Raw genomic sequence first — 144,179 nt, forward strand, 5'->3', positions numbered from 1 at the left:
CCAAGATGGTGGAACACTTCTCTTGGCCTAAACCTCTCATCTGGGCTACTCTAACTCCACCCCTTCCCATGTCTTCCTACTTCAAAAGGACTCCAGTAATCAGCACCCTAGTGTGAGATTGTCTTTATTATCTCAGGACTGTCTTTGAATCATTTTCCAGCGGCCACCAGGGATGGTTCCTGTGCCCTGGAGCAAGGCGTTGGTCTTCCTCAGGGGGATAATTTTGGGCAGGGTCCCATATGGTTGTTGTGAATAAACCGTACCCAGACAGCTAACAGACACCAGCCCTGTTATGGCTGAGTCATCTCACCAATCTGACCCCAATATGACAACCAAATGCTGAGGCTGCATAATTGTGTCATCCAAGTAGCCACCATGTCATAGCCAGATATGCCTAATATTTACAGTTTAATGAGCCACCAAGCTGACTATGAAACATCATAATTATATTTGTAACCATAGGTGCATACATTTAAAAAGTCACCTTTTCCTGTTGGAACTTTATTGGAACTTTGTGTTCCAGCAGCTGTCAGGAATTCATTCAAATGTGATGTTCATGAGGGTCTGATTAGCCGCCTCCCTTTCAGAAACAGAATGACCTGCATCAATGTATTACTGCAAGTCAAAAAGGTTCAGGCTATCCTGCCTTCACCATATGGCATTTCGTCATACCATGTTTCCCCTTTCCACTATGCGGCCCTGGTGGCGCTGTTCTTTTGGCAGGCCTGTTGGTTGCTCTATGGAGGACTGCAGCAAGTGAAGTTGGTGTTCACTAATCCTCATTTTGCATTAGTTGTGGCTTGTTATTGTGCATCCATGCCTAAACTGTATGAAATGCATGCTTTGCTCCTGACTGGTGCACATTTATCCATATTGCTTTCATCTAGGCATCATGACCAGGAGGTCTGGCAAGAGAAAACATACCTTGGATTAATTATCTAAAGCCCCCTAAGGTGTCTGCTACAGCTGCTGAAAGAGACTTGGCTGCGTCTTTCTCCGTGCTGGCTCCTGAGTCGTAGCTCGGCTTTGTCGTGAGGGTTATGGGGGAGAGATTTTAAATACAAAGTAGGATATAATGGCCATAAATGGCAGCATGCTCCAAAACAAGTTGGAAAAGCAGAAGTCTTGCATCACTGGGACGGACGATGGACTTGGTGTTGCTGAGGATAGTGTTGCCAAACTTAACACCACTGTAGCTGCTGTGAGGAAAGAACTCCATTGCATTAAAGAGAAATGTGATGACTTGGAATCCTGTTCCTGGGGAAATAACATTCACATTTTTAGTGTGAACTCAGTATCCTGGCTTCTCGTCACAATTCTTTTTTTTAAAGCGTTCATTGCAGCCCTAGCCTAAACCAGGCACTCCACCTTGGTCTCTAGTGGCGTGACCATTGAATTATAGGAACAGAGATCTTTTTCTGAGACCTGCCAGGGAAAGTGGTGAGCACTGCTTGTAGGCAAGAGGGATTTTCAGATATCTTGATTATTTTTCCAATGGTCGAGGCAACTTTCACAGAGGTGAAACTGCTTCTTCGAGATAGCAAAGTCCCATACGCAATTGTATTTCCCACCTATTCTCTCCACTGACCTGGACTATGGTCCCCAAGGGCTTTCAACCCACAGAGTTTTGAGATCATACCAATGGTGTATAAGGTGCTATACAAATGCACAATAACATAAAATAAACTATGCATTCAGCATAGGCAGCGCTCCTTCTTCCTCACATCACCTGCAGATGCTGCTTCGTATACTAATGCCAACCTTCACCCTCTGCTCCCCACGCCCTGACCATCCCCCTGCAGATGCAACTCCTTCTTTTCTGCCTTCCTCAGACACAGCTGACTGAGTGCAGGGACATATGGGCCTTCTTCAGGAACCAGTATGTGTATTTCTTTATGGGCTAATTTCAGGGCTCTAATGTTATTTAAATTGTTTGCTGCTGGATTGCTGTAGCTCTTTGGGGTTATTGCCCTGTTTGTAGTTGCCACCAAGGTGTTTTTTTTAATACAATGATATTAGATTGGGAATGTACTGCCGAGTTGTGGTGGGCAGTAGTGGGTGGATTTTCAGTAGGGTCTTTGCTATCCTTAATCGCAAATGATATTGATAATTTGTTGTTATTACAGTAATTTCCAAATTGTTTCTCCTCATGTATTTTAACTTAAAAGTCTCATGATTAAAGCTGGTGAGTTGTCTTCAATATTGCTCAAAGGCTGGAATGCTCAGAGGATAAACAATACAATTAAGGCTCAGCTGTTGTCCACCGCTATTGATGGCTATGCTCCTAGGGTTGGGATGCTGCAAATAAATCACACTCTTGCTTTAGCACATGAGGGTTTTGATAAAATGTCTTCCTCCTCTCCGTACCCTAGTGCATTACTCTCTTCCTTTCCAGTGCATCGAAGGGATATCAGATCCACTTCGCTGGCATGTTGTGATCAGATGTTATTTGTCTGGAATTAAGACTGTGCTGCTTAGTACTAAAGACCCAATGTGGATGAGCCCCCTTTCTTTTACACTGTCGTTCTAGGCGGTCTGCAGTAGAAGAAGACACCATGGCTGTTTGGGCTGGTGATTTTAATATTGTCCTTGATCTGGATTTAGATCGATCTGAAATGGGGCCAAGAGCTCTCTCTGTTTCCGGTATCACAAACACTAGGCTGATGTGATCATTTGGGCTCTCTGGTGCTTGGAGATAAACCCATCCTGGTGTAAAAGAATGAATGTATTCTTCTGCCCATGCTAGGTCATTGTGGATTGATGTATGGCTGATATCCTCGGTTCTGATTGGACAGGTCTGTTATCCTTCCGCACACAGTTCCAGACCATTCTCTAGTTCTGCTATCTCTACAGCTCAGCACTGGGCTTCCTCCTCACCCCTTTAGTGATTCTGTGCAGCTGTGTTCTGGATCCCGCCTACGATGCTACACTATTTGATCAAATACCTCTTTCGTTTAAGCTGAATAAGGTCTCAGTCTCTGACTATTCCAGCCTGTGGGAAGAGTGTACACATTAATCTGAGGTATTCCGTTGTCGTCTACCTGTGGAACTCTTAAGGACCTAAGCACTGATATAGCTGATTTATAGGGCAGTCTTCTATCTCTAGATGATCTTAATGGGTCCTCATCATCAACAGAATTGCTCTGCGATATCAAGTCTGATCTCCTGAATGTCCACCCCCAGGCTGAAGGGGTGGTGGAATTTATAGCTCCTGGCTCGCCTTGAAGGTATGGTGAGGCAGAGAGGCCTGGCTGCACCTTAGCACAAACAGTCCGTTCCAAGCTGGGTTGGACTATTATCCTTGGGATGAGCTCCACTGAGGGGGACTTCCTGACTGACTCCATAGGTATTAATTGGTGCTTTTCAGAATTCTATTTCTCATTTTACTGTAGCAAAGATACTTTTACACAACACAATATGGCCATATATTTGGGAGAAATCTCTATGCCTTTCATTGGATTCCTCTCAGGCACTGGATACTCCTTTTAATGTTGAGAAGATTTAGGTTGTTATTTGGGATCTTCTCCTCTGGCAAGGCTTCTGTGTTGTACAGACTGCGTTCGAATTTTGTAAGGAGTTCAAGCAGCTATTGGTTCCCACATCTATTTAGGGTGTGGGAGCAGTCTCTTGAATGTGGTGTCCTTCCATCCACCTTTTAGCTTTTAGCTATCATAACTCCTCTGCTTACATGGAACAAACCATCTTCTGAGATGGGTCCATATCGACCCTTGTCTTTGATTAACCCACATACTTAAATATTCGCTAGGTACCTGTCCAATAGACTACTCCCTCATATGCCACAGTTGGTACATCTCGATAGGCCAGTTTAATTCCCACACCCTCAACAGCTCTAAATCTTGGTAAACTCTTTTCTGTCCTTGTCCAAGTCGGTCCTTATGTTGATGCTATCACTGTTACACTCAAATTATAAAAGGCTTTTGACGTTGGAACTTTTTTTTCTAAGTCCTGGAGTCATTTATTTTTGTTATCCCTATTTTCTTAAATTAGCTAAATTACACAGAGAAATTCAGCATCTCCGGATGCCAACGATACATCAGAAGTAGAGACATGTGAATACTTGAACTCTGCAGCGCATGAAGGAAACAACCAGAAGACAGGCCTTCTCTGGCTATGCCACAAGACTCTGGAACCTCTCCCCGTCAACACATGATTTGCCCCCTCACTTCTACAGTTCAGGAAGGAGATCAACACTCTCCTGTTCAAGGAATGACTCCTCCCCAACACTTTGTTCCGTACACCGTCCACTTCCCCCCCTACCTGATACTGAGTGATATTATCCCCACAGTTTCCTGCCCTTGTCCATGGTTACTTGTCGATCCATTGCTGACAATGGACCTCCCTCCCCTGCTCCATAAATATGTACTTCTCTCTATGATTGTAATGCACTCAGTTGCTTCCAGAAGCTAGGTCTGCGCTCAATAAATACCCTAATTTACTCTCTGCTCGACCAGCTGCTGAACTACCTACCAATGGCTTTCTCTCTGCTACTTTTTCATTGGGCAGAGGAACATGGCAGGGCTGCCCCCTTTCTCCACTACTATTCGCTCTTAATATTGAACCCTTCTTTCTCTCATACAGTCGAAGGCATGGACATAGAAGGCTGCATCTGTCACACTCCCCAGTAATTATCGCCCTTTTTGCTTGCAACATTATGCAATTTGTCAGTAATCTGCAAATTAATTTAGATTCCATTCTTAACAACATCTGTAACTTTGGACTTTAATCTGGGTTTTGTGCGGAGTGGGCTATGTCTGATCTATTTCCACTTCCCGGGACAGCTGCCCCTCTATGTAATGTGAGAGGATCCATTGGTCGGATGGTACATTTCTTTTGAGAGTGCAGGTTGCGCGTTCATGTGATTTACTATATTCTGAGAATCTAGGCACCTATCTCTCCTCCCTCCTTTGGTCTAAGCTCTCTGTATCCATGTATGGCCGGCTGTCTTTGCTAACCTGGGTATCACCGGTCAGGCTCTGGCTTGGCTGACTTCTTCCCTCTCTGATCGTCCCTCCCAGGTCCAACTTGGGTCCTTCCTCTCCTCGATCTATATCTCTACCTGTGGTGTCCCCTAGGGTTCTAACCTCTCTCCCTGGCTGTTCAACCTATACCTGGCACTTCTTGCTCACTGCATTGCCGCTCTCTGCCCCAACTTTCAGTGCTATGCGGATGACACTCATTTTCAGGCTACCCTCAGCCACCTCTTCTCCCTCTCTCATCTCTGTCTGTCTGCTATCGAGGAGTGTTGTGCCGCCAATGATCTCTGCCTTAATGCCAGTAAGACTGAGATTCTCCTTATCAGCACACCGCTCCCTCCTTTCCTGTCACTCTCTGGCTGGCCGCTCTTGGCCCTCTTCCTGCTCCCACTTGCGAAGCTAAAAACCTCGGCGTCATCTTCGACTCCACACTCTCCTTCTCTCCCCATACCTGTGACATCTCTAAGAAATCACACTACCAGCTGCACCTCCTCAGAGGCATTCTTCCTTTCTTCCCCTTCCCCCAGAAGCTCACTGTCTCCAGAGCTCTGGTTCTCTCTAGGCTGGACTAGTGCAACAGCCTCTTTCTAAATCTGTCTGCTTCTACTCTCCGCCCTCTACAACTCATCCAGAACAGGACTGGGTGACTTGTCCTGGCCTCAAGCCCAGGGATTGTATCTCTCCAGGACTGAAATCTCTTCACTGGCTCCCAGTGGCTGGGAGGATTAAGTTCAAAACCCTCTGCATTGTCCACAAGGCCTTCTGGGGCCTGGGGCCTCAATACCTTGAACTCTCTCTTCCTAAATATCTTCCTTCTCAAACTCTTCGCTATCTGTCTCCAACTCCCTCAGGGTCAGTCGCTTCTCCAAGCAATGAGTTGGTGGTATATCTCTTTCCTCGGCTGGGGCCTCCCTCTTGAACAGCCTCCCTTCCTCCCTGCCTCCCTGACACTTGAGGAGAACCGTCTCCGGTTCTGGAAGCACCTCAAATCCTTCCTCTTTGCTTCTGCTTCTCTCCTCCTCTCCCCTGCTGAATTCCTTAATTACTGTACTGGTTACCTGGCCACCCTCTGATCTCGGGCCCAGGTCCCAGCCCCACTATTTACACACCTGCACTGTCTCCCTGGCAACCCCCGCACTTGGGGACTGTTTTCTGTATAGTCCCTCTCCCGCACTTGACACCTGATGCCTGCACTTATCCTTGCACTTGCCACCAGCTAGCTCTACTTCTCATATTGTTTTATTTATTACATTCTTCCCATGTACTGCACTGTCCCCACCCCCCTTCCACTCCGCACTTTTCCTCTTCCCCCTTCCCCTGCACTTGCGCGATCTGAATGACACTTGGCCTAGTAGGATCGTTGTCTCTGTCTCCCCTCTGTTCCCCCTCCCTTACCTCGTCACGCCTTGAAACACTTATGTATAGGTGCATTATAAATGCCATATCAAATCATAAAGATGATAGTTCTGCCTAAATTATTGTATTTCTTTGTACATTTTCCAATTTGGCTGTGTGGATGTTTTTTGACTGCGTTCACTGTGCCGTAAATGGGTTTGTCTGAGAGCATGAACATGCTGGAATGAGTTAGTCAAAGCTCATGCTGCCATATGCACAGGAAGAGCCTTGCTACTCCTGAGTTCGAATTGCATTACCTTATTGCACAAGCTCAATTCGCATCATGTTGGAATTCTAAGGATTCCTCTGTGTCACATCCTGGCATCGCGCTACCCTACAACTTGCGTTCCGTTCTTCTGATGATAAATACGATGATTCTTGGACATATGATTCAGTTTGCGCGACAGTGAATACCTTGTTCAGAATATTTCCGCAGCTGGGCATAAATTCACCTTACTGTCTTGATGTCAGCCTTTGGGTTCTTCCACATCTATAGCCTTCGCTGGATAGGAATGTCCATGATTGGTGGGATAGGGAGGGAGTTCTGATGCTGGGGGACATGATTCCTAATGGAGTATTTGTGTCATTAAATGACTTTCCGGAAAATTATCGTGTATTTCCTTTGCAATACTACTAATGCAAGCAGAATTTAGACCAGCTTCCCAAACATGTCTGGAACATATGATACATTAAACTGGGCATTGCAAACTGATATCTTCACTCAACACTTCAGTGAAATCATACATTTCATACCCTCTCTCTTAGGTTTGCTCGCAACGGTAGGCTGACTTAGGGTTTCATCTTGTGGGTGAACGCTGGATCATTGGCCAAAGAGGTCCCCTTCAACTCGTGATTTCGGCTTATACAGTTTAGGATCACCTGTAGGTTTCATTACATGCCTGCACACCCTGCTTTATTCTTCCCAGAGATAACTGATGAGTATCCCAAATATTATAGATCACAGAGACGATATCTTCATGCCCTCCTGGTCGGAGGTAGCTACCACACTTGCAGCTATTACTGATTGTTTCTGATTAAATACCTCCTAAATGACATATGTAAGGTGGCAATGTTGATGCATACATTTTTTCAATTTCTCTGTTTGCTAAAAGGTTTATAATGAGATAGTGGAAATCTAATGTAGCACCTTCACATACACCTTGGCTAAAAGACCTCACAAAGTTCAAAAGATATACGGAATGGATTTCTCTCCTATCTCTTTTGAAACTTGGGTATGCTTCTTGAACTGTTAAGCCTGTTTGCCATTACTGATGACCAATGGGCATTATTACTAAACTTATGTTGGCCTCGCTTCTATAGTTTATCTGTATTTGTTGGCTGATGTCTTCTGATAGACTGCTGAGTAGTAGTGCTTGTGCTGCAATATGATGTATTGTATGTACTGTGCCAGACAGCAGCGGAGACAGCTTTTGGTGCCAGGAGCGGGTGGGGGGGGGGATAATAGGGCACCTGCGGGATGCTGGTGGGTGCACTGGGAACACACTGGACACCAGGGGGAAACAATGGGGGGGGTGGTTGCCTCCTCTACCCCCACCCTGGCTCCCCCACTGCTGCTGAATGTTAAATAAAAAACGTGGACCCTACACTCCAAATCTCTGCATGGCCCACCACTGACGTGGTCCCAGTATTGGAGATTACAGTCCATATCTTGACAGAATGCTCAAAATGTGTCCTCTAGAATCTGGCACAACACTCAATATTGTTGCCAGATTTGTATCATTGGTTTCTTTATTCTCTATATTCCTCTTTTTGAGAATGAACAAGTTCCCATGGGACAGAAGCCACTCAGGAAGACCTCAAACATGCTCCAGTTCTTGTGCCATCACTTAGAGGACTATGCATTGGCATATCAGTCTGATCCCACACATGAGGGAAATTCAGTCCAAAATGCCTGACTGATTTCTAGTAATCCTGGACACATGAATCTGCCTCTTTGGCATTATAAGTGAGGTTTGACTGAGTTGCAGCTGACTTTCTATGCACAGACAGCAGGAGGCCTTAATGATTGAAGGAAAAACTTCAAGTGATTCAATATTAGCCAACAATGTAATAAATCCTCTGCTTCATGGAAATGACCTGTAATACTTTTCTGAATAGTCATAAAGGAATTCTCTGGTGACCCTTGGCATGACTTAACTGCCCACACTAGACTGCATATATATCGATGATTGAGTCGATACACCACGCTAAGCCCTACCAGTCCATGCCATTGGTCATTTATCTCTCTGGATCCCCAGGTTCACATCCAGAGGCGATGCATTTTGTAAATTTGCAACAACCATGCTCTACGGGATTTGGCTACAAGACTGTATGCATGGATGGCTTGGGAGATGCATGTAGTTTTTAGGCCTGTCGAGCCCCTGAGACAGTTATTAGATCCTAAAATGCCTGCGATCCTGAGATCTCTTTCTAGAACCAGATACACTGCAACCTTCATGCTCCCACAAGGCTGCAGGACTTGTGTGTGCGTTTGATGACCCAGAACCTGGCTTCTGTACCACTTCAAAAAGTTCAGATTCCTCAAGATCACCAACTCTACCCATCACCTGTGGGGTCCTGCAAGGATCCATCTTCCCACCTGTGAACTTGAATCTATACATGGAACTGCTCAGAACCATTCTGGCTCTGCACAACATCGACATCTACCAATATGCAGAACTACATGGTGAATTGAAGACACCTACAGGCTCATGGCTCAAAGCCTGCCGCACACTGATCCAGTCCTGGATATCCAGTGCTTACCTGATGCTCAACCCCCTCCAAGACCGAATTCCTACTAATGACCAACAACACCAAAAACTGTGACACCCAGACTTGGTTCTCCGCTATGAACCTTGAGGGCTTCATCCACCAGCTGGCCACTTTCGCCAAGTCCATTGCGTTCGACATCTACAGACACCTCTCTTTCAAGCAACACATATTAAGGAAGACACAAACAGTTTGGTACCAACTTTCCATACAGTGGAAAATCAAGCCCTTCATCCCAGAAGACAACTTTGTGTCGGCTGCCCAAGCCTTGGTCCTCTCCTATATGGATGGTGGCAATGCCCTCCTGCATGGCCTTCCGGCACCTATCCTAACATCCCTGAGATGTGTCCCTTATGCTTCGGCATGACTTAAAGGACTACACAAATTCATCCACATTACTCCGACCACCGCCAAACTGCATCAGCTCCCGCTGCAAGCAGATATCACCTTCAAATTCTGCTGCATCATCTTCAAAGCTATTGCCCTCAAGTTCCAAACTACCTCACTGAAAACCTCAGCGTCACCATAGGCCTACGATCCACCAGACGTGAGGACATGTGCAGACTTGTACTCTGCCGTGCAGGAAGGAAAGTATTAGAAGACAGGCCTCCTTCATCTATAATCCCAGACTCTGGAACCTCCTCCATGTCAACACAAAGACTCACCCCCTCATGTCTACATTTCAGGAAGGAGCTCAAGAATAGATCAACACACCCTCCACTACCCAACTAACCTGTGACTGGGGGATCTGCTCTGCCTGCCCTCCCCTGTTGTTCGCTCCCCCTTCCCTTGTAGCTTTGCTTCCCTCACCGTGTACTTCTCCCCTATAACTTGCAAAGGACTCTGATGCCTCCTGAAGCTAGGCCCATGCTCAATTAATCCTAATAACAATAACAAATGTAATTAGAGCCACCAGTTACAGGTCGGCTGTCTCAGCGGTGAAAACACACTTTAAGTAAGGACTGTGATGAGGAAGAGGGGCCTGCCCATTATTGTGATGAATTGCCATCTGGCAAGAATGAGAAATCCTTGACTTTTCTGATTTGTATTAAACATTAAAATGATGTGGGTAATTCCATCTTTGAAAGGGCAGTCTGCTGATCAGATTCACCTTAAAGGCCAAAACCATAGTGTATATCTGCGTTCTGCTGAATCAGTACCCTGATTTGCAGCACCTGCACCACCAATGGCACAGAGCAGGTTCAGAGATCACAGTTTCCCATTCGACAGCTGCAGTGACAAGCAAGTGTCTGCAGCGCAGGAGCTACATTTAAGATATGCACCCCTGAACCAAAATTATGATCATCATAAATAGTCTATGATGGTGGTAGGATAAACTCTAATAATAAGGCTATGCCTGAGTTAAGGCAGAGTGCATGGTACTACATGTGGTCATTGCAGCCACATCCCATTTGATATCACACATGTGTCAGCGCCTGTGAGCCAACCTCAGCAGAAGAAGGTGATGTGTATTCTGGCCAAACAGGTTGCGTCTGTCAAATGACAGTCCAGCAAACTGAATGGCCATTCCTCCTCTTTGATCTCTTTGTGAGGGCAGGCAACACCATCGACCAGCGACAGCCACACAGGAGGAAGCTACCCTGGGCCAAGGCATGGAAGGAGCACACCGATTCAAAGGGAGTAGTCATACTCCAAGGTACTGCGTAGCTACAGGTCTTTGATTCTATTCAGAAGGGAAGGGGTGGGGTTAGTGTAGCCAGAGAGAGATCTGTACAAGTTTGGAAAACTTCTGCCATCCTGTTTCGCTCTGCCTCTCCCTCTCTTTCCTGTCCCCTTCCTTCATGTAGCACAATGCCCTTTGGGTGTGATGTCAGAAGTTCAAAGTCCACTCATTTCAAGAGCAAGGATTGGACCCATAAAGGAGGCTAGCTTTAGTCCAATCACCTGTAGACTTCTACATTTAAAAGGAGGGGTTTCATACTACTTCATACCAACCCTGAAAACAGATTTTGGTAGATCCTACTGGGAGTGCAGCCCTTTCCAGAGTCCTCTAGTTCTGAGGTGACGGCAGGTGTTCCTAGGCAAAGGCAAGCTCTGTCCCCTTAACATCCACAGGGACCATTGGGGGTGATCTGCTGCTGGAACAAGACCTGCCTCTCTGCCAACCTCGGTGATACCCAGGACCTCACCATGTTGGAGGACCCCTGCTGTTGTCTGTCAGCCTCCCCCGTGTTTGGGAGCCCGAGAACAAGGACCCATCTTTTCCCTGAGTCCCTGGAGTGGGATTGACATCAGCCTGAGAAGTGACTTGCTGCTGTAGCAAGACCTGCCTCTCTGCCAGCCAGAGGGTACCCAGGACCTCACTGTGTTGAAGGACCCCTGCAGTTGTGTCCCAGCCTCCCCCATGTTTGGGATCACTAGAAAAGGACTCATCTTGTCCGTGAGCCCCTGGATTGGGTCTCACAGGACCCTGCGACCCAATACAGCTGGGATCCTAGTGTTTTTTCACCATTGAACTGCTTGGAGCCATGTTTCAAGAACCGTGCAAAATATTTGAACCACTAGGACCCTCCGTTGCTGCCTTTTACTCTGCTGATTTTCGCTTAGCGCCAAGAAGTCTGGTTTGGCACTGCAGGACCACCAGGAATTGCACAAATGTACTATTGTCTGCTAACTGTCCCTTTGGTCCATCTTTGGAACTAGCGACTGCTTAGGTCATGTGAATCTCTTTTGCAACCTCAACAAATATCCATTTTGAACATTGCTGTCTTTTATTTGCCTTTTCTCCCCTTGCCTCATAACCCAGAGTGCTGCATTTTTTATATCTTTGCATATTATGTGATTTTTCTACAGGCTTATTTTTACAGTGTTTTCTATTTAGTTATTATTGTACACAGTTTTGGATTCGCCCAAAGAATAAGTCCTTTTTGATTGCCCTTTCCTGTATATAAATTGTACACGGTTTGTTTGATTAAAGTATGTATTTTTATAGAACCTTGAATGGACATTCCTTTATTTTGGACTGTTATACTTCACTGTTTGGGTTGCTACTGAACCGCATTCACACCCCTCTTGAGAGTATATAGCCTTCCCTCAGCCCACGTTACCAAAAAAGGTAAAGAGGGTAATTACGAGTCAGGCGGTAAGGGATACCGTTCACCGGTAAGGAGACCGGTGCAAGTAATCCCTTACCGCCCAATTCCGAGGTCCCTTGGAGGGAACGGTAAGAAACGTGTGGTCAAACCACATGTCCGTTATGGGACCCGCTAAGGGACCAGGGTGCTAATAACGGGCTTGCTAGTCGCGAGCCTGTTATTAGCGCCCTCCCCATTCCCATTGAGCCCTATAGGGGCTCAAGTGGGAATGGGGAATGGTTTGTTCAATGGGGACTTAACGGTCCCGCCAGGGTCGGACTACACCAGTAAGTCCCCATTGAACAAGACCGGTGCCGGACCCGTAATTGGAGGCAGTCATGGCGCAAATAGCGCCATGACTACCACCAATCTCGGAATGAGGCCCAAAGACTGTATAGCTCTGAACTCTGCCTGTTTTACCTTTATGATTGTGTTGGCTCTTGGTTTGTAGAAGTGGGAGGACTGTGTGGGAGCTTTAGCCAATTATGCCTCACTGCAAAGCGAGAGCATTACTGTGGTGATAATCAATGTGCTGGTGAGGTATGCCAGCTGGTAATGTCTCGTTAGCCCGAGGTAATGGCGCCAGTTAAGCGAGGCCCATTAGGAAGAGCTGTGGCACATTTGCCCTTTGGCATGGTCTGCTGCCCAGGTGATTAACAGGTGACAGTAGCCCTAAAAAATATATTTCCCCTTGCAGCTATCAATCTTTCTTCTCTCATCATTACAACAGAGGGCGAATAAACAGCAAAAAGAGTGCAAGGAAAACGCTAGAAGTAAATGTTACCAGGTTGCAGCAAAGTGGCTTAGAGTTTACCGGAAAAGTGGGCTGTATCAATGAATAAAGTCATGTTCGGAGCAATCTGATTGGCTGCTGTACCTGTCAATGGCAAACATGCTGTTTCTGGGTTCTGATTGATGGCCCTCAGACTTTAATTCATGTTCGTCGACTCTCTTATTGTCAAACATGTATGTATACGTCATTGTTAAAAACATTGAAACTTATTTTGCCAATATTTTGTCAAGCTTTTCTCTGCAGACCAACTTCTGCCTCTTAATTGCTGGCCCTCGTCGCTTTTTCTGAACCCACTCTCCTTCGCGCCCCTTACTCATCTCCAGAGCGCAGGATTCCTCTTCCTCCTCCCCCTCCTCCCGCTCCTGACTCAAGTTCCGTGTCTTAGACTTGCTGTAAAGGCGCACTGGCGAGGACCCTGAAGTGAGTCACAGGCGGAGAGGAGGTTTTATTAATATCCGAGTGGGATTTTATGGTCTCAAGCCACATTCCTTCCTTGAAACAAATGTCAGACTCGGAATACTCTCAAGCAGACGACATGACGCATGCGCAGGGTTTCATTGCACTCGGCAGTGAGACCTGGCGAGAATCAGCAGATATAAAACCCTGGATGGGGCACCTGCCAGGGTGGGGCATAAAAAGAGTGTCCGTTTTCAAAATTCTGAACTTCACTTCCTTAACTCAGGGTTTATTTTAAGGCCATCATTACCCCTGAGTAATTGAACACAACATTCAGGGTACACTAGCTCTCAATACGCAAGACCCACCTCTTCAAGGAGTCTCTCCTCCTCAACACCTGGGCCATCACGTCGCTCGACGCGGCGCCTGCCTTGCTAGACGCCACCTGCCCCTCTTCCCCACCACCTAGTACAGCTGTACCTCTCCTCTGTCCCCCTCTGTATCCTGCCCCTCCCCTGTATATCTGTTCTGTTGTTACCACTGAAAAGCGCTCTGTTATCCATCTGTACACCTCTGTAAAGCGCTCTGTTATCCATCTGTAATGTTGTACACCTCTGTAAAGCGCTCTGTTATCCATCTGTACTGTTGTACACCTATGTAAAGCGCTCTGTTATGCATCTGTAATGTTGTACACCTCTGTAAAGCGCTCTGTTGTCCATCTCTAATGTTGTACACCTCTGTAAAGCGCTCTGTTGTCCATCTGTAATGTTGTACACCTCTGTAAAGCGCTCTGTTGTCCATCTGTAATGTTGTACACCTCTGTAAAGCGCTCTGTTATGCATCTGTAATGTTGTATACCTCTGTAAAGCGCTCCGTTATCCATCTGTACACCTCTGTAAAGCGCTCTGTTATGCATCTGTAATGTTGTACACCGCTGTAAAGCGCTCTGTTATCCATCTGTAATGTTGTACACCTCTGTAAAGCGCTCCGTTATGCATCTGAAATGTTGTATACCTCTGTAACGCGCTCCGTTATGCATCTGTAATGTTGTACACCTCTGTAAAGCGCACCGCTATCCATCTGTAATGTTTTACACGTCTGTAAAGTGCTCTGTTATGCATCTGTACTGTTGTACACCGATGTAAAGCGCTCTGTTATCCATCTGTAATGTTGTACACCGTCTGTAAAGCGCTCCGTTATGCATCTGTACTGTTGTACACCTCTGTAAAGCTCTCCGTTATCCATCTGTAATGTTGTACACCTCTGTAAAGCACTCTGTTATGCATCTGTACTGTTGTACACCTCTGTAAAGCGCTCCGTTATCCATCTGTAATGTTGTATACCTCTGTAAAGCACTCGGTTATGGATCTGTACTGTTGTACACCTCTGTAAAGCACTCCGTTATCCATATGTAATGTTGTACACCTCTCTAAAGCGCTTCGTTATCCATCTGTAATGTTTTATACCTCTGTAAAGCACTCTGTTATGCATCTGTACTGTTGTATACCTATGTAAAGCGCTCTGTAATCCATCTGTAATGTTGTACACCTCTGTAAAGCGTTTCGTTATGCATCTGTACTGCTGTATACCTCTGTGAAGCGCTCCATTATCCATCTGTAATGTTGTACACCTCTGTAAAGCGCTCTGTTATCCATCTGTAATGTTGTACACCTCTGTAAAGCACTCCGTAATGCATCTATACTGTTGTATACCTCTGTAAAGCGCTCCGTTATCCATATGTAATGCTGTACACCTCTGTAAAGCGCTTCGTTATGTATCTGTACTGTTGTATACCTCTGTGGAGCGCTCCATTATCCATCTGTAATGTTGTACACCTCTGTAAAGCGCTCTGTTATCCATCTGTAATGTTGTACACCTCTGTAAAGCACTCCGTAATGCATCTGTACTGTTGTATACCTCTGTAAAGCGTTCCGTTATCTATCTGTAATGTTGTACACCTCTGTAAAGCGCCCATTATGTATCTGTAATGTTGTATACCTCTGTGAAGCGCTCCATTATCCATCTGTAATGTTGCACACCTCTGTAAAGCGCTCTGTTATCCATCTGTAATGTTGTACACCTCTGTAAAGCATTCTGTAATGCATATGTACTGTTGTATACCTCTGTAAAGCGCTCCGTTATCCATCTGTAATGTTGTACACCTCTGTAAAGCGCTCCGTTATGTATCTGTACTGTTGTATACCTCTGTGAAGCGCTCCATTATCCATCTGTAATGTTGTACACCTCTGTAAAGCGCTCCGTAATGCATCTGTATTGTTGTACACCTCTGTAAAGCGCTCCGTTATCCATCTGTAATGCTGTACACCTCTGTAAAGCGCTCCGTAATGCATCTGTATTGTTGTACACCTCTGTTAAGCACTCTGTTATCCATCTGTAATGTTGTACACCTCTGTAAAGCGCTCCGTTATCCATCTGTAATGCTGTACACCTCTGTAAAGCGCTCCGTAATGCATCTGTATTGTTGTACACCTCTGTTAAGCACTCTGTTATCCATCTGTAATGTTGTACACCTCTGTAAAGCGCTCCGTTATCCATCTGTAATGTTGTACACCTCTGTAAAGCCCTCCGTTATGTATCTGTATTGTTGTAAACCTGTGTAAAGCGCTCTGTTGCTTCTCGAAGCCAGATCCACACTCAATAAATACCATAATAATAAGACAAATAATAATAGCTCTATTCAGCAGCAAAGCTGATTGCATGCCTGATTTCAGTGCAAAAAATGAGAAAGGTGACAGTGTGCCAAATCCTGTACATGCAGAAGGGGCTGTTGTCACAAGCTCCTCCCTCCCCCCCACAGAGTGTGCGCCCCAACATCTTTTGGCTCATCTCCCCCTATGGAGTGACACTGAGGCTGTACACTCACCCTTTTCATACTGTAGGAAGACTGCAGCGATAGACTGCTGTGTCCTATGGGAGCCACGTTGGGGAATATGTTTGGCCCTCCAGTTGGAAGCACATAGGGGAGGCACTATAATAGGAATGGATGTCAGAAAAGGTGTACGCAAAATAGGAGGGATAATGATATTGTTACTGTAGAAATATTGTCTATTCTTATGGCATAAAAAACAAGCATTGGCAATGCCAACAGTTTGGGCTCTGTGTCCATCTGTAAACCAATGCAAACTCTGTGCTCCTCTTAATATGCCATCACTCCCTATGTGTACTCCAATGCTACAGTTTCGGCTAGACTCTAGAGGCTTGTCGCCGAGTACATGTGCTTGTTTTTGATTGCTACGTTGCAGACCAGCATGTCCCCACACAAGAAGACGATGATGAGCACGCCACCACCAGGAGTGCTTTCACCCAGGGCCTGCCCTAGGATTTACGGGGCCCTGGACATCAAAATATATGTGCTCCCCCTTATTTGCATAAATAGCGACATTATTGATATTACAGATGTAATTTACATTAAAGACCTGCTGCCATGAGTAAAGGAGGAGACAATCTATGAAGTATAGTATATGAATTGACACTGTTAATATGCGTAAAATGGGCAGGGATGGGTGGGATTAGCTATAGGGATTAGCATGGCTAGGGGCAGGGAATGGGAGGGATCAATAACCAAACAACACCAAATACACTCTGTATCCCTCCTCATATGTCATCCATATGTGCCCCTTGTCAGAAGCCCCTATCCCTATGTACACATATATCAGTATTTGTATTCAATAGTTAGGGCTATTACAGGTGCTGCAGGCAAAACCTAATAGCCCAAACTAACAAGCATTGGCAATGCTAAATGTTTCAGCTTTTATGTAGGTATGGGAAAGGCACTTGCCAGGCACTGCTTTTGTGGTATTAACTGGCAATTGAAGGGAACAGGTGAGAAAAATGTAGGAGTACCTGACCACCTAATAGCAGTGCCTGGTAAATGCATAGTTCTTGTACACAAGAAAAAACGGTTGGCTTTGCCAATGCTTTTTTTAATCTGGACTTCAGTGGAGAAAACGCATAGTGCTTATACATCGAGTGGCTGAAGGCAGACCGAGCCAATACATTTTTATTAAACCAGTAGTGTGTTTACAGCTCCAATGAAGTCATTCACTCACAGAAGAACAGCTTTAACAAAACACTGGCAGGCACTTCGAGTGCAAAGTTTGAAGGTAAGGCTGGATTAAAGTAAGCAAAAAGAGTTCCCATGAGGCAGTGTTTTGGCCATGGAGGGTCAGGAACTGGGTGGGCAAATAACCAGACAACACCAGCAACCTTTGTGTCCATCTTCATATGCTATTTCTCCCTGGCAGTACTCTAATGGAGTAGTTTCGGTTTATAGATCAAACTAATCATCATGGAATTAAAGGAACCAGATGTCGTAATCTTCTCTGACTCACAAAGCACATGAACATCCTTGGGAAAGGGCGCTGGGGGGAGGCAAGATAACATTTTAGACATGATACAATAGTATAATGTAGGAATAAATAAGAACTAAACATGAAGGTGGCCTGGATGACAAGTCATTCAGGTGTAAAGGGCAATGCTATGGCAGATACAGCGGCACATATTTGTATTTTCTATTTTATTTATTAAGTGTGTTACAGTTAAATAGATTTTCACACATATAAAAAAACGAATCCATAAATACACATGGATATCATCATGAAATCCTATGAATAATTCAGATACCCATCACAAAAGTCCTGAGATAAATAAATATATTCAAGTCATGTAATATAAAATAATACCAATTAATCAACAGTTAACATTATTAAGACAATTCAGAATAACTGACCATAGCTCTCATAAAGATCTCATAAGAGCTACAGAAGAACCTGAGACACAATAAGACAAGAACGCACCTGTGTTGAATATTATGTACATATTTGCTATATTTCCTTATAGAAGATGGCATCAAAATAGGACATTGGGTTAACAAATGCTGTGTATTTTCCATAGCAAATCGTGCATTACAAAGTCGGCACAAGTTTTCAGAGTGGGGTACCCCAATCTAGGTCATCTATTATCATGAAAGATAGTAATAGATGGTGTTGGGGTGGTCAGGAAAGATCCCCATGATTACAAGAGGTTCATGTTGTGTGCACCGTATGACTAACTGGGAATGGTGGCGAGCTGAGCACCATGTTGCAATTTCATAGGTATTCAAGTGTAGTTAATTATGGATGGGATATGTTACTTTAGTGTTCCTGTTGGCCTAGAAATTAATACATATTAGCTTGCATGCACTCAGAAAGATAAAATGTTAAACCCACCAAATGTAAAAACATACATATACAATGATATAAATACATGGGGAATTCATGCAGGAACACTGTCGTTGGGACCCCTTTTGCATAATGTACTTTGACTTTTAAACTAACCTTGCCAGGTTTGCAGAAGGCAGGTCAATAAGTAACTTCTTTGTCATTCCCTCTCCAGGCCTATGGACTCCACATATGGTTTCTGTTCTCTCTCCTTTTTCCTCTTATCCCATTAATGGTGGTACCCAGTGGCAGGTCCTCCTTGCCCCCTTCCATTCCTCCAAGACCATCATTAATGTCTACCTAAACGGCACCATCTCGGTCCAAGGCCCTCAGACCAATCTCCTCCATTTTGATAGACATTTCCCGCACCTTTTCACCTTCCTTTCCTCTCTTGCCATCTCTTCTTCCCCTCTCTGCCACCTCTGCGGCTCCCTCTGCTGCTTCTCTAGCCACCCTGTTGCCTCCTTCCCCCGCCACCCCTCTGGCACCCCGCTACCTTGCCTTCCCCTCCTTCCTCCACCTCTGCCCACCCTTGGGCACCTCCAACACTTCCACCAGGTGTACCTCTGGCCTGTACCCCTCCATGGAAGTCTTTCAAAGCGGGCAACCTGTTCCACATTGCTACTGTCAACTCTCGCTCAGATATCAAACACTCCTCTGACATCTGCTGTCTCCTGGAAGAAACTTGATCTGGATGTACTCTGTCTTACCGAGACGTGGTTCACGATCAGCTCTGTCACAAGCTTTCCCACTCTCCTTCCGAATTGCTAAAAGATCCTTTCCGCACCCAGAAACAGCCATCCCGGTGGGGGTGTAGCCTTGATCTTTCCGAGAGTGGATCCCTGCTTCTATCATTCCTATGCAGGACTACTCCTCCTTTGAATGCCTGGTCTGCAGGCTCTCTATCCTTCCTGACCTTTCTCTCACTGTGGCCACTATCTACAGGATGCCTGGCCAGGCGCCCTCTTCCACTCTAAGTCAGTTGACCTCTCCTCCTCCCTCCTTCCCTCCCTCTACTTCTCAGCTTCTCCTCCTCGGATACCTGCCCATCCACATGGATGCTACTTGCCCTTATTTGATACTCTTTTGCCGACCTCTGCGACTCTCTCTCATTCTCTATTCTTCCCTCTGGCCCGAATCACTCAGTAGGGCACACCCTGGATGTTCTGATCTCCTCAGACCTCCCCCTCTCCAACCCTCTCACCACTCCTCTCTCCTGGACTAATCACTTCCTCCTTTCCTCCCACCTCTCTCTCTCTCTCAAACCCTCAGGCCAAGCTGACCCCAGCAGTGCCACCTACCTTCTCAGTCATCTGACCCATGAAGCGTGTGTCAGTTGAGGCTTTCACCGGAACTTTCCCTCCTACTTCTGCACCTTTGGCTGACTCACACCATGACATAGCCCTATCTAACCTTCATCTTTCTACCTCTAACACTCTTGATGTCCTTGCCCCTGTCATGAGGATCCGCTCGAAGCCCAAATCCAAGTGCAAATCTTGGTATGACTCTGACCTCGTCACCCTTAAACCCAAGTGTAGGGTGGCTGAGAGGAAGTGGAGGACCTCAAGTGCATGCTCTGACATACTGGCCTGCGCCTGCTCCAAATGCAATACAGACTCGCAGTCCTCACCAAGAAGAGAGCCCACATCCAATCCTGCGTCACTGCTGCATCTAACAATTCGGCTGAACTCTTCAAAATCTGCAAGGAGCTGGCCAAACCTGCTGCAATCTCTACCTTTCATGTTCCCTCCCAGGCCCTCTGCATGGCCTTGGCTTCTCATTTCATCACTATACCTCAGGACATCCTGTCCACCCTCTCTTCTTCTACCTCCTCCACCTCCACTCCTGGCCTGCCTGTGGCCGTCCCTCTTCCTCCCTTCTCCTCCTTTCCCTTGTTCACCCCAGACAATGTTTCTAGAAAAGTCTGATCTATGAAAGTCTCATTAAAGCAGGTTCTACCTTGCCCATCCAGAACCATCAAAGACCACATGACACCCTTGCTCCAGCCTTGGCCGATTTCAGCAATCACTCCTTTGCCAGTGGAACCTTTCCCTGCCCCCTCAAAAACTCCCTTGTTTGTTTGTTTATTTGATATAGCGCAAAACCAAACCCGTAGGTAGCTGGGCGCGATCATTATAAGGATACTTGAGAACTTGGTTACTGTGACACACATAGAAATAAGCAGTGGGAACAGTTCAACAACATTATAGTCTGCATGTGCTTATACAGTTGGAGCCGGGTGTTGGAGGCAAAAGAGATAGGCGGTGGGACCGTACAGCGACATTACAGTTTGAGTGTACTTGAGCAGTTGAGTGCCAGGAGTAGGAAGCAAGAGAGAGCTGAGTGGGAGTCAACCACAGGATGTAGTCCCAGTGGGGTCCAGTGAGGTAGCTGGATACTAGCAGTGGAGGTCGGGGTCCCTCAGGGACAGGTTAGCAAGGGCATAGTCAGGAAGGTGTCACTCAGGACGAGTGGTTCTCTTAAGGAGGAGGATCACATTAGATGTCATTAGATCGTATCCATGAGAAAACCTTGCGCCTGAAACATGGGTAAGGTTGGTCCTTTCTGAGTTCTAAGGGTAGTTTATTCCAGGTTTGGGTAGCTGTGACTGGAAAACTGGTGCCGCCAGCTGTGCTTTTTTTGTATCTAGGCACCAGCAAGGTGAAGGCGTTGGACGTTGTGATTCAAAATTCTTTTGTTGATTCCGTTTGCTAGGTATGGTGGAGCTATATTGTTGAGGCATTTGGAGGTGAGCGAGAGAGTTTTGAGGGTGATCCTGTCTTTACCTTTTAGCCAGTGGATGTTCCTTCTGGCGGTGGAGACATGGGCTGTGTTGGGTAAGTTTAAGGCTACTCTAAAAGCGTTATTTTGGAGAGTTTGGAGTTTGTTAAGGATATACTTGCTAGATCCCGCATATAGGGCATTACAGTAGTCCAATCTGGATATGATGAGTGCATTAGCTAAGGAAGTACAGCTGGCCTCCGTTAGGAATGGCCTACATGCTCGGATCAGTTTACAAGTATAGGCTGTGGAGGAGGCTAGGGAGTTAATTTGTTTCTTGAAAGTGAGTGCTGAGTCCAGATAGACCCCAAGGGTTTTGACTGCAGGCATCACTTTGATGACATTGTTGTCAATGTTAAATGAGGCATAGTTGGGGTCTAGTTTTTTAATCGCTGTCTCTGTGCCGAGGATCAGACTCTCTGTTTTGTCATCATTCAGACAGAGGCCGTGGGATGCCATCCATGCCTGAATGAGGAGATGTATCTTATTTACCAAAGCTGAGCATTCCAAGAAGTTGCCCGAAAGGGGGATGAGGATCTGAGTGCCATCTGCATAGTTGGTGTAGATGACACCCAGTCTATCCAACTTGTCAAACGAGGGTTTGGTAAATATGTTATACATAGTAAGAGACACACATGATCCTTGGGGGACACCGCAGGAGACTTGTATGGGATCAACAGCTGCAAGGGGGGAGAAGACTCTCATAGTCCGGTTAACAAGGAAGGATTGAACCCAGGCTATGGCGTCGCTTGAAAAATGGGCAGCGGAGCTGAGGTGATTGCATAAAACTGCGTGATCTACCAGGTCGAAGCCTGCCGATCGGTCAAGGAGTAGTAGTATAGCTGATTTTCCATTGTCCTTCAACTCGTCAATTTGAGTCTTAAGATCAATCAAGGCTGTTTCGGTGCCGTGAAGGGGCGGAAGCCAGATTGGCGTGAGCCTAGTAGATTGTTGGTCTCAAGGTAATCCTGGATTTGCAGGTAGGCTACCCTGTCGATAATTTTGAGTAGGAATGGGACGGTCGTGATAGGTCTATAGTTTGTCGGGATAGAGGGGTCGACAGTTTGTTTTTTTAGCAGGGGTAGGACCCAGGACTGTTTCAGGTTATTGGGCACTAGGTTAGTCCTAAAGGTGGCGTTGATTAGTTTTGAGATGAAGGGAGCTAGGTCTCTCGCTGCATCTTTTATAATTTGAGGAGGGCAGTTGTCTCCTTTTCAGTTGGATGGCTTTAAGGAGAGTATAATTTTTTCTGTCTCTAGTATGGTTATTTGTTTGAAGCTAAAGGGGTGAGGAGTGTTATTGGGCTGGTTTGGGGAGGGCTGTGCCTTGGGAGTGGGCTCAGATGGCACAAGCAAGGCAGCTTTTTTAATTGCAATTTTGGTTTGAAGAGAGCTAATTTTTCCTGCAAGGGCATTTTGTATGTTAGTGCACCAGAGTTTATTTTTGGGATCATTATCTGTTTGCTGTTTTCACGCAGGATGGAGAATAGCTCCTTAGTATCAGATTTGGCTTTGGTTATTCTGTCGTTGTAGATGTTCTTTTTTGTACTAATGATTTCCTTTTTATATTGTTTGGCATGGGTGGCTTTTGTTCTCCTCAGTAGGCGAGTGTCGCCATATAGATTGCAGTTTTATTTTTTGAGTTCTGAGGTCTTTCAGTTGAGGTGTGAACCAGTTATTTAGGTGGGAGAGTTGTTTGCCTTTAAGGATTTAAATGGGGGCGATCATATCTAATGCCGTGGTCATGGTATTATTATAGGTTTCCACAAGTAAGGACGGGTCTGTAATATTGTCTACATCGGTAAGGGTGGGGAGGAGATGAGGAAGGAGTTGTTCTGCAGTGATGTCTTTTTTCATTCTAGTGGGGAGTGGCGTGGCCATTGTTATCGGTTTAGGATGGGAAAGGTCAAGTGAGGCGTAGAATGAGATTAAATGGTGGTCTGCCCATATTTGAGGGGTTATATTAGTGATGCTGATGTTGCAGTTCAGGTCACCAACCCAGTTGAGAGTCCTACCTTTGGAGTGTGTGGAGGTGGTGACTTTTTGCATTAATCCATAGTCGTGCAGTAGTGCTGCAACAGATGTGGCATGTTTGTCATTGCAGTCATTGAAACCAAGGTTGAAGTCTCCTAGTAGTAGGATTTGCGCATGGTCTTTTGTATTGTTGGTTAGGATACTAGCTAGGTCGTCCTCGAAGGTGCCTAGTGGTCCAGGTGGTCTGTAGATCACGTAGATGGTGAGAGTGCGGTTGCATGAGAGTTGGAGTTTGGCAGTGAGGAGTTCACAGGACTGGAGTGGCGTGGTAGTAGCTAGTCTGATAGGCAGGTTGGCTTTGTGGATAATAGCTAAACCACCTCCTTTGGTGTTGTGTCTGTCAGCTCTTAGCAGTTGGTAGCCGTCTGGTATTGCTAGCATAATAGCAGGGCCAGCAGCCTCGTGGAGCCAGGTTTCAGTTATGCACAGCAGGTCTAGGTTCTCGTTAGTTAGGGTGTCTGAAATCTCAATAGGGTGGGCAACCATGGATCTAGCATTAATGAGGGTGCCAATTAGCGGGAGAGTGCTGGTTGTTAGGGTAGTAGAGGGTTGCAGCTTTTTAGTCGAGGTCGTTGCTTGAGGTAGTGGCTGCATAGTGGGTAAGGCATCTATGGGCAGAGGAGTGAGTTTAGGGTGTTCAGATCGTTTGTTTGTTGGGTTAGTTAAGCTGGTATAGCACCTAAATGTGTGGTAGGAAGATGGTTCATGTATTTGGGACAGTCTAGCCCTTAGTCTCATGTTTCTGTCTTTAGGTGGGCAGGAGGCAGTGGGTGCAGGTGCCATGTTAGTTAGGAGGCACAGTACAAAGGTGGTAGCGACAAGCTTGCAGGTGGCTAAGAGCATGATTGTATGCTGGGAGAGATGTTGAGCGGTGGGGTGCACAGTCAGGTTGGTAGGGTGGTTCTAGCCAGTGGAGGGCAGGAACAGTTAGGTTCTGAGTGGGCTAGAGAGCATCCTGGGTACTAGGGGTGTCAATGTAGTGTAAATGAGCGACCATGAGGTACAACAAAATTACAATGTGGCCTAGAAGCGACTATTGGGAGCAGTCAATAGTGGCAGGGGAGGTCTCTGCGCGACCATAAGGTACAGCAGGTTTAAGATTAATCGACCATAAGGTGGAACATAATTACAATGCGGTCTTTGCGCGACCATAAGGCACAGCAAGATTGAGGATTGGGCGACCATAAGGTGCAACAAAATTATAGTGTGGTGTTTACGCGACCATAGGGCACAGCAGGGTTACTGAGCAACATAGGACACATCAAGATTACTAATACTAAGCAACCAAGAGGTAAAACAAATTACAGTGTGGTCTCTGCGCGACCATAAGGCACAGCTGGGTCACTGAGCGACATAGGGCACAGCAAGATGACGAGGCAAACAAGAGGTACAACAAAATTACAGTGTGGTCTCTGCGCGACCATGAGGCACAGCAAGATTGAGATTGGGCGACCATAAGGTGCAACATAATTACAATGTGGTTTTAGGCACAGCAAGAATGAGATTAGGCGACCATAAGGAGCAACATAAATTACAATGTGGTATATGCGCGACCATAAGGCACAGCAGGGTTACTAAGCAACCAAAAGGTGCAAGGGGTGCACCCCCTTCGAAAGAAGCCCTCTGCCAATCCTTCCTCTCTGGCTAACTATTGCCCAATCTACATCATTCCTTTCCTGGGCAAACTCTTGGAAAAGCTGGCCATCTCCCAGCTTAATCTTCACACTGAATCTGTTGGTTGTCTCCACGACCACCAGTCTGGCTTCAGAGCTGCCAGAAGCACGGAAACTACTCTCCTGAACACCTGTGAAGACCTGCCCTCGAATCTTGACTCCAACCTTCCTTCTGTCCTCATTCTTCTCAATCTCTCTTCTGCCTTTGATACAGTCAACCATGCCATCCTGCTCAAGCGCCTACGTGATAACCTGGGTATCACTAATCAGGCCCTGGCCGGGCTGACCTCCTTCCTCACTGATCGACCTTCTGAGGTCTTTACTCTCTTCCATCTCTCTCTCGACATGTGGGGTCCCTCAGGGGTCTATCCTTTCTCCATGGCATTTCAAACACTACCTGACACCTCTTGCCCACCGCATTGCCACTTTCTGCTCCAACTTTCAGTGTTATGCAGATGACACCCAGCTCTCTATCAGGCTCCCTTCAGCCACTTCTTCTCTTTCTCTCATACCAGACTGTCTGGTTGCAATTCAGGAATGGAGCGACACCAATGATCTCTGTCTAAATACCAGTAAATCCGAGATCCTCCTCATTGGAACACCAGCTCCCTCCTTTTCTCTCGCTCTCTAGCCACCCACTCTGGGCCCTCTTCCTGCTGCTGTCATGACCCTTGTCCCTGGCCCTCACTGGCAAATCAGCCTTCCAGTTAGGGCCAGGTCAAAGGCCTTAAAACCTCATCCAAGACTCTCTCGGAGTCAGTCCGGGCGCTTTTGGCGCCAGGCTCATAACCATCATGAAGACCAACATTAGAATGGGACTATTTAACTTGGGGGGGGTTCAGCCAACATGGAGGCACACACATAGCTCAGTTACAAGGAACTGAGCTATGCGGTCTAGTCTTTTGGGTGTGGCAGGTCTGGGACTTCTTTACCTGGACTACTTTGGGTGTGGCAGGCCTGGGACTATTTTACCTGGACTACTTTACCTGAGACTATTTAAACCGCACCCAAACAGCAGAATGTGCTTTGCGTTATTCTGCTGTGGGCAGCGTAACGCTCACCGTGTTCAGTTCTTTGATGCCAGCTTACCTGAAACCAAGGACCTGCAGAGCGAGAAAGAACACTACGAAACTTACCTGGAACAGTATCCTTTCTTCAATCCTTCGCCACCTCTTCAGTTCCACTCACCTGAAGGTAAGAAAATCATCATCCGGCACTGCATGCATCCTGGAATACCAGAACCTGGAAAGAGGAGAAAGAAAGACAGCATTAGTAAGTGTTTACTCATGTTTCCTCCCGAATGAAGAAAGCCACACAATTCTTACCTGGGTAGTCATCTCCTGGTCAGTATCATTGCTGGAACATTACGGCGCTCGGCGAGGAACATCGCAACCTGCAAGGAGAGAAAAGACACAGGTTAGCAATATAAAAGGCAAAACAGCAGCACACATCGCGCATTACTCACCGGACAGCATTGCGCACATCGCGCTTTCACCTACCGGCCCATGCTCATCTTCAAACTGCATGACAACACCAAAATACCTTTCCATACCTAAAAGGAAAGAAGCAAGACATTATTATTCGAACTAAGAGGAACATAAGAACTGCATATAAAGACTGTAAAGCAGCAAACCTACGGAGTCGCAGCAAGCCTGGATTCCCACAGGGGGGCTTGCACCAGTGAAGTAACTTGGTCGCTGCTCGCCCCCCACATCTACGCGCTCCTGCCATGAGGAGCAGGACGGAGAATCCACCTTTTACAATATTAAGGTGAGGGGAAGGCCCAAGGGGGGAAGGAGTTGACGCCAAGGGAGGTGGGAAAACATAAAGACAATCTGGTATTGAATCCAGCTATCCTATATTGCAGACCCATCTTTAACCAGAGGCCTTACCAAGGGACCGGGAGAGGGTTTGAGAGTGCAAATCATCCAACCAGGGCTGGGTGGCATCCCCGTGGATACCAGGTGAGCGAAACACTCCTACCTGTGTGGCTAAGGACCTTGGGGTCATCTTCGACTCCACCCTCTCCTTCTCTCCTCACATTTCTGACATCTCTAAGAAGTCAAACTATTAGCTGCACCTCCTCAGAGGTATTCTTACTTTCCTCACTTTCCCCCAGAAGCTCAATGTCTCTGGAGCTCTGTTCCTCTCTAGGCTGGATTACTGCAACAGCCTCTATCGAAATCTTCCTGCTTCTACTCTCCAACCTCTCCGACTTATCCAGAACAGTACTGCAAGACTTGTCCTTGGCCTCAAGCCCAGGGATCGTATATCTCCAGCTATGAAATCTCTTCACTAGCTCCCTGTGGCAGCAAGGATCAAGTTCAAGACCCTTTGCATCGTCCACAAGGCTTTCTGGGGCCTTGGACCGCAGTGCCTCCAAATCTCACTTCCTAAACCTCTCGCTTATTGAGCTCTCCACTCATCCTCCTCAAACTCTCTGAGGGTCAGTCGCTTTTCCAATCAGAGAGTTGGGGGCAGATCTCCCTCTTCTGCTAGAGCCTCCTTCTGCAACAGCCTCTCTGCTTCTCTCAAACTTGAACCACCTCTGGTTCCGGAAGCAACTCAAGACCTTCGTGTTTGCTTCCACTTTCTCTCTTCCTTTCCTCTGCTGATACCCCAACTGCCTCACGCACTGGTCACCTGGCTATCCTCTGGACTTGGGCCCAGGCTCCTAATGTCCAGTTGCCCTTTTCACTGCCTCCTGGCTCCCCGAGCACTTGTGGCCTGTATCTGCAACCCTAGAGTCCCCCCGCTGGCTGCACTTGTTGAGTTACCTGCGCTTAGCCCCCTGTTGGCTGTACATGAGTTTCCTGCAATTCTCCCGTTCCTCCCACCCCCTTGGCGCTTCTCCCCTTCCTCTTCCCTGCACTTGCGCAACCTGAATGACACAAGGGCTAGTTAGATCGCTGTTTTGTTCTCCCTCTGTTTCCCCCTGCTTGTATTGTCATGCCTAGAAACACTTCTGTACAGGTGCGTTATAAATGCCATATCATATCATATCAACTTCAACCTCTCCGGTCAGTACAGCTGTAGAAAAATACCATGAGTTTTTATTTTCTGTTAAGTCTTGTAGATAGTAGATGTAATTGCCTGCTGCCTGAGAGCGTGTCAGAAGGAGTTTCATTATTTATTTTGGTCAGTAGTAAAATGCGGGTAAGCCAGTGCCTAGAACGATTTAGGAGTTCCAATTGTGAAATGAAGTGGGAGTTTTTGTAGTTTGGAAAGTTTCAATGGAACAGTGACCTGGGGAATGAGATAGCATCACGAATAAAGAGAAATCATTCACCCAACCTGCTCATATTCCGGGGAATATTCATGTGAGCCATTTTCAAATCAAGAGTTAGGTCTTAGGTCAGTCATTGCTAGTAATGAATTATGTTGCAATGCCAATGTTTAGCTATGCGTTGAAATCATGACCTACTATGGACAAATCATAAGAGGTGTGTTGTGAATATGATCTGAAGAAAATTATTAAGATAATACTGGCCAATGAAAATGTAGGAATTGGGAAAAGATGGGCTTTCTTTGAAGATGGGTTGTCCAATTATGTTTGGGGGTGGTGGATTGCAATACAGTATTTGAGAGTTTTTTAACTGTTGTAAAACTGTATACAAGATGTGAACTGATGTGGTTTTGTTAAGACTTGGGTTAGTTTCATCCTGCAATACCATCTAACTGCTCCCCGGAAAATTTGACAATAAGCTTACTTCATGTACAACTGTGTACTCACTTAACTAGTTTGGGTTAAGGTGATTGAAGGCCCATCCACACAATTGTGCCGTAATATCATCATAAACCTCCGCAGCTTCCCAAACGGAATCATAAGTAGATAACATTGAGGTTTTAGATGATTAAACTCTTGCTTTGCATATTCAGCTCGAGATGATTTCTTAGATAGAAGTGACATGTTACCAATACAATCCCACAATAGGGCTACATACATAGAGGAATAAATCTCTAAGTTAGGTAAACATTCAGACCAATCTTTGCATGAAATTTACTTTGAGCAAGAGCAAAATCCTACAGTGCCTTAGTTTTGGGGAAATTAGCTCTTAAACGTTCCCCAAATTAGCTCATGATCAGGTTGTCCTGACAAAAAAGCATCTTGAAATGTGTCACGGTTTATAACATGGCATACACCAGCTAGGGAACTCCTTCCCCTACAATGGATGTGGTGTACTATAAAACGCTGTTTATTTTTACTATACTACGGATTCTTTTTGAGTAGGCCTCCAACCCGTCCCGCACCCAACCTCCGCAAACACCCCGTGCCACAATGGACTAGGAACCAGGCTGGTGTGTATCAATAAGATATTTATTTATTCATTATTTAATGAAAAAGGAAAGTCAAACAATTTCACAGCCACCAATGTTGTGGCAACACGAATGCAATGATCTTTACAGAACAATTAGGTTAAGATATCCTATTACAATTCAGACAAATCATTAATGGCAATATAGGAAAAGAAAACTATTTTTGTAAATTATTGGCACCCACAGTTTAGCACTCCCCCTTGCAACGCTCACCCCCAAACATCAGCTAAACTTGATTCCTTTGAATGGAAGGCAGTGGCAAGGAGTAGGAATAGAGAGAGAAAATCGGATTTGGAGTAAAGCCCACCACCACAAGATGGGAAGCTATCAAAGAAAGTGAAAACCCGTTTTTGGAGCAAAATGGCAGAATGGGATTTCGATTATTACTCACAACTGCCAGGGGGCCGATTGAAAGGAAATTCGAATTGCTTACACTTTAGGAGATAGAGAAAGTTTATAGAATACTAATAGCACACCTTGGCAAAAATAGACATAAGGTGGGAAAATCGGTTTTGGGAGAAAGCAAATGCAAAAGGGAAAAATATACTGGCAAATGGAAATTCGTTTACACTGGGTTTACAATGACAGGCAGCTCAGGGAAGGGGTTTATCTTACAATAGGAACATTGGTTTTCAGTGACAAGGACAGAGGCACATGACAGGTAGACTTCTAGGCAAAAGGGATTGCTCACAATGGAGTAATAATTAAATACAACACCAGGGACCAGATGGTTGATTTCGAACTTCAACAATCTTTAACCGTGAATTTCAAAGGGGGAATTAATTAATTTACTTTTAAAAAAACTAGGGATTTACACAGACAACTGAGAGTTTTTCCGAAGGAGATCTGCAAACATAAACAGGCTAGTAATAGATTCTTCTATGGCAAGGTGACAGAATTAAACTGCAATTTTCTGGGGGATTTTCAATGGGGTTTTCAATGTGAGAAACACTGGATGCAATGCTACCAAAATGAAAGGTTTATGTAATTTAGGGCTGGGGTTGTATGCTAATTATAAAGCAAGCCTTGGTTTAGGATTCAGGAAAGTCAGCTGGATCTCAGGACACCCTGGAAAGCTAGGGCAAGGGGTCTGGTCACTGCACTCTCAAGGATGGTAAGGTTCAGCTGCCTTCCCTCCATCCTCCTTCTGCTGTCTCCCAGGATTTTGGTGTGTCTGTCCCTCTAACCTAGTACAGTCCCCCTTATATACCATGAATGACATCACTAACTTTACAATCTAGGGGGAGTACCCTGTAATTATCCCTGCAGCTTGGATGGGACAGTTTAGCATTCCTCTCTCCACCCTCCTGGCATGATTGGTTCAAAGAAAGAGCACCATCTGTCTATTTGCATTTATTACAATTCTTTGTTCTCAGCTCAACGTTTTGGCAAAAACTAGTTATGTATCATAACTTCATACTTATACTAGCCACTGCCATATGAAACAGATATGCGGTTTTAGCTGTTCATGGGGAATTATGTAAGCCGATCGCCAAATCTGTACGATGTAGCATGGCCCTTTGGCACATTTTTGTCATTTTCATAAAATGTACAATAGTTACAAATCTGTAAATGATCAAGCATGCTCCTAATTTCATTTTCTATCTTTTCGCCAACTGTCACGTTTGTCCCATTTTTAGATCAGCCAGAAAAATGTCCAAGGAAAATACAATGAATACCTTTAAAAACCCCTGGAAATTACATGAAATAATTGCATAAAATGAAATTAATTCTCATTCTGAGTGCTGCGAAAAATGCCCAAAATGAAATCAGTCTTTTAATGTCAATTGGGAATGCCGGTCCCCCCGGTAGGAGGGCCGCTTCATCCCCAACACCTCTTTGTCTTCCTCTGGGCTCAGCCGGTGGCCAGAGATTTTGATTAGTCCCTTTGAACTTTTCAGTTTGCTCTTTGAGGTGATGCGGGCAGGGCTCACACCTCCTGTTCATACTCCAGCCACACTTTGCTTTCTTTGAACTCTCCGAGCTCTTGCCTTGAAGTCTGGCAGAGCAGGGAATTATGACACCTTCAGCAGCATCACATTTTATTGTGGGCTGGTTCACTGGTAGGTGCGACTTCCAGTTGTAGGCAGGGATTTTAATTGTGAAGTTTCCTGCCTCAGCCCGAACTGGTCTTTCCTGTAGTAAGTGTCTCTTCAAAGGTGACTGGTGTCTTGTGGGTTGGAACATAATGTACATTTCCTTGGGTCTATCCCCCCCCATTATATTTCCCTGACATTTTGTGCGTGAGCAGTGCTATCTTCCTACTGTGGCTTTTTAAAGTCATTTTTTCTTTTCACACGTGTGCAGGCTTTTTGCTTCTAATGTTGAAAGCCCTGTCTTGTAGGTCACAGGATTCTTTGATTTCTCCTTTTTGAGCAAGTTTGCATTTGCTGTTGGTCCATTGATAATGAGGGCTAGGCCCCCTTCCACATGGTTCTTTAATTTGACGTGAACAAAAGAAAAGCCAAGCCGTTTTTCGTTTACAGTGTTTAAAGTGCTGCCTTTAAAGTGAAAGGGAAAGCAAAAGCCGTTTCTGATTGTCGTGTTGAAATTCTTGCCCCTCATGTGAATGAAAAGTAAATCAAGGCCGTTTTTGGAGGCATTGTATAACTTCTTGTCATTCAGGTGAAATAAAAACGAAGCTGGGCCGTTTTGCTTATAGTGTTCCAATGCTTGCCACTGAAATGACAGGGAAAGCAAAGCAGGGTCGTTTTTGCTTGCAGTGTACAAATGCTTGCCACTCATGTGAAATAAAAGCAAAGCAGGTCGTTTTTTGTGGCAGCGTTTAAATGTGGCTTTTCAGGTGAAAGGGATATCTGTTTGGGCCTTTAAATGCACCCCACAAATGCAAAGTGCTACGCTTTATTTCCCAAAATGTTTTTATTGCATTAATTCCCAATTCCATTCTAATAGCCTGGATTGGACAGCATAGAGGCCCACCCTGAATCCTCGTCACCAATTGTAGAAATGACGCGGGGCGGTAAGGCTTATATTTTAAATTAACTTTAATACCGCAAGCCCGCCGAAACATCTACTGCTCCAGCTGCCACCAGTAACTGCCACTGCCGTCTCGCGACTTCTGCTCCTTCGCAACTTACGAGCAGGCAGAAGCTCACGCAACGGCACGAGCCAAACCAGCTATTGCAATTCTCTACAACACCCAATGCCATTTTCCAAAGCTTCCCCAAAACCTGGTCTAGTCAATCACATTTTGCTGTAAGGAAAGTTTCTATACAATATGCCTGGGACAATACATATGTTATATAGTGTTATGAGTCCGAATACAGAAAAACCACCTGTGACACTGATACATTTCTTGGGCGACCATGAACTTGATCATAGCTCTAGGTCTAAGACTTCAAATTTCCATCACTGTTGTTATGCTTATCGTGGCACTTAGTTATTTAAACTTGTTCACCACATCAATATTTTGAGTGTCGATATGCCAAGTAAATTTGCTGGTCATCATTAGATTTTTACTGAGCATCATAATCTTGGTTTTAGAATAATGTACCATGAGAACATTTATTCCTGCATGGTCAGATAAGGTATTAATGAAAGTGTTGTAAGCCTATGGGAGTCTGATCGATTAAAACTACATAGTCCGCATAACCCAGCCATGGGATAGGTATTGGCCTAATTTTGGGGGAAGTTATGCACCTTAGTTAAGGCACCATGTAAGTTATCTTTAAATAGATTGAAGAGATAAGCGGCCAGTACACAGCCTTGCTTAAGGCCCTAGTTTGTTGTTATAGGTTTGCATAGTCCGTTGTGAAATCCACAAACACAATATATAAAGAATGTGCTAGGCAACTTAACGCTGGCTCCATTAATTGCTGAGAAATTAAGATACTGTGGGATGTGCCATACCCTGGCCCGAAGACCAGCTGAAACATATATAATAGATGTTTCTCCTCAGCCAAAGTTCTTAAAACTCTTAACAATAAGTTGGCAAAGGTTGGTCTTGGAATAGCCATCATGGACTGGATGCGAAGTGGGGTTCTTTTTTTATGGACAGGTACTCTATACGCAGGCTTCCAAGAAGATGGAACTTTGCATGTCACGTGCTATTCTTTTGAATAGTTCTTGCAGTATTGAGGCCCAACATTCTGGCTGCAGTCTAAGAACGGTATTCGCAAGACCTGGAGCCATCAAGAATTTCGATGCTTTAATAATATCTACAATATCGTCCTCTGTATAGCGGTAATTGAAATGTGTTACTGCATTGAAATGACGATTTCTTATTATCAGGAAAAGTATTATGTGTATACTGAGACTATACTGCTTCAGGTATGGGGTTGATGTCATTTTACTTCCATTAGTCATAATGTATTGTACAATGCCCAACATTTCTTAGAGTCTTGGGACTTGATAATATTGTCCATTAAATGCCATTGCTTCAATTTGTAAAAAAAAAAAAATGTTGTATTTTTCTTTTAAGGGTAGCAAGGGAGACCTCAGGGGTAGCAAAGGAGACCTCAGGGGTTGCAATTGCATCTCCTGGTGTCCGCTAAATGACGTCCCTGGACACCTGTGCTCTAAGAACCAGCTTCATAGTGGAGCCTCAGTAGTCCCAGCCCACGAGGAGAGCTATGGTGTGCTGGCTCATTTGCTGCATACCCTGGCACCCTGGGTTCAATTTGCACTGTTATCCTCATGGCATAGAGGTAGAGTTGGAGCTTTTGGAGGACTCACACCAGGGGAGAGCAACCACTCTAAATTGCAGAATGCTCATAAACTATGTGTCACTGTTTGCTTTCCAGCAGTCTGGTTTCATTTGTTCGGGGCTCCTGGCTCTTGTCTGGACTGAGCAAAACAAGTATAGGTAGCTCCCTGCTGCACTGTAATACTTTGAATGTAATTATACATTCTGGAGTCATGTTATTGCTCGGCATGGCTTATATTTCATGAATTTAATTCTTAAAGGACAACTGAGTCAGCAAAATAGGGTCTTGCTCTTCAATTGATGTCTTTCACTGGCAATACTCTCCACCGAAACCAGGCGTATCCCAGGGATTCGTTTTCAACCTGGCATCATTGGCATATTGTTATTGGCTTTGGTATGGATGCTATTGTACAGTATGGTATGGATGAAAGACTACAGAACACACGCCCATGGTGGGATTATATATCAAAGATTTTTGAAGTCCCAATCTACCAAGCCTGTAAGACTTGTCCAACCTAAATCCAAAGGGGCATAAAGTGGGGTGGGGGTTGGTAGGTGAGTTTAACTTATGTGGCAGCCAACCAATGGAACTCTCTCCCATCACACCTAACAGTGGAAACAATCCTATGGGACATTCACAAATGCACTGACTACCTGGCTGTTCACCTCGACCACCTGACTTTTGAATATGTATACTCCCTCTATAACATAATATGAGTGTAACTGGTTGTAACAGCGCTGCAATGCCTAAGGGTTTTGCGCGTAAAAATGTAAAAAATAAATACTATCTGTTAGGTGATATTTCAGGTGTCTGCAACCTTTAGCTCTCCAGATGTTTTGGACTATAACTCACATGATCCCTCAGCATCGCCCATGCACCATGGTCTCAAATGCCAATTCGTTCCTTTAGTCACAAACTGTTGCAATAATTCCCAAGTCAAGGGGTTTTGATACAATGTGTTGCAAAGTGAGCAGTTTACAGAACATATCTCCAGTAACACTGTTTAAAATTAGCTGCTCAAATTGGCCCAGTTTGGCCCAAAAAACTGGCCCTGTTTGACCAATAAACTAGAAAGTTGGGACCTGTGTTTGGCAATTGCCCCATTGCCCTATTGAGAGCAGTCCAAGCCTGGGTGTGGTCATATGACGTGGTGCTTGCCGGGGATAGTCAGGATGCTGTCTTGCCACGCTGGACACTTGGCCCCTAAAGCTGTCGGGCAGTGGTGGCTGCTCTTTTGGGGTCCGGCAGATAGTGGTCTGACCCCTGTTCCCGCTCAGTACAATTGTAAGTGATGCAGGGAACTCATTGTATGAGCTCGGATTGGCGCGTGTCTCGGAAAATATTTATAGTCAATCTTCTTCGTCCTTGATTGCTTCATAGCATTTGTAAGCACCTTTCATGCATTTATTCTTGTTTTAACATAATAGGGATTTTCACACAATTGTTAATTGCAGACAATTTATTATAACATGAATACCGACAAAAGAGGGTTTGCGCATTATTGGCTGCGCAGTTTTATCAATATGTGAACAAAGAAAGTGTACTTGTAGGTACACGCTGTACCTCTAGTAACTATGCTATTACAAGCAACATTATATTCTGTTGTCTGTCTCTGCAAACAGAAAGTCCTGCAATCTCAATAATGGTGAATGACAATGAACAGCTATTGAGTGGATATTTAAATCAATAAAAGGAAAATATTCAAATAAACTTCCTGAACATTCTTCATTGCAGTAATTGCAGGGCGCTCCGAGAGATGTTTTGCAGCACCTCACAATTGCATTTGTGTTTAACAGAGAACAGGGATTTCAGTTTCTATCAGAAATGGCTTAGAATAACACACTTGCAGGTGATGGAGGCATTCTCCTGAAGGATGCCTGCATATTAGCATAAAGATGAGTACAAGCGGTGAGTCCATTTATGAGGGTGTGAAGAAAGTTGTACTATACATGCCAACATTGTGCATTCCAATCCGGAGACGCTAGTTCAGTCCTGGTTTTAACTTTGCATTCGGGGACTTGTAGTTCTGGATTTATAATGGCGAAACCAGGAATACGAAGTTAAAACCAACACTGGACTATCAAATCTGGAATGGAATGCATAATGATGTAATTAAGGTGCGACACAGACCAGGGACAGAACTAATCAAAACATAAAGATAACAGAAACATGTGGCTTACAAAAGTAAAATTAACCTAGCGTGGCAAGTGTGTCAAACTAAAGAGGAATACTGTAAAAATATACAAACTGACACGATTACGCAGCTCTGGAGGGAGTGGCAGATTCAGGTAGGGAAGAAGGGAAGCTCTCACTTTGCCAAGTAGGTAACGTGTATGCCCCATCTTTAGAGAGCTCAAAACACGCAGGCCTTAATTGTGATGGGCAGGGAGTTCCAATGGAGCAGCACAAGGAGGGAGAAAGAGCGCAAGAGAGGAGGCACAAGGGGTAACTGGTTCAGAGAGATGGAATGCAGAGGAGGAGCAAAGGGAACAAGATAGTAGACAAGAGATAAAATCAGCAAGGTACTGACGAACAAGACCCTTGATAGCTTTGTAGACTAGGAGAAGGAACTTGAAAAGAGAGTGGTTGTTCATGTCAAACTGGGATATCATATTAGGTTTTTGGAAATCTATACAAAATCTCCAGTAGTGATGTTTTTGCGACCAGGACTGTTGGCGAGGACCATAGACTTTCAGAAAGTTCTGATTTCTGCTACCCACATTTTCTCCTCCTCTGTGAGTATTATTTCCTTTCTAGATTCTGGGATTCTATAAGGAAGAAGGTTAACTACCTTCCTAGGAGGAGTTTTTATATGATGTTGAAAGTTGTTAACTCTTCCTGGCTCTGCATTAAACACCTCAGGAAACTGATCATGCAGATCCTGTTGTTTTTCAAGAGGTAAGTCTGGGGATATCAAAATGTGTTCTATGGTCTCTTCAGACAAAAGAGCTCACATGACCACTGAGGTCTTATCAACAGGATCTTCCCCCTATTCTTTTAAAAGATTTATATGATAAATCTGAGTTTTCAGTTTCCTATCTGGCTGTGATACACAAAAGTTAACTTATCCTGTTTGTTCTAAGATCCTATACAGGCCATACAACTTTGAGGTCATTTTGTATTCTGAGGTTGGTGATAAGATCAGGACCTATTGGCCGATAGAAAAAGAATTTTTTTTTAATTTTTTTTTATTGGTTTGTTACAAACCTTTAAAAAATAGTCACAAGAAAAAAGAAAAGGAAAAACAGAATATCCATTTCTTCTCAAACCTTCTAGAAATACTACTGCTAAGTGAAGGTCTAAACCTTCAAGTACGTATGCGTAAAGAGACTTAAACCACATGTTGGTGAGTCACTTTCATACAAGAGAGTTTGTGACAGCTTTGAGTTCTTTTTCTGATTTTTCTATCGACCATTTTTTGGAGGAAGAAAGTAAGTTCAATTGTTAATTTACGATCAGCATCTTGTATGCGTCACTCTCCACCAATCCTCAACCGAAATTGTTGATTTTGCCATAAAGAACCTTCCCAAATGAGTAGTACGTTCTTGCTTCATATTCACACAGAGAAGTGTCAGATGTTTTAATGTTTCATTGTTTTCTCCACACAGACGGCAGTTCAATGACAAAGCACCACCTTTTTCTCGTATTGATAAGGTTTCTCTTGTTTTCAATTGATTCAATCGATACATCATAAAAAGGGATCTGCGGTTTTAAGTAGATATGCCTGTGGATTGTTTACTTTGTTAGCCTCCGGCAGAAAAGATTTCATAATTCTGTGAGACCCTCGTGTATCACATGTATCAATCCAATCTTGGAGTCATAACAGTGTTTTGACCTTATTAGGGTTGGAATGAAGTAAGGTTCTGCTCGCACTTATATCGCTCAGAATGTTTTCACAGCGAGAGGCCCATTGCAACAAAACACTGTTTGTATTACCAGATTGTACCTCACTCAGAATATGGTATTGTGGCATTGTTGGTTTGATGGTCATCTTCCTATATTCATTTAGGGTGGTTCACGTTATTATTGCATTAATAGACAATAGACTTAGCTCATATTTTATGCATGCAGTCGGGACACCAATTGGCAGCTGCAATACTTTGGACCAAAAAGAATGTCCCAATGATGCCCACAATTTCTCCGGGCATCCCAAGGCACCGTTTGCTCCGTGTGTTATCGCTGGGATGAATTTCATTTTATAGAAATCCATCACTGGTTTTAAGGAAAATTTTCCATATTTTCTGTTTAGAATGCATGCCTGAGCTGTTAATTGTTTGCATTTATCCTTTGCTTTCGATACCCAGGGAGAATCGTTAATACTGGATCTGATGCACATACTAAGGTAGATTGATTCATTTACGATCTCTATCGGCTCTTTTCCAATTGTCCATACAATGTTTTTCTTCTCAACATTCACTTTGTTTTTTTTAAGATTTTGCAAGGTTAGAATTTCTGATTTTCTTGAATTCACAGTCAGACCATTCTGTTGAATGTATTGATTGAGTATGGTTAATTTGCGTTGTAGTCCTATAGGTGTTAATTCTACAAGGACTAAATCATCCACATATAAGAGCCAGTTTACTTCCTTCCCGTTGAATTTTGGAGGGAATGTGTTCACCTTCATGTATGCTTCATCCACGTCCGAGATGTACAGGTTAAATATTATCGAAGCGAGCGGGCAGCCCTGCTTAACTCCTCGACACATTTTTATCGGGTCGGATAATACCCCCTGTTGATTTAGCCTGATTATTTTTACTGTATCTGTATGCAGGGCTTTAATGGCCAGTAGGAGACTGATTGGACACTTCCAGTTCGACATTTTTTTCCATAGCAATTCTCTATCGATGCTATCAAACGCTTGGGAGAGATCCACAAACGCAAGATAGATTTTTCTGTTCAATCGTATTGTATCCATTTTCATTATATTCAATATCAACAGGTTTAGGCCACAGCCTACGCCTCTGACAAAACCCGTTTGTCGAACATCCAGGTGGTTAGATGGTTCGATCCACTTCATCAGTTGTTTTTGTAGCTGGATAGCGAATATTTTGCAGAGGACATCTAGGAGCGCAATGGGCCTATAGTTCTTAGGGTCCGCTCTGTTGCCTTTTTTAAAGATTGGAATTACTATCGCCGATTTCCAGCTGGAAGGAATCGTGGCTTCTTTTGCTATCCCTGCAAACAGAATCATAAGGAATTCAGACCAAGCTTTGGGATTTTGCTTGATTGTGAAGTTGGTTAAGCCGTCAGGTCCTGGGGCTCTTGAAGGTGAACACCGTTGAATTCTCTGTATTATACTTTCCTTATCAAACTGTAGATCCCATTTGGTAAGTTGAGGTAATATAGGTTGAATATTTGTACTTCTCTTTTTATATACAGATTCAAAGTGTGAGATCCAATCTTTTTCGCTCACCATATTTGTTTGAATCGCCCTTTGTTGACAGTTCATATTATTTATCAATTTCCAAAAATCGGATGAATTCTTGTTGTTGAGAGTCACAAGCATTGATTCACTATCCTGTTGGTGCTGAATGGCTTTGTGAGAAATTAACCAGTTTCTGTATTTTTGTTTCAACGCTTTTTTTGCAAAGCGCTGCGGTTCCAACTCAATTTTTGCGTGTTGTCTTAGTTCTTTGCGGAATTGCCATTTTCTTATGGCAATTTCCTGATCATAGCAATGTCTAGTTCTAAATTCCGATCTTCGTAGACCATTCTCAACAACCATAAACTGTTGGAGTAAAATAGTATATTCAAGTCTGTTGTATGTCAAATTAATTAAAGATTTGTGATATGACTCCGTGAACAATTTTACCTCCAGTGGTTTTATTTTCAAGCGAGTTCTATTTGGCTCGACTTCAACCTGATTTGACCAGATTTTTGTTTTTTCTATAGCTGGAGACTGAAAAGTAAGTACTAGCTTACTGTGATTACTGCTTGGATCATCCATGATTTTCAATGACAAAAAAATACATTTATACTATGTTCTAGTCATAATATGCTTTTTGCACTCCCTGGGCTGTCTCTAGATGTTTATGCACCAGGTTTCGGATCACAGACATGTGTTCATTCAGATGTTGGGCCGTCTGAGATAAAGGAAAGACAGCCTCCTCACGTTCTTCCCAAGTTTCTCTGAGAACATCTAGGACTCCCGTGGGTCCCAACACAATAGCTTGAAAGGGGAAAACCCTAAAGAAGCTTGGGGAGATTTGCAAATTGCAATAAAAGCCCACAGCACCATTAAATCCCAATTTCGGTCCTAAGAATATTGTTTAGGGTCTGATTAAATTGTTCCACAAGTCCTGCTGTATGTGTATGGTATACAGAGATGCGTAGCGCGGTAATGTGGAGGATTTCTTTCACTTCCGCCATAAGTTTACACATAAACGTACTCCTTTGGTCGGTCAGAATTTCCTTAGGAAAACTCATGTGAGAAAAAAAGGTATCAAATACTGGTGTGTTATAAATATCATATCATATCAACTTCAACCTTTGCGGTCATTACAGCTATAGATAATAACCATGAGTTTTTTATGGTCTGTTAAGTCTTGTAGATAGTAGATATAATCTCCTGCTGCCTGAGAGCGTGTCAGGAGTTTCATTATTTATTTTGGTGAGTAGTAAAACACAGGGAAGCCAGTGCCTAGAACTATTCAGGAGTTTCAATTTGGTGATGAAGTGGGAGTTTTTGTAGATTGGAAAGTTTCAATGGAACAGTGACCTGGGGAATGAGATAGCATCACGAACAAAGAGAAATCATTCACCCAACCTCCTCATATTGCGGGGAATATTCATGTGAGCCATGTGCAAATTAGGAGTTATGGTTTAAATGGCTTAGGTCAGTCATTGCTAGTAATTAATTATGTTTCAATACCAATTTTTAGCCATGCTTTGACATCATAACCTACTATGGACAAATCATATGAGGTGTGTTATGAATATGATCTGAAGATAATTATTAAGATAAAACCGGCCAATGAAAACATAGGAATTGGGAAAAGATGGGATTTCTTTCAAGAGGGTTTGTCCAATCATGTCTGGTGGGTGGATTGCAATAAAGTATTTGAGAGTGATAGCTATTGCAAAACTGTATACAAGATGTGAACTGATGTGGTTTGTTGAGACTTGGGTTAGTTTCATCCTGCAATACCATCTAACTGCTCCCTGGAAAATTGTACAATGAACTGGCCTTATGTAGAACTGTGTGTACTCACTTAACCCTGTTTGGGTTAAGGTGGTTGAAGGCCCATCCGCACAATTGTGTCGTAATATCTTTATAAATCTGCGCAGCTTCCCACATGGAATCGTAAGTAGATAACATTGAGGCTTTAGATGATCAAACCCTTGCTTTGCATATTCAGCTAGAGAAGATTTCTTAGATAGATGTGACATATTAGCAGTACGATCCCACAATAGGGCTCCATGCACAGTGGAATAAATCTCAAAGTTTGGTTAAAATTCAGACCAATCATTGCATGAAATTTACTTCGAGCAAAAGCAAAATCCTGCAGTGCCTGAGGTTTGGGGAAATTAGCTCTTAAACATTCCCCAAATTAGCTCATGATCATGTTGTCCTGACAAAAATGCATCTTGAAATGCAAAGTGTTTCGCTTCATTTCCCAAAATGTTTTTATTGCATGAATTCCCAATTCCATTCTAATAGCCGGGATTGGACAGCATAGAGGCACATGCACTGCCATTTTCTAAAGCTTCCCCTAAACCTGGTCTAGTCAATCACATGTTGCTGTAAGGAAAGTTTCTATACAAATGCCTGGGACAATACATGTGTCATATAGTGTTATGAGTCTGAATACAGAACAACCACTTGTAACACTGGTACATTTCTTTGCGACCATGAATTTGATTATAGCTCTAGGTCTAAGCCTTCACATTTCCATCAGTGTGTTTTATGCTCATCGAGGCACTTAGGTATTTAAACTTGTTCACCACGTCAATATTTTGAGTGTTGATATGGCAAGTAAATTTGGTGGTCGCCATTAGATTTTTACTGAGCTTCATAATCTTGGTTTTAGAATAATGTACCGTGAGACAATTTATTCCTGCATGGTCAGAGAAGGTTTTAATGAAAGTGTTGTAGGCCTATGGGAGTCTGATCGCTTAAAACTACATAATCCGCATTACGCAGCCATGGGATATGTATTGGCCTCATTTTGGGGGAAGTTATGCACCTTAGTTAAGGCATCATGTAAGTCATCTGTAAATAGATTGAAGAGATACAGGGCCAGTTCGCAGCCTTGCTTAAGGCCCTTGTTTGTTGTTATGGGTTTGCATAGTCTACTCTCATTGTCAAGTTGGACTTGAACCGTGGTCTCTTCGTACAGCTGCATGATCATATATAGAAACCCTTGTGGAATTCCCCATTGATGCAATTTACGCCACAACAGATTGCTGCTCACAGCATCGAATGCCTTTGTGAAATCCACAAATACAATGCATAAAGAATCTTAGGCAACTTAAAGCTGCCTCCATTAATTGCTTAATAATTAAGATGCTGTGGGATGTGCCATGCCCTGGCCTGAAGCCCAGCTGAAACATTTATTATAGATGGCTCTCCTCATCCTCAAATCTTAAATCTCTTAACAATAAGTTGGCAAAGGTTTTTCCTGGAATAGCCATCAAGGCCTGGGTGCAATAGTTATCTGGGTCAGAGTGGGCTTCTTTTTTATGGATAGGTACTATGTATTCAGACTTCCAAGAAGATGGAAGATTCTTTTGAATAGTTCTTGCAATATTGAGGCCCAATATTCTGGCTGCAGTCTAAAAACGCTATTCGCAAGACCGTCAAGGCCTCGAGCCATCAAGGATTTCAATGCTTTAATAAGATCTACAATATCGTCATCTGTATAGCGGTAATAGAAATTTGTTACTGCATCATTGCTATGAAATTCGGTCTTCTTAGTATCACAAAATGTATTATGTGTATACTGATAGTATATTGCTTGAGGCACAGGGTTGATGTCATTTTACTGCCATTAGTCAGACTTGTATTGTACAATGCCCAACATTCTTAGAGTTTTGGGGCTTGATAATATTGTTCATTAAATGCCATTGGGCTCTGTTCACAAATGTATGCTGGGAATCCTGCTTCTAAAGTTTCTTTTCAGTTTGTGAGTTTGCTTGGCTCTTTCAACTGGCGATAATTCCATATTTTTGATCAGGCATGGGGAATTCCTCTAGCCTTTGAATAGTCTTTGCTCCCCCTAACAGACCCTCCCACTGAGTCTTCCTGTACCGCCCTTTTGAGCTAGCCAGAGCAAAATATGAAAGCCGTCATTGCTGATTGAGATTTATTTTCCAGAATGGCGGCTTCTGTGGGAATCTCCTTGCGAGTAAGGCATGGAGAGGCAATCATAGAAGCCATGTAGACGGAGTCATTGGAGTCCGAGATAGCGTTAACTGATGAGGATACATTTGCATCCCTGGAGCCTCTAAGGTTTATTACACAATGGTCAAGCATTGCTGATTTTTGTCTTTTGCTCCTTTTCTTCTTTTTACACTTTACCTGCTCCACTGGTAGAAGATCATAAAGATTCTCCCCATTTTCCCTTAATCTGTATTTAGGTGATGCTGTTGTGAGTGAAAGACTCTTTTTCTTTTCGTTGTTTGATTGCCGATACGTTTTTTGTTTTTATCAGCTCTTCTTTTGTTGTATACTTTATTTTGAGTTCTGTCATTTGAGAGTTCAGGAGGGACTTCTACTGGGGATAATGGCGGAATATTGTTTCGCGTGTATGTGCATAAAGGCAGAGAATTGTTTTGCCTGTCACTTAAGATGTCACTTAAGGGGGAATACAGTTGTTTAACAAGATAGAAGGACTCCTTTCTACTGCCACTGATCATGTATTCATTTCTTTCCCCTCGGTTTCAGGCTGTATACAGCAGCAAGAGAGGGGCTGGAGCTCGAGTAGGTACAAGAACCAGAAGACGGGCCTTCGCTGTCTATGCCCCCAGATTCTGGAACTCCTCCCCGTCAAATTTATATTAATAAAAACAAACACGAACTAGAGATTTATGGGCACAAAGACTGCCATTGGGATGCGAAGAGTGAGATGCCGATCTTGCTTATAAACACTTGGAGAAAACAATGAGGTGCAGCTGCAGGAGCGTCAAGCAGCGTCTCCACTTGCGACTGCGTCCGTGGCACCAGTATAGAGGATTAATAGCCAGTTACTAGGGGTGGACAGACCGGGCAATGGCCTGAGGCACAGATGGGCAAAGGAGTGCAACAGAAACAGGCTGTTAAATCTTCCCCTTAGGAGACCAGAAAGCCTTGGCATGTTAACATCATTATCAGGCAGCAACACTAAGAGGACGAGGGGGACACAAGCCTCCCCTGCCCATACCCATCTATTCCTGATGATGCAGCCAATAATAGATTAACACTCTGCTTAGAGTTTATTTGTTAAGAAAGTTCCCATTGTTCAAATTAGCATCTCTGTGTGAAACTGAACATTGAGTACCATTTTCGATTAGGTAATAATAGTAATGTATGTAAATATGTCCTATGTAAAGCGCTTTAGATCAAAGCACTGTATAAAACATCTGATTATTATTATTAAAAAAACTAGTTCTTATCATTCTTATTATTATTCTTATTGTCTCTAAACTGCCCCGCCACCTTGGAATTTGGACGGTGTGATAATTGCTGCATGCCAGAATGGTGGGCTGGTGGCTTATGTTGAACTAAAAGGGCTTTTTCTTGCTGGCTTAATCAAAAGGGCCACATGCTGCCTCCTGGTTGTGGGGCGGGGGTGGAAGGCTGAAATAAATGGCCAAAGGAAGGCTTAATATATGAGGATCTGAACACCACTGAGCTTTCTTTGAAAACCATTGTTTGCTGGAAAATTAATCCACCTGAGACAGAAAAGACTACAACTCACAGAATACATTGCTCTCTTACAAGAAAGTCCAGGACTGGCGGACACACATGGAGTCACCTTGCCAAACTGTGCTTTTTAGTGGGAGGCAAATAAAAGTTGTTGTAAGTAGGAAAAAAAGCACTTTTGTTACCCATTATGTTTGTTGCTATGCTTTACATTTTAGCTAGGGGCCAGGAGTTTAAATTAGAAACATCTAGGAGAGTGACCTTCATTTTGACAATTAACATAAGCATGGGTTAATAACAATTACTCCTACGTCCCGTCCCCTTTCCTCCATACTTATGGGACATTCCTCCGTTCTGTGTGATGGGAAGGGACCGGAGCACTTTGTAAAAAGAATCAAATTTTTCAAAAATGTGTCCTTCCTCTCTTTTTGCACTGGGTACCGCACGTGGCCGTAACCCCGCCCTCCTTAGCACCGCCCAGCGCATTACCCATCAGTCCTTTTCTCCGCTCGATGGGGACTGCACGCACTTGCATCTTTGGAAGATTTTTTCCTTCCAGTATCCTCTCCTACTCCAGCTTAGCGGTCATGTGGCAGTCCGTCTATGCCGTTTCAGTTAGACTTTCCTATTTGTTCTTCCTGTGAGCGATGCTTCGCTAGGGCGGATCCCCATCCTCTTTGTTTAGCGTGCTTGGGTCTGGACCACCGGTGGGATTTGTGTTTTTACTGCGATTCCCTCTCGGTCCGGGCGCTTCAACTTTGTTTAGAGCGGTGGGAGGAGGTGTTTCAGTGCACTCCTACGCACTTTCAAACTTTTATCAACGAGAAGAAGAAACGCCCGGTTAGTTCTTTACTTTTTAGGGCACCCCAGCCGGGTGTCACGATCCATCTCCTTGACCCCTTCGGGTATAACAGCCCCCTGGCAGCAGTGGGGCTAAAGCCCTTCAGACCGGCCCCAAGGGACTTGAAACTCCATCAGAAACATACATGCAGTCAGTCTTGGCGTCTTTGGCACCAGGCCCCTTATAAAGAATAAAGCAATACCAGTTTTGGACCTTAATCCAAATGGAGGCCTATTGCACAGCTCAGTTCTTTAGAACCAAGCCATGCGGTCTAGTGTTTTTGGTGTGGCTGGGCCTGGAACTACTTGGCCGGGAACTACTTTACCTAGGCTATTTAAACCACATCCAAACAGCAGAACACGCCTCGTGTTATTCTGCACTCCTGCAGCGTAACGCTCACCGTGTCCAGCACCTGCTCATCTGCTTCTCCGGTGGCCCGATCCTGAAGCCCTAGATCTGAATTCCATTAATAACCTGGAAGAACAAGAACAGCATTAGCGAGCAAGAACACTTACCTGTGAAGTAACCGCCTTTGAATCCATCCTGCGCTTCGCTTACCTCGCCCATCTCCGGAGTTCGCGCAAACCTGCAAAGGTAAAGAAACAAGGACAACATTAATAACAATTCTTACTTGGGCAAGCGGCGAGTCCTGGCAGCACCCTGCGCTTACCTCGGCCATCTCCGGGTTTCACCGCAACCTGCAAGGGAGAAGGAACAAGGTCAGCATTAACAAAGCACTTACCTGGGCAAGCAGCGCTTCGATCGCTCATCACTCCGGAACATCACTGCAACCTGTACAAAGAGAAGAAAACACAGGTTAGCAATTAACACCAATAAACAGCGCAGCGCTCCGCGCATCAATAACTCACTGTCGTCTTCGCCATTGGCGCTGCAACTCCGAGATCGCCACCATCCCTGTGAAAACTAAAAGAGACATTGTTAGGGAACAGCGTAGTGGAGCAAGACGTCGAGAAGACAGAGAAAACAGAGGGAAAGAAAGAGACAGAATAAAGATGGAAAAGACATCATAACTCACCAGGAAGACAGCAAGCAGAGTCGGAGTCACAGCCGGTCTGGACCCGACATAAGGACACAAGGACCAGTGAAGCAACTAGGTCCACAGAATGCCTGCACCAACCACACGCCCCTGCACAGAGATGCAGGATGGAGAGTTCAACGCACAAAAACCTAATGTGAGCAATAACCCCAAGGGAGGGGATTTGGACCAGAGGGAGGTAGGAGTCCACCCATCACAGAACCAGTATCTTAACCCTCCATTCTCCGGTTATAGGCGCTACCCAACCTCTGGCACATAACCAAGCAGAGATGGGTCCAGGATAGTGCTTAGACCTCCATCCAGTATCGTGTGGCGCCCCCGTGGATACCAGGTGAGCGTAATACCGGGGGACTCCTTTCCAGGGTCTTCCCAGTCCGGGAGCAGCATCCAAAGCTCTGTTACCGGGGCTTGCCCTGGGGTACCTTCTAGGCCTACAAAGTGTACCAGAGTTTTCTCCGAGGGCCTCCGTGAGGGGCCTATTGACACTGAGTTACAATCCGTTTGTGGGCCCAGTTCTACTGAGGCGGCGGGTACCGGAGCTTGCTTCGAGGTATCCTTGACTGGAGCTTCCCGTCAAGACACCAGGGTTCGCCCTGAGGCCTCTGTGGAGGCTTTCTGTACCGAACTAAAGTTCGAGGCCCTTCGTGAAGGGGCTTTTACCGGACTCGGGTCTGAGGTCCCTCATGTGGAGGCTAAGGTGACCGACAGTTCTGAGAGGCCTGTTAAGGTCTTGTCGGTGAGGTGTACTCCTCATCGTTCCCGCTCAAGCGGTGACGCCAGTTCTGTTAAGGGGGTACAGAGTGAGGTCTCTGACCGGAATTCCTCTGTTACCGTCGTTGCCGAGGTCCTTCTGTTGAAGGCTATCCTGGCTGATAGCATGTCTAGGCCACGCAGTACAGGCTTAGCCGAGGTTCCTTGTTTCAAGGCTAAGATGAAGACCCCTGACCCATCTGTGAAGACCCTGTCTCACTTTCACACGTGTCTCAGTTCTCATCAGGTGCTGACAAAATGGCGGCTACTCCCGCTAAAACTAAGGTGGCCATTTTGGATACCTCCCTTACATCTACGCCATCGACGCCGGGTGTGGGGAGTGGAATTTCAAGTGAACATCGTTCTCCTTGTGCGCATCACTTTCGTCCAGTTTTTGATTGGAAAGCTCTGATGCCCCTACCGCACAACGTCTCGCTTCCTGCGGCATCTGCGCCCTTGTTCTATGTTGATAACAGTGGAGAAGGCCCCTCTTGGCAACCCTCTCCCTTATGACCATGGAGTTACTCCGCTCATGAGAGGCTTCCTCCAGTCGCCCCTAAATCATCAGCACAGGAGGCTTTTTTCAGCAAATTTCAGAAGCTAATGTGCTCCAACCCCATGAAGGAGTATTTTCGAGGCTTGTTTAAGGAGATATGCCCTCCTGAGCCATCGGTCCCGGTTATGGCACCGGTGATTCCGCCAGCGCCGCCTCTACCGGCCGGGCCTCCACCGGCCCTCCCGCACTTGCCTTCATTGTCTCCAGTGGACAAATCTCCAGCAGTGCCAGATGTTGCGCAGCCTGATCTGGATGTGTCAGATGATGCACAGGGGGATCAGGACAGCAAGTATCAGCCCCGCTCTGTTAGAGCCTTTCCCAACCGAGTGCTGGACATGATGTGTCTTCTGGATGTTCCAGTACCGGAGGCACCCGTTCTGCAGGAAGGGGTGCTTTTGGGGGCGTTCACCTTGTCTCCTTTGGAGCGCACCCGCTTGTTCTTGCAAAAGGACATTTTAGCCGAGGTCTGTAAAGTCTGGGAGAAACTACACTCTGGACTGCTTGTAAATAAAAAGATCGACGCTCGTTATAGACTCCATTCTTCGTTAGAAGTGGCCTTAGCATCGTGTCCGCCCCCTTCCTCCACAGTGGAGGCTGCTGCTACATTACAATCTAGATCCGCTTCATCGTCTTCGACAGCGGCAACGCAAGTTCTAGCCAAAGAGGACAAGCTTCTTGATTCTTTGGGGAGGAAGATTTTTGCTAATTCAGCCCTGCAGTTACGTCAAGCTAACGTGGAACTGGTATTAGCGGGGGCGAATATGAAAATGTGGAAAGGTCTGTCAGAGTTTGAGGAATTCATTCCCGCGAATAAACTAGAGGATTTTAAAGCGCGATTGTCAGATGCCAGGTTCCTGGCGCAGGATATGCTGGAGGCCATGTCGCATCATGTCGACACCTCGGACCAGGGCCTTATGTTTGGCGTGGCCACCTCTCGTCAGGCTTGGCTGCACACTACCAAGTTCTCTAAAGAGGTGTAGGATAAAGTTCTGGACCTGCCTTTTGATGGCAAGGAGCTTTTTCACTCAAGGACAGATGTTGATCTGACTAAGACTAAGGACAGCACCCAGACCACCAACTCCTTGTCTGTCTTGGTGAAACCGCCTTTCAGGGCTCATAGAATGTCTTCGCAGTCTCGGTCCTCCTCTGGTTTTAGGGGATTTCCGGATCGGAAGTCCCATAGGGTCGATACTCCATCAGGAAATTCTCGCCGATGGCAACAACAGGGCAGGTTTTTCTCCCATTCCTCAGCCTCCTCTTCAGGGTCAGGTGGCAGCGCCACCGATAAACCAACTAAATGAAGTTTCTCTACGCTCGCACGAGAACCCGGTGGGAGGGCGCATTGCGTCTCACTGGGAGGCATGGCAGCCCATCAATGAGGACCGGTGGGTCTTGTCAGTCGCTCGGGCGGGCTTCCGCTTGACCCTTCCCCCTGCCCCACCCCTCAATCCTACTTTCAGCAGTTAGTGTCGCCCTCCCTCAGAGCCGAGATACAGATGTTGCTGGATCTCAGAGTGGTGGAACCCGTTCCCCTAGGGGAGCAAGGGGAGGGCTTCTACTCCCAGCTGTTTACGGTGCCCAAACCCAACCAGGCTGGCCTGCGCAGCATCCTAGACCTTTACCAGTTCAATCTCTCTCTACCCCAAGAGAAATTCAAGATGATCACGCCCTGTCAGATAAAGTCCTCTTTACAGAATGGTGATTGGCTCAGCGTGGTGGACCTTCAGGATGCTTATATGCATATTCTGATTTGGAGTCCGCATCAGAAATACCTATGTTTTTCCGTGGGGGAGGAGCATTTCCGGTTCCGAGTGCTCCCGTTTGGCCTCAGCTCGGCACTGCGTGTCTTTACGAAGAGGATGTTGGTTATCGCAGCTCATCTTCAGCTTCAGGGTATCCATGTGTATCCGTATTTGGACGATTGGCTGCTGTGCAGTCCTTGTCCTCAATCAGCCTTGAGCAATCTTCAGTCTCTCCTCCAGCTCCTGTTTCATCTTGGGCTGTCGGTGAACTGGCGGAAATCCTCCATGACGGTCTCTCAGGACCTGATTTCCCTGGGTTTTCGGTGGCACACGATCGACTGCAGAGTGTATCTGACCGGGGACAGAATGGCGGATCTGTTGGTCACGTGTCAGGTGTTTGCGCAGTCAGAGAGTATGTCGGCCTGGTGGTTCCAGAGGCTTCTGGCCTCATGGCCTTGTGTGTGCTGGCTCTTCCTCTTGCTCGTCTCAAGATGAGGCGAACACAGATGGCTCTTCGGAGTTCTTGGCGCCAAGCAGTGGACCGAGACTCCAAGATGATTCCTGTTCCATTTTTTATGAGAGCGAACCTTGTGTGGTGGTCGTCTCTCAGCAATCTGTCGGTGGCCGTGGCTTTTCAGGATCCCGGCCCACTAGTGACAATCACTATGGACTTTTGCCTGCTGGGATGGGGTGCGACATTGGACCTTCTTCAGGTTTCCGATCTCTGGTCACCGCAGGACAAGCTCCTTCATATAAATCACTTGGAGCTCCGGGCAATCTATCTGGCGCTCAAAGCGTTCCAGCCTGTCATTGTCAACAAAGTAGTTCGGATCCGTACAGACAATGTGGTATCCATATTTTATATCAACAAGCAAGGGGGTACCAAGTCCCCTCCTCTTGTGGATCTTGCCATTAAGATATGGGAATTGGCGGTTCAGCATGGCATCTTGCTGGTGGCAGTGCATATCCCGGGTCAGCTGAATGTTACTGCGGATGCCCTCAGCCAACATATAATGGTCAGCTACGAGTGGGAACTGAACTCAGAGGTCCTCTTGCAAATCTTCCAGCATTGGGGCACTCCAGAAGTGGACGTCTTTGCAACAGCGTCAAACAGGAAGCTTCCCTTGTATGCCTCCAGTAACGGGCTGGGAGCCTCCTCTTTGGGGGATGCCCTCGCAATTCCCTGGCTCAGCATGAGAGCCTATGCTTTCCTGCCTCTGCCTCTGATTCATTGGATGCTGTGCAAGCTGAGGAGCACAGTGAACTGTTCTCTTCTGCTCATAGCACCATGGTGGCCGGCCAGGTTTTGGTTTTCAGAGATTCAGCATCTGTCGATGTGTGCCCGATTAGGCTTCTGCTGGTTCCCGACCTGCTTCAGCAGAGAGATCGGCAGCTGTGGCACCCCTCCCCACAATCGTTCAGCTTGGTGGCATGGTGCCTGAGTTCAGATCTTTAGAACACCTCAACTTGTCCGTTGATAACATGCGTATTATTCAGGCGGCCAGGAAGCCCTCGACGAGATTTCAATACAGGAGCAAATGGCTTCGGCTCTGCCACTGGTATTTAGCCACAAAGATGGACCCCAGGGGGGCTACGATCAACACAGTGCTGTCCTTTGTCTCTCATCTAGCAGAGTCGGGCATCCATGTCTTGACATGTAGGACTTATTTTTCGGCTGATGCCGCACATCTATCCACCGATCGGTGCTCTATTTTCACTGTCAAACCCAGTGGTTAAAAGGCACTTTGTGGGCCTCATGCCTCTTTACCCTCCTGTTCGCAAACCCCATCCGACGTGGGATCTGAACGTGGTCCTTACGGCCTTGTGCCATAAGCCTTTTGAGCAAATGGCTACTGTAGACCTTAAGCACCTTTCGTGGAAAGTGCCCTTCTTGGTCGCTGTGACTTTGGCGAGACGTGCGAGTGAGCTCGAGGCCTTGTCAGTGGAGCATCCCTTTCTTATTTTTCATAAGGGTAAGGTTGTCCTGACGATGAATCCTTCTTTCCTTCCGAAAGGTTCCATGTGATAATATTGCCGGAAAAATATCGGCATACAAAAATTTTGCCATATTTCTGAAGCAATATTACCCCATGGAACCTGCGGGGCACACCCCCGCAACCCCCATATATTTTAAAAGGGAGCGGGGGACACCCCCACATCCCCCCATCCATTTACCCCATAAATTATCCCCACCAAAAATATCACCTATGGCCGTTCCCGATGACCATATGTACGGCGATATTTTTGGTGGCGATAATATTACCCGATACCCTGCCAAAAGTGGTCTCTGATTTTTATCTGAATCAGTCAATCTCCTTGCCGGTCTTCTTTCCAAACCCAGCCTCAGAGGCTGAGAGGGTTTTGCATTGCCTGAACATTAGAAGTGCTCATAAATTCTATCTGGACAGAACATCTGAATTTAGGAGTTCTTCTCAGCTCTTGGTGACCTTCGGTAATCCGCAGGGTAAACAGGCCTCCAAAGCAACTATTTCCAGATGGATCGCTGCCTGTATTATGGAGTCTTACGCTGTTCAAGGTCTTCAACCTCCAAAAGGGGTTCATGCACATCTGGTACGGGGCAAGGCAGCTGCTGTTGCCTTTTGAAAGTATGTCCCCTGGGAGACCATAGCGAAAGCGGCTACCTGGTCCTCTCCATGGGCCTTTTGTAAACTCTACTGTTTGGATCTAAGCTCCAGGTCTGATGCTCAGTTTGGCCAGGCTGTGCTTTTTCAGTAGGGAGTTTTCCATCCACCCGTAATTTCTGTGAGGAGTGCTTGGGAATCTCCCATAAGTATGGAGGAAAGGGGACGGAACGTAGGAGTATAATAAGGTTACTCACCGTAGTGACCACCTTACTCCTAGTCCATAGTCCCCTTTCATCCATACGCCCGCCCGCCATCCCCTCTAAAAAGGTTCCTCTATTATTGCTTAAAGGCAATAGAAAAGGACTGATGGGCGATGCGCTGGGCGGAGCTAATGAGGGCGGGGTTATGGCCGTGTGCGGTATTCCACGTAAAAAGAGAGGAAGAACACATTTTTGAAAAATGTGATGCTTTTTACAAAGTGCTCCGGTCCCGTCCCGTCCCACAGGACGGAGGAATGTCCCATAAGTATGGAGGAAAGGGGACTATGGACTAGGAGTAAGGTGGTCACTACGGTGAGTAACCTTATTATTCTGTTTGTAATATTGATATGCGTTGTTCACTTATTCATTTTAATTACAAGTCAATAACACGTTATACAAATTGCAATGATTGAAGGATTTTGGATTGGAAGTCTAGTGCTGGTAGCAGTAGGGGAGCAAAGTGGTGAAGCATATTCTGCTGTTTGGCCATGGGCGCAATAGTGTCTAGAAACTGCCTTGATTGCATTAGCGTAGGACAAAGGCACCAGATCGTATCTGAAGACGCTACATCAATACAGGCGCACAGTGTCTGCGGTATCTCCAGGTGGGCAAAAGGGCCCGTAAATAAGGTGAACACAGCTGGAACTGCTGGGTGCCCCTAAACTAATGCCATAGGAGGAGGGTAGTAACATGGCACCTGGAGCGGGAGGACACACTGAGCAAGGATAGGCACGGTAACAGCCAGGGTTCAAGTCCTAAAAGAAAAGTGGGAGGACTCTTTAACATACCAATTGAATGTGGCGTCACCAGAAATGAGCATATCAAGGTGCCCTCTGAAAAAAGTGGGGGGCTCCTGAAAAAAGTGATGGACTCCGTACACCAGTGTGTAACCTCAACTTGAGCCCTAGCAACAGCAATAAAGATCTTTGACTTCCATTAAAGAATTTGACTTTAATTGAGTGAGTTACTGGTTTTAGAATCCAATTCATTTTTTGACTACCAAACTGAGGGCGAGTGTCTTGTATGCAATGCAGCCCCTAAGGGATTCTTGTCTGCCCTATGGGACAGGTGGAGTTTAGAAGACCACACAATCACACCATTACACTGGGCTGGTGCATAGGGGATAGGGACCATCTAAGGATGGTTACAATAACTCAAGTAGGCATGACTCATAACCCTTCTACTGCTATGCATACAGATAGCACCCAGAATCGTCCAAAAAGGGGTTACAAGAGGACAGACAGAACTGGGACACTTGTTTTTTAATCAACTAACCATAACTAATATGTACAAAACTGGGGGCGACCACAGGTACTATTTCCTCTAGGTCGTAGGTGGACCCTGATGATTCTAGAAAAGACACCTGCAGGGACGTCATTTCACTAAAATGCCTGGGGTAGCGGATGTGACATCATATGACCCTTGACATCTGATGGCATCACAGGAAGTGATGTAATTTGGCCCACTCAGAAGTGACATCATGGGAAGTGATGGAACACAACCGTTTACCCCTTGACAAAACAGGAAGTGGCATCACATAGCATTGTTTCACTATGCAAAATATGGTTATAATATTATGTAATGTGATATACATTTCATAAAAGAATGGATCACCACATGTATCGGCAGAAAAAAACATGCTATAACTGCAACTTGGGAAAGGCTAAATACATATGGGCCTCATTCCGAGTGTGGTGGCAAGGGGTTAACGGCGCCGGTAAGGATGCCGGTGCCGTTAACCCCTTGCTGCTGCATTCCGAGGTCCTTTAGCGGGTTCCGCTAAGGGCGGCTGGTAAAACTAGCCGCCCTTAGTGGGAGCCGCTAAAGGACCAGGGAGCTAATAACGGGCCCGTAACTAATGGGCCCGTTATAAGCTCCCTCCCCATTCCCATTGAGGCCTATGGGGGCTCAAATGGGGATGGCTTCCCAGAATGGGGAATTACCGGTCCTCCAAGGTTCGAATGACCCTGTAAGCCCCCATTCAGGGAACCCGGACCCAACCTTGGAGGGAGCCATGCCGCAAAAAGCGGCATGGCTACCTCCAAACTCGTAATGAGGCCCATAGTCTGAAATGGATGCTTAGTCTACTCCAAATGCTTTTGGGAGGATTTTGTCTGCATTGTGAATTTGAGGTGTTAGGGCCTCATCACGAGTTGGGCTGTAATCCCGGCTGTTATACCGCTGACTGTAAGAGCCCTAGCACCGGATCACGGGTTGGGCCTTAACGGTAAATCCCCATTCCTGATTGGGTCCATTGGCTCCAATGGGGAATTTTCGGTGCTAATACTGTGGGCGAATACAGCCGGCTGTAATACAGCCGAAAACAGGGATTTTCACCTCCAGATAAAAGCTGGAGGTAAAACAGCCGATTTAGCGCCCAACTCGCGATAGGGCCAGCCCTTAAATGTGGCGGTAATACCGTTACCACCGCATTTAAGGGCTACAGCCCAACTCGTGATGAGGCCCGAAATCAGTGACTCACCCCATGAAGTGTGTCTGTATGGAATACCAGAAAGACAAATAGCTCAAATGGCACAGCCCAGGAGCTTCAATTTGTTAAAAAAAAAAAAATGTATTTTTCTTTTAAGGGTAGCAAGGGAGACCTCAGGGGTTGCAATTGCGTCTCCAGGTGTCCGCTAAATGACGTCCCTGGACACCTGTGCTCTAAGAACCAGCTTCATAGTGGAACTACAGTAGTCCCAGCCCACGAGGAGAGCTATGGTGTGCTGGCTCATTTGCTGCATACCCCGGCACCCTGGGTTCAATTTGCACTGTTATCCTCATGTCACAGAGGTAGAGTTGGGGCTTTTGGAGGAATCACACCAGGGGAGAGCAACCACGCTAAATTGCAGTATGCTCATAAACTACGTGTCACCGTTTGCTTTCCAGCAGTCTGGGTTCATTTGTTCTGGGCGCCCTGCTCCTGCCTGGACCCTGCTGCACTGTAATACTTTCAATGTAATGATACATTCTGGAGTCATGTTATTGCTCGGCATGGCTTATATTTCATGAATGTAATTCTTGAAGGACAACTGAGTCAGCAAAATAGGGTCTTGCTCTTCAATTGATGTGTTTCACTGGCACTACTCTCCACCCAAACCAGAGATTCATTTTCAACCTGGCATCATGGGCATATGTTTATTGGCTTTGGTATGGATGTCATCGACGACCAATATGCTTTTCGGGAAGAGTACAGAACACAAGCCCATGGAGGGATTATATATATCGAAGATTTTTAGAAGGCCTAATCTACCAGGCCTCTAAAACGGGCTTACACCCCAATACTTGTCCAACCTAAATCCAAATGGGCAAAAATGGGGTTGGGGCAGGTTTCCCTTCTGTGGCAGCCAACCAATGGAACTACTGGACTTTCAGAAAGGCGCTGAAAACCTGGCCGTTCACCTCAGCCACCTGACCTTTGAATAGGTAAGCTATAATATATTATATATTATATTATATTATATTATATTATACTGTAACATAATATGAGCGTAACTGGTTGTAACAGTGCTGCAATGCCTAAGGGTTTTGCGCGCTTAATAAATGTAAAAATAAATACCATCTGATAGGTGATATTATAAGTGTCTGCAACCTTTAGCTCTCCAGATGTTTTGGACTATCGCCCATGCACCATAGTCTCAAATGCCAATTAATTCCTTTTGTTACAGAATGTTGCAGTAGTTCCCAGGGCAGCGAGTTTAGATAAAATGTGTTGCAAGGAGAGCAGTTTACAGAAAATATCTCCAGTAACACTGTTTAAAATTAGTTGCTCAAATTGGGCCAGTTTGGCCCAAAAAACTGGCCCTGTTTGACCAATAAACTAGCAAGTTGGGACTTGTGTTTGGCAATTGCCCTATTGCCCTCTGAGAGCAGTCCAAGCCTGGGTGTGGTCATGTCACGTGGTGCTTGCCGGGGCTAGTTAGGATGCTGTCTTGCCACGCTGGATACTTGGCCCCTAGAGCTGTCGGGCAGTGGTGGCTGCTCTTTTGGGGTCCGGCAGATAGTGGTCTGACCCCTGTTCCCGCTCAGTACAATTGTAAGTGATGCAGGGAACTCATTGTATGAGCTCGGATTGGCGCGCGTCTCGGAAAATATTTATAGTCAATCTTCTTCGTCCTTGATTGCTTCATGGCATTTGTAAGCACCTTTCATGCATTTATTCTTGTTGTAACATAATAGGGATTTTCACACAATTGTTAATTGCAGACAATTTATTATAACATGAATACCGACAAAAGAGGGTTTGCGCATTATTGGCTGCGCAGTTTTATCAATATGTGAACAAAGAAAGTGTACTTGTAGGTACACGCTGTACCTCTAGTAACTATGCTATTACAAGCAACATTATATTCTGTTGTCTGTCTCTGCAAACAGAAAGTCCTGCAATCTCAATAATGGTGAATGACAATGAACAGCTATTGAGTGGATATTTAAATCAATAAAAGGAAAATATTCAAATAAACTTCCTGAACCTTCTTCATTGCAGTAATTCCAGGGCGCTCAGAGAGATGTTTTGCAGCACCTCACAATTACATTTGTGTTTAGTCAGAGAACAGGGATTTCAGTTTCTATCAGAAACGTCTTAGAATGACACAGCTGGTGGCATTCCCCTGAAGGATGTCTGTACATTAGCATAAAGATTAGTACAAGTGGTGAGTCCATTTATGAGGGTGTGAAGAAAGTTGTACTATACATGCCAACATTGTCCATTCCAGTCCGGAGACGCTAGTTCAGTCCTGGTTTTAACTTTGCATTCGGGGACTTGTAGTCCTGGATTTATAATGGCCAGGAATACAAAGTTAAAACCAACACTGGACTAGCAAATCTGGAATGGAATGCCTAATGATATAATTAATGTGCGACACAGACCAGGGACAGAACTAATCAAAACATCAAGATAACAGAAACATGTGGCTTACAAAAGTAAAATTAACCTAGCGTGGCAAGTGTGTCAAACTAAAGAGGAATACTGTAAAAATATACAAACTGACACGATTACGCAGCTCTGGAGGGAGTGGCAGATTCAGGTAGGGAAGAAGGGAAGCTCTCACTTTGCCAAGTAGGTAAAGTGTATCACCTGGTTCAGGGAGATGGAATGCAGAGGAGGCGCAAAGGGAACAAGATAGTAGACAAGAGATAAATTCAGCAGGGTACTGACGAATAAGACCCTTGATAGCTTTGTAGCTAGGAGAAGGAACTTGAAAAGAGAGTGGTTGTGCATGTCAAACTTGGATATCGTGTTAGGTTTTTGGAAATCTATACTAAATCTCCACAAGTGATGGTTTCGTGACCAGGATTGTTGACAAGGACCATAGAATTTCAGAAAGTTCTGATTTCTGCTACCCACATTTTCTCCACCTCCTTGAGGATTATTTCCTTTATAGATTCTGGGATTCTATAAGGATGAAGGTTAACTGCCTTCCTAGGAGGAGTTTGTATATGATGTTGAAAGTTCTTAACTCTTCCTGGCTCTTCGATAAACACCTCAGGAAACTGATCAAGCTGTTGTTTTTCAAGAGGCAAGTCTGGGGATATCAAAATGTGTTCTATGGTCTCTTCAGACAAGAGAGCTCACATGACCACTGAGGTTTTATCAACAGGATCTTCCCTCCATTCTTTTAAAAGATTTATATGATAAATCTGAGTTTTCAGTTTCCTATCTTGCTGTGACGCACTGTAAGGGATTTCAATCAGGCACACACCCAAGTCTCGCCTAGCATGTAGTGCGCAAATGAAACCCTTATTTTATTTTTCTCTATAAGTTCAATATTCTGAATGAGATATCACTCATATCACACCCTTCTAAAAATACCCCAGCCCCCTTCAAGGTCACACTGAAGCAGCAATCAGACTAGGTTGTAAAGGTAAATATTTATTTATTTATTTTAATATTCAAATCACACATAGGTTTATTATAGATATATATATGAGGCAGCAATCACCTAAAGGGTGACAATACAATTCAGCAATAAGCAAACAAAATTGAATTCACTTATAAGGAGGCGAAATAGAAAACACAGGGAAAAAGAACAGTTTGTTTTGCACACAGATAGAGTTTAGTTTAAGGTTCCCCCTGCAAAGTTTTGTTTAAATACAAATGAAGAATCCTGCACCAATGTGAGTAATCAGCATGTCTTCAGGAACGAAATACAATGTCTAGAGTTATAGGCAATCTTCCCTCCCTAAACAAGAGAGAAAATCGTTTTGCCAAATTACACTTTTAAACTGATAGATGAAAAAAATGGCTTTGTGTAATACTTCAAAAAGAGCAAAAATGCATAAATGGAGACAAGTTCTAAAGAAAGCAACTCTAATCAGGTCCTAACATACATGAGCTAGAATATAAACAATGATACACACTTCAGATCAGGATGGGATGGAAAAAGCACTTTGAAATGGGGAAATGATACGTGTAAACTTGGGAAATTTGCAAATTCGCGGCAAACTTTTACTATGCGATACTGAAGTAAAACGGGTCAAATACATTGTTCCGCGATGTCGTTTTTAGTTTAAGGAGTTTTTGCAAAATAGGTACGAAAATGAAAACAGAAATGCGCCTTTGAAAATGACAGATGGATTTCATTACACTATATTATGACTAGGAAAAAGAGAATGCCACATATGGATCTTACAGTCACGTAATAAGCGTAACCCGTCCCGTTTTGGATACTGTACTTCTTCCTGGGATTTACTTTAGTTATTCAAAATAACTAGGAGGTTATGGCTTTGGAACACAGGAGAGAAAATCAGCGCAAGAAGGATTCTAACAATACCGGAGTTCTGAATTAAAGATGGGAAGGGTTTGAGACTGGGATCATACAATGCCGATATACTATGGGTCACTGTTCTTCCTGTTAATACTTACAGAAGAAGTTATTAAATTGGACCGTCACCTATGGTCAACGAATTGGATCTGGTCTACCGGCAGCAGGGCACCTCTAGCGGGATTGGATCAGCAGGTCAGTTCTGGTCAATTTGGACTGGACCTCAGACTGGATTTGGATGGGCCCCTTCTGGTTACTGGACACGGTAGATTGCAGGATGCAAGTTTTCAGCGGGCAAGCCTTAATGGTAGCAAGCCAAGCTGAATCAGAATGAAATCCCTTTAAGTTTGGGATGTTTGTAATTGGGTCAGGCTAGCAATAATTTTACAATGCTAGAGTCTGGATTCTGCAAAGAAATCTGGATCTTTCAAGGATTTCTGAAGTCAGCTACAAGATGAAAAGTTCCGCAATAAGTTGCTGCGTGGACATCTGGATGGGTTCTGGAAGCAGTGTGTTCTGGAAGCGGTCTGTGTGTCTATGTGTAGTGAAACTCCTATATGTTTCCATTACAAAGTTTATGGCATGGGCAGAACTTCAAAACACACCCCCATGTCTGTGAGTGGCTAGAGGCATGTGCTTTGTCCTGGTTGGCAGTCTGAACAGAGCTGTCATCTAATGACAGGATTTAGGAACTCCCACCAGGATTTTTACCCAAAACATACTTTTGCACAAATGTACATTTCTACCATTATGTACCCTCATAAACCTGGACACATATACTTTATATTCGATTGTCTACATTTACATTTACATTCACTTCCCATCTTTGTGAGAGCTGTATTGGTCATTCTATGGATTTTTTATACATTTTATCCATAACACTTTGGATTAATCATTTCTAATTTGATACATCTCTGCGGTGCTTATCAGTGGATCGTGTACATACAATTGTAAGTTTGCAACATTAATAGCTTTGCCACAATCTGACATTTTTCATAACGTTGGTCCTTAAATGGTACAAGTTTCCTCAATGTCTTCAAATCACAAGGCTGGAATTAGTCTAATGTCTACTAAGTTTCAGATTTATCCCTCTTTAAGTTGCTCAGTTAAAGAGTTTTAAACTTTAATCAAAAATAAGGCTTTCACACCAAATTCCTCCTGTGTAACCTCCCCTTTTGAGGCAGCAGCTGTCCAGTCCTTTGAAGTTCACTGAGAAACCTCCTCCACATCCTGCCCCTCCTTGCAGAGTTCAATGCTCAGCCTGTCCTTTGTTCTTTGGTCAGCCAGCAGACGAATGTCTAATGCAGCCCCATTGTGTGGCTTATTGGCATTATGCGGGAACCATTAACAGCCATTAGCCTTCCTGTTCTTAAGGGAGTGTCAAGCGGAGATGTCAGATTTCCCGGGCCAGGCTGTCAGATCAGGATTAAATAGTGGATTGGCCCCATGCTGGGCTCTTTGACATTAAAGTCTTATCATTTCAAATATAAAATATAAGCACAGTTTATAAAGGATTTAAACATTTTAAAATAATTAGCCCTTCACAAACTTGCTTGAAATGGTGGATTTTGTAATTTCTTCCAGAAAAAGAAACACCTTTAAATGGGTTTGACGGGCTAGTTTCCTTAAGCAGCTGTCAGGCAAGGAGGCCTGGATTCCTCTGACTGCCTGGAGAATCCATGATTACAGCACACCTTCCTTTCCATAATTCTCTGGGACAATGACAGAATTTTTAAGGGCATTTTCGGATTAGGCCCATCTGTGGCCTTGTTTCAGGTGACAGATGACAGCAATGATTCCTGCTTTTACACCACTTTGCCTGTGTATGTGGCAGGGCGTGCATCTCTTTTGGTGGTTTATGAACTCTGCGCAATTTTGCAGATTTAGTGCGCACAGGGGTTATTGCCTACATTTTTGGCAGTTTTCATTCCCCATTGGCAAAGGGGTGCAGTGTGGCGCAGTGGTGTGGATAAAAATACTCCACAACACGAAAGTTAACTTACCATTTGTTTTAAGATCCTGTATGGGCCATACCACTTTGAGGTCATTTTGTGTTCTGAGTTTGGTAATAAGATCAGGACCTATTGGGGATACAAAAAGACCTTTATACTATGTTCTAGTCATAATATGCTTTTTGCACTCCCTGGGCTGTCCCTAGATGTTTATGCACCAGGTTACGGACCGCTGTCATGTGTTCATTCAGGTGTTGGGCCATCTGAGATAAAGGAAAGACAGTCTCCTCACGTTCTTCCCAGGTTTCTATGAGCATATCTAGGATGCTCTTGGGTCCCGACCATACAATAGTCTGAAAGGCGAAAACCCTAAAGAAGCTTGGGGAGATTTGCGGATTGCAATAAGGGCCCACAGCACTATTAAATCCCAATTTTCGGACCTGCTTTCTAAGAATACTGTTTAGGGTCTGATTACATTGTTCCACAAGCCCAGCTGTTTGTGGATGGTATACAGAGATGCGTAGCGTGGTAATGTGGAAGATTTCTTTCACTTCCGCCATAAGTTTACACATAAACGTACTCCCTTGGTCGGTCAGAATTTCCTTAGGAAAACCCACGTGAGATAAAAAGGTATCAAATACTTTAGTATTTGGTGAGAGGTGTTACTCTTCATTGGATACGCTTCCTGGTAACAGGTCACGTAATCAATAATGACCAAAATATACTTATTTCCTAATCAATATGGTTCTAACGGGCTGACAATATCCATCACTATTCTTGAGAATGGAACATCTATAATCGGAAAAGGTTGTAATGGGGCCGCAGGAACATTGGCCTGGTCTGTTTTCTGGCAGAGTGTGCATGTAGCAATAACATTTTTAACATCCATTTGTACACCAGGACAGGAGGACCTGGGTATTTGGTTCTGTGTCTTATTAATGCCTAAGTGCTCAGAAGTCAGGTGGGCATGTACCATTTCAAAAACAACGCAGCAGGAACTACTAGGAACCACCAATTGGGTCTGCAGAACTCCCTCAGATGTGATATATTCTCGATAATCGAGACCTTTGTTTATAAAGAAGGGCCATCCTTTTTCTTTGCTTTCTTGCTCAGAAATGGCCTGCTGAAAAGCCTCAGTCAAAATCAGATTGTTCTGCTGTGCAAATGGTAGATCCGGGACTACTTCTGTATCTTCTTCAACCAGACCGGGCACTTCAGCACCAACAGAAGCATCTCTGCTCATTAATGGGATAACATCCTTAGAGGAGTCTTGTCAGCTTCCCTAAAACCTGTGATACCCTGTTCTATTTTTTTTTTTCCAAAGTATTTTATTGGTTTTGTGGCAAAGGTGAAACAATTCAAGCTTATAGATTAAAACAAACAAAGAGAATAACAACTTACCAACAATAGTCTTCGTATGATGTAACATGTGGGGTTCGAGATGGTGGTTCAGACAAAGTTTTCACTTCTCAGGAAGTGGAGGGGAACAGTTTCAGCGGACATCTACATTGTGTTAATGCAAGGAATCTGTTACTACAAAACACTACGGGTGCTCAGGGGGGCTTATGGTCTGCGTCGAAGTGCATATCCCTCAGAAGAGCCTTCCAGGAGTCAAGAGCGCCGCTTGTAGCGTCCCCACTGGATGTGGTTCCTTCCTGCCAGGCTCTGGTTTCTGCGGCTGTCCATCTCGCCATTTCGTTTAACCAACGTTCGTGCCTGGGGCCTGCGGGTGTCTTCCAGGCCATCGCTATGGTTCTTTTAACAAGTATACATGAAATGTCCATTAACTTCACAAGGTGTTTGAGTTTGCTTGGTCTGGGGTATGTACCTAGCAGGCATTCTCCGGGTGACCAGTCGTACCTCTCCATTTCGGCGTCTCTACAGGACTGCTTAGCTTTTGACCAGAGTGTCATCACTTTAGTGCAGGTCCAGAACATGTGGATCATGTCTGCCCTGTCGTTCCCGCACCATGGGCACACCGGTGAGACCTTCCCGTTGAACGAGGCAACTCTGTGGGGAGTCATGTAGGTCCGATAAAGGACATTCAGCTGTATTTGGTCAAATCTGGAGTTTCTTGACACTTTCTTGGGGTATATTAATGCTCTTTCCCATTCCTTATCAGTGAGTGGGGCTACGAGATCTGCTTCCCATTTCGCCCTCAGCGCCGCTCCCTTAGGGTTAGGTTTGTCGATGAGCTTGTTGTACAACCTGGAGACCGGTCTCCATCCATCGGAGAGGTCATACATTTCCTGTAGCAAAGGGTCAGGGGTGGGTTCCTCTGGCCAGGAGTGCCACTGCTTCTTGGCGGTTTGTTTGAGCCTATGGTACCAGAGAAACTGGCCTTTGGATAGTCCTTCGATGACTTGTATCGACTCAAAGTCCCTGAACTCTCCTCCTTCAAACAGGTCTCCCCATGTATATATACCAGCTTCCTCCCACCTCCTTGCTATGGGGAGGTCTGCCTCCGTTTTGCACACGTCTACCATTATGGGGTTGTCTGGGGAGTACGGGTGTTGCACCTTCCTAATGTAGCAAGTCCTGGCCCATATCTGTCTGCCAAGCTCCACAACTAAAGGGGTTTCCAAGGAGCGGCGGAGGGGGTTCCAGAGGGTTTCTTTAGGAATTAGGTTGGTGTAAGGTTGCTTCAGTAGCCCCAGTTCACCTGAAGGTTCGTCTGATAGCCACTTCGTGATGTGACTGAGCTGGGCAGCCAGGTAATAGAGCTGGAGATCTGGGAGTTTTATTCCACCTTCTTTATGTGGCAGGGTTAACGTGGCTAGTGTTAGTTTGTGCCTGTGGGGCCCCCACAAAAAGTCCTTAATGATGGCCTCCAATTTCTTGAAGAAGGGAGGCTGTACGTAGTGGCAAATGTTCACAAAGAAGTACAAGAAACGGGGGAGGATTATCATCTTGGCAATCGCCGCTCTCCCCACCATTGCCAGTGGGAGTTTGGACCAGAATTTTATAGATCGCCGGAGGTTGGTGATAGCGACTTCTGTGTTGTGCTCATGTGTGAGCTGCGGGGTGTGGCCGACATTGATCCCCAAGTACCTGAACTTCTCGGGTTGCCATTTTATCCCTATATTTGGGAGGTCTTCTGCTAAAACGTCTCTCAATTCGGCTAGGGGGAATGCTGAGGATTTGTGTCTGCTAAATTGGATTCCAGAGTATTTCGCGTAGTTGTCGAGTACCTCCAGTGTTGCCGGTGCGTTGAACTCGTGGTCTTTTAAGTACAGAAGGACGTCATCTGCGTACAATGATATTATGTTATAAGCGTTGCCCACCTTAATGCCGGCGTCGAAGAGCTGTTGACGGAAGTATATGGCAATCGGTTCCAGTCCCAGTATATACAGCATGGGCGAAAGTGGGAATCCCTGTCTCGTGCCTCTCTGTATTTCCCAGGGTTCCGAGACTATTCCGCCTGTCTTGACCCTGGCCACTGGAGAATTGTAGAGAACCTGGACCCATCTGATGAAGCCATTTCCAAAGCCAAAACCCCTCAAGACCTCCACTAGCCACTCCCAGTAGATGGAGTCGAAGGCCTTGATGGTGTCAAGCGACAATATCGCTAGGTCGTCCTCGGAATCGTAGGTTTCGGCCATGATGTGTTGAAGCCTCCTCAGATTAGCTGTGGTGTTGCGCCCTGGAACGAATCCGTTCTGATCTTCGTGAATTATAGATCCCACCACTCTAGCAAGTCTGCCAGCCAGTATTGAGGTGAGGATCTTGCTATCGTAGTTGAGCATGGCCAGAGGTCGGTATGAGTCACAATCAGTGGGCGGTTTGTGGGGCTTAAGCATGGGGATGATTATAGTTTCTCTCATGGTGTTGGGGAGGATCCCGTTTGCGTAAGCCTCCTGGTAGACTTCGTGTAGGATGGGGGTGAGGATGGCTTCGTATGTTTTATAAAATTCCGGCGGAAGTCCATCGCTGCCAGGGGTCTTGTTGGTAGCAAGCGACCTGATAGCCCCTCTTACATCGTCGAGAGTAATTTCCATGTCCAGTTCTGTTCTCTGTTCGCTGGATATTTGGGGTAGACCAATCTCTTCCAGGGTATCTATTATTTCTGTGGTGGGTGTCCGGGCTTCATGTGCGTATAGTTTTGAGTAGAACTCAGCGAATGTTTTGTTGATCCCCATTTGTGTCCTGTGGGATACACCTTCTGCGTCTATTATTTCCGTTGGTAGGTGTTTAGGGTGCTCTCTGCTGCACAACCAGGCCAGCAGCCTACCTGGTTTGTCTGATTCTTTGTGGGATCGGGCGGTGTGCGTGGCAAAGTCGAATTTTTCCAGCCTGTCCCAGGACAGCTGACATTTCTCACGGGCTACTTTCAGTTTCGTTTCGACCTCTGGGGAAGCGTCAGAAGTGGTCTCCAGGCGAGTAATCTCTGATTCTTGGGCATCAAGTGACGTCTTTAATTGCCTGCGGGTGCCACCAGCTCTTGATATAATTTCTCCTTTGGTAACCACCTTCATGGCTTCCCACAGTGTGCTCCAGGTGGACACCGATCCTTTGTTGATTTCGACGTACTCCTCTAGTCTCTCGGCAAGGTCTTCTCTGAACTGTGGGTCCTCTAATGTCGCAGAAGGCATCCTCCACATGGGGATCGGGGGTCTGGGTCCCCTCTGCCGCCATTGCATGGTTAACGGAGAGTGGTCGGAGATAGATCTCCCCAGGTACTCTGTGGCTATCGCCAGCGGGACCTGGTCCCGGTCAATGAACAAATCATCTATTCTTGTATGGACGCTGTGTGGGGCTGAGTAATGTGAGTAGGTCCCGTCAGCTGGGTGTTGTATCCTCCAGATGTCCACCAGATTGAGTTGGTCGAGTGTCTCCGCCATAGTGCGGGTTGCGGGATTGCTCGGTTGGGGGGAGGGAGTGATCTGTCCATAGCTGTATCCATGACACAATTAAAGTCTCCTCCCCATATGAAGGTTTGGCCTCGATGGTGTGCCAGCTTGGGACTCAGTGCACTGAGGTATGACGGGATTCCATGTTGTGGAAAGTATGTGTTAGCCAAGCAGATCGGGGTCTGTTCTATAGTTCCCCACATTATTACGTATCTTCCGTCCTTGTCAGATTCGCATCCGTGTAACTGGAAAGGCACATTCGGGTTTACCCATATTAGCACACCCCTCGCGTATTTGGAGTATGGGGATCCTCTCACATTCCCTTCCCAGCGGTCTGCTAATTTGGACAGAGCGTCCTCGGTGAGGTGTGTCTCCTGTAGCATCGCAATCGAGACTTTCTTCCTCCTAAGATAAGACTGTATGTGGTTCCTCCTGAGGTACGAGCCCATTCCCCTCACGTTCCATGTCATCACGTTGAGTTGTGATGCCATTGGTTCAGTGTTCTGGGTTTGGCGTGAGGCACAATCACGATGGCCTGGTACGACATCAAGGCGTGGTGGTGGGCTGTAGGCGATGGGCCTCTCATTCGTCAATTCCTGGAGCGTATCTTGTGACCATCTCGATTTTTTCAAGCATCAATGGGACGAAGACTGTAAAACTAACAAAACTAATAACATAACACAAACTGGTGCGCCCAGCGACTACAACACTGTCGCGGTGCTCAGGCGCTCCCGCGCCATCTGAACCCATCCGGGAATCGGGCGCGAGTTGGGTCGGGCAGAAAAGAACGAACTAGCCCTGTTGGATTTTTCGCTGGGGGCGGGGCTGCTGCGAGACGGCGAGGCCGAACGAGGGTCGTTTCCATACAATATACTGTTAATTGGATTACCTTCCTGGGTCCGGCTGTTTATGCTTCATGTGTGGGTGGTGTGAAAGGTCCCTGGGGTCCAGTCTTCCTCCCTCGGGGTTCAGTCTTCCTCCCCTAGGTTGTCCCCGCCGTCAGCGAGGTTATTGTCTTCTAGCCACATGTTGGCTGCTTCCGGGTTTTCGAGAAATATTGCTCGCCCTTTGTGGATGACTTTTAGGCGGGACGGGTACAGCAACCTGTATTTGAGGTTCAGTTGATGGAGCCTTGCTTTAATCAGAACAAACAAGTTCCTCTCCCTCTGCACTTTCTGGGTATAGTCAGGGTATATAGAGATCTTAGAGTCGCCCTGTACGATAGGGCCTGTTTCCCTGGAGTGTCTTAATATAGTTTCTCTGTCTTGGAAATTTAGTATCTTAGCGATTATTGGCCGTGGATGCGAGCCAGGGGGAGGTCGTTTCTGGAGGGACCTGTGGGCCCTTTCCACCGCAAATCCCTGAGTCAGCTTGCCGGCCCCAATCTCCTGTAGCAGCAGGGTTTCGACATAGGACGTGGTATTCAGGCCTTCATTTCCCTCCGGGATGCCCAGGATCCTGATGTTCCCCCATCTAGCCCGACCTTCGGCTTCCTCTGCCCTTTCTTCTAGGAATGCAACCTTCCTTTTCAGGTTCGAGACTTCGGATTGTAGGGCTGCAGTGGCCCCGGACTTTTCCTCTGTTGAATTCTCCACGGCCGTCACCCTCTCCGTTAAGTTGCGGGCATCCTGGCGAATGAGTTGTATGTCTATTTTGAACTCGTCTATCTTGGAGTCTATATGAGTATTTAATGAGGCAATAGCGTCCATTATCTGGGAGTGATTATCGTTGGGCTCCGTCTCGTACGAGCGAGTGATTTCAGTGGAGCCAGCCCTGGCTTGGGTGGGAGTCTTTGCCCGGGCTGAGACGAAGGAGTCCATGGTGGCAGCTCTAGTTTTATTTTTGGCGGTCATGTTGGAGGCGCAATAGCAGTTGCCCTGGAGCTCTGAAGCTGGTGGGGTGGGAGTGAGGGCCACTCGCTTATGTGGCCTGGAATGGGGTTCTAGAGTGGACTGTGCCCCGAGAGTTTATTGTTGCCAGTCCGGGGCGCAGCTCTCTGGTGTTGTGTGTTCCACTGTACGTTCGAATGATTCAGCCGCTACCTTGGCGCCTATGTCGCTGCCCCTGGACTCGGGCATGTTGGTGTTGGAGCGCTTAGGGCTCAGCCGTGGGCCGCAACCAGAGGGCAGGAGTTGTCACCCCTTGATGTGTGAGCCTAATTGGGTGGCCCAGCCGCAGAGTTAATGCAGGCTGTAGCTGGGGGGGGGGGGGTGACAGGGGCCGCACTCACGGTGGTTTCATGGTTTGACTCGTCCCCCAGGGCTCCACCTTCGCAGCTTTCCGTGTCGTTTCTGGTTTCTGAGCCGGAATCCGATCCTTCGGGTAAGGCGGCGGATCGCAGTGACCCAGCGGCTGTTGCTCCTCTGACTCTGCTTCCCGGTGGCGGCCTCGTTGAAGTTGGATGTGGGCAGAGGCTAGTGGTGCCGCCGTGTGATCTCGTCCTCGGGATGTGTGCCGTGCTTTTTGTGTAGGTTGCCGGCGCTTAATGTCGGCCGGGGCAGTCCTGCACGGCGATGGGGAGGAAGGACGAGAGTCTGGTGCGGACTGCGGTCAGATGTTGTGTGGAGACCCTCTCCGCCATCCCCAGGATGTGCGTTGTGCAGCAGTGGACCGGAGCTCCGGGGATACGGCGGCTCTCGCGTATTGTGCGAGGTTCCGGCACGTAGTGTCGACCGGAGCAGTCCTGCGTGATGAAGGGGGAGAAGGGCGAGGGTCTGGTGCCGACCGCAATCGGATGTCGCAAGGAGGCCAGCTCCGCTGTAGTACGCCTCCTCAGTGCTCCCAGCCGTCACCACGTCCCAAGAGTGTGCTGGTGGGGGTGCTCCGCACGGAGTCCCCGCTAGGTTGTGTGGGGCGCCATCTTGGGTCCAGGCATGGCAGGGGGAGGGAGCGCGTTCCAGGGCCTGCGCTACCGTCCAGGGGGCCGGAGATTCCGACCCCTCCAGCAGGTTTTGTGCGGGATCGCCTCTCGCACCACTGCGTGCTTCTCAGCGGGCTGCTGTTCCACTTAAGCCGGAGAAAAAGGATTCGGAAATGGCGTCTCGGCCGGAGCTCGGCGGAACAGCCTCTGCACGCCATCGGCTCCAGGCCACGCCCCCCGATACCCTGTTCTATAACCTCTTGCTCTGGCACTTACACAGGTTTAGGAAAAAAATCCTCCTATATACCTTGGGCTATTTTATCCCCATTCTTTATGTAGTAGGGTTTCTTCCCATTGTTGTGGATTACGATTTTTGTATCTCCCGGTAATCTGGGTCAACCACTCCCACTACCACATCTAGTCTATGTCTCCAGGCCAGGCCTACCTTTGACATAAGCCTGACATATGTGCCTTTCGGTGGGGACAAGATTAAGCCTTTGGGTATCAATTAGCGCTCGCCTACCTCAACCACCATGTTCTGGCTACTACGTAGATCAAATCCAATGGACTTTAAAGTGGCTATTGTAGGGTCAGAGGCTCTAGTTGTCAACTTGGTAAATCTAAGGGTGCCCAATTATTGTCAGTTGGGCTGGATTCCACCTCTGACACCATTTATGGTGGCAAGTAATGACAAGACTGACCAAGTGATGCCATAGTGGTTGCTATAAAACTTTATTGTAGAAAAAGAAAAGGTAAACCTGTCTGTCCTTAACTTTAATATGGTTTCCCTACCAAAACGAAAGAAACTCGGGTGCTCGTCAGGAAGTCTGTAAATGTCCCAGTAGAAAGCACCTACGCTATCCCTGTCGCTACAATAAATGATAATAAAGTACTGGTTCTGATCGGGATCCTGGAGAATGACTCCCTTCTCCTGGATGCAAAGGACTTCAAGTCTTCGCAAAGTAAAAGTTCCAAGCTTTTCATAACAAACCAACAGTTCTACGAAATACTCGTGGGGCTAGGAGAATGACTCCCTTCTCCTAGCTGCTTAACCAATGTTCTTTCAACAAAACTTGTAGTTCTTTCAAAGAGTATAACACACTCTGCTTTCACTGGGATGATGAAGATGCTCCCTCAGCTACTCTGAATTCTCCAGCACCACACTCTTATGGAACTGCCTTGGGAATTGCAGTACAAAGAGGTTTACTACTTTGCCTGCTCCTTCACGATTTGCAGTCTCGAATCTTCCTGGCCCCCTGCGGACTTGAATTTGTTCATGTTACCTTCTTCCCGGGAACTCTTCACCTGTTTCAACCCGGGGTCGTGGACCCTCTTCCTTTGCTTCAACTCCTTCTTCCATGCCTCTTCTGCAGCCTGCTTCTCTCTGTGGCCAATTGTTGCTGGTGGCCTCGGTGCAGTTGTCTGACCACTTGGTCCACCCACGAGAGGTCAAGCCACCGCCACAGTCTCTTGTGCCCTCTGCACATTTGCCTAAATGGCTCTGCTGTAGGCTTCAGTAAGGTAGTCTCTGCACTGTTGCTGGACCGGATGGTCCGCCCACTACAGGTGGTCCACCACCCTTCCGTCCCTCCAGGTTTACTGCACAGGTTCCTGGCTGACTTGCAAGATGCTTCCCGGGCATCCTGCTGTTTTTCTTTTTAACTGTGGATACGTGCCTCTCTGCAGTCTCCCAAAGCCCAAGCTCCACCTTCCTGCCTTTGACGCAGCCTCCTCACTCACCGGGTTCTCCTTATGGATGAACGACAGCTCTCAGCACATTGCCGGACGGGTCAGAAGACGACAAAGAACCTAGACCTACTTTGCTGTTCAGTTTAAATAGCGGGGATGGGCCCAGTGTAATATCAGTTCTATTGACAGCAGCTGAATGAGCATTCGTCCCACTCGATTGTAGTCTTCTCAAGTACTTCTTCATCCCTGTACTGTAAGGCAGACCTGCGGACCACCAGACAAGGAATAAATGCTACCCTGTATGGAAAAGCAAGGAGAACAAAGTTTTACTTGAAAAAAGAAAAATACATTCCAGCAGCGGCATTCAAACCCTACTGCCACAGAGCGTGCACTGGTTAGTTCACAGCAGACAAGGCATTTTACGGCACAACAACATCACTAGTGATGAGAACAGTGAACACTTTTGTTTCTTCATTATCATTGGTGGGCCCCTATTTACATACAGTCAGCCCCTCATTGACCACCAGACGATTGGCTGTGGTTGCTTGGGACGATATTCTTCCATATGGACCCTGGCCGCAATAATTGTAAACCCTAGTAGCACAATTGCTTCATTAGATGAATAACCTTTCTTTTCACATTTTGACCACATAATGTGCACCTGGCAATTTAGACATGAGCACAGTGGATACCCTTGAGGTCAGGATAGCCCACAGAAATGTGGGAAGCGTAGGTCAATCTCAGATGCTCTAGCATCCCCGCCATGCCTCCTTGTCGCTGGCCTACATTTGGGCTCCCCCTTTGGCATTTGCCACCTCCTAGGGGTTGTCTGATGTGGGCACACTTATCAATCAACAGTTGAGGGATTTAGGACCATGTATTGTGGGGGCCTCTGGTAGTTCAAACAGAATTGCTGGGGGCTTGGGGATGTGAGTATTCTAAATCTGGGATCAATGTTTTGGCAGCTTCAGATCTCTGTCCCGATTCTCATGAGATCGTCCTTCGAAATCAGGCACAACCCTATCCGAGCTTCGCTGATCACATTCCTTTTGACTGACAAGTCCCTGCAGTGTGAACAATGGAAGGTTGTATCTTAAGGAACATAATATCCTTCTTTCCCACCACTGGGAAGGGGAACAGGGATCAAAATGTGCACTGCAGCTGAACACCTCTGACCATTTCCTAATAGCGCGGTTCAGCATATTTCCCACTCAGGGAACCTAAGATCCAGGACAACCTACTCTCTATTATAATATCCCTTGCGTAGATCTCCCCTCTATTATAATATCCCTTGCGTAGATCTCCCCATCCGGCTTCCGCTCTTCTACCTTATGTTATCCATTGTGGACCTCTTTACCGCATGGCTCTCAGTTGGAACTGCTTAGGAGATAGAGGGAGTTAAATGCATCCCAACATTGCCCCCTTTAGTTAATCCTACATGAACTAACTTCACTGCCATTTTCTGTGCTTCCTCGTACCCACAAGTCCCTTCCTTTGGTACCCAAACTCTACATACATCTTGCAAACTCTCACTAGCCTGGCCGTATTGTTCCGGGGTACATGTCAGGTAAATACATCCCCATCCTGGAATAAGTCTACCCATTGTTCAGTGTAGTTTTCAGGATCTGGTGGAGGTGTGCTCACAGTCCCTAGGAGATCTATGGATCTCTAGATCCTCACAAACACTAACTTTGTTGAGTCATCTGTTTTGACATGGCAATCTTTTGTAGCACAAGTTGTGCTATTTACCCTAATCATAACCATCATCTTTGCGCTATTTGGAGTCTTTGCACAGCACCGAAGGATCATCTGGCAGGTGCAAAACATCACTAACACGAGTACTAGAAAGGGAACCAATATCTTCACTAGCTCTCCCATCCACGATGTAGCCCATGAGAACAGGTCACCAAATGAGTCGTCTGTATCAATTACACCCTCAGTCTCCATATTTGTCTTCAACTTGTGCTGGGCCCCGATGATGTGCATCAGGGATCAATTTTCTGCATCATTTGGGGGTTCGTAGGTGCAACATGATGATCCGATCATCTTAGATACCCTACCCCTTCATTGCTATGAAGGGGTTCCGGGACATATCTATTTTGGAGTGTCATCAACCTGATTGCTGTCATCTGGCTCTTCATGGCATTGAGTCCTTGTTCTGTATGTTTGGCCAGCTAGATCACTTCCCACCTCACTAGTTGCAACCGTTTTGCATTTGCTGCAGCCTGTACTTCTAGCAACAATATGGATGCAAAAAATATTTCAGCTTTGTTATATAGCTGATAGTTGTCAGAGATTTCCTTTAGTAACTTGGAAGAGTCTTCAGACAGGTAGCTGGATCATCCCTTTTGTCGTCCGAGTGAACGCGTCTTTCTTGTAGTTTCCGGGGCATGGGGTGTGGGTGGTCCCAGTAGTAATATGCTCCGTTTTGGTGATAAGATGAGGTGTGCTTCTGGAACCACAAGGATTAGTGAATCCAGGGTGGCAAGTGAACATGTGCCCCTCCATGATGGTGGGAGGTGCAGAAGCACTTACTGGCTGCACACCCAGTATGTTTCCACAAGTGCTGCAGTGCCTTTTTGAGATCTGGGGTGTAGAAAGTCTTTTTACATTTGACATTATTCCCCACATGTACAATTCTTCTTCCTTCGAAGCACTCGTGGTTCCTGCATTTGTACCTTCACCGGGGATTCTTTTGCTTCAATCCATGTTAGTTTGGAGACATGTGCCGCCCAGATATCTTGGCATTTGTTGATAACTTCCCATATTCTATGAAGGTCTCATCAAAGCAGGTTCTCCACTGCTCAACCAGAACCATCATGGACCACATTGACACCCTGGCTCCAGCCTTGGCCGATTTCTGCAATCACTCCTTTGCCACTGGAACCTTCGTCTCCCCCTTAAGCACTTCCTTGTGCACTCCCTTGTGCACCCTCTTCTTAAGAAGCCCTCTGCTGATCCTTCCTCTCTGGCTAACTATTGCCCGATCTCCATCACTCCTTTCCTGGAAAATCTGGTCATCTCCCAGCTTAATCTGCATACTGCATCTGTTGGTTGCCTCCACGACCACCAGTCTTGCTTCATAGATGCCAGAAGCACAGAAACTGCTCTCCTGAACACCTGCGAAGACTCTCTAATCTTCCTTCTGTCCACGTTCTCCTCAATCTATCCTCTGCTTTTGACACTGTCAACCATACCAACTTGCTCAATCGCCTCCATGATAACCTAGGTATCGCTGGTAAGGCCTTGTTCTGGTTGACCTCCTTGCTCACTGACCGACCCTCCTAGGTCCAACTGGGGTCTTTCCTCTCTTCTATCTCTCTCTACATGTGGTGTTCCCCAGGAGTCTAACTTTCTCCCTAGCTATTCAACCACTACTTGGCACCTCTGGCACACCACATCGCTACATTCTATTCAAACTTTCAGTGCTATACGGATGACACCCAGCGCACCTTCAGAATCCATTCAGCCACCTCTGCTCCTTCTCTCATACCAGACTGTCTGGCCACAATTCAGGAATGGTGTGCTGCCAATGATGTTTGCCTTAAATCCAGTAAGACCTAGATTCTCCTCATTGGGACACCTGCTCCCTCCTTTCCTCACTCTCTCTCTGGCTTCCCACCCTGGGCTCTCTTCCTGCTCCTTCCTGTGAGGCTAAGAACCTTGGAGTCATCTTCGACTCCACCCTCTCCTCTCCTCACATCTCTAACATGTCTAAGAAGTCACACTTTCTGCTGCACCTACTCAGAGGTTTTCTGTCTTTTCTCACTTTCCCCCAGAAGCTCACTGTCTCAAGAGCTCTGGTCCTCTACAGGCTGGACTATTGCAACAGCCTCTTTCTAAATCTGCCTGTCTCTAGTCTTCAACCTTTACAACTCACCCAGAACAGGACTGCAAGACTTGTCCTTGGCCTCAAGCCCAGTGATTGTATATATCCAGCTCTGAAATCTCTGCACTGGCTCCCTGTGGCTGCAATGATCAAACTCAAGACCCTTTGCATCGTCCACAAGGCTTTCTGGGGCCTGGGACAGCACTACCTCCAACTTTCCTTTCCTAAACATCTTCCTTCTCGAGCTCTCTGATCATCCACCTCGATTTCTCTGAGCATCATATGCTTTACTAAGCAAGGAATGGGGGGCAGATCTCTTTCCTTGGCTGGAGCCTCCCTCTGGAACAGCCTCCCTGCCTCTCTCAAACTTGAGCAGAACTACCACTGGTTCTGAAAGCAACTCAAGACTTTCCTTTTCACTTCTGCTTCCTCTCTTCCTCTCCCATGCTAATGTCCATGGTAGCTCCACACACTGGTCACCTGGCCACCCATGCATGTCCAGTTGCACTTGCACTGGCTCCGGGCTCCCTCAGCACTTAAGGGTCTGTATCTGTAACCCTACAGTCCCTTCCCTTTGTGCTTAAGAGCCGCCCTGGCAGGACTTATTGGGTCACCTGCACTTCTCCTCACCTCCCACCCCCTTGGAAATTCTCTCCTCCCCTCTTCCCGCACTTGTGCAATCTGAATGACATACGGCCTAGTAAGATCGCTATTTGTCCTCCTTCTGTTTCCCCCACCTTGCCTTGTGGTGCCTAGAAACACTCGTGTATAGGTGCGTTATAAATGACTTATCATATCATATTTCTGCTTCGCCAAACCCAACCAGGCCCCCAGCTGTGCAGCTAACTACTGCCTCCTCCCATCGGTTGGATACGAACAATGCACCATTCATCTTTATAAGAGGGTGCGTAATATACTGATGGTCTTTACTATTCTTGAAGCACTTTTCCTCGTCTTCATCCATCAGCACCAGATGTATGCCATGCGCATGGATCTCAAACTCTGCACTCAGCATAGCGCTAGATGGACTAAACACTGAGCGTCTAACGATGATATTTCTTGAGGTACTAGCATCTTGGATGCCTCTGATGCATGGCAGATTAATGAGCAAACATAGCAGCGTCCCTTTGCCCTCTCTTTCCACACTGAGCTCATGTTGTTGTACCACATATTATTAAATCCTGGATGGTAAACATTCTCCATTCCAACTAAACCAAGACCTTTGTACTCATTATATTGTTTTATGGTACCTGCTTCCCTTTTTAGTCTATGCAAGTCCATGTTATTCCTTGTAGATTATGGTGTTTTGCTGACAATAGTTCATAACAAATTTTTGTAGTTTTCTCCACATCAAGTTCGACCTCTATACACCTGTTTGTATAACCCCCCTTTATATGTTCAACCCATATAAAACTAGTATGGACCATGTATAATGTCAATGTAGAAAGGAAGCTAAGAAGCATACAATTATAACCATTATCCATTCACAATAAGTATAGTACTGTGTCCGTTTTTGGGTAAGAGTTCTATACATGTTGGACCGTGCATGGTAGCACTTTTGCATGCTGTTGGCAATTATAATGTGCATCAAGACAGATGATCACTTTTAAGAACTGGAACACATTTGAGAAATAGATTTTTGTCAATGTGGTGGGTGTGGGTGTAGAATAAGGGATGAGAAAAACTATATTATATATACATACATTTTTGTTAGTCACGTTTTGTTAGTGTAAACAAAATATCCAGCTTTACTAAAATATAAACAGTGTCCCAATATTGGGAAACTATGTTATTCTGCAGTTGGTGTTGTCAACACAGTAGGTGCAGGAGGGGCAGTATAGGGAGTCTGACGGACATCTGAATGGTGCACCCAATAGTGTAGCTCCTTGACTTTAACTGTAAATGGAGTGGCATACACAACCGTAAATGGGCCGTTATATTTTGGCTCACTCCACCTGCAGATGAAATTCCTAATATATACTATATCTTCAGGGGACAGTTGAATAGGTGGCAAGCTTGCAGAGTCTGGTGCAGCACTGGTGTCTTCTTCTGCTCATCGAGGAGCTATCTGTTGAGAGATAGTTTTCATTGATTGAATCAAGAGGGATTAGCACTTTTTGAACTCATCCCACAAAATGAGCGCAGCCCTGTGAACATCTGAAGCACTCCTAATGGGAGATACTGGCGTATGTATACACCAGTCCATCACTATTTCATGAAGGGAGTAATGGTGATCCTTGCAGGGCTGCTTCCACATACTGAACAGTGCCAAGGGGAAACATTGTGCCCCGTTTCTTTTAAGCGTAACATAACTTTGAGAGCTTTGCCTTTAGGAGGCCATTGATCCATTCAACCCTACTGTTGGCCTGAGGGTGGCAACTGGAACACATGCAATGCTTAATTCCTAAAAGAACTGTTATCTCCTTGAACAAGTCATTAAAGAAGTGTGAGCCATTGTTGGACCTTAATATGTCGCACACACCCCATCGAGGGAATACCTCTCTCACCAAACATTTGGCGGCTGATTTGGCATCTGGATGTGTACACGGACCAGCCTCGACCCAATGGGAGTAGAGGCATATCACCCCAATCAGGCATCTGTATGTGTTGCAATGTTCTCCCATGTCAGCGTAGTCGATGTTGAGTTCTCGGAGTGGCCCAGTAGGGTGGGCATGGTGCCCCTCAGTGTTCGGAGCATTTTATCAGTATTATAACTTTAGCATACTGTGCAATTGATGACAAACAGATTTAAGAGCTTCTGCAGATTCGGGACAAACTATGACACATGAGATGGGTAATTGTGTTTCTCAAAGGCAAAACCAGTAACTCATAAGGAATCACCGCCTTCCCAGTTGCGCTTTGCCTCCAGACCAAATCAGTAGGTGAATGCACACACATTATCATCTGCCACACCAATTTTACTTCTTGGGGAGCTCACCCCTGTAACTCAATTATCTCAGTGGTTGGTAAGGATGTACATGGTGGTGGCAACTGCATTTGCATATGTGCAACCTCCATGTAGTCCCGTATCTCGGGTATGAAAGATATGCTGCATGTTTAGTTGATGCATCAGCGGCACTGCTTCCAAGAGAAATTTCATCCATGCTGTTAGTATGGGCAGCGCAATTCACCACCACCACTAATGTGTGCCGGGACAGAGCATATTTTAATCTGTTTAGTAGAGCTATGTTATGTTATGTTATTTTATTTATAAGGTCCCAAAGCCCAAAGGTGTCCAGACGCCATAAGAAGAAAAAAGAGGCCCTATCTAAAACCAGTTGGCTAGGTCAGGAGTTATAGAAACAAAAAGGTCTTCAGCTGTTTCCGGAAGGTTGCACAGGGGACCCATCTGCTCTTTTCCACTGAGCCAGACCGGAATGCACAGTAATGGTGACATACGTCGTGTCGGAGTAGATTGTTTCAGAGGGATGGGAAGCCTGCCACCCTCTTCCCCTCCTACAACATTCATGACAAGGAAGAAGGCCCGAAAACTCAGCAAGCACCCATTTGATTTTAGACCGATTCCCAGTGATCCTATGATTGACAAGTATGTCGAGAGATACCCCCTCAACTAGGCCTACAGACTAGGTGCAATTCGGATTTTTACCCCAGCATGGATAAAGAACCACAGGTCATGATCAAAGCCTGGACTAAGCACCAGAGAGCCACGTTGCTGACGACAATAGAGACACCACGGCATAGCAGCGTTAGACATGAAGCACACATGCAATCCCCACTTCGGGACACAAACACACACTTGAATACATGAAGAATGCAAGCGTACAGTTCTATAGTTAGTGGACAGATACCTACACATACTGTCATTGCTTTTATTATTTTTGCCATTAGCCAAATGCAGTAATGCAGACACCGGAAGAGACAAGAGATCCTGGGCACAGCTTGCAGATGCTTACAGGCAATTAACGCTTTGGAACTGCAGGAGCACCTATGGGACCGGGCAGAACCAAGTGTGACTAACCTATGGAAACGTAATATAGTATGGACATGGTGGAAACGGCGTAAGAAGATTTAGGAAAAGTATAGCAGGCCACATGATCCTCAGCAAGAGATGAGCTGAGCTGAAATTCAGACTGCACAGAGAGCAGGACCTGTGAAACGGGACTTGCAGCCAAGGCCAAGAGATACTGATGACATTCCAATCCACAGACAACAAGGCAACCAGCTGCAGAAACAGCTATTAAATCCTCACAGTTCAGAGCTGCACAGCTGAAATTCGTGGTCTCTGAACACATGACACAGCTGAAGCAGATAATGGACAGTGAAAAGCGCTGGGAAAGGAGCACTGGTCCCAGGCCGCCAGACACAGATAGCGACAAGTCTGCTACAATGTGTAACAAGTGTTGCGCTGATCGGGAGAGCACTCTCATGAGCTAAGGTGGTGCACACAAGTCACAATGCAGACACATAGTAATTCTTGTTGCCTTGAAGTGGTACACCGAGAACTCAGAACTCTTGCAGATCCCAGCCCTGGGGACATCAGCTCTAGCCAATTACAGTCTAGGACACTATGGGTGTGTAGCAACGGGAAAGAACCAATGGTAACTCCACAACACTGCAACAGTGTTATACATAGTAACTTGGGGATGGACCAGGCCAGCCAGGTCATTTTGAGTTTACTTTAAATCCGAAAAACTACCTTTATTTAATCGTCCGTACCTCTGGAACCGTTTGGGCTAGGAACGAAATTTTACTTTCATCTGAAAGCTTAGAATCTAAGCTTTCCAACGAACCTAAAACCTTATACTTTTGCCGTAATCGCGATTCACGCACTCGCGAATTTTGCCGCGATTTGCGATTTGGCCTGATTTCTTTACCTGTAAAAAGATAGCAGCTTTTTGCTTTCCTTTGCTAAAAATTTGTTTGCCTCTTAATAACCATCCCTGAATCATTGCTAAAGTGAGCCTGAGCTCATCCCAAGTATCTCTCACTCACCCTGAACCTCCTAAAGGGAATTAAAAGCATTTTCAGCATATTTCTCACTTCACTGCCACCACATTCAAAGCACTTGGGCCTGTGTTTTAAAACTCATACCTGTTTTCTCTAAGCTTGCTGGGGTGGGAATTGAATTTCGTATTGTATTTGATTGCATTCCTGAGAACTGTGTGTGTTACTTCCATCTCCTTACATTGCATAGGGGAGGAGGGTGAATTGCCAGAGAAAAAGTGATTATCTTATCTTTTGCTAAAATCATATCAAGTATTTCTGTACTGCATTTTTTCCTCATTGCTTTTCCCTTGAAATCATAAAAGTATTTTTGCTACTTTATCCATCCTATACTAACTCCTCATTGATTGTGAAGAAGTGTGCTCGTGCCAGATTACCCATTGTTGATCAACATCATATGTCTAAGTGTACTATCAGATATTAATTTATTATAAAGTGTGATATATATATATTGTTTAAATTCTCAAATAAACCTTTTAATTTGCAAAACAAACCTACTTCTTGGCTCAGTGGGGTCAGGGGGATTCTAAGAAGGGCATGTTATACAAGGGTGGTCATCCAGAGTACTGAACTAGACATAAAAATACATTTATAAGGGTTTTCCTCAGCATCCCAAACTAGGCATTGACTTGGCTGTAGTGTTGATTGAATATCGCTTACAGGACTCAATACACATGCTAACTGTGTTAGCTCACAAAGGGTACAAGGTGGACAAGGCTAAGTTACAGTACTGTCAGAAGGAGGTGCTATACATTGGACAGACGATATCCCAAAATGACTGACAGATAACCCCAGGGAGAGCAGAGACAATACGCAAGACATCTAAAACCATGACAGTGAAGGAAATGCAACAGTTCTTAGGGTTGAGCAACTACTGCATAGCATGGGTCTTTGACTATAGCACATACACAAGGCCAATATTGGACGCACTGAAAGAAGCACAGAAAGGAACAAAGACACTGACATGGACCGCAAAGATGACTGAGGCCTTCGAGGAACTGAAAGAAGCAATAAGCACAGCACCAGTGCTAGGTATCCCAGGATTTTTTCATATTTTCTCACACTGACGGTGTAGTGATGAAGGCAGTACTGCCAGAAAAGACAAGCAAGGGCCATAAACCAATAGCTTACTACAGCAGACAACTTGACCCAGTAATGAGGGGACACTATCAGTGCGAACAACCTTTGGCAGCTGCCACATTCGGAGTGGAAAAATCTGCAGCGATAACCATGGGGTGCACCACCACTCTTTTCGTGGAGCATGCCCTCTTTGCCATACTGCAGAAGCCAAAGATCACTTTGACCACACTGAGAGCATCAGGATACAAGATGATACTATCCAACGTATGCCTGAAAATAGTGAGGTGCAGGGTTGTTTACTCAGGCACATTCCTAGCAGACGTCCTATAGACAGGTGACTATGCACACAACTGTACAGCGAAAATAGAGATGTTCAGTGGCACTCGCAAAGTAGAGGAGGATGCACTTGAGGGTGGAGATGCACTTTATATTGACGGTTCATCAACAATTGACCAGACAGATGGGGTCAGGCATACTGGGTCTGCAGTGGTAAGACTGAAGGAGGACGGGACAAGTGAAGTGGTAGTGAGTGCGTGCCTACCATCCCATTATTCAGTATAAGCAGCAGAATTAGTGGCTCTAATACTAGTACTGGAAAACAGCATTGAGAAGAAAGTGACAATCTATTCTGACGCTGCCTACATGACATCAACAGTGCACTCAGGTCTGGCACGGTGGCTCAGGAGAGGGTTCAGGAGAGCAGACGGGACCCCAGTACAACATGCCCCTTTACTGGGTAGGCTGATTGAGGTAATTACTTATCCAACACAGGTAGCAATAGTGAAGTGCCAAGCACAGACAAAAGGGGAAGATCCTATCTCAAGGGGTAATGAAGAAGCAGATTTTGAGGCCAAATGTACAGCATACTTTGGGGAACAGTTGGATCTATAAGGAACATCAAATGCGACATAGTGCACCAGGAATATGATACTCAAGGAAGGGTACAATGTGCTGCCAGAATCACAGATTATGGAGATGCAGGGAGCTGCATCTAAGGAAAAAAAGGAGCTGTGGGTAAGGAGAGGATGTTCAATATTTCCAACAGATGCACTATGAAGACAAGACATCACAGGGAAAGTGGTGATGCTACTAGCACTATTGAACACAGAATTGACACAATTGCACTATCACGCATTCGAGAAACATGGTTCGGTCCCAATCTAAATGAACATGTGGCCAGATTTGTGAGCAACTGCTTGACCTGCCAACAGTTTACAGCAGAGCATACCTTGAGAGTGGTGAGAGGAGCAATACCAAGACCAGTGGGTTCCCTCCTGCATTTTCACGTGGATTATGTAGACAAGATCAAAGTCTGTCAAGGGTACCACTACATGATAGTAGCTGTATGCCCATTCTCCAGGTGGATTGAGGCTGGGCCCTATTCACATACTGATGCCCTTAGAGCGGCCACATTTCTAGTGAGGGGGCTGTTCCCAAGGTGGGGTGTGTGTGAGGTCCTGCAGTCTGAAAATGGGTTTCACTTCTCCAACAAAGTGTTTCAGCATAAGTTTGCCTGTGCGTACCACCCGTAAGCGAATGGGGTGTGTGAACACCTGAACAGCCTTCTTAAAGAGTGCATAGCCACGACACAGCAGAGTACCAAAAAGAATTGGCTGCACTGTTTACCTTTTGCACTTTTTGCATTTTGCTACAAGCATGGGTCCGACCACCATTTAACGCCCCATGAGGTGGTAACTGGACAGCGCATGCATCTTCCCCTGGCTCCTCCCATAAGAGCACTGAAAGATTGTGAGGATAGTACACATGTATTAAGTCAGGAGATGAGCGACTGTTACTTCTTGGTGGCTAGCACTTCTTTCATCTCTCCTCAGATACAACTACACCGGGGTGGCCCAGAAGACAGCAAAGAGAGCAACGAAGAAAGCGCACCTCAAGAATCCAGACTCAAAAACACCGTGAAAGTGGGTGACATTGTCCTCCTGCGTGATTTTGTGAGGTGCTGGAATAAGCCTTGGTTCACCGGCCCACACATCGTGGAGAAAGTGTCCGATCGGGCTGTCAAACTAGAGGGTAAGACGGTCTGGAATCACTTGTCAGATGTCAAGCCCTACAAAGCAGTGGCCTCACCTGGCAACTAAGTCACTGTGACCGACAGGACCAACGTTCAGCACAAATTGCGTTCTGAACTCACAAGACTAGAAGACCTGGACATTCAAGGCAATGGTCACGCACTGCCGAGCATCAGAAGTAGAGACTGCAAATCTTGTGGATATAGATTAGGGTACACTGTCTGTTATTTTTCTCTTTCGCACACACAGCGCCAACATGCAAGCCAATATCACTGTTATTGTTGTGTATATTCACTTTGCCCTCTACCCTTCACCCAGATACTTTCTTGAACCAATTTGTCCATGTTTAAGGAGACCCAGCAGATTCTGAGCACGATTCCCCAGAGTATACTATCTTGCCGATATAGAGTACCTGGTCCAAATGTATCCTCAGCTTGAGCACAGTGATCCCCCAGTACTTGCCACTCTAAGAGACCCATCAGTAAGAAAGGTGTGTGAGGAAGTGTTTGCCTTTGCCATCAGTGAGTATATGGTCAGCGGGGCTTAAGAGTGTTTTACAATACTAACAAAGTAACACTTTTCTTGGTGCATTTCAGGCGGGCAACTAAATCTTCAGGCTGCAAGCTTCAAGCAACCTAAGTGGAAATGAGGGAAACAATAAAGAACATTATTATTATGTTGTGTCTATCATTTCCAAGTTGGTTGGCGGGATTTGTATTCTGGCAATTATAATTGTTACTGCTACTGCTGTACCCTCTACTAACATTCCCCCAACCCAAGCAGGTGGAGCGATCATGTCAGGTGGACGAGTGAACACTGCTGATAAGGTAAGGAGAGGTAAGTGTAGTGTTGACACAGACATGAAAGGGGTTGCCATGTATCACACTGACACTGCTAGAGTGTATAATAACATGAGGTACAAACACATGACAAAAGTAGGTAAGGAAACCACAGGGAGAGCTGTTATTTCTGCTCTTTAATCCCCTTTGCAATGAGTGCCTCCAGAACATTCATAGCAACTGAAATACACGCAGCAAGAGCACAATGCCTAATGTATCTCTAGATGGTGCTAACTCGAGGAAGATTTCAAGGGAAGACAGCAACGTTGAGATGGATGTCCAAAGGAACATTCCCTTATGAAGATAATTACATACATGATGAACAATTTGGCAGCTAGATGAAGGTTTACCGTACCTAACTGATGGACCTGAGAAGGGAGAAACAAAGACTATCACCTTGAAGGAACTGCCATGTCTCTGGACAAGAGTAAGGGAAACATGAGGAGAGTCTGGATACTGGGAAAGACCACAGATACTAGTGTATGGCCAAGTATACACAAATGATGGATGGCAAGATGGAGTAGTGGGGAGCAATGCACTGACCCTGGCACAGTCATCAGTGAACAAGGTGCAGGACGGAAATTGACAAAAGCCTGAAGGAATGAGAAGCAAGTGCAAATCTACTGACATTGGTGGAGAATGAAGCTGGTCCAATGCTGATAATACCTTTGAAGACACCAGCACTGTGCTATCAGAACAATGGCGAAGCTGAAGATGGCGAGAACGATGGGTGAAAAATCATTGATCAACTTGCAGCTATGAAGGCATGAATGGCAGTATTGATGGATCACTATTGGGTATTGCCACCTCTAGTTGGAATAAGAGATCACACACATGATTCTTTGATTGAATAAAACTTTATTCTAAAACAGGTCCTTTTAATTCTTCCAGAAAAAAAAGGATTTTTGTTGCGGAACTCTCTTCCTGTAAGAGTAGGTTTTTTTTGTCCTCCTTAAACCTAAGATTCCATCCGATAAACCTTGGGTATGTAAACTCAGCTGACCAAGGGGCATAAAGTCAGATGCAAGGGATTTACCCACCGATAGGCAAGCGTAGCTTCTGAGCTCCTTTAATAATGATTTGACACACCCTTTACTCTCTCAGGTGTGTTGGTATTAGAACATCAGGTTGAATAGGGAAACCACATTTTAACAGGTTCTGTTAGTGACAGTGAACTGTGGGGAGTCGGCAATATTTCCCTTTATCTTGTACTTAGCAGACAGCTGCTTCAGAATGTCATTTCAAGTCCTATTTGTTGCCTCTCCCGTCTGGTAATCTCAACCTATAAGCAGGTTAGCTGCCATGGATTTTGGAGGTAGAATTTCCCAAAGTCATTTCACCAAGAACTTTTAGTAACAATACGTTATCTTCAGTCACTCCTGATCACTTCTCTTCTCTTCTCTTTTGTTACGTTCACGGCAGTGAACAACCATCAGTTGAAGGGAGGTTGTCAGTGTATTAGGCTCTTCTCCGCTGACAAGCCAACGCCTTTGCACTCAGAGCTTCTTCACTTGGCTCCTCCCCTTTTCTCTTTCCCCTCGTAGCTTCACGTTGATGAATATGCAGCTGTGGGGAGGCTGTCAGCGTAATCAGCTGGCATTCGCTGATAAGCCAACCCCTCCTCCTCCTCAGAGCTCCGTCGCTTGGCTCCTCCCCTTTCCCTTTCAGCGTATGCAATTCGTTTCACACAGCGAACCTCCCAACGTTGGAGGCCAGTCAGATTGCTCCGCTTCTTCCTATTTGAAAGAGGCGGTGTAACGACAAATTCTCGGGAAACCTACGGCAGCCTCCGAACCGTAATCAGCTGGCATTCACTGATAAGCTAACCCCTCCTCCTCAGAGCTCCGTCACTTGGCTCCTCCCCTTTCCACTTCAGCGCATGCAATTTGTTTTACACAGCGAGCCTCCCAGCATTGGAGGCCAGTCAGATCACTTCGCTTCTTCTTACTTGAAAGAGGCGGTGTAACAACGAAGTCTCGGGGAAACCTACGGCAGCCTCCGAACCCTCGGTCAGTAGGCTCTTGCTGGTTTCTCCGGCCGGCTCGCAGTCTTCCTTCTTCCTGTCCTGAAAACGACTCTTCATTTGCCGGTCACTGCTTCAAATTATTATAACTCATGTAGCGCAACGGTGTATCTTATAACATCAAACAATTCTCGTTATCCGATCTCCAGCTCTGTATGCCCATTCATAACGGCTACTCTCCTCCTCATTCGCCTGGGCTGTCTCCTGGCAACAACAAGAATACAGAGGATTACACAACCCCGGTTAGAAAAAAGTACCTGAGTTCAGGTGACATAACAAACAGGAAGTGTCTCCAGGGTAGCTACAAGCTCCGCCCTCCCCTTCTTGAGTCAGCCTTTCTTATTCCCCGACCACAGTTCATCACAGGCATGTGAACTGAAAGCATACGAGAAGAAGCTGCCACCTGATTGGGGAGAGGGTTGCTCGTTGGTACACATCAACATGCCTTTGTTGGTCGTGCCCAGAAAAGATGTGAAGCTAAATAAGTTCCCGAAAATGGACAACAGAAGAAAGAAGAGATCGATTGAAGTGACAACAACTGCCAAGACAGAGAAGGTAGAGAAGCAAGCAGGATTAAGTAGAGTAAAGAGAGGAGGAAATTACTTCTCAGGAGCATCAGAAGCAGCACTAGATGAGGTTCCAGCATAACACAGGCTTTTCAGCAGGACACAAATGTTCTTTGCATCAATAATACCATCAGTACTGACGTACACAAATGCAAAGTGGTTACAAATCACTCACTGGGAGCTGATGGTAATGATTAAATTTACTGTGAATGGGTTCAACGCAATCGAGGAAGAGCTCAGATCAATAAGATTGGTGGCGCTCCAGAATAGGTCTGTTCTGGATCTCCTCACAGCTATAGAAGGAGGAGTTTGTGCAAAGATAGGGAGTTCCTGCTGCACATTCATACTTGCCAACAACGAAGATAACGGGACTCTATCAGACGCAGTGGCACAACTAGCACAGATGCATGCCAAGATGAAAGATGAAGCGAGGTGGACAGGGAAGGAACCAAAGCTGGATAATATGGTCATGGAGGCCATCATGGCTTTCAGACAGACTAAAGGTGATAATGGGAACACTAGTGCTGGCAGCAACATCAATGTGTGGGATCAAAATTTGCATGGCCCTACTCCTCTACCTGACCACACCATCGTCTGCACTCCAATCCACACTCAACCACCGCACCAATCCTTCCGGACATCACCCACTCCACCTCAGGCTCTCCAGACTAAGAACACGCACCAAACCTCTCCTAGCTCTCCGCAGCACTCCACCGTCCACACTCCTTAGGAACAACAGACTCAGCTCTCGCACCCATACGTCAGTCACCCAGCTTCACCTCTCTGACCATGCTCACTACCCTAGCACCCTTCACGCCACATCTATCACGCCCCAGCCTCCCACACCCAAACACGCGCCATCCACCTCCAACATCCCCAACGCTAACACACACACTCCACTACCAGATTTAAGATGTGCACTCATCAATGTGCGCTCTGCCCAGGCCCATGCCATTGAAATCAATGACCTTATCACCACCCACAATCTTGACCTACTGGCCATATCTGAAACCTGGCTCCATGAAGCTTCCAGCCCTTCCATCCACCTCGCCCTTCCACAAAACTATACCATCCTCAGACAGGACCGTAAAAACTCTATAAGTGGTGGCAGCGTCGCCCTCATCTTTAAAGACACCCTCGCCATGAGAATGGGTAATCAACAATGGGACAACAACGCTGATCTCCTCACCGCTAAACTAGCCCTTTCCCCTAACTGCACCATAAACTTCTTTATCACCTACAGACCACCAGGATCATCTCCACCCAACTAGCAAAAGCAACTCCTCCAAAACATAGGCAACAACCTCAAAAACACCACCAAAAGCATCCTTCTAGGGGATATTAACTTTGGTTTATCTGACCCGAAGGACAAAGCAGCCACTAATTTAGCCAAAGAACTATCACACATGGGGTTCGAACACAAAATTACTGCAACCACTCATAACAAAGGCAGATCCATTGACTGGCTAGCGGATCACAACTGCTCATCTACAATCACCTCCGTCTCGGGTCTCCCATGGACGGACCATTACCTCATTCATTTCTCCACTCCTACCACGCCCACCCATAAAGCCTTAACTCATGCCCCCCGCAAAAGTAAGAAGCTCCAAAAAGCTCACTTCTTCCAACCTCGCCCCTCTCCTCGATATCCCTGAACTCAAGCCTCCATTTACCCATGACCCTACCTCCCTCGCCAACACCTACTCCAGTGCACTCACTCAAGCCATCATACTCATTGCCCCTCTAGAAGATAAAAAAGGGAAAATAATCTATGCACTGCAACTCTTGGTTCACTGAAGAACTATCTGACCTTCGCACCAAGAAACTCAAAGCTCTATCCAGATGGCAATCAGCGCCCAACCAATCCTCTCTTAACGATTTCAAAGAGATCTCATTGACCTACAAAAACGCCACATTTCACGCTAAATCTGAATCCTATAACCAGAGAATCACCAACGACAGCTCCAAATCTAGAGAAATATTCTCCATATTCAAGGAACTCACCACACCTGCCTCCAGCCCAGACAAAATCATCAAGGATGAAGCATGGTGGACTGACATTCAGTCTGCACTTCTCAATAAAGTCAACACACTCCAAAACAAAATAGCCTCCCAAAGCAAAGCTCTCAATACCCCCACCTGCTCGCCCCCACACCTCCCACTAACAACTCTCTCTCACAAACACCCCTTTTTGCCTTCAGAGAAGTCTCAGAGACGGAAGTCAAGGACTTTCTCAAAAAAATCAAACCCTTCACCGGCAAAGGGGCTATCTGCCCACCCTCCTTAATCAAAGAGTGCTCAGAATCCCTCACCCCCATCATCACGGCTTTCATCAATGATTCATTCGCATCTGGAAGTGTACCACAATGTCTAAAAGAAGCTTGGGTTCGCCCGCTCCTGAAAAAACCCTCTCTCGATCCTTCCTCCCCTAATAACTATTGACCCATCACCACCGTCCCCTTCCTCCTCAAAATCCTCGACAAAGCAGCGCACAACCAAATCCAACACTACCTGGAAACCAACACCATCCTAGGCAAAAGACAATCAGGTTTCCGCAAAGGCCATGGGAATGAAACTGCCCTTCTAGATCTAAAGAATCAAATTACCAAGATAATGGACACAGGCAAACCTGCTCTCCTCCTACTGCTCAACCTCTCTGCAGTATTTGACCTGGTCGACCACAGTATTCTCACATCTCACCTCTTCAATGCTGCACACTTCTCTCACAAGGCAACCACTTGGATCACATCCTTCCTTGAAGGTAGGGCCATGAAAGTGTACTCAGACCAGGCCAGCGCCCCCCCACCACTATAAGTTGTGGAGTCCCACAAGGGTCTTGCACTGCACTGACCCTTTACAACCTATTCACTAAACCCCTCTTTGACTTACTGGACTCCCTCAACATAGCCTACACAAACTACGCCGATGGCACGCAAGTTCTCCTCCCCCTCTCCGGAGACTACGACCTAGACTCAGAAGCCCTCCTCAAAATCTACTCCACTATCCAAACCTGGATGGCGATCAATGGTCTCTGTTTAAATGGAGACAAAACCGAAATCATCATCCTAGCCCCCAGCGAAACACTAACCAAACTCAGCCCTGATTACTTTCACATGATCATTGTTACGCTCACCTGGCTCCTACAGGGGCGTCGGTCGGACCCGGACTGCTGCGGTCTCCATCCACGTGATGCGTAGTGCAGCGATGACTGACTGCCCTCCTAATCTTGTCTGCTTAACCCGTAGAAATATTCTCCTGCAAGTGGAGAGATGGATTTAGCCACTTGTGGATTCAAGTGATGGCACCCCCACAGTCCTCCCCAACTAATCACCTCTGAAATGCCCTCACAGTAATCTCACCTTATATTCTTGAAAGATGAGCTCTCCATCCTGCGTGGATTTGCAGGGGCGTGTCGATTCCAGTTACTTCACTGGTTTGAAGGCTCGGGAGAGTTCCGGAGAGTATTGACTCTGAGGTTCCTGGTGAGGACCAGTAAGTATTAAGTTCATAGAGTTCAATATATCCGATGTTCACTCTTGTTCCCCCCTTCCTTTCTTGTTTTGCAGCTGGCTCGTGAAAAGATGCTCTTGTGGCAGCTGGTGGCGCTCAGGTAAGAGTCTGTATTACCCGGCGCTGTCCGGTAAATGTTGCATGAGGAAAACGTCTTGTTTTGTCTCTCTTTACAGATGCGGCACGTGAAAATATGGAGAGTCACAAAAGGATGCCTTCTGTGGTAAATCAGGTAAGTCTATGGTGGTAAGAATTATATTTGTTGGTTCCCTCGGCTCACCTTGTGGTTTTCTTTTGTGTCCTAGGTGCCGAAGTTCGGCGAAGAAATGATGGAGGCAGCCCCGACCCGAAGTATGCTGTGAAGACTGGTGAGTATGGCGCAGCGCTGCAGCTGGAGGTGCGGCGCGTGTAGAAATGATGTTCTTTACAGGTCCGGAGACAAGATGGATCCAGAATCAGGTTTGGAATAAAATTAAGTTTGTTTTCTAACCTTGTCCCTTTCTTTCCTCTTTGTTTTAGGAGCTCCGGATTCGAGGCAGGCGTGGCAGAAGACTGGATGCAGGCCGCAGGCATGGCGAGTGTTACGCTGCTAGATTCAGAATAAGGCGAAGCGTGTGTTGCTGGTCGGATGTGGTTTAAATAGCCTCAAAAGTAGTCCCAGGTAAGAAGTCTCTAGAACCACACCCAAGTAAAAAATAGTCCCTGTAGAAAAATAGTCCCTTTCAGGCTTCATGTTGGATTGGAGTCATTTGCAGGATGGTCTGCCTGAGGTAAGTAATGACTATGAGCCTGGCGCCTTAGGCGCCAGGACTGATTCCTACTATGAGCATGGCGCCTAAGGCGCCAGGACTGAACCCAGATCGCCCCTAGCCGGGGCTGCTGAGGTTTTATTAAATGTCTAGATGCCTGCTCCCGGGGTTGATGGGCTTGGTCCGGATCCCTGGAGGTAGGCATCATGACAGCACTCCCCCCCCCAAGGCCCCTCCTAAAGTTGTTCTTCCCCTGGGACCTGGTTTGTCTGGGAAGTTCCGATGGAATCTTTTCACCAACCGAGGTGCATGGACGTGGTCACTAGGTTCCCATGACCTTTCTTGTGGTCCGTAGCACTTCCAATCGGTTAAATAAAAAAGTTTTGATTTAACCATCTTGGAGTCCAGGATATTTTTTACCTCAAATTCTGGTTCTCCATCTATCAAGATGGGGTCGGGTGGTTTGGTTAATCTTGTTCCTGGTTGAACTGGTTTTAAAAGTGAAACATGAAAGACAGGATGAATGCGCATATTAGAGGGTAATTCCAATTTGACGGCTACCAGGTTGATAATGCCTTAATAGTGTAAGGTCCCAAATATCTAGGGTTAAAAGTCTGAGTTCCCTTCAGAGGTATGTGTTTTGTAGCCAGCCAACCTTGATCTTCAATCTGGTATTGTGGAGTTTCACTTCTATGTTGATCAGCATTTTTCTTATATTTCTCTTTTGCTGGTTTCAAATGTTCTGTTGCCTCTTTAAAGGCTTGTGTAATAGTAGAATGCAAATGACTAACTGCAGGCATTTCTAAATGCTGAGGCGAATCTAGTTCTGAGGTTCGAGGGTGATGTCCATATATGGTATAAAAGGGGCTTTGTCCGGTTCCTGAATGTACAGAGTTATTGTATGCATACTCGGAAATCCATAAAATATCTTTCCAATTACTTTCGGTCTGGTGTAGCATGCAACGTAGGTACTGTTCAAGGGTCTGGTTGGTCCTCTCCGTCTGACCATCGGTCTGGGGATGGTGAATGGTTGATAACCTCACGTCGATTTGCGCCAGTTGACAACATTTCTTCCAAAAATGTGAAATTAATTGACTACCTCGGTCAGAGACCAATACGGAAGGAAATTCGAACAATGTTTTCGAGGAACTCCTTGGCCAGAATTGAAGCAGAAGGTAATCCCTTTAGAGGAATAAAGTGGGCCATCTTGGAAAAAAGATCCACAATAACTAGAATGGTGTTAAATCCATTACATGGAGGTAGATCTGTAATAAAGTCTAACGATAAGGTGTGCTATAGTGTAGGTGGAATATCCAAAGGTTGTAAGAGGCCAGCTGGTTTTTTCTTCTGACTTTTGTTTTCGGCGCAAATGCCACAAGACATTACAAATGACTTTACGTCTTTTCGCCAGGTGGGCCACTAGAATTCTCTTAATTTTAGCTTCAGTTTTTGCGATATCTATGTGTCCTTCCATCAGGGTGTCATGATAATTGGAGATGACTAGTTCTTGTAGTTCCTTGTGTGGTAGAAATAGTCGCCCTTGATAATAAGGTAGGTCATTGATGACTGAGTAGTCCGGGCCTTTCTTCACCCAGTCCTGCAGGGCTGTTGGATTGAAGAGTTGTTGGATCTTTACTTGAATATCCTCTAGTGTCTGTAGAGTGGTTATGCCAAGAATTCTTTGTTCTGAAATTATAGGCACTGGTTCCAGGTTCGCATATGCTTCTCTCATCCCTATTCAGGATAAGGCATCTGCTTTGCCATTTTTACAACCTGGTCGATAAGTGATCACAAAATCGAACTCGGCAAAGAACAATGCCCATCGAAGTTGACGCGACGATTGGGCCTTGGCTGTTTTTAAATACTGCAAGTTCCGGTGATTGGTGATTACCGTAATGGTATGCCTGGCACCGGGAAGATAATGCCGCCAAGCCTTCAAGGCGGATTTGATGGCTAATAATTCTTTATCGGTAACCGCATAGTTTAACTCGGGTGCCGAGAATTTTCTGGACCAAAATGCTACTGGGTGAAGTTGACCGGTTTCAGGATCCTTCTGGGACAGGACAGCTCCCATGGCTAAACTGGATGCATCAGTTTCAACTATGTATGGAAGTTCGGGGCGTGGATGCTTTAAGACAGGTGCAGACGTGAATTTCGCTTTCAGCTCTTGGAAGGCCTTTTCAGCTTCTTCGGTCCTCAAGAAGCGTTTGTTTTTTTGCAAGTGCTGTGATAGGGTGTACAACATGTGAGAAATCCAGAATGAATCTGCGGTAGAAATTAGCAAATCCGCGCATGCTTTGTACTCCTTTAACTGAACTGGGTGATGGCCACTTGAGGATTGCGTCCACCTTTCGAGAGTCCATTCGGACTCTTTTTGGAGTCAGGATAAATCCAAGGAATTCAACTTCCGTAGCATGAAAAACGCATTTTTCCAATTTTGCATATAACTTGTGCTGGCGTAGTTTCTAAAGGACTGCACAAACGTGCTTCACATGGTATGATTCTGAAGAGGAGTACACTAGAATATCGTCTATGTATACAACAACACAGACGTCAATGAGTTCACGAAGGACATCATTCATAAAATACAGGAAGGCTATTGGTGCATTGCACAACCCGAAGGGCATCACCTGGTATTCGAATAACCCGTACTTAGTGCGAAAAGCAGTCTTCCATTTGTCGCCTTTCTTTACACGTACCAGATGATATGCCCCTCGGAGATCTAATTTAGTGTAGATGCAAGCGTCCTTTACTTGGTCTAGTCATTCGGGGATCAGAGGCAATGGGTATCGGTTCTTAACCGTGATCTGATTTAATGCGCGGTAGTCTATGCAAGTTCTGAGGTCACCTTCCTTTTTAGGCACGAAGAACAAAGCTGAAGATGCAGGGGACTTGGATGGACAAATGAAGCCATTAGCAAGGTATTGGTCCATGTATTGGCGTAGGTGAAGGTTTTCGGGTTCCGTAAGGGCGTAGATCCTACTACATGGAGGTTGTGCACCGGGTATGAGATCGATTTGACAATCGTATGATCTGTGAGGTGGTAGGGTGTTTGCCTGTTCCTTTTGGAAAGCATCCTGGAATTCTTGATATTCCTGAGGTAACTGCACGACTGGAGTAGCGACTGTTGCCAGGCCTTGGTTCAAGGGTTTTTTTGGGTAACAAGTATGTGCACAATCCGGGAAGGTTATTCTCTTCTCTCACCAATCAATACAAGAATTATGTGTTTCCAATCAAGGTATCCCCAGTATTATTTGGAACTGCGGGGCTTTGATTAAATCAAACACAATAGTCTCTCGATGCCCAACCTGACCCAATAGTGTCATCTCTGCGGTGGAATGAGTTACAGGCCCAGAGCCAATTTCAGTTCCATCGACTGTGGTGATGACATCCGAAGTGGTCTTTTTGCAGAGAGATAGATTCATCCTAGAAGCCAACTCGTGGTCCACATAGTTTCCTATGGCCCCGCTATCAATGTATGCCCTCACTGATTGCATACATGATGGTTTCCTTGGATCTATAAGGACCATTGGTATGATGAAGTGTGAGGTCTGAGTATCCTTCTTCAAGCTCGGCAAGCGGACCTCTACGCTTGTCGGGCGTGGTCGTTTCCCAAATCAGGCTCTGTTTGATTTTTATCACCAACTCTGACTACTTTTTTAGATGTTTTTATAGGGCAATCCCGTAGAAAATTTCCTGTGGCCCCACAGTACAGACACAATTGCAACTGCCGTCTTCTTTCTCTTTCCTTTTGAGTTAAGGGTCCCTTGACCCCCCAATCTGCATCGGTTCTGATACATCTGTTCCTTTGAGGGTAACATTGGGTTTAACCAATACCCGATTCTCAAACTTAGCTCGATCAGCCTTTCTATTCTGAAGTCGGTGGTCTAACTGGACCACTAAGTCTATATATTCTGCACAATCCTGAGGTGGGTTCACAACTTGGGCCAAAACGTCTTTGAGATCACCCCGAAGTCCACGATGAAATAATGTAATTCGTTTTACCTCTGGCCATCCGGTTTCCACCACTAACCAATTGAAAGTGGCAATATAGGTTAGTAGATCCTGGTTACCTTGTCGTAATGATAAAAGTTCGTTATCCAGGGCCTGTCCCTGTGAATGTCTGGCAAATAGTCTTTCCATGCTCAATTGAAAACCCTGAAAATCCCGAAGAAGAGGGTCATCCTGGTTAACTAATGGAATTGACTAATCCGCTGCGCTGCCACTAAGATATGATAGTACAAAGGCTACTTTGGTTTGGTCGTTCGGAAAAGGTCCAGGTCTGCATAAAAAGTGCAAGCAGCATTGGTTCATAAACATGGCGAACTTTTTTGGGTCTCCAGCAAAACGTTCGGGTGGAGGTAAAGGAATGCTCCCTGGTAGAACCACTTGCACAGGATTGCTCGATGAAACAGGAGTTGGATTCCCCCCGAGTCCAGGTAATGGTGTTTGCCCAGCTTGGTTTTGCAGCAATTGTCTAGCAAGATCATCAGCGCGCTCCTTTGACACAATCAGTTCTCTCCTGAGGGCATTAGTCTCTTGGCGCGCGGAGTGCACTTCTGCCCTAAGTTCCCCTAACAATAGGGCTAGTTGGTCGGTTTCTGAGGTTTCCATAACGCCCGGGTGGGGATTTGTAGATAGGCTTTGCGTTCTGTTACGCTCACCTGGCTCACACAGGGGCGTCGGTCGGATCCGGACAGCTGCGGTCTCCACCCACGTGATGCGTAGTGCAGCGATGACTGACTGGATCTGCCCTCCTAATCTTGTCTGCTTAACCCATAGAAATATTCTCCTGCAAGTGGAGAGATGGATTTAGCCACTTGTGGATTCAAGTGATGGCACCCCCACAGTCCTCCCCAACTAATCACCTCCAAAATGCCCTCACAGCAATCTCACCTTATATTCTTGAAAGATGAGCTCTCGATCCTGCGTGGATTTGCAGGGCCGCGTCGATTCCAGTTACTTCACTGGTTTGAAGGCTCGGGAGAGTTCCGGAGAGTATTGACTCTGAGGTTCCTGGTGAGGACCAGTAAGTATTAAGTTCATAGAATTCAATATGTCCGATGTTCACTCTTGTTCCCCCCTTCCTTTCTTGTCTTGCAGCTGGCTCGTGAAAAGATGCTCTTGTGGCAGCTGGTGGCACTTAGGTAAGAGTCTGTATTACCCGGCGCTGTCCGGTAAATGTTGCACAAGGAAAACGTGTTGTTTTGTCTCTCTTTACAGATGCGGCACGTGAAAATATGGAGAGTCACAAAAGGATGCCTCCGGTGGTAAATCAGGTAAGTCTATGGTGGTAAGAATTATATTTGTTGGTTCCCTCGGCTCACCTTGTGGTTTTCTTTTGTCTCCTAGGTGCCGAAGTTCGGCAAGGAAATGATGGAGGCAGCCCCGACCCGAAGGATGCTGTGAAGACTGGTGAGTATGGCGCAGCGCTGCAGCTGGAGGTGCGGCGCGTGTAGAAATGATGTTCTTTACAGGGCCGGAGACAAGATGGATCCAGAATCAGGTGTGGAATAAAAATAAGTTTGTTTTCTAACCTTGTCCCTTTCTTTCCTCTTTGTTTTAGGAGCTCCGGATTCGAGGCGGGCGTGGCAGAAGACTGGATGCAGGCTGCAGGCACGGTGAGTGTTACGCTGCTGGATGCAGAATAACACGAAGCATGTGTTGCTGGTCGAATGTAGTTTAAATAGCTTCAAAAGTAGTCCCAGGTAAGAAGTCCCTACAGCCAAACCCGAGTAAAAAATAGTCCCTGTAGAAAAATAGTCCCTTTCAGGCTTCATGTTGGATTTGAGTCATTTGTAGCATGGTCTGCCTGAGGTAAGTAATGACTATGAGCCTGGCGCCTTAGGCGCCAGGACTGATTCCTACTATGAGCCTGGCGCCTAAGGCGCCAGGACTGAACCCAGATAGCCCCTAGCCGGGGCTGCTGAGGTTTTATTAAATGTCTAGATGCCTGCTCCCGGGGCTGATGGGCTTGGTCCGGATGCCTGGGGGTAGGCATCATGACAATCATTGACAGTATTAGCATACCTGCCTCCTCTGCCGTCAAGACCCTAGGAGTCTACTTAGACGCCACACTATCCAGGACCAGACAAACTAGCGCTATCGCCTCAGCATCTGCTCCAAACTCATTTATGCCATAAAACCCTACCTTACCACGCCTAACTGCCTCTCCATAGCCAGAACCACCATAGGAACCAGATTGAACTACTGCAATCCCCTCTTGGCAGGCACATCAACTAAAAACCTAAGCCGGCTTCAAATAGTGCAAAATAATGCCCTCTGTGCTGCACTACACATCCCCAAAACTGACCAGAAGACTCGTCCATTGGCTCCCAGTCAAGGAAAGAATCAACTTTAAAATTCTCACTCTCACACACAAGTGCATCAATCACACAGCACCCCCCTACTTATCTGAAACTATAACTAAGAACTCCTCCACCCGTCCTAGAAGAAGCCATCACGCCAACCAACTCCGAGTACCCACTGTAAGAAGAGCCAAACCTGGCGGCATTGGCTTCCCACAAATAGCACCTAAGCTCTGGAATGCCCTCCCAACTCACTCAGAGCAGAACCTTTGCTGTACTCCTTTCGCAAATCCCTAAAAACTACACTATTCAACTAACGTCCTCCCTCCTTCGCCTACTTTTGTTCGCATACGTATGCTACGAAATGATTTATGTAAGAAAAAATTGCTTTGTAACCATCTTCCTTCCATTGGAACCAGATTATGTATTCATGTAGCAGCGCCACGATGCCCCTGGGCTGACGTGCGCTTTAAATAAATCCGAATAAATAAATAAATAAATAAATGGCCAAATGCAAGAAGACAGCAGAAGAGGCTATCGGAATGCAGATCCTGATGGATGTAAATATAGGAGGAGCAAAGGATGAGATTCTCGCAGAAAGGGACAAGCTCAGAGAAAGAATTGCACAATGCCAAATATTCCCAACCAAATCCATGAAGCTGGACAACCCATTTGATCATAAGTACTATGAAGGGAAGTGGGTCTGGTGCAACCGCTAAGGAGTGTGCTGTTACAGGCACTGGTCATTTGATGACCACACAAACTACTGTGGGCACCTCAGAGGAATAACAAAGATATGGCAGCTAGGAGCAAAAGGACTGTCGAATGAAGATGTAGTCGACAGATCGACCAGAGGGGGGATTGAAGAGAGATGGGGAAGCCTGCCACCCCATGTCCCTCCTATGAAATTCATGACAAGGATGAAGGCCCGGAAACACTGCAAGCACCAATTCTATTTCGGACTGATTCCCAATGGTCCTATGATTGACAAGTATGTCGAGAGATACACCCTCAGCCAGCCATACCCCGTCAACCAGGTCTACAGAACAGGTGCAGTGCAGATTTACCCCATCGTTTATGAAGAGCCACAGGCCATCATCAATGACTCTTCTATTGACAGCCTGTATTAAGCACCAAGGAGTCACGTTGCTGATGTCGTTAGAGACACCACGACATAGCAGCGTTGGACATGAAGCACACGTGCCATCCGCCCCTCGGGACATAAACACACACTTGAATACATTAAGAATGCAAGCGTACAGTTCTATAGTTAGTGGCCAGATACATACACATACTGTCATTGCTTTTATTATTTTTGCCATTAGCCAAATGCAGTAATGCAGACACCGCAAGAGACAAGAGATCCTGGGCACAGCTTGCAGGTGCTTACAGGCAATTAACCCTATGGAACTGCAGGAACACCTATGCAACCTGACAGAACCAAGTGTGACCAACCTATGGAAACGTAGTATAGTATGGACATGGCAAAAACCACATTATAAGATTTAGGAAAAGTACAGCAGGCCACAGGACCCTTAGCAAGAAGCAAGCTGAGCTGAAATTCAGGCTGCACAGAGAGCAGGATGTGTGAAATGGTACTCGCAGCCAAGGCCAAGAGATACGGATGACATTCCAATCCACAGACGACAATGGGACCAGCTGCAGAAACATCTACAACATCCTCATAGTTCAGAGCTGCACAGCTCAAATTCGTGGTCTCTGAACACGTGACACGGCCGAAGCAGACAATGGACAGTGAACAGTAGTAGGAAAGGGGCCCTGATCCCAGGACTCCAGACATAGACAGCGATAAGTCTGCTACAATGTGTAACAAGTGTTGTGCTGATCGGGAGAGCACTCTAATGAGCTAAGGTGGTGTACACAAGTTAAAATGCAGACACATAGTCATTCTTGTTACCTTGAAGAGGTGCACATAGAGCTCAGAACTCTTGCAGATCCCAGGCCTGGGGACGTCAGCTCTAGCCAATCACAGTCTAGTACCCCAGGGGTGCATAGCAATGGGAAAGAACCAATGGTAAGTCCACCATGCTGCAACATTGTTATAGATAGTAACTTGTGGATGGACCAGGCCAGCCACCTGACATGCGATAGCCAGTAGAATAACATCTATATAGTCCACTATAGGTGGTACAATACTCAATACCCAATTGTGTGGCCTGATAGCGTTTCAGGGAGAAGGGACCAGGTTGTGATGTCATGCTGATGACATATCGAATTAAAACCAGCCTGCGAGCCGAGAAAGAGTGAGATGTGCATGGATATTATCTGTTCCTGTGCTGATCCCTGTTGGTTTCACCTGCAATAAACCACAGTTTGAATTTGCCGTTGACTGAGTCCTCTGTGTATTTGGGAAGGAGGGAGTTGGGCTCTCCAAAGCCACAGACTTCCAGTGTCCCTCTGGCATACCTGGGAGTTCGTCCCAACATCGTCACTCTGCACCCCTAAGCCGCTTCTAGTGTCTCTATCAAAGCTATGAGTTCAGCCACTTGGCCCGAATAATGCATGGGCAGACTCTACTGAACTAGGGTCTCATACTCTCCATCTACTAAGCGGGCCACAGCCGTGCCCGTATGTCTCTTGCCCGTCTCTTGGTCAATAGTGGTCGACCCATCAATGAAGAACACCTCTCCCTCATCTAGAGCATTGTCGTGTGCTTTTGGGATGTCCTCGTCAGATCCTTCATAGGTTGCACAGTTGTGTACTTTGTCATTGTCAGTGATTGGTTCAGTCAAAAAGGTAGCAGGATTCACTGTTTTGCATCATACTATATGGATGTTGGGGCTAGATACTATGATCTCATACGCAAATGCTCGCTGTGTGGTCAGCGTGGATTTAGATCTCTCTAGAATGGCAAGAAGTGTGTGTTGCACATACAGGGGGATGGAGCACCCCATGGTAATCGTCACAAACTTCTCTGTGGCAAATGTAGTGGCAGCAAGCACTTGTTCACAAGAAAATTAGCTCTGCATGACCGACTCAAGCATACTGCTGTAATATGCCATGGACCTATGGCCCATTGTGCTCTTTTGAGACAGTACAGCTGCCATAATTTGACTGTCGGACTGTATATACTGCCCAAATCTGCATGCAGCACTCTGTTAAAAATGCTGGGCAACTCACAATACACCTGGGGCAACTTTGTATGTTGGAACCTCCTCCCACCATGGGTAAACGTTGTGAGATATTGAAAGTCTGGGTGTAAGGGCACAGAGAAAAAGGCATTCTTGAGGTTGATAACCATAAAGTGGGTAGCTGTCGTGGGTATGTTACATAATATTGTTGCGGGGTTCAGGACAACTGGAAATTCTACATGCACTATGTCATTCAGAGGTCACAAATCCGAATCATTCTCCAACAGTGTTTGATTTATTAATAGGGTAGATGGCCGTATTACAGGGTGAATTAGAAGGTATAATAATCCCTTTGTGCAACAGTGCAGTAATGGTGTCATTTATCCCCTACTCTGCCTCCTTTGATAATGGATATTGCTTAACTCAGGGTAATACGGCACCTGGTTTGAGGATGATACATATTGGGGCACCAATTCACAGAAAACCTACATCATGGGGATTGGTTGTCCACAACACATCAGCGTCCTGGGCCAAATCTTCTTGAGCAAATGAGGGAACACTTCCTGCCACAAACATTGGACACAGGGCTTGTCCATATTGGACCATATTCTCACAGGGGGCACAAATTGCCATCACAATCTCTCCCTCATCTTCCCTGTCTTCAAATAACTCAGTGTCAGCCAAGTCCTTCAATGGCTTGGTGGGATCAATGCACAGCACAGAATGCCGCTGTATCCACCTCCAGGTCTACCAATATCAAAACAATGTTTATCTTTGACGCAAACACTCCTTCAATATCTAACATGATGATTGTCCCCCCCAACGTGCTCTTGGGGCACTGCAGGCCAAAAAATAAAATTGGATGGTATTCTCCACCACCCATTTCCTATACTAGGAATTGCATGCAGCAGCACTGTCACTCAGTAAACAAATAAATCTGGATGTATCAGCACTCCCCGGGCTGTGAACTCACTCCCTAGGGCATGAATAATTACCGTGGCTCTTATGTGACAAATCCCTTGGGTGCCTCTTTCGATAAAAGAGATTGTCATGTTGAATTTACTGTGCACATCTCGTCCCAAAAGGTTAACGGGGGAGGTTTTCCGAAAACAACACAGGAGCTTGTACTGTCTTGCCCCCACCTTAATAGGCAATTCTTCTGTGAAAGGAACCAATTTCACTGCCCCAGAGAAGCCCTGCATGTTAATTATTTCACCTGATAATGGAAAGCATCCCTCCTTAATGCATGATTTGGTGGTACCTGTGGCCACCATGAAAATAAAGGGTTTGTCACCTTTCTCCACGCCCACCAAGGGTTCCTGTTCTGGGTTGTCAGTGACGGACAGGACTGGGCATGCAAGAACTCTCTGAGGGCTGTCCTAATCTGGATAGGTGTCTGTCCGTGGGAAAACAAAGGGGTTGCCCCTAACACACTCACTCCTTGATAATGTGTAACTGTACCATTGGGGACGACATTGTTAGCACTTGGAGCATGCAACGGTGGGAAGGGCAGAGGTGGGACTGCTTGGGCAGGTGATTGCTGTGCTCCATTCTGGTCCGGGGCAGGACCAGGGACATATGGAACTTGATAGGGGCTGGGGCTCCTGGGGCACACAGGGGCATCTTGTTACATCCTCAAGAAAACCTGCTACTGAACTCCTGTGAAAAATGTCCCATTTTCCCGCATATCCAGCATAGCCCCATATTCCGTCCCCTGGGCTCGTGTCCCCAAATCCTTCTTGTCCCCCTCGAGGGCCTGCAAACCACCCTCTTCCCCGCACCTACCCTCCCTGGATCCACCCTTGGTATTGAGGCTCAAACCCACCACTCCAATTGTACCCTCCTGCCCACGCAGGGGCTGTTCTCACGTCTGCCTGTACCACCCGTGTCTCTGTCTGTGGATCGTGTAATGAAGCGCTCATGGGCCCTTACACTGATGTCTTTGCTAATTTCTTTTGTACTAGTTTTGCTTCCTCTGACTGGAGCCATTGGGCTGTTTCCTTCTCCTTTTCTCTCAACCGGTTTGCAGTGGTGTATAATAATAAATTGCATCTCCACCCACCCCTTTGCTTTGATCCCCGCTATCTTGTTGAGTGCCTTCTGAACCTCCTTGGGAATTCCCCTCTTGATCATGAAATAAAAGAATAGGATTGACTGATCTCACGATTCCCCCGTTTCAGCCCTCCACATGTCTTGGGTCTGTAAAATATATTGGACGGGGTCCTCATTGTCTCCCATTGCTCAGTGGCAAAGTGCTTGCATTGGAAGCAAGACGACGCAAAGCAACAAAGGTTTGATGCCCGGGTCTGTGCTTAGAAACCTCTGGGTATTAAGCACGTTATAAATAACCAATTACATTATATATGCTAAATAATCGATTGAAGATCAGGCGTATCGGGATAAGCCTGGCGCAGGGCACCCCACACCTGTGCCCTGATGTCATTAAAGTGGGCACCATCGTGGAGATCATCCCCTAGTCATTCGACCGGATACCCCACCTTTATCCAAATGTCATATGCCTGGATTCCCAGTATAGCAACAAATAAGCTTTTCAAATCCCCAATACCCAAAGTAACCCCCACCGTTTGTTTCTCAAATGTGTAAATCCATTTCCCCACCCCAGCAGTAAGGTATGGTAAACATTGTATTATATTATTTTTGTCCATCTGCGGCCACATAATATACTGTGCCCTTCCAGGTCCTTTGTGGAATAGGGAGAACTGTGTCCCTGTCACATTCCTCGCCCTCTTCTCCTCTAATCTTTTCCCTTTAACTGCTGTTATGCCCATGTACCTACACATAATTGGGATCATTATAAACATTCTAATCGCAGCGATATTGCGGGCGGAGCCTCTCCTTCCCCCACCTAATCCACCGTTTTCCACTCTATTCTCAATCGAGCCAATTATTCTTGTGCCACTCAGTAAAGCGTCTTCTACCTCCTTCTGGGACTTTGTATCACTGCTCACCCTCCATTTGGCTTTGTTGTGTTTGAGAGCATAATTTTAGGAATATTGTAATACTGTGCTAGTTGTAGTGATAGGGTTGTGGCCGTAGCAGGCAGGGACATACATGTGGTTGACGTAGCCTAGGGCAGCACAGGTGGGGTAGCAACCTAGCAGGGATTGTGGCATGGTACCGGGCTCCTTGTTCTCTGCACCTGGTCTGGATGGGGTGGGACAATCAGTCACCATTGGGACCATGGGCAGAGTTTTGCTTTCTACCGTGGGGGCACCTGTGGGTAACTTTGCCTGCTTTGGGGTAGTATCCTCTAAATCTTCTACCATCTACCACAATTCTAGCACTTCTTTCCTCTTTTGAAGCTTGTTACCCTTTTTATTAGTCGCTAAGAAGGTGTACATGTGTCCCAATATTTCTTTGTTATCATACCCTACTTGGGCCACGACCGAAACTACCCTCCGCGTGTCTCGGTTACACACTGCTGATGGTATTTCAAGATCTTGTCCTTATATAGTGGTAAAGCGGTGCACATATATTCTAACGGGTAATCAATGACATTTTTGGTGCTACTCCGCTTGCCCAATTTAGTACTCAGGAATGTACCCGTCCATCAGTGAGTTGGTCCAGCCACTCCCTCGTATCTTCCTGTCGCTCACCTCCCCTTCAGTCACCTTTAATACAATTACCTGTTCCCCAGTGTCCCCCCTTTCACTTTTCAAATCGGCACTTTTCTCAACATCCACCACACTCACAACTCACGCCTCGATTTCACACACCCTATTCCACAGCAATAACACCATGGACCCTTCCTGAGTAGGTGGAAACCGGACATCGTCAGACCAGAGCATCCAACCCAGAAGTTGAGTATCATGTGATGATGAGAGACAGGATGGAAACGGAAGATGGACTAAAAACATATACAAGGAGTACTATTGTTATGTTTGGGAGGTGGGAGGGGTCAAACGGAAGTGACATTTATGGCGAGGGGCCAGACCATTGGGAGATATTCGGGGTAGGCAAATTGGAGGCAGGTGTGGTTGGCTTGGGTGGTGGAGTAGTGAGGTGCTGTCCGTTTATTGGTATGCAAACTAGCAATAAAGAGCACCTTGCATTGTCCATTTCCAATATGACACCTTTTATTTTATTTGTGTTGATACCAAGGGAAAAAAGACCTTTCCTTGGCCAGAGAACTGACACTTCTTGAATTTATTCTGTAAGTATACTTAGAGAAATTGCCCTTTATTCGTCTGTTTGCTTATGAAAGAGCATTTAAACACAAAAATGTTATAATGTAAAAAATGAATGATGTCTATATAAAAAAAAGAGAGCTAACAGGAATTGCTCTTTTTCTTTTTTGCTTGTTGTAATTTCAAAAACTCACAATCAGATGAATTTCAGTTGTGGAGTTAATTCTATTTAGAATTATGATATTATTTTTATATTTGCACAAATCTATGAATGCTAGTACCATTTTTACATTATAAGATTTTATTTTGACAATTGCATTCTTTATTCTAAAAAAAATCTCTTTTTATATTCCAATATTTTCTTTTGCTCATAAAATTCCATCTTGCATCCTTATTGGATGCGCCAACACAGTAGGGCACAGTACTACACATTTTCACAAATAATATTCTACTGGTTGGACAAAGGCTACTCAACTGTGGCGTTCAACCTGATGACATCGATAGACGCAGCAATGAGGTTTTCGGAGATAAAAGAGAGGAAACTGATTTAGCTAATGCAGGCAACATTACAGCGTAAAAATGTACTTGTCAAAGGAATTTTCAAAGAAGGGCCATACCAGCCAGACTAGGAGATTCATTGCTACTGTTGTACCAATGCTATTTCAACATCTGTGTAAACCAGCGAGTATAGATCATTGAGGTAAAGCCATAAGTATTGCTCCATTGCATGTGTACTTTGCAAATCTCATATTCTCCTTTCCCCGTTAGCCCATTTCATTTCTTGTCCGCAGGAGGGCCCTCCAACACACTGCAGCTCAATCAGGTATGCCAGTCACGGTTGCATTGTCAAATAATGTGAATTATCTCTTGGGTTAAAACTCTGAGCAAGCATCTCACTAGTTTGTATTTGTTTAGTATCCAGGCTTAAGGAATGTTTTTCCCTGTCCACATCCTGCTGTGATAACTTTACCAATTACTCTTCAACCATTTGACTTCTTGTACACAGGATGAGACCCGGTGACCAGTGCTTTCTCCACACCCACCAACACATTGCTGTCCTAGCATGAAAGCAGTAGCATGAATGTACCATTAGGTTAACATTCTGAGCAAGCATGCCACTAATATCTGTCTGGTTAGTGTCTATGCCTAGTGGAACATATTGCCCCATCACATATCCTCATGTAATAACGGTGTCTTTTACTCTTCAACCACTTAATTACTTGCCCATTGGAAAATATGGGGGCAGCCAGTGCTTTCCCACCGACACATTGCAGTCCATTCAGGCATGCCAGTCATGTTTGCTTCGCACAGTAGCATAAATATTCTTTTAGGTTAACATTCCAAGCAAGCATGCCACTAATATCTACCTGTTTAGTGTCTAGACCGAGGAGGATGTGCTACCCCATCCCATATCCTCACGTGATAACTGTGCCTTTTACTCTTCAACCATTTCATTTCTTGTCTGCAAAATGAGAAGGCCAGTGCTTCTCCACCCAAAAATGTGTACTTGATTTCAATCCGGCACACACCCAAGTCAACGCCTAGCAAGAAGTGCACAACGGAAATCCTTATTTATTTATGTCTAAATGTTCAATATTCCGAACGATATACCACTCATATCACGCCCTTCTCCTGGAACCCCCCAGTCACACTGAACCATAAATCAGGCTGGTTTGCAAAGGTAAATATTTATTTATGTATTCAAATTTAATCACAATTTGTTTTAATAGGTAGGCAACAATCCCCAATGGGGTGATGTAACACTGAATAATCTCTTTAATACACCAGGAATGAGTAATGAGCAAAGCAATTGTAGCACAGAAAATAATACTTTTGTGTGGTTCAGATCAGATAGCACTGTGGTTAGAGGTTCCCCCTGCACACACCTCAACCCCCAATAGGCAATGTAAAGAGATAGGAGGAGAGAGCAGGTATTCAGGAATGGTAGAAATCAAACAGAATTTCAATCCCACTTTCCCCCTTTCAAACACAAGGGAAAACGGAATTGACTGTCAAGCTGTCAGAATGGCTTTTAAAGTTATCTTTAGAATGGACTGGGCAAAAACACCACATATGGTCAAAATAGCTTAAATTCCTCTAAATTCTTATGGGAGCTGCTTTGGATAGTTGCACACAAACACAAGCAATGATTTCTTAAAATTCAAGTCGGAAGCAATTAAAAGCTGTTTTACACGTGTAAAATGTTCTCAAAAACGGAAATTTGCGGCAAACTTTTCACTGCGTGATATTCGCGATAACAGGAGAATCGCATTGATTTGGAATGTCCATCTGCGGCCACATAATATACTGTGCCCTTCCAGGTCCTTTGTGGAATAGGGAGAACTGTGTCCCTGTCACATTCCTCGCCCTCTTCCTCTCTAATCTTTTCCCTTGAACTGCTGCTATGCACCTGTACCTATACGTAACTGGGACCCCTATAAACATTCTAATCGCAGTGATACCGCGGGTGGAGACTCTCCTTCCCCCACCTAATCCACTGTTTCCCACTCCTCCTCTCCTCGGTGCCCGCCCATCTCACCTTCCGGTTTCACTGTCCCGTAATACAAAATTCCCATTTGTTGTCTTCCATTCCCCTTACTCTCCCTTTCCAAAAATACATCCTTAATCACTGTGCTATTGATCCTAAACAAAATGTCTCCCACTCTCCATTCATCCAGTTCACATAACACTTTCTGTCTCTCTCTCTTCTCTATTCTCAATTGAGCCAATTCTTCCTGTGCCACTTTGTAAAGCGTCTCTACCTCCTTCTGTATCACTGCTCACCCTCCATTTGGCTTTGTTGTGGCCTCTGAAAATTTGCGGCAAACGTTTCACTGTGCGATATTCGCGATAACAGGAGAATTGCATTGATTTGGAATGGATGTATAGATATGGATGTTAGCTACAAGCAGGAGTTGAAATTGTGTTTCTATCACAAAAACTGAGGGAGTTACAGACGTTTTAGTAGAGGTCGTTTTTCGAGATAGGCGCAAGAATGGAAAACAGGAGTGCACTTTTAAAATGACAATGGTTTCTTACACTAGAGGATGACTATGAAAAAAAAACGAATACCACACAGGAACACAGTCACTTTGATCAGGGTGACTGCCTGCTAAGGAAACTCGCCGCCTTCAAATGAGAAACAGATCAGCACAGAGATAGTTCTAGCAATACTGGTTCTGGAGGGAAGATAGGATGGGTTGGAGCTAGGGTTCAAGACAATGCAAAGATACTCCTAACAATACAGGTTTCTGAATACAAGATAGGATGGGTCTAATATGGGGATACAACTATGCAAAGAACATATGCTTCCTATTTATACTCACTTGATAAGTTTTTAAATGGGACCGTCAGGATTCTGGACCTATCAGGGACTGACAGCTGGGCACATCGGACTGGACCGGGTCAGTAAGTCACTCTGGTTACAGCACGGCACAGGACTGGACAGGGTCAGCAAGGTGTTCTGGTCACAGCACAGGACTGGATCTGCCCTTCTTGGTTCTGAGGATATTTCACTTCAGGAGGCAAGCAGTAACAGCACAGCCCAGCTGTATTATGATGCTTCCCCTTAGGCTTGTGGGGTTCTGTTATAGAGTTTTTCTCTAGGCCTAGCTGAGAATGGTTCAGCTATGCAATGGGCCCTTTGCTTTGCCAAGTTTCTGGAATCTGGGGCAAGGAAGATGTAGATTTCAGCAGCAGGGTGCTCCGCCAGCATCAGGAGAGTGAGTGAATCTGTCTGTCTTTATGTGTGATGAGCTGTGTCTATTTATGCTCTGAAATGACATCATAAAGGCGGGGTGTGGGCCAAGCTTGCTCCTTTGAAAGGTGATTGGGTCGCAGTCTACTCTCTGCCTTGATAGGAGGAGAGAAACAGAGTGTCATCTTTATGGTGCAATTTTATGAGGCTGAGAATCCACCACTAGCCCCTGGAACACAAAATCTACTTTCGGCAAAATACATATTTCCACATGTGCAACCTCTATAAAAAACACATACAGATTACATATTTTACATAGCAGCTATTCCTCAAAACCCCGTAGCTGTGGGATCTTGTCTCTGTTTTTCACAGAATTTTGCACTTTTCACTAGGAACGCCATGTCCAATTTTTAAGCACATTTCTACACGTGTGCGTGTTTAACATGGGAATTAGTATATAAATTTTCACAATTCTAGCGGAAATACATTTTGTGTAAAATCACATTTCTTGCCATTGCTGTCCACAACATGTCTCACAGTTCTGGCGCCTCTTCACCCGTGCAGCCAGCGATTAAATTAACAACTCTGTTATTTTTATATTTTTCACAATTTTGAATAGTAAGTTATCAGTCTTTTTTAAAATGTGTTCTTTGCCCATGTTAAGCAACAAATGGTCGCTTGGCTCCACCCCTTGGTCTCTCCCTGGAAGCCCAGGAGCCATCCCCGATGTTTGTTCCTTGCAGAGGCCATTTACGACTGTCTCCACACTTCGAATTTCCTGAGCTGCAGCTTGTCATTGTTCCTTTTGCCTCTGTAGACCAGGTTCTTTCCTACCCTGTAATTAACACCTCTGCATGATTTCCTGCTGGGGGAAAGACCTTCCTTCTGTGAGGAAAACCTGCTTTTCCAGTTTGGCAGCTTCAACCAGGTTTAATTTAATTGTTAACTCTGTTGACTTTTCCTTAGCACAAAACAACTTGTTGTATCAAATAACAGCTGGAATTCTCATTCAAGATTTTAAACCATGGGATCAAAACAATTACAATACGGGTTACTATCAGTAACAGGCCTCTTAGATTGCAAACATTTGTCTTTCAATTTATACATGTTAAAGTTTAATCAGGCAGGCCCCTGCCAGCTGTCATCACAGAAGCCCTGTGCTGCACAGAGAATTTTTTACAGATCCACAGACAGGCCACTTTTAATGTGAAAATCTCTTTATGCTCTTAGCCTTTCAGAACCTTGTAAGTTCACAATGATTTCTTAAACTAAGTGAATTGTAGCACCCAGCAAGAATTTTGAATATTTGAAAGGTGTTCTGTACTGGCATTCTGGAGTTTCAGCAGCAAAGAAAAAGTGATTTAAAGCAATATTGTTTCATTTAGCAAAGCACTGCTTTTTCCTTCTGCACTCCGCTTTCAATTTTTGTGGGGCCCAGTGACACATTTCAGTAGTGAGAGCTCTGTTCCACCACTGACCACATGCGTGGCAGATTGGGCAGCCATCTTTTTGTGCATTGAAAAGCGCGATTTTCAGGGGTTTTGGCACGCACAAGGGTCTTGCGGCCATTTTGCTATTTCTGGCACCATCATAACAGAGTGATGCAGCATAGCAGAGCAAAAGTGGGTCAATACATCTCACAGAGCAAATTTAGTCCATACATGTATGCCAGTCACAGTCGCTCCTTGTAGTAGCGTGAATGATCTTTTAGGTTAAAATTCTGAGCAAGCATCAATACAATCTGTCTCCTTTGAGACTAGGCATCCTTCCTTGTTCCATAATATTATATATATATTCCATAATATTATAACTGTGCCTTTTATTCTTCAACCATTTCCTTTCTTGTCTGCAGTGTAAAACACAGGTGACTAGTGCTTTCTCCAAATGCACCGACCCATCCTAGGCCATGCAGGTATGCCAGCCATGTTTGCTTTGTGCAATACTGTGAATGTGATCTTTGTTAAAGTGTTAAAGTGCAAACTGTGTTTATTTAGAATTTTCAAACGTTTATCAAACTGTCTTACACAAAATCAGGAAACTGTATCCAAACCTTATGTGTCTGTTTTGTGTTGATGCACACAAAAAGCATAACAACTCATAAGCAAAAGCAATGTAAACAAGCATATGGCAAATGTGACAAATCAAGGGAATTCATCCCTTTTCCCCAAGGGGGAGCCCCTTATTGTGAGGCTACAGAGGCTAGGCTAGGGAGGCTAAGCTAGGGAGGCTAGGGAGATGAGGCTGCTCTGAAATACTCACTAGGGTTAGAGACAAGTGGGACCTGACCAGGAGAGACACCCCCTTTGGGGACAAGGACTCCCATTCCCATGAGAAACTCCTGCAGTCTAGACATACCATGGCCTATATGGGGTGTTGTAAACCACAAGAAAATATGAGTTATCAAGACTGGAACAAAGAAACTCCTAAGGGATATCATTATCCTGTGAAAAAATGTTGTTCCCCTTTAAATCTAGGACGAGGATGTTAAATAATGGGGATCCGAAGGGGGAGAAGAGAGAAGCAGGAGCAGAGACAGAGGACCACGACACAGGCAGTGGGACGCCCCAAGGTACACAACACTGCATGGGATCACAAAGCAAGAAACAGGCGAGTTTCACATAGAGACGCTAGTCGGGACATTGAAGGCACAGCAGACTCAAGAGCCGAGAAATCTTTCCGTCGGGAGCCCAGACCCAAATGAAGGTGGTGGCGAGACCACAGAGAGACATCTGTAGTGGACCAGTGGTCCGACAGAAATCACCAGGACCGCCCACAACAGCGAGTTGAAGGGTGTCCGTAAATGCAGTCATGTACGGAGACACTGCAGGCAGGAGAAAGAGACTGATGATAGGAGTACAGGGGAGAAGACGGTGTCCACGATACGGCAAGGCAGTGAGAGACCCTGAAGCAGAAACCCTCCAACAACGTTCTCCGTTAAGAACAAAGGTAACCGTCAGAATGGGAGGTACAGGGAGACTCAAGGTAATCAATATAATACACAGGTAACCCATCACAGTAGAAGACATAAAACAAACCTAGCTTTGACCCCAAATGGATATAATGATTGTGAAAGAAGAGAAATTTATTATGATATACAGCTGACCCGTCACAGTAGAAGATATGGAACTAAGTTAGATTTAAACCCAAATGAATATAAGGATTGTGAATTGTGAGAAAATCAGTATAACACACAGTTAACTGGTCACAGTAGAAGAAATGAAACAGAGTTAACTTCGAGTACATACAATGGTTGTAAGCTAAGTAAAAAGGCAGACGATAGACTGGGCAATAAGAAAGAGAACTTGTGTGAGAAAATATCCTGGAAAAGGGAAAAAGCCAATCTCTATTCTGAACAAAAACAACTAGTGAAAAGGAAGACGAATGACAGGCTCTGACCCTATATGCATAAATATGAGACAAATCCCAGAGACTCATGAAAAATTGAACTGCTATAGAGCAAGAGTGAAAGCCCTTGAAAAACATAGTCCTTCAAAAGGAGTCAAGCAGGTCTATGGCCAAAACCATAAACCAGTTAAGGATGAACCAAAGAGGATTCAAGGAGAAGAGAAAAAGTGGAACACCCCAATTGGGGGATTAAATAAATGAATCCAGGAAGTCAAGAGGGACTATCTATGGATTGTATATGAAGGATTGGTACTAGCAGTAACCTCAGGAGAAGGGAGTCATTCTCTGGATATACGCTATGTTTCTCTTAGTGGTAGGATCAGTTAGAGTATTATTGGACAGCAGACATTTTGCTTTGGACATTCACGACTGACAGACGAATATGATAATTAGTAAAATAGACAGGGATCAACCATAGTCATAGGGCAAGTTAGGTGTTCTATTTTTATTTTAATAAACAAGTGTACATCATGTCTGTGTCCTGCAACTGACTTGCCACACAAAGCTAATAGATTTGACTTCTGAATAGTCACTGTATAGGCACTGTATACGCATTTCTCAGGTATTACCATCATATGCTCAGCTACTCGCACCCTTTGGAAGCTATTGGCCACACATGCCCAGCACCTGCACCATCACCTGTGATTGACTTCAAATATTCAGATACACAAACCATTGGTATAGATATCCCTAAAATGCCCAGGTACACACATATAAAAATGCTGTGAATATGTGTGTGTGTGTGTGCAGTGTGTGTGGGGGTGGTGTATAGATATGATAGAAGTGCTAGTCCATGTAGGAGAGTGTGTGTGTTTTTTTGCTGTATGTGAGCAGTGGGTGCAGGATCAGTGTGTGTGTTGTCAATGTGTGTGTGGAGGGGAAATGTGTTTATGGGACAGTGGTGTGGTGGGACTTTGTGTATGGGGTCAGTACGTGTGTGGCAGCAAGTGAGGGGCATGTTTGTGTATGGGGTCTGTGTGTGGGGGTAGTGTTTTTGTGGGAGATGTGTCTGTGGGGGCACAGTGCCCAGTGTGTGGGCTGTGTGTGGGGTTGAGTCAGTGGTGCGTGTTGGGATAAGCAGATTTTGAGTGAAGGGGCAGTGTGCATGTTTTGGGCCAGTGTTAGTGGGTGTGAGTAGTAGGTTTGTGTGGGCTTAGTGTGTGGGAACATTGTATTGTGTGTGTGTACAATCGAATGGAGCTCACTCCGCAGACAGATTCTTCTTTAGCCAGAAATTGAATTAGCAGTCAAATTTGAAATAGCTCATTATTGTATTTTTTTATATCATACTGTTTCTTAGACTGTTGGGGAATACTAAAGCCAAAAAGCCTTTTTAGAAAACAATACTGTTTTTAACATTGTGTTTTTAAACTTTGCCTGTATCACTGTGAACCTAAATTGTCAGCTCGCCTAGATTTGAATTCCTCATTGTGCCCAACTTTCTCTAGAAAACTGAAATGTGCATCTTGAACGCTGCATATGTTCCATTAGTTGGAACTTCAACTCCCAAAGGAGCTGTAGTATTTGGTGGTATATTTTTGCACACTAGGCACAACAGTGCCGGCGCATCTCTGTTAAGCCTTTCTGGGGCCTATTTAAGCTTGGGGAAATCTTTAAGCGGGTTTAGTACGATCGAGCACAGCTCACTGCGCAGACAGATGGATGAGCACAGCGCACTGCACAGACAGATGGATTCTGCTTTAGCCAGAAATTGAATTAGCAGCCAAATTTGAAATTGCTCATTATTCGATATTTGTTTTTATATCATACTGGGCCTCATTACAAGTTTGGCGGTAGCCTTGCCGGTAAAACCGGCAGGCTACTGCCAAACTTGCATTTTTTTCCAGCACCCGCAAATGGGCAATTACGGACCCAGTAATTGCCCATTTGCGGGTGGCGGAAAAAAATGCTCCCCATTCTCATTTGGCCCCATATGGGGAGGTTCGATGCACCGGCACTGTTTATAACGGTGCCGGTGCATCCGACATGCTGTGCTCGCGGGTGCCTTTCTGCCCGCCAGGTCTGAGCACAACTCCTAGTTTGCCGGTCCGGCAACTATGGTACCGGCATGCTTACCGGTACTGTAGTTCCCACACCGGCAAACTTATAACGAGGCCCATTGTTTCTTAGACGCTTGGGGTATACTGAAGTCAAAAAGCCTCTTTAGAAAACAAAACAGTTTTTAACATTGTGTTTTTAAAATGTGCCTGTATCTCTGTGAACCTAAATTGTCAGGCCACCTAGATTTGAATTCCTCATTGTGCCCAACTTTCTCTAGAAAATGCAAATGCACAGCTTGAACTCTTCATACGTTCAATTTGCTGGAACTACAACTCCCAAGGGAGCTGTAGTTCTTGTCGGCATATTTTTGCCGACCAGGTGCAACAGCACCGGCGCAACACCTTCAAGCCGGTCTGTGGTGTGCTGATATAGCCCTAATACTTTTCCTGTGGCTACCTGACTGGTGGGTCTTCTGCCAAACACTTATTGCTGAGACATCTCTAACCTGTGGTAAATTTCGGAAGCATTTATATATATAAACCACAATGAATAAACATTACCCCAGAGATACATTGCTGTCCCTTGGGGACTCAGAGCAAGGCTTTCTTTCACTCTGTGGTTTGAATATTTCCTGTGATCATCCTATGATTACCTCAGAATCCATCACAGCGATCCCACTCACAATGGCACTAATAAATGCCAAATCAGCCATTAAAAATGCCATTGCTATACATGATTTTAGTGACCCAGATATTCTTTGGAAAACGGAGTCCTGATTTACATCTACTTGTGTCACATCCTTTCCCTCATCCTTTCCCTCTCTGGTGCCGGACAATTACCAGATCAAGTGGCTCAACAGGGAACAGCAAAAAGGGGGGTTGCTATTCTGTATAAAAATACTCTCGAACTCTAGAATTTTCACACTCTAAACTAGGATAATATATCCCAGGTATTGGCCTGTACATGTCAGGTCACTCCTAATGACTCTTCAAGTAATTCTATGTTACAGACCTCCAGGATCAGCCAGTCTCTTTCTAGATACAATGGATGCCTATTTGGGAATAAAAGCCCTCTGCAACTCAAAACTAATCATCCTAGGAGATTTAAACATTTGTGCAACAAATCTGATGATATTGACTGTAGACATTTGAAAGCTATCCTGGAATCACATAATCTTTGTATTCTTTTTAACTTATCAACACATAGAAGAGGGCATTGGCTTAACCCTATACTGTCCAGAGGCCTAAGATTGCACCACCTTGATAATGAGCCAGTTAGCTGGTCAGACCATTACATGGTGCGGTTTACCATGGTCACTAACCATACTTCAAGTAGAATGATCTTAACTACAAGTTCAGAACTACATAGTCAAAAAAAAGATCTTGATCACATTTCGGATAACAAGCTTTTGCACAATTTACCAGCAGCACAAATGGAAACTACGTGTGCAGCTTTATATACAAACCTGATGCGACAGTTACACGTTATGTGAGAACACTGTTCCTTTAACAAAGTTTAAAACTGTGTAAAAAAGAAATAACCAATGCTATAGTGAAAAATAGAAAATCCTCAAGGGTTTATACTGGAAAACTGAGACAAAATGGCTGATCACCAGAGCTGACACTTACCATACTAAGGCTAAGCTTGCACTAAAGACTTATAAGATATAGGGCCTCATTACACGGATGGCGGTGAACCATGGCGCTATTAGCGCCATGGTTCATGCCGGTAAAATACCGGCACCGCCTTGGTCGAAAGGGGAATTACCACCCTATTCCAAGGTTGACGGGGCGGTAATTCCCCCTTCCACCATTGCCCTTCCCCATTCCCATTTTTGCCCCATAGGGCTCTATGGGAATGGGGAAGGCGCTAATTACGGTACCGCAAATTGCGGTACCGTAATTAGCTCCCTGGTCCCTTTGCGGGTTGGTTTTTAACGCCTGCAAAAAGCAGGCATTAAATTCCCCAACCCGCAAAGGGACCTCGCTGTAAGGCGGTAAGGATTTACCGGTAACGGTAAAATACCGGTACCGGTAAACCCTTACCGCCATCCGTGTAATGAGGCCCGTAGATTTGATTGGCTAAATCATCACTATGTCTTCAACAACAGATTAACCTGGCAGACGATAGACCAAAAGCCCTTTTCATGGCCATCAGACATTTTTCTAACCCTATCTTTATAAATGCTAACTTACCAAAATCTCAAAAGATGGGCAATGATGTCAATGTTTTTTCTCTTAGAAACAATTGATCAGATTAGACTTAACATTGATTCTCAGACTGTGACCACTTATATTGAAGCTGCCACTGATCATGTGGCAGACAACAAAGCGATTATATCTGAGTTTACCTTTTTTGGTAACAGAAGAAAGTATGGAGAAATGTATTGCCAATCTCCAAACAACTAATCACAGTTATGACTCTATTCCGGCTCATTTGGCCAAACAACATGTACATGCTCTCAGCAAGCCCATACAGACATTGGTGAATGCATCACTAATTCAAAGCAGTGTACCAGTGGAACTAAAGAAAATATATTTTACACCACTGTTAGAAAAGTCCACATTGGACCACAAGATAGTATCGCATTATCATCCTTTTGCAGGCCTTCTTTGGCAGCTAGAATCCTGGAAAAAATTGTGACCACACAGTTGCAGGGTTTTCTGGAAGAAAATAATGTTCTGTACTCTTACCAGTCAGGATTTTGGCCAGGTCATGGCACAGAGACAGCTCTATTGGCTGTCTGGAATGACCTCCTCGAAGCTGCCGAACAAGGTGCCATCAGCATGCTTGTCATGCTTGACTTGTCGGCAGCCTTCGACACAGTTGACTTTGGCATACTTAAATCCAGATTGTCATCATTGGCACATGTATCTGAAGAGGCCATTAAATAATTCAATACATTTTTGACTGAGAGATCTCAACAGGTTAAGGCAGGTCCCTACCTTTCTGAAGCACTCCCGGGTCATCTCTGTCGCCCTTACTATGCAATGTTTACATCCACCCACTGCTTAACACGTTTGCCCAATTTAATTTGCGGTATCACTCATATGCAGATGATACTCAGATTTACGTTTGGTTAAAGCAACCCTTGGAGGCAGTGGAGTGACCCTTAAAGTGCGCATAAAAAAATCAAATTTTGGATGCTGGAAAATAAACTCAAATTAAAACCCTCTAAAACTGAGATTATTGTTTTGGGCCCTAAAAAGAAACTGGCTAATGCGTTACCTCAGTTTACCTGTCCAATCCTGTTTGGTATTGCAACTAAGTACGCCCAGTCAGTAAAGAATATAGGCTGCATTTGGCAGTCCAGTTTGAGCTGTAATCAAATGATCAAGTTCTTCCACTTCCAACGGAAACTTCTGAAACCGTTATTTTCAATCATTTCAGAGAAGGATCGTCCCATTGTGGTAGGAATGTTTACAAACTACAAACTGGACTACTGCAATGCCCTTTCATCGGGCATACCGAAATGTGAACTACAGCGCCTCCAGGTGGCCCGGAATTCAGCAGTACGAATAATGTTTTCACTGCCAGAGTTCCGGAGAGGTCGGCATTGGCTGCCAGTTCAGCAGTGGATAGAGTTCAAGATTTTATGTCTTGTTTTTAAATGCATTCATGGTCTTGCCCTAGCCTACTTGACATCTAAGATTGCAATCCACTGTCCCACTCATACTCTGCGATCTAAGCAACAAGGTTTACTAGTAATTCCCCCCTCCAGAACAATCACCTGGTGAGATAGACCCTTCTCTGTTGTGGGCTCTCGTGCCTGGAATTCTCTTCCGCAACATTTGCAGCAAATTAATTCCCTAGCTACCTTCTGGAAGCAATTGAAAACATATCTGTTCAGATAATTCCTGGGCTACCTTAAGGCAGGTAATCTATGTCTATCCTACCCCAACTTCATCTGCGCCCAGATATAGTTCTCTGCCAGGCTACATTTGGGGATATGCACGTTATAAATACAAAAATAAAAAATAAGTGTGTGTGGGTGAAGGGTGTGAGGGGACTGAGTGTGTGTGTGTGTGTGTATGTGTGTGTGTGTGTGTGTAGACAATGTGTGTGTTGGTATAGTGTGCATGCATGCATGTGTGGAGAGAGGTATATTTGTGGAAAGCAGTGTACATTTGTGGGGCAGTGTGTGTGGGGGGAGTTAGTGTGTGCATGGTGAAGTGTGTACAGATTCATAGTGGACATGTGTGTGTAGGGCCATTATAAGTCTGTAGGGAATAGTTAGTGTGTGTGTGTGTTTGTGTGTGTGTGCAGTGTTAGTGTGTGTGGGGCAGGGTGAGTGTGTGGAGTGAGGCATTGTGGTGGGGCATTGTGTGCGATCAGTATTTTTTGGGCAGTGTGTTGGGTCAATATTTATTTATTAATAATATGTGTATAACCATATCAGGTTTTACATATATTACACAATCATCTTTCAATTTCTAACAACATTTCTAAGATTAAAAAAGAGAGTCTCATACATAAATCCCATCAGACAATCTTTTAAAATGGTTAAAATCAACTCATACAATTTCATCATGTGAAACATCAAATTCATGTCATTCCCTTCCATCAATCTTTCCCATATTTTTTCAATTCTTTCCTCTAGGCAGTTCTTATATCTTAACAGATATTTTTACCGTAGCCAGTTGAGGCTTTCACAGTAACATATCAGATGTTTAGCAGTCTCTATATCTAGGAGCCCGCACAGTCTCTGGTTTTTCTTAATACCAATTTTTTCTCCTAGTATCTCCATTGTCTCGCATCTATTGAATTTAAACATGAGATATGCTCTGACTATTGCTTGGTGGGGATACGCATATTGGTATCTGGGTTTCTTTGTTTCTAATGTCCACTGCTCTAAAAACATGGCACTATTTGACTTAGTCGCCAGATATATCATGTCTCTTTCTTTGGCAACTCTATATATTTTTTGACTCTTGCATGAGAATACATCAACCAGCTCTCTACATTGCCTTTGGCCCATTTAGCATAAGATTGATATAATACATTCAATGATTTAAAATTACTAAAATGAATTCCTTCTTTAAAACATTTCATCAAATCCACCACCAATGTATTGATATTCAGAGTGCTCAACTAAGCAATATGACCCTCGCGGCGGGGGCATTACCGACTCAGGTAATGCCCCCGCCGCGAGGGTCATATTGCTATTAGTACCGCGGCCCGCAATATATGCGTGACCGGGGCACTAAAAGAATTTTTTTCTGTCCCAAAACGCTGCAGCGTTTCGGGACAGAACAAAAAAAAAGAAACGACTAAGAAAATGGCCGCCGGGAAAGGGAAAACGGGAGTCCGTTTCTCTTTTCATGGCGGACTTTGGGAGCGGACGCGCTGGGAACACAAGTGTTCCCAGCGCGTCCGCTCCCAAAAAAAAAGAAGCAGAAGGTAAGTGGGGTTGGGAGGGCAGAAGAGAGGGGAAGGGGGTAGAGAAAGAAAAAAAAAAACGAACCTGCGTCCCGGCAGGGGACGATGGAAGCCTCCAGCTGTGTGGAGGCCTGGAGTCTCCACAATGTTGGAGGCTGCCATCATCCCCCACCAGGGACGCAGGAGCAAGAAGGTAAGTGGGGTGGAGTAGGGAGGAGGGAGGGAAGGGGAAAAAACAAAGCTTACCTGAGTCCCCAGTGGGGGGCGAAGGCAGCCTCTCAGCCATGGGGAGGCTCGGAGCAGGGATGGCCCCGCTTCGAGCCTCCTCATTGGCTGAGGGGCTGCCACGCCCCCCCGCCGAGGACAAGGCCGCTGGAATCACAGCCGTGAATCGAAGGATTCTCAGCCGGTTAAGGACCCGGTGGGAGCCAATTAGAATGCGTGTTGCATTCTGCTTGACTCTCGCCGGGTACTAATTTCACATAAAACATAGCTGCCTTATACTCTAAAATATCTCTTGCATATCTAAAATCACATTCTAATAAAATATATTCACATGTGACCCCAGTGGGAAGTCTGAAAAGCCATTTTAACATTTTCCCTTCCAGCTTACTTATTTCACTTACAAATTTAGTCCCCGATATCTCTGCCGCATATAGCAAGCTTGATATTATTTTGCTAGAATAGAGTAATAATATGGTGTTCACCGAAAACCCACCTTGTCTTCCAATAAAGAGACTCAGGGCTCCTGCTATTTTTAAACATTTAAGTTTAGTCTCATTCCAGTGCGGTTTCCATGATAGCTTGTAGTCTACTAAGACTCCTAGGTATCTGTAATATTCAACTACTTCAATCTCAACATTCTTTATCGTCCACTTAAACTTATTTGAGCGTGATTGCTTTGTAGGGCCTAGGAATCTCATCACCTTTGTTATAGAAATATTTATTACCAATCCATTGTTGTCAATAATCAACAAGGGTCAAGTCACACAGCATCCCTAAGTTGATTTTCTATGTGTGTGTTTTTTATGTTTACCTGTGTTTTTACTCTGGTATTGAGTTTTTTTCTAGTTTTTATTTGATTATTGCAATTGATTTTCTTTTGACTATCTACATTGTCTAGATTTTGCTATTGATATACATTTGTTGTTTGCACATTTAGCTGAGTTTGAGTGACTGGGGGTTCCCCTTTTCGAGTGATCCCCTTCACTCGCCTGGGGCATCCTTTCTGTCATCCTCATATCTACATCTAAGATTCATTGTGATTGATTTATTCCCTGATGATATCTTGTACAGGTTAACAATTGTAACTAGCACTTTATTGACAGTTGTATGATATATTTTATAAATTGTACAAGTTTTGTAGATGATTTAATACTCCTTTTAATAATACATCGAAACAAATTAAATTAAATAAATATGATATTTTTTATCTTGTTTTGACGCATGTATGGTGATCTGATCTGTGGCCAAGAGGACTGCCCCCGCCCTTTTTACGGTGGGACGATGTCCTTTGAGTGAATATATTCTTTTTTCCCGCTGACTTGACCCCTGTTGATTATTGATATTGCTTCCCTTCAGTCAGCGATGTAGGGGATACCCATCCATTGCTCTGTTTCAATCCATTGTTGTCAGCAAATTGGATCAGACAATTTAGCCTATTTTGTACGCCTACTGTTGTATAATCTAACAGGACCAGATCATTCGCGTATCCTAACCAGGATACCTGGAAACTACCGGTCTTTACTGCATCAGCAGCCACCCCTATCTCATTCAAACAGTCGGCTAAATACAAATTAAATAACGTGGCTGCTAAATTGCAGCCTTGTTTCACATCACGCACTGTGGGGATCGCCTCAGATAGGCGACCTTCGCCATCTAGTCGAATTTTCACTGTTGTGTTGGAGTACAGCAACTGGATCATATACAGTAGTCCAGGTGGTATCCCCCATCTAGTTAGTTTTACCCAAAGTTTCTGTCTCACAATAGTATCAAACGCTGCTGGGAAATCAATAAATATCACGTATACCGGGAGTTTACGCACCTTCCATGAGTATTCCACTGCAGACACAAGGTTTAGAATGTTGTGTAACGTAGAGGATTTAGCACAAAAGCCTGCTTGGTTGATCGGAAGGATCTGTTTTTCAGTTATCCACTCATTTTATTCTTCTAGCAGAAGCTTTGCAAAAATTTTTGATGGGATATCCAGCATAGCTGGCATTCTACAATTTTTGGGATCTTTCCACTCTCCCTTTTTCTGTACGGGGAGAATGATACTATTTCGCCATGACTCGGGGAATTATCCCATTTTTGCCTATCCATTGGAGCAGGAAAACTAATGTTCTTGCGTATTCTTCAGGTGCTCGACGTAATAGGGCATTGCAGGTCCCGTCAGGGCCAGTTGCCCTAGAAAAATGTAATTGGTCGATCATTCTTTTTAATGAGGCCTGAGTAAAGTTCCCATGCCAAATAGACTGTGTTACACTGTAACTTTCCCCTTCAGCTATCTTCGCTCCAATAGTGTTATTTACGTGGATTATCCAATCGTTTTCTGCTACACTATTAATGGGTAGACTTCTTGTTTTAGCTTCATTAATTGCCTTCCACATACCCTGATGATTATTGCTCATGTCATACTTGGCAATGTCCTGCTATACTTCCCTCGATTTATCTCTTTCTGTCTACGCAGCCATTTCCCATGCGGTTTTTTTGCCCATTTTATGTGTATTGTAGCATCATCCTTTTGCAATTTTACTATCGACTTTATGAGTTGTCTAAGTGATCTTTTGGCTTTATTTATTTACCAAGCATAAGTGTTATGATTCCCTTGAGACGCATTCCATCTCTAACTGTTAGTGCAATATTTCCGCTTACAGATAGAGACTGCTTTAATTTTATTCACCAAATACTCAAACTTGCCAATGGTTACTTTTACGACTTCTTCGGATTTAGTCTCTAATTGGTCAGCAAATGTTTTTAGTTCTATTACTGCAATAGCATTTACTTTTTCTAATTTAATCGGATTCCAAATTATCCGATACGCAGCATTTTTACCTTAAATAATGCCGCTCCGGTGATATTCAGTCTCTGTCTTGGGCTATTCCGGCATCACATAAAGTGGTGGATGGTCACTTTCTTCTCTACAGCCAATCGCCATATCCAACAACAAATTATAGGCTTTTTCATTCACTAAAATGTAGTTTATAGTGAAAAAGCTGCCTCCCCCCACACGGGTCGCACTTCGCTTGGCATCTCCCTTAGTTTTCCCATTTAGCATGATTAGTTGATGCTTTAATATCAAATTCCCCCATTATCTACCATATCTATTCGAGGGTTCATATTCAACAGGTCCAGGCCCTTTATCTTGTGATTCATTCTCTTCAGGTAGAGTAATCCTAGCATTAAAGTCGCCGGCTATAATAACCGGTAACTTAAGATCGCATTCCTTTAATATTTTTTCTATTCTACTCCGATTGGCTTGGTTGTGTGCTCCATTTTGCGGGTTATATACGTTAATCACCAGTGTGTGCGGAAATTGTGGAAGGGTAGTACTAACCTTTACCACCAACACCATATCAGTTGACCAACTGGATGTCTCTCCAATCCATGGATGTTTTGTGGCTGTTACTAATCTACCTTTTGGACGTCCTCTTAAACCTTTCATCGCCAAGCTTTGCAGACAACACCAGCCATTTATATCACATTGCTCATAGAGCCAAGTTTCCTGTAATACTATAATGCAGACGTTATGTAAATTTGCCAGCAGCCCATCACCACTTTCATAATGTGAGTTACCATGAGTGTTCCAAGAGATCATCATATTCAATTCATCAGGGACGCTGGTCAAAATCAGTTTAAATTCCATCGGTAGCCACTGCCAATAACCTTCAGTCTTGCTTTCACTTCTTGGCTCACTAGTCTGTACGGGCTTTGAATTTCTTACAGACCTTAGGTTTTCACTGGCACATAATCTTTCCTTTAGCCCTATAGATCCATTTGACCAAGCTTGACGTTCATTTCTACTAGGTTCACTCTCAATTTTAGTTAAACTACTATTATTTGTTTGTTTCACTTCAATGGCCAGCCTCTGATTATTTACCCTGTGCATTGAAGTTTCAGTGCAAGTATACTCGAGCTTAGTAAATAGCTCACGGTGACTTAATATAAACTCCAATAGCGCATTATCTGTACACCACACATTAGTTGACACTAGCATGGGAGTGACCAGTTGATCAACAACCTTAAAATCACTAGACCTTATCATCCGTAGTGGCACCAGACTAATGCATAGCTCAACAATACGGTGTCGGTTCAAAATTTCAATGGGGTTAGATTTTTTTATTTTTTGGAACTGTAATGCCCTTACAAAGTTCTTCAGATCTTTTTTATAGGTGGGTTCTTTGTCCCCAATCATTTCGTTGTCTAGAAAATGCACCGACTTATTTGCAAGTGTCTCCATTGTAATCCCAACTCCTGCCACTTCTGGGCCACTCGTGTTGGCCTGATCTTCTGTGTCTCCTGCTACTTCTTCATAAAATAAGCTTTTAATCGCTTTAAGTACCTTTGTGGTGATCCCATCTGGTTTATTTGTTTTCTTTGGGTTCTTTTCCTTATTATCTTTGTTTGGCATTACCCAATCATCTAATGTGGGGTTAAGGGATTTACTAGTCACTTCTCCAGCCAGGACCGGTTTGTGCAATTTCGCCACTTTTTTACCTTGTTTTTTTGGTTTCACAGTCTCAGCAGAGGCATGGATGGCAACTATGTGTGTGCCTAGGAAATTGAGGTTCCTTAGTGAGGTGGATGGATTTGGATTGATTATCTTTCAATTTTGCGTCTGTGGAAGGGGGGGGACTGGTTCTGCCACAATATTGAGGCCTGCTGCTTCCCCTACTATGCAACCATTCTTTCTACTTCCCTCATGTAACTTAGTGTACATTACCGCTTGTATCAGTTTCTGTTTCCGGAGTCTCCTGTTCCTTTTCCCATTTCTCTGTCCCTCCCAGTACCCTTCTGGCCTAGCTTCACCGGCTATTGTGTACCCCGCATCTTTAACAGTCTGCGAGTTATCAACAGACGGGGAAGTCATCACAGCGACGGGTTCTTTTGGGAATCCTCTGAATAAACTACCTCTGTATTATTGCCTATTTCTCTACAGGTTTTACGTCCTTTGTTGATACTCTTATGCAACAGAACGGAATGGACATACAACTTCCGTTCAATGGTTTCACATCTCTCAACCAACTCTGTAAGTACTCTTTCTAAAGCCTCCCACAGTTCCTCATTTTTTAGAGGGGCAAAACTCTCATTACTGCCTGATTGCATGCTAATAGTGATGTTACTCATGTTCACCTGCGCATTGTATCAGTTCTCTAACTGGTCGATATTTGTTATGGGGGTCTCAGTATATACTATTAGCCCCGATACTGGATCAATGACCATCCTCTCAGATTTAGCATTTCTAAAAATGTCACTCACAGGAAGCTCATAGAAGGCAGACTCTAATCTGGCCTTACTTGCGGTGTCTTGCATGTCTCTACACCTCGTGGGTTCACATGGTTCATTCACACTCCAACCCGGCATATAGTTCTCATTCCCAATCAATTTGCTTCCCACAAGATTTTTCTTCTCATTATCAGCTGGACAACTTGTTCCCATGTTATCATCATCTTTTCTACCCCATTTTACCATTTCTCGACACTCATTGCTAGTACATATTGTGTTAGCTATCCTCACTTCGTGTTCTAGGTTATTATTTTTAGGCTCGTGCAACATTCGCGCTAGTAGCTTAGTCCCCAAGCAAGGCAGTCTCATTGTTAGATCTTCTATCAATTCAGATCTACAATCATTTGTTTCTGTGTCAGTGAGGGGAGTGCAGGTCACCTGAGAGAGGGTTTCTATCTTATTAAACAACGTAGTCATTTTTGCCAGTTTAATCTCAGGTTACAATCCTTGTTTACCTATTACCTTGCGTTTGCTTGTTCTATTGGACCTCATCAGTTTCTCATTCTGCACGGCTTCTGATTTCACTTTCATATTAATGGATCGTAATTCCATTTCTATACACTGCACACACTGTTGTGGAACAAGTTATTAATTAGGGTCCTATTCCCCCTTAAAGTCTGTTTATTAAATTCACAGTAAATTCTGGCTGTTTAAACCAAGTTGTGACACCCTCTCTTGTCTTTACCTTATACGTTGCTCAGGTACAAGATGTTCATCCCCGCCTCTCTATCGGAGTTATTAACTTGCAGCCTCACGCCTTGCGCCGAGCACAGTGATCAGTCAACAGTACGTCCCATACTTCTGCAGAGCGCGCGCAAGGTGCGCTGGCTGCCGGGTAAAAGTAGTGGGCTGGAGTCTCCTGGTGGACGGAGTCTCCTGGTGGACGGAGTCTATTCCAACAGGTAGACTAACTAAACAGGGGACATAAAAATAGAAGAGGGATTCAGTCGCGTTGCCTCAAAACACCTGTACTCACTTTTAGCAGCACTCGCTAAACATTCCATCCCAACAGGATTAAAAGTCCCCGCCTCCCACTGTGTCCATAAGCATGAGAGGCTATTTACTTTAAAAGGCCAGTAACACGGAGGTGTTGCAGTAAATGCGCTCCTCCCGGAGCCGCGCCGTCACAGTACTTAGTGCAATTTCCTGAAAGTCCAAACAGGTCAGCAAGTGAGCAGAGTCTCCAGTCAGTCAACAGTACTTCCCGTACTTCCGCAGTGCGCACGCAAGGTGTGCTTTCTGCTGGGTAAAAGTAGTGGGCTGCAGTCTCCAGTCAACAGTACTTCCCATACTTCCGCAGTGTGGGGTCAATATGTTTTGGAAAGTGTGTGGGGAGAACAGTTTTTGTGTGGGCAGTGTGTGTTGTATGAGCAGTGTTTGTGGGCAGTGGCTGCATGGTGTTTGGGCAGTAAGTGGGTGGATGTGTGTATGAGGAGTGGGTGTGTATGCAATGTGTGTGTGTCAGTGTGTGTAAGGGTCAGTGTGTGTGGTTGTGTTTAGGTGGGGCCAGCATGAAGTGGGGCACTGTACTTATGGGTGAAGTGTGTGTTGAGTGTGAAGTGGCAGTGTGTGTGGGGATGTAGCAGTGTGTGTGGGGAGAGTGGTAGTGCATGGCAGGAAGTGGCAGGGTGTGTGTTGGGGAAGTATTTGGGGGCAATGTGTGTGTAGTAGCAGTGTATGTGTAGTGGGCGGTGTGCGTTTGTGTGAGGGCAGTGCAGAGGTCAGTGGGTGCAGGAAGTGTGTGTGTTGTCCAGTGTACATATGGGGGTATGGGAACAGTATGTGTGGGGCAGTGTGTATGCATCGGACAGTATGCGCACAGGGCTGTTCACAGTTTGTGTGTGACCAATATATGTGGGGGCAGTCAGTGTGTGTGGGCACCACTGTGAGTGGGTCAGTGTGTGATGGACTGGTGTTTTGGAGGCAGTCTGTGGGTGCAGTACGTGTGTGAGAGTAGTGTGGAGTGGTAGTGTCTGGGAGCAGTGTGTAGGGCAATGTGTGTGTGAGAAAGGTCAGTAGTTGGAGGGCAGTGTGTGTGAAGGGGCAGAATGGGCATGGGGTAGTATGCTTTAGGGAAGTGTTAGTGTGAGTGGGTGTGTGTGGCTAGTGTGTGTATGCAAAAAGTCTGAACGGGCACTGTGCGTGGGATGGTCAGTGTGTGTATATGAGGACAGTGTGTGTATGGAGGAGGTAGTACATGTGCGGGGCTGTGTTTGGGGGAATGGCAGTGTGTAGTGGAAGGGCAGATACCATGTGTGTGGGGTGGAAGACTGTGTGTGCATGCGGACAATGTTTATGGTGCTATTCTATGCCTGTGTTTGAGTGGGAGGCAGTGTGTTGTGTATGTGTGTGAGGTGGCACTCTGTAGGGCAGTTGATGTGTGGTGGGGCAGAGTGGTGTGTGTGTGTGTGTGTGTGTGTGTGTGTGTGTGTGTGTGGTAGCAGTGTGAATGTATGTGATAGAAATCGACTCAGCTCTTACCTCCCTATAACTCTGTAATCTACACACTCTCCGGATATGCTAAAAAAGCTTTATCAGTTCAGGAAAAAGGCCCAAACAACTCAGCTCCACAAAACAAATAGGCAACAAAAATAATAATAACAAAAGATAAATGCATGAACAAGACTTGGCCTGCAGGTGCTGGCTTTTAGGTATGGGTGGTGATGTTCAGGGAGCCAATGATTGATCGCTGTGAGGTCATACTTAAGTTTACTCTTAGCCCTACTGTCAATCAACTGCACAATACAGGCTTGCTGTCAAGTCTGTGAGACATGCAGCTGATTGACAAACACAGCAAAAGGGACTGTAATGGGACTGTAATGGGTGTGGTTTGGGTGGAGAGGGGCAAGGATGGGGCCGGAAGTCACATGAACCTGAGGATGGCCGTAGACATTGGCAGGGAACACAAAAAATCATACAATATCTGCAGACTGTGTGTCCCGCCTCACATGCTATCTCGCCTATATCTGCTATTCCCATGTCAATACCTTCTACTTTAAAGGCGACTAGCACCACCTAATAGCCAAAACATAATAATTCTCATTCTTGTACTTTCATTGTTGTAGCCTGTAACTAGCACAGAAGGGATGTCTTTTCTAAAGACCACTCGTCCTAAAGAAAACAAGGGTGAGTACCAAGAGAGTGCAAATGATCTGTTTGTTATCACTTACCAATTAAATGATGTTCAAGTTGCTAGGCGTACTGTGATGAATCCTGTGGAGTCCTCACAAAAACCCTGCCTAAGGTCTCCTCCCAGGGAAGACACTTCCTGATCCTGACCCTGAGGTCGGAAACTAGCCGGTTTGATCATCTGGGAGGAGAAGGGCGCCAAGGGAACAGGAGGACTTCGTGGGATGAGACACAGTACTTGTCTTCCTCAAGGAAGGCATTATCTTTAATTTCGGAATATGTAATGGCTTGTTGTCAGCAAAAACCTTTGTTTTCTAAATCTGACTGTCGGACGAGTGAAGACAATAATACTCAGTCAGGTACAGAAGTGAAGAAAAATCCTTTTAAGATAGCTGACATTTATAGAAATGAAAGCTCTTACGGGTCCCAAAGAAATAAAGAAATAAAGGGAAGTCTTTAAGTGTTAGAAATTTAAGCCCTGAGAAATACAATTATTCTGTAAAACCATATATTTCATGGTATCGTTCTGAGCCTTCTTTGGGAAATATGTATGAGGAGAGTAATAAACTTAGTGATGCTAAATTTCACTGAAAAAAAATGAATTCTATGTTGGGGACTTCAAGTCCCATAATTCCCAGATTACTGGGAGGGGAAAGAGAACTGCAGAGGTACGGGACTGCTAGTTGTAGTCAATTAAAGAAAATGATCCACACCTGAGGAGGACTGGGAGATATAAAAAGCCAACTTAGGTCCAGGCATTAGGATAGAGCAGTAGTAGAACGTGGAGTAGGTTATCCAACTCAACGTGGCAGCAGAAGGTAGACATGAGCAGAGACGTCAGGACCACAATGGTGTGTAATTGGAATGCCGGTCCTGAGAGCGTCTCACATTTGCAGCTACAGAGGTCACGCAACAGAGAGTGTACTCTTTTTCATCTTTTCCCATCGTCAGATAAGCATTGGTTGCGGACGAGTTCAGAGTAGCTGCAGAAGTCAGGAGAGGTCTTAAATTGACAGAAGTGTACCGTGGAGAGCCACAAAGATGAGGTTACCGGGCCACGCAGGGAAATCAAAGCAGCATACCTGGAGGCAGTGAGGTGAGTGGACGTGCACGCCAGACCTGGAGAGTTCACTGTTACCTTGTGACCCCGGAGAACTCTGTAACTGGCTACTAGCCCAATCCGGTGATCATAGACTCAGAATTGAGATAAACAAAGTAGCATTGCAGAGGAGGAAGTCTTTTGAAAACCAAACTAATGCGAATCAGATACATTTTACTGCTGTGAGCTGATATAAAAAAAGGTGCAGAGGGCAGAACAAGAACTTAATTATCATACCAAAGGGGTGTGATTGTGACATTGTGGGGCCTAATACAACCCAACAACAAAAGGGGGCAATATTCATATTCATATTCAAAGAAGCAAATACAAACATCATTGCCCAAGCCAAAAGAAAAACATACATAGGCAATTACGAAAGATCCAGAATTGCCCAAGCTAGAAGAAGGCTGCTGAGAATGTTAGCGATGGTAAAAAATTATTGCCCATATGAAAAGGAGGTTCTAAAAGAAAATAGTTTAAACCCACATTGCCAAAGCCAATGAATTGTGAAAGTAAACCAGGAATTCTTATCAGCAGTTGGTTGGTGCTAAAGGGGAGAAACAAGAGTGGCGGGCCAGTTGCCCTTCTGAGAACAGACATTCAGAGGGAGAGGAGCATAACCTGCATAGAGTGTGGCGAACACACAGGTGTAACAAACCGCACTAGCATGAGTCTTCTTTCCCTTGAAGAGTTTACAATACCTGATGTTATGGAGCAAAAGATATTGATAATCTGTTTAAACGTACAAGTATTAGCTTATTCTGGCCAGGTCAGAGAATACTGCAATATTTTGATCTGTGCTGCCAGGAGAGTACACCAGAACAGGGAACTGTGTTGTAATAGGCCTGGAAGGTGAGCGGACCGGTTGGAAGTCATTTGAAGTACTGTAGTGTGGTTTAAGTATCTTGAAGACGTTGTTGAAGAAGTTGAAGAAACCACTAAAGTGTTTTGTGGATTTATGCAGAATTATCCTCACAAATTATTATTACTGAAGAAAGTGTTGTATGAACTGATTCAAAAGTTGCTAATATTTTCAAATAACTGTTTTTTTAACTGCTGCAGAAATTTCTTGACAAAGACCTTATATTGAAGAAGCCACTAGAGTGCTGTTTTGGTTTATGCAGAATTGCTGAAGCAAGTGTGGTGTGAACTGTTACAGAAGTATTTAATAGTGTCAATCAAGTTGTTTTGTGAAATGATGCAGAAATATCCTGATAAAGACCTTGTGGTTGAAACCAATGAACGAAGGAACTATACTATATTGATGAAAGGAAGTGTTTCAAGATCTTTGTCACAAGTACTTTGTTGAATACTCGTGAACTGTTCGTTGAAGACAAATGATGAACTTTTGTGTTATCAAGTTGGAACAAGGAGAACTAAAGTGAAACTTTGTTGCAAGACAGGATTTCCTTCACTCTTATTTGGAACTATTGAATACAATCCTACTTGCATCTGGGGAAGGCGAATTCACCCAGACTAGAAGAATTATTGGTTGTTATGTGAATTCAATTGTTATATTAGTTGCTGTTGAACTGCCAAATATTACCTCGTTAAGTTGTTGTATGTTTAAGTGTGAGGGATAGAAACCTTTTGGTAGCGTGTTTTCTTTAGTTTATGTTAGGCAGGGAAATCCTCATCAGTGTAGGGATAGTGAGGATTTTATCCAACCTTTTGAGTTCATAAAATGGCATCTTTTTAAAAACCTTCACAAAGTTGTCTGCCTCACATTTCTAACCCCGCACAGTAAACTGTCAAATAACTTGTTAGGGATTTTGTTAAGTAAAATCTCTTTACCTGTTTCAGAAGTGTTTTTATTTACATATATGATTTTAATGTTCAAGGCATCACACACTCATTTTAATTTTTAATTATGAGTTTCCCATAGAGGCTTATAAAAAACAAAAAGCAAAAAAACAGACCACACCACAAACAAGGGATACAGACTCAAATGACATTGACTTGGGCAGGTTTGATGTTGCAGCAAGCAAAAGTAATGAAATATGCATATGTGCAGTGATCATAATTTGAGTCAAACTCCATTGCAGCGTTGTGGAAGGTTTTCAAAGATCAGTACTATTCTGCAATGTCTCCTATTCAGCAGACATTATTTATAGAGATGACAGAATTTAATGTAGATCTATATCTTTCCCAATCTATCCTATGAAAGCCAGGCTTGCGTGTCCAAGAGACCAATTTTCCAATATCATTGATTACTGCCCATGCACCAGAAATGTTGTTCAGATAAGAAAGAACTTGACCCAGACAACAGTGTGTCTAGTGCAGAAGAAATAATTACCAAATTCATAGCAGAAAAAGTGAAATTCCAAATGAGGGCACATTGTGTGAACCTAAGTATATTGTTTTGAGGGCTGCCTCTGGATATATTAAAGATGCTAAAATGCACCACAACGACTGGCAGTACAGATTGTGGAAAGCCATTGATTAATCTTGAATAATCATGTCATTGGAACCAATTTAACAGTGTGGAGTACCTGTGAAGATAATCAGTACAGCCCTTCTTGGTCTGCTGAAGCTCTTGACAATTTTTCAGCAGGCAATCTGCTTAATTGATGTGCACTTTTGTTTAGTGGTTCAACATTCAACAAAATGTTGATGAATTTTATGGATTACTGTTCATGCTAAAGAACTCCTAATTCAAACACCAGAGGAAATATCCATTCCCTGCTATAGATGACAAATGGCGACAAGAGAGTCAGTACTGGGCAATACACTTGCAGGAGAAAGGCTTTCATTGGGAGGTGATGGTCAGTGTGTCAGTCCTAGATTTAGTGCACAATATAGCACTTACCTTACCTCTACAGGAGTATGAGAACAAGACAAATATATGTTTGCTTTAATTATTGAAAGGCTTCAGAGCTGGTGAGAGAGAGAAACAACAGAAACTGTAATCAATAACTGCGCTGCAAGTACGGAACGCTTTGCATTGAGTGGCAATTCATAGCATGCGCATTGGGCCTTTTCAAAATAACGTTTGGCTAAACAATATGTGATAGAAAGCAGTTTTTCTGAACAAGAGACTTGTATGATTTCTTAAGGGAGCAGGCAAGCTGAGGGTCCATGGGATAGCCGCTGTTATTAAAACATGTTATTATCTTTGATAGCTAGAAAAAACGGAACCAATAACTGCAGTCTTTTGCCCTCCCAAACTTTAGATATCCAGGTTGGTCAGGTGTGAAAAATCAATAAGTGACAACCAACTGGTGGAAACAGAAGGTGCAGAGGACACAGAAACAGACACCCGAGACTCACCTCAATTGGCTGAAAAAGAAAAGATGGCAAGTTACCTCAAGTGGACACACACGTATCTAAAAGGTATAATTAACTAGTCTTTTATAAGTAACTCGTCATATCTGCGTGGAAAGGCAAGGAATCCTCCTTACCCAAGGAGGGGTTGCAGACTGGGTACAAGATTAAATCACCTCACTGGGGCAGATAGAGTGCCAATAGACATTCATCGGAGTAAAAGTTGCATAGCCACAAATAATGCATATAAACATAATTGTAGAATTGTTGACTTGAGCAAATATCTGTAGGTCCAAGATAGAAAGGCTACAACTGCACAAAATCCCAAACTCACCCAACCAAACCAAAATCAGAAAAGCAGTCCAAACCCTGATCTGAGCTCATAAGCCAGAAATTACGAAGTCTGATTTATTGCCGAAGCCAACGAGGACTAGGTGATGAAGTTCATCAAGCGGCCTGTTACCAGTGGGACCCCTGGCAGTGCAGCCCTTCCTCTTTTCGGTCACGATGAACAGAGAGTCTTGGGATACTCCTATGGCACCCATGGGTGGGAGTACAACCCTGTACCGCTATTGTATTTTTTGGACACCTGTGTGTTGCCCACAAAGCAAGGTATGGGCTGGTGGCAGCTCCATTCTGAATGTGACAGGTGCTCTGAGTATCCTCCATTTTGGAATACCCAGGGCCAGCCATAGGAATCAGTGGATTCCTGATAGAAGGCAAGATGACCCTTGGGGCCTCTTGGTTTCTATTGCCTGTTACCTTGTTTTGCCAAAGTCCTGGGAAGCCCTGACTCTGTCCCTTCCCCTGACTGACTGTTGGTTGGAAGAACCATATATGGTATTGTGGGGCAGTCCAGGACAGACTGGCTGGAGCCTTCCCAGTGACTGTATGTTGTGGGTACACCCTTGGGGTGGGACCTAGGTGAATAGAGTGTGTGACCAATATGCATTCTATGTTATGGGTGTCTGGTTTCTGTGTGTGTGACACAACGAATGAGACAGCACTGCCTGAAACTGACATGAATGCAGTGTGGTGTGTTGAAAGGCTGGGTGTTTACCCCAAACCACATTCCTTGTTATGGGTGTCTGGGTGGAAGTGAATATCCTGAATGCATGTGAGCCTGATTGACTGCCTGCCTGCATGAATGCACAGCTGCGTGATTGGCTGACTGAGCCTGGCTCAGCCAGAGTTAATGAGGGACAGATGTGTATATCTGGGGACCTCTCACTTACCAATTTGTCCAGTAGCTTAAGTCTAAGCTTAGCAAGAAGAAGCTGTTTTTTGAAGCCCAGCTGGAAGAGAAGTCTGCTGCTGCATTTCTTCACCAATCTGAAACCTGTTGTGTCCTACAAGTACTGATCCAGAGAGGACCTGCAAAGAAGACCACTCCCCCAGCTATGAGGGACCATCATGCTAAACCTGCTGCTCTTCATTGAGGCACCCCCGAAGCCAGTCCCGAAAGTCTGTCGACCGGAGAAGGGGTCCGCGAGAATACTGAAGAGAAGCGCCAGGATGTCGAGGCCATCGAAGTCCATTGACGTCAACTGGGGTTCAGACATTTTCTGTGACCACTGGAAGCTAAATCGAAGCGTGTCGGCCACAAACGGGGACAATTTGACGATGTGCTGCTCGCCGACTGGAGCCCAGAAAACCCCACCATTGCCTAAGAACATTTGAACAAGGGCTCCGTTGGCATCACTGTCAACCACTTTGTCCTGCCAGAGAAAGTTGAGGTCGCCGGGTACCGGACAGAGTCCGCCGGTGGGTTTCCCGCCACCTGAAGCCGACAAAGACGTCCCGAGGACACTGAAGGAGTGAAGATCCAAGGTCCAGCCTGTGGTTGAGTCCCGATTGCTGAAGCTATCCTGAGATACGTGTGAGGGCTGCAGCACGACAGGTCAGAGGACCACCGAAGCAACCCCCGACACCCGATGGCTGCTGCTGGGCCTACATCTATCACCAAGTCTTCTTTGCAGCACCGAACACTTTGCATCGAGGTGGACCGCACGCCTCATATTCCCAGGACTTCCACAAACGATCGTTGAAGAGCACTGCGAAGGTCGAAGCTGCAGTCTTGACACCAGTGTTCCACTTTTCTTTGAGGATCTCGATGCTTGGTGGCTCCTGCTTCAAAGGGAGTCCATCCTCGAAGGATCTGTCGACGAACCGTTGAAGAAACTCTTCCATCTCAGGTAGTTTGGGCTTGTTAATACTTATGTTACAGTTTTCCCAGGTGGGGGGATCTTCACTCAGAAGTGTGTCTTAGTAACTAAAAAAAGCATTCTGCCATTATTTGAACTAATTTGCCTTCCTTCATATGATCTATGTTGATACACCTTACTGCATGATTTGTATGCTACCATATAACTGCCAGCAGCTGGTGCATTTTAAAGGAATATGAAGATAAGTGTGGTACCATATTGAAACTGTATATATTTGCCATCTTAGAATTGCCAGAGTACAAAGTGTGTTATTAATTGTGTATATATCTCTGAACCTTATTTTTATATAAGGAACTTTGTTAGTACATAACATAGGGTGTGGACATTCCTTTGTGGGGGTTTGGGGACTCACTGTACTTAAGAACCAACCTGCATCCACCTGCTGAGAGCTTAAGCCTTGGTTGCTCGTCCATACGCTACCATATAGAGAACCTTGGCTGGGGTGCTCTGTGCCTCTCCCTGTCATATTGAAGGCAGAAGTACATACAGATACCCCCTCCAGTCTTGACAGTGGGGTAGGATGGGTGTGTGGGGGTAGAGAGGTTGGGGGTAGGGTGGGTGGGCTAGAGAGTATGGGAGGTAGGATGGATGGGGTAGAGAGAGTGGGGCTAGGATGGGATGGTGGGGGCAGAAAGAGTGGAGGTAGCTTGGGTGAGGGTAGAGAGGATGGGCATTGGTAGAGAGAGTGGTGGTAGACAGCATGGGGGTAGGGTGCTTGGGTGGGGGTAGAGAGAGCTGGGATCAGGTGGGTGAGGTTAGAGTGGATGGGTATTTGGTGGGTTGGGGTAGAGAGGATTGGGGTAGATTCTGTGGGTGGGGTAGAGAGAGCAGAGGGAGGGTGGGTGTGTTTGGGTACAGAGAGTTGTTGTAGGGTGGCTAGGTGGGGGTGAAGGGAATAGGGTAGCGATGGTAGGGCTTTTTAGACCGGGTGAGCTTAGGGTGGCTGGGGGTAGAGAGAGTTTGGATTGGGTGGGCGCCTGTAGAGAGGGTGGGGATTGGGTGATATGATTGGTTATTTATAATATGATTGGTTTATTTATAACACGCTTAATACCCAGAGGTTTCTACGCGCGGACCGAACCTGTGTTGCTCCATGTCGTCTTGCTTCCAAGGTGAGCATGTTGCCCCTGAGCTATTCTCCCAAGACTAAAGAGGTGGGGCTAAAGAGGGGGGGTAAGGTGAGAGGGTGGATGGAGGGAGGGTAGGGGTAGGTGAATGGTTGTGGTTAGATAGAGTGGGGCTGGGGTGGGTGGGCGATGGTAGTTGGTTGGGGCAAAAAACATGAAGAACAAAGCAGCCTCGTGAGGACTGAAGGGGTGGGGGTAGAGAGAGTGGGGTGGATGGGGTAGAGAGAGTGGGGGTGGAGGGTACAGGGAGTGGGCATGGGGTTGGTGGGTGGCCATTGAAAGGCAGCCTCAGGAGGACAGAAACAAAGAATTACTGTCAAAAGTAGTTAAATATAGCCCAATTGCCTGTGAAAAACAGCCCAAAAGAGCCCAACATGAAATCACTGTGCAGCTGGGAAATGGAAAGCCCAGCGCCCATCTTGCTTCTTACAAAGCTGCTGATTGGAGCTGATTGGAGCAACTATTGTTAGGGAAGTCTTAATTGGGTAGTAGTGCCGAGGAGTTTGTAAAAAGAGATTTGACAGTTTCATACCACGGAATTGCTTGTTGCTATGCCAACCACATGTTCTCAGTTAAGAACCCTCATTCCCTCTCTCTCTCTCTCTCTCTCTCTCTCTCTCTCTCTCTTTCTCTCTCTCTCTCTTATGTAACAAAGATTTCTGCAAGCACCACAACTCACCAAAACCAATACAAATTATGTGTTTTTGACTGTGCAGAATGAATACTGCCCTGTGCTACGTATATTTAACCACGGCTTTTTAACAACAGTAATTTTTACAATTACATATTACCAAAAATACTTACATTAATGTGTGGACTTCTTTCTTTATTTGAAACGTTATATTATTGAAAACAAAATGAATTGAAAAAGAATGGGGTCCCTAGATGCAGGTATGCGTTACAGGGGGAGCACATTTTCTGCCATTCCATGGAAAACGTGTAGGCTGCGTTTGTCTCCAGAGGCACTACCAAAAGAGTGTTTGCTCTGGTTTGTGCTGCTAGGGCACACACCATTATAACTGGGACTGTCGATTGCCACAAGGTGGCCTTGCTGATCAAGATTAGGTCGCATCGAAATGATCCACTTTGGAAAACGGACATAGAAATAGGGCGGCCAGGACTGTTCTAGTATTTGGTGCTCTGTCCCCCTTTCTCAAGATTTTGTTCCCATTGGAAACTGCAGTGGTTCCGGGTTTTGGTAGAAGATCTGGCAGGCTGGAATGTATAATCTCGCACAGAAGAAATGCTGTATTTTACAACTTAAGATAGTGTTCGTTTGTGATACATTAATTATAATATGTGTTTATTTAAACAGCAACACTTAAACCCCCTTCTTCTCCAAACGCTAGTGAAGTGTAATGCCTTGACAGCCACTTTCAAGAGCTAGTCCTACTTTTATGTTAGTTGTCCTGTCCCGGGTTTTTTTTACTGTATAAATCTGGACACCCTACATAGAATGCATCGCTTTGAGTGGATGTACTGATGATTCTCTGAGGAAGTGTGGGAGGTGGCAATTCCATTAACCATTCGGATGTCATTGAGTTAGCACCACAGCGCTTGGGTGCAGTAATCATCTTTTATTCAGCACCAAGATGGCTGACAGGGAAGACACACTTTACTAATACACCTGGTGTGCAATGCTGATCAGAGGAACATCTGATGATGTTCCTAACCAGAGCTACAATTAATCCTTTCGAAGTCAGTACGTTGTTTGGGGAAGTAAAAGTATTTACATGCTTAAAGTTTGGGAGAAAAACTCAGAAGACTGTAGTATTGTGTTGCATTCTGGGTTTGAAGACTGATGAAAAATGGAAGACAGCACAGCAATTGTATTTGTAAAAGTCTACATCTGGACTTAGGGAGTGGAGGTAGGAACTTCAGAAAACGTTGAAGGAAAAAAACACCATCACCATGGTTAAGCATATTTCGGCGATTCCAGTAATGGAAGTTCTATTTTAAACACAATGACGTTTATGGAAGTCTTTATCTTCCTGGTTCCTATTTGTGGAACTTGTTTTTGGCTTATTCTGGAATTACAAATACCACAAAAGGGCTTAACTGGAGATCTGCACCCAACCTACCCATAAAGTGTCTCAGTGCCCCTTAGATTATGTTAGCATTGGTCTTTACATATTTCACTTTTCACCCACTTTTCCTGTCCCCCTACATATTTGCTTTACTGATTTGAAAGGATCCACTAAAATCAATACATTTTATAATGCATTGTGCCTCATAACTAGGTCGCATTATTATGAATAACACGTTGTAAATACCTCTTGTCCATATACATGCGGTTCTAAAAACAGGTGGTATTTGAAAAACATCTTGTTTCGACCACTACCACAAAACTCATAAATGGGCCCTTTGTGTTCCTTAAAGGACCTCCCATCCAGGGGTGGCAGAAATATTGTTCATCTGTTGTATGGACATGTTCTAGAAATGTGTATGAAATTTGCAACAAGATTGAGAAATTGCAGCAATTGTGTACACACCAAACACAATATTTTCTGCATTACAAGGAATGTGACGTATAGGTTGAAATGAGCCAAATTGCTTTGCTGGTGGAAAATATGCCCACGTCTACTCGATAACTATTTCTGCGGTCTTCCAGAAGGATAAGTGTTTCTGGGGTTTTGCAGTATCATTGTTAAAGCATTCATTGGCTACAACGTGGGCCCTCTCTGAACCATGAGATGGAATTTTGCAGGTAGAGTTCCATGCATCTCTGTTGTGTATGAGTCTGTCACCCCGGGCCAGTTCCTTTCTTCTTGTGTGTGATCGTCTGTTGTTCTCAGGATCGTCCAGATTCCATCCCAGCCTCTTCCAGAAGGTCAGTTGAAATGCCTAACTTTGAAGATGATCATTAAGTTCACTTTCAAAACACCAGATCCCCTCCCGAGGGCAGTGGCCTCTTACATTTTTCAGACCCTTGCCATTGGTTCCTCTACCAAATGTCTGCTGTTGTGGTTTTCTCCATGTTTTAGGCCTGTGGTCCTATCTAGTTTCCATCTGAATCGGGAACTGATTCTGTGAACTGGAAGTCTCAGACGGCCGCCGCTTCGTTGGCCTCGTAAGACCGGAGCCAATTAGAAGCAGGCTATGATCACATACAAGCCTCTAAGGTGGGGAGGATCAATTTCCCAGGCACCATGCCATAAGAGCTGCAAGAAAAAGCACAATATGGTAGAGGACAGATAGTGTTGTTGAACTCCAATCGATTCATAAGTAAATGCACTATACTTTAGATACAGGTCTCCGAAAGCCTGGAAACTTTAAGAGTATTGGGTAATGGTCCAAACAACAAGGCCTCTGTCACATTCACAGGACAAGAGATCTTATGTATCTTTAGGGAGAAAGAGAGCATCCATAGTCAAATTGTACTTAGCAGGATGTTGGATAACAAAAGCAGTATCCAAATATGCAGACAATCGAGTCCGAAATCAGAATCTGTTTGGTGTGGAGCACGGAACAAATGTCAGTCTTCTGTAGTAAGAAATGTGAGTACCAATGCGAGGATCGATAGGTAATCCTACGGAATCCTAGGAAAGCAGTGGATCCGACAGGTGAAGACTTCATAGTCAAGATGCTGTTGAGGAGTACGAGGAAAAGTCAGAGGTCCTAGACATGCCTGCTATCACGCTATGCAGCAGCCTGGGCTGCTGAGAGATGTAGTTAACGCAAGAGCTGTGATACAACGTATCAGTCCTCACCATCTTCTCCAATCTCGTTGGGGCTAATGCTCCGTCTCACCCTATACAGAGTGACCTTTATCCAGAGCCCGTTGCTCCCTTTCCTGACATTCTGCCAGTGTTTTGCCATAAAACTCGCTACTTCATTTTTTGGGCATCGCGAGAGCCATCTGAATATGTCTAGAATAGATCATGCCCTTTCCTGCTATTCAAAGCCCTTTTTCTTCCTTTTGGTAAAGGCCAGAAATTCTGAGCAGGTGCCTTAGGCAAACCATTGCCCTGGCACATGATCAACATCAGGTCCCAGTGTTTCAAACAATCTAGAAATATTGAACTAGGATGGTTGCAACCACCTGGGGTGAAGTGAGGGGTGTCTCGTTATCCAAAATACAATGGGCCTCATTCCGAGATTGGCGGTAGCCATGGCGCTAATAGCGCCATGGCTGCCTCCAATAACGGTACCGAGTTCGCCCTCATTCAATGGGGACTTAACGGTCTATTCAGACCTTTGCGGGACCGGTAAGTCCCCATTGAAAATACCATTCCCCATTCCCATTCGAGGCCCAATATGTAGGGGAACTTCACTTCACCTCCTCAAACAATTGGTCTGCATCACGTGCGACAGATGAGTGAATCATCCCCACCGTTTTTTGGTTCTGTTCTGCCAGGTGTGTTTTATATTTTCACTACAGGTGTATTGTTTGATGAACGCTGGTATGTTTTCAATATCCCAATTTAATATTGAGGCATTAATCCCCCGTTGAAAGGTCTGGAACGAGGGTGACGGCGTGGCTGCACATGACAATGGCCTGAGCGATGCAAGGGCCATTAACGAGGGTTCCTGGCCGTTACCCCCCCCTTACATCAATTAGGAGGGGGGCTTAAGGCCATTAGCACCCCAGGTGCCCAAAGCAGTAATCCAGGGTGCTAAAAAAAAGTATTTTCTGTCATTGAACGGGACACCTTTCGCGTCCCGTTCAATGAAAGAAAATGCTGTCTTAAGATAGTTGCCATGAACAGGGAAGGCGGGGTTCCGTACGGAGCTCATCTTACCTTTCCATGGTGGCCTGCGGAAGCCAAGGGCTCGCCAAAATAAGATAAGTAAGGGTGTGGGGAAGGGGAAGATGGCGGCGGGGGAACCGGCCATCAGGCGACATGTAACGCGGGCTGCCGGTTTCAGCCCACATTCCTAGCCACCTGATTGGCTGGCTCCAGGGTGCTAATGGACTAAGATGAGGATAAGGACGATGGGGTGATGACTAAGAGTACGTGGGGGAACGCTGTTGTTTACAAAATGTTGTTTCTAATCAAAACACTTGACAATGTAGCTGCTGTCTGGTTGTGGTAGGCACACCCTCACTTAATTCAGTACTTTGATGGGGAGAGTTAATCAGGGACCACGCTTGGTGCAGAAGTCAAATTCTTTAGATTCCTTTCAGCCAAGCCAGGGCCTCAGCTTCTCAGAAACGGCTGCCTATTAGTAAGCGCCCTTCGCTGCAACTGACTGGGAAAGGCCGGGGGCGGGGAGCTCTCTCTCCGATCTGCAAGAAGAAAGGCAAACACGGTGGGCGAGGAATGATACAAAAAAAATTAAAGGCTTGTCGGTGAAAGCGATCAAGTAAACGCTCATGTGCGGAAGGGGAATAAAAGGATGACGCCTTCCCCACTAATTGACTGGGGAGGCAGCACAATGGCAGGCCGCAGAGCGATTCAATGCAGCCGAGCACAAGAAAGGCAGATTGGCAACTGGGAAACAACTGCAGTATAATAGAGCTTGTTCTTACTTCTTCTCCGAGAAATGAAAATGGGCCACTGGCGCTCTCTGGCATGCAGGTGGCCAGTTCGCTTCATCGAAAGCTTTGTTGTTTAAAAAGAGTTGAACATATGAACACACGCCAAGGGCTATTTTTCTGATACATTCCAACTATAGAAAAGGGACATGCGTTTTAAACAGGGAGCGTCATATTTAGTGCACTTTCTTTAGTTGCGCTGTTTTGCCAGGGTTTTGCCAGGGTTTTTCTGTTTTTTTGAACTTTGGGTAAAATGTGTACTTGAATGTTTCTTTATTTTGAACCCTAGCCTTTAACCTTTTCATGTTCGGTGATACCATCGTGTGTCCATTTTCCTGAGGACGTGCCTATGGCAGCACAGCTGCAGCCTGCTCTTCTCTTCCCGCAGAATTAGCAAGGGCTAAGCGCTGCATTACGAGTTTGGTGGTAGCAGTGAAACAGGTGGTGTTTGAAAAAGCCTTATAAGCTTGACTATCAAAACTCTGATGGTCAGGCAGTAACAGGCGCTGTATTACCCCATGCAGTAATATCACATCATGCCCCCGCGCCCCATAGACTCCAATGGGACCACAGAATGGGCAATAACTACACGTTGCCATGACTCTAAGGCCCTCATTACGAGGTTGCTGGTAAACTGTCGGTACTAATACCGACGGTTTACCGGCAACCTCGACTTACTGTTTCCGCCGCCTGATATCCCGGTATTACCTGAATATTAGGTGGCGGAACGGTAAGTTCCATTCCAATTAAAAATGTTGCAGGTGCTTCAGTGAATTATCTGCCGCTAGGGGCCTGAACTACCAGCAGGTCAGGCCTGCCAGCCCCTACTCACAAACACGAAGTGAGCCGGTCCAAACAATGTGCCGGTAACGCTGTTACCAGCACCTTAATTCCAGACCGGCTCACTTGTAATAACGCCCAATCATGCTTAGGTGTCCCGCACTTTTACTGGGGGTGGTTGTGGTAAAAGCAGAGTGAATACTGGCAAACTCGTAACCCTGTGAAGCAGCGTCCCTGAACGTTCACCCTTTGTCCTTCCTGCTTTACCGATCCTTCTGTGATGAGACATGATGTTAGGCTTCATCGGAGCCGCTAAAACGATAACTGCCCCTTGAGAGACAGGGTGTGCCGCAGAGTCAGGGTACCAGGTACCCTGTTTTCTGGTTGCAAGCAACCTTGCCTCGCTTACTGTGAGAAACCTGACTGGTTGTTGGTATGCTTTATTCATTTCTGGGATTGCAGCAGCGCTATTCTCTGGGGTTTGGCACATCACCTATTCCTTTGCAAAACCAGTGCTGTGACCTGTGGCCAGACATGTTTCTACCACCATGTAATGTATGTGGCATGTGTCATGACTCTGCTAGCCTGGCAGCTCCAAGCTTGCAGAAGATGTGACCAGATAAGATGTGAAACATTCTACTTTTTACCTTGCCTTTTCACGCTACACATTTGAATTTGCATATAAAGTCATTCATTATTTAAGATATGCTTCTCTGTAGGCACATTTGTTTATTCAAAGTTCTAATGACTTAGCCTACATTGTCGTCTGTCACACTGTTCTAATGAGTGCTAGACCTTAGTTCCTCAACCTCATCTACCACAGAAAATCCCAGGAAGCCTCAGGAACCCTGAGTTGACTATACTAGAATCCTACTCAGATCACCATTCGTCAGGTCAACGGAGAATGTAAGCTCCAGATACATTGTAAATTCTCTGTAAATTGGCTGGAAAATGGCCTCAAGACATGTGCTGTTATGAGATTTGCTCCAGTTCCAGACAAAATTGTGTGCACAATAATTGGCTATTAGCTCACACACAAGCCCTAATCCCAAGACCTTTAAGTCAGATGTGTTTTATTAATTTATATTTAACAGCTGTTGGCCAATATCTGGTGATAGTCTGTGTGCTTTTCACTAGATCTCTTAATCGACTGTTGAGCTATTTTCATTTGTTGAGTTTGCCCTTATTTTTATATTTTGCATGCGACTCAGAATAAGGCCATCCATAGGACCGGTCTGCAAGGAAGGGTAATAGCCAGAAGCATGCAGTGTCTCTGATACCCAAACTAATTGCCAAGAATATGTCCTGATTAACAATAATCCCATTATGCGGTTGTCCGCCGATGCCTTTGACGCGCGACACCCCCAATGTGCGAACTCTGCTATCTGGTGCCCAAGGACTGTCTAACTGCACAACTCTGGCAGGTTCGCTGGTGCTGATCACACATGCAGACGGTGCCCTGGCCAAATGATGTTTTCTTGTGTATAATAACAGCAGAGGTCCACAATCCTGTGGAACTCTTCCATCCCTTGCACAGCCAGTTGTTATTGTATATACAAACAATTATCTGGTAATTTATAATTTAATAAATAGTACTCAATAGTGCAATTTCCAACAGAAGTGTTTTTGGTAAAAATAATGAATTAACTTCAATGAACACACTCCAATTTTCATAAGTTCCAATACATTTTCACCAAAATTATATGAGATTAATCATAATCAATTCATAGCGTGTCTTCTAATCAAGTTGGCAATGAAAGATATTCGTTTCAATCAGTCAACCTTATTGAATTTACTTCATCTGGTAAAAATGCTGTTATTACATTTGTTAGTACAACCCATGGTCAGGGCTGTTTTTCTCCCCGGCACCCCACCATCTATCTCAGGTTAATTAACATTTTCAGATTAAATAGGTGTGCTCTAGGCTAAAGAGAGCATAGGTTTTAGAACAAATGATGTTTTCTACCAGCAGCATGGCTATTCCTCCTCATAGGTCAGGCATTGCGCCTTCCCAGTCTTCAGGAGTTTACCAGTTTTCATGGTGGCCTCCCTCCATGTAACATTAGTTAGCTGTTGCAAGTGACCACACTCAGGGAACGATGCAGGAGGGGAACGCACCAGGACCAGGTGTAATGGGAGAAGGGACATTGACTGCATGCTCGATCCCAGGCCCTAAATGTCTCACTTGAATATCACGAGCTTCAACGGATTGCAGGGTGTGGGGAACAAACTGACTGTGGCGTTCATGATGACCCGGGAACGGGAAGTCACATTCATCATTGTGCATTCAGGCACAGGGCCAGCAGGTCACCACCAGGCAAAGCTTGTTTTTCTCTAGTGCAGCAGTCATGTTGGGATCGGGCACACTGAATGCCGGCCGCTCTTCTGTCAGTACAAAATGGCCGTCCATCTGGACAGAACTTTATTGACAAAAGTACAATGTATTGCTTTACCAATCAGAAAAGAAAAATGCACCATAACAATCTGAGTGCAAAGCCAATGAACAATTAACTGACCAGATGAGCACCATGTTTCACAGAACAGCTTATCTACAGCACACTTCCTGTAAGACTAGGTCCCAGGAAATACGTATGTAATAGATTTTGTAAAAAGAATGTTGAATTGCGTGTGTTTTGGGTTTGTAATGCTCTACACGCATTGATGTGGGCTTCAGAGCACCTAGAGGGGCAGAAGGAAGTGATATGGCGAGGTCGCGTGAAGGAGGTAAATATGAACCATTCACATCATTTGGGACTGTGCACCTGGTGCCGAAAACAGAGCAATATAAGTAATCAGTAAATAAAAAGGCTGTTAGACCATAGGTGTGTCCAGGTAAGTGCAAGTTTAGTACATTGAAAACAAGGGAAGTGACACAGGACTGGTCAAGTTAAGGACCTCTTCAACAGGCTAAGGGAAAGCTTGGTTCAAAAAACTGCGTTTTAAGTGCCTGTCAGTTTTTCAGAAAGGCGTCCTGAGTACCATTATTATGGGCATACCTGCCAACATTATTGAAATGATGTGGTTCTGCAGGTACAGAGGACACAGGATCCAGGAGTATGTATGGTAGGT

This window comes from Ambystoma mexicanum, chromosome 4p (assembly GCF_040938575.1).
Source record: "Ambystoma mexicanum isolate Mex_15411 chromosome 4p, UKY_AmexF1_1, whole genome shotgun sequence".
In the NCBI taxonomy this organism is placed as follows: Eukaryota; Metazoa; Chordata; class Amphibia; order Caudata; family Ambystomatidae; genus Ambystoma; species Ambystoma mexicanum.